Source organism: Gavia stellata, chromosome 18 (genome assembly GCF_030936135.1).
Source record: "Gavia stellata isolate bGavSte3 chromosome 18, bGavSte3.hap2, whole genome shotgun sequence".
NCBI lineage: Eukaryota > Metazoa > Chordata > Aves > Gaviiformes > Gaviidae > Gavia > Gavia stellata.
Window position 1 is genome coordinate 9,350,009 of NC_082611.1, and position 143,207 is coordinate 9,493,215.

The 143,207-nt window shown below is 41.0% G+C and overlaps 8 protein-coding genes across 9 annotated transcripts; 3 read left to right on the forward strand and 5 right to left on the reverse strand.

Annotated features, from left to right (window-relative positions):
- Positions 1-406: 406 nt before the first annotated feature.
- Positions 407-16,602, reverse strand: REXO5 (RNA exonuclease 5). Of its 2 annotated transcripts, XM_059826275.1 has the most exons (19): positions 16,483-16,602; positions 14,736-14,857; positions 13,719-13,845; positions 12,760-12,844; positions 11,262-11,411; positions 11,029-11,117; positions 10,075-10,190; positions 9,112-9,250; positions 8,442-8,536; positions 7,507-7,609; positions 6,773-6,909; positions 6,336-6,444; positions 5,880-5,990; positions 5,615-5,752; positions 5,009-5,101; positions 4,268-4,487; positions 3,536-3,729; positions 2,802-2,911; positions 407-626 (listed from the first exon to the last, which is right to left on the reverse strand). In XM_059826275.1, the coding sequence occupies exons 1-19, from the start codon at positions 16,600-16,602 to the stop codon at positions 557-559; spliced, it is 2,328 nt and encodes a 775-aa protein (XP_059682258.1). In that variant the 3' UTR covers positions 407-556. The 2 variants fall into 2 exon arrangements, with proteins under 2 accessions (XP_059682258.1, XP_059682259.1); XM_059826276.1 differs by lacking the exons at positions 14,736-14,857; positions 16,483-16,602 and having other exon boundaries at positions 3,536-3,630; positions 13,719-13,814.
- On the forward strand, positions 10,696-22,604 carry ERI2 (ERI1 exoribonuclease family member 2). The gene is made up of 9 exons (XM_059826277.1): positions 10,696-10,719; positions 17,065-17,087; positions 17,328-17,467; positions 17,784-17,911; positions 18,052-18,208; positions 18,768-18,868; positions 20,020-20,101; positions 20,769-20,857; positions 21,068-22,604. Exons 2-9 carry the CDS (start codon positions 17,065-17,067, stop codon positions 22,409-22,411), a joined length of 2,064 nt encoding a protein of 687 aa, XP_059682260.1. The 5' UTR covers positions 10,696-10,719; the 3' UTR covers positions 22,412-22,604.
- Positions 22,605-23,192: 588 nt separating this feature from the next.
- Positions 23,193-32,500, reverse strand: LOC104250991 (acyl-coenzyme A synthetase ACSM3, mitochondrial). Its single transcript, XM_009815084.2, has 13 exons — positions 32,331-32,500; positions 30,688-30,898; positions 29,751-29,958; positions 29,369-29,512; positions 28,355-28,511; positions 27,344-27,423; positions 26,859-26,982; positions 26,247-26,327; positions 25,475-25,576; positions 24,238-24,365; positions 24,020-24,119; positions 23,441-23,560; positions 23,193-23,282 (listed from the first exon to the last, which is right to left on the reverse strand). The coding sequence occupies exons 1-13, from the start codon at positions 32,496-32,498 to the stop codon at positions 23,196-23,198; spliced, it is 1,710 nt and encodes a 569-aa protein (XP_009813386.2). The 5' UTR covers positions 32,499-32,500; the 3' UTR covers positions 23,193-23,195.
- Positions 32,501-36,496: 3,996 nt separating this feature from the next.
- THUMPD1 (THUMP domain containing 1) lies at positions 36,497-40,213 on the forward strand. The gene is made up of 4 exons (XM_059826417.1): positions 36,497-36,712; positions 37,110-37,290; positions 37,658-37,906; positions 38,505-40,213. The coding sequence occupies exons 1-4, from the start codon at positions 36,497-36,499 to the stop codon at positions 38,828-38,830; spliced, it is 972 nt and encodes a 323-aa protein (XP_059682400.1). The 3' UTR covers positions 38,831-40,213.
- Positions 40,214-41,183: 970 nt separating this feature from the next.
- Positions 41,184-50,253, reverse strand: LOC104258581 (acyl-coenzyme A synthetase ACSM4, mitochondrial-like). The gene is given in 15 exon segments (XM_009813722.2): positions 41,184-41,270; positions 41,601-41,655; positions 41,657-41,715; positions 42,320-42,419; positions 42,511-42,547; positions 42,550-42,631; positions 42,991-43,092; positions 43,302-43,382; positions 43,758-43,881; positions 44,391-44,470; positions 46,025-46,181; positions 46,605-46,748; positions 48,645-48,852; positions 49,382-49,592; positions 50,053-50,253. Coding segments are annotated over 15 exon segments (1,728 nt in total).
- A 15,385-nt stretch (positions 50,254-65,638) lies between these two features.
- Positions 65,639-74,399, reverse strand: LOC104258580 (acyl-coenzyme A synthetase ACSM4, mitochondrial). Its single transcript, XM_009813721.1, has 13 exons — positions 74,199-74,399; positions 73,120-73,327; positions 72,494-72,701; positions 71,994-72,137; positions 71,118-71,274; positions 70,434-70,513; positions 69,513-69,636; positions 68,897-68,977; positions 68,684-68,785; positions 68,179-68,306; positions 67,407-67,506; positions 66,558-66,677; positions 65,639-65,725 (listed from the first exon to the last, which is right to left on the reverse strand). Exons 1-13 carry the CDS (start codon positions 74,397-74,399, stop codon positions 65,639-65,641), a joined length of 1,740 nt encoding a protein of 579 aa, XP_009812023.1.
- A 3,096-nt stretch (positions 74,400-77,495) lies between these two features.
- Positions 77,496-88,191, reverse strand: LOC104258582 (acyl-coenzyme A synthetase ACSM3, mitochondrial-like). Its single transcript, XM_009813723.2, is given in 13 exon segments — positions 77,496-77,582; positions 78,221-78,340; positions 78,985-79,084; positions 79,193-79,317; positions 80,805-80,906; positions 81,056-81,136; positions 81,879-82,002; positions 82,951-83,030; positions 83,921-84,077; positions 84,954-85,097; positions 85,962-86,169; positions 87,503-87,713; positions 87,991-88,191. Coding segments are annotated over 13 exon segments (1,740 nt in total).
- A 12,655-nt stretch (positions 88,192-100,846) lies between these two features.
- Positions 100,847-118,944, forward strand: PDILT (protein disulfide isomerase like, testis expressed). Its single transcript, XM_059826597.1, has 11 exons — positions 100,847-100,859; positions 101,896-102,102; positions 105,002-105,135; positions 107,407-107,544; positions 108,297-108,407; positions 109,368-109,526; positions 110,494-110,691; positions 112,005-112,125; positions 113,063-113,244; positions 117,019-117,105; positions 118,873-118,944. Exons 1-11 carry the CDS (start codon positions 100,847-100,849, stop codon positions 118,942-118,944), a joined length of 1,422 nt encoding a protein of 473 aa, XP_059682580.1.
- Positions 118,945-143,207: the final 24,263 nt, after the last annotated feature.

The following is a 143,207-nucleotide window of genomic DNA, read 5'->3' on the forward strand; positions in this document are numbered from 1 at the left end:
ACACTGTAACTTCACTTTTTTCTGCTTTTTTGTGTGTGAGGGGGGTGAGGGGTGGTCAGGGAGGGAGGAGAAAGTGGAGATTGTCCAAGAAGTATGAATCACCAATTCCTTTCCATGGACTAAGTACAGTACTTTCCCGGAAAGGAGGCAGCAACTCTGCTTCAGGAGCTGGCACAGCACATTTCCAGAAATCCACACAATGCCTGAGAATAGCTGTTAACCGCTGAGCAGCTGCTGCAGGTACTACATGAACTGGTTTCCATCTTACAGGCCAGTAATGTTCAGCTTTTATGCAACACTCCCCCTGGTTTGCCCCGAGCTCTTCCTAAGCACTTGCCTAGCTCACCCACTGCCAAGGAAAATGGCCACAGCAAGAAGAGTTAATGGAAAAGGTTTTGTGCTTTAAGATGTTTTGAATAGCTTTTATTTTTAGACTTTGTAAAAGATACAGAGTGAAAGCCTATTGTTCTTATGGTAAGAGATCTTTACAAAGACATCAATATTTAAAGTAATTAAAAATATCTTAACAAAAGACTTTGCTTAAAAACTTGGCAGTTTAACAAGCACTCCTCCCTCTGTCATCTTTTATTCCCATCAGACCAAGGCCAGATTGTGATCCACGCATGCTGCAACATAAACAAGAGGTGTGTTATTTCTGCTCAGGGTAGCCTTGATGCATGTAAGCTTGCTGGTCTAGTAGGGAGAAGCCTGCAACCCTCAGGCTCAGCAGATTGAAAAAAACTAATTATTTTTTCCACCCAACAATTACTGGGCATTCTTTTTAGTCAAGAAGCCTCCTCTGGACTGTCAGTCCTCTGGGGAACAGTAATACAGGAACCTCACTGGGCAAGAAACCTCTTCCAACCCTGGGATGGAGCTCCCTTCCAACCCACTCAGCAGCCTGACTGAGATGTGAGCCCAGGCTCTGTGGGTTTCTCTAGGCTCCGTGGGTTTCTATAGGCTCCTTGTGGATGCAAACGCCTGATTCCACCTGTTCTGTTAGTGGGATTCACACCCCTTGGTGATGCGAGACAACAGGCAAGGTTGTGCTAAGCCAGGCTAGTTTGAGCTGGCCCTTGAAAAGTAAATTTGGACCTGCTGAGACCAGTGAATCTGCTGCAAAAGACACACGGTGTGGACTCTAACTCCACAGCCATCCTCTCCTCAGACCTTTCTAGTGGGGCTGATAGTTTAGTATGCAAAGTAACTGAGGTGACACAGTGGTGTAGAGGAGGCAAATGGTTGCTCAGAAATGTAAAAACTGACTCAGTTATAGCCCAGAAGAAGGCAGCAGATGATCAAAGGACTACATGCACTACTGAACTGCCTGCAGAGGTTAGCCCTCAGTTCAGGCCTCCCCCAAGGCCGATTTAAACTGAAGCAGTATTTGATACCGAGCTTATGCAAGAAACCATTTACACATGGTTACATGCAATCAGCACTTCTCTAATAAGGTAGGATTTGCTGCTGTCTCATTTTGTATGCTATTACCTTTTGATGTATGTGGGGAAACAGCTTAATAATCTTTATTTAAGAAGACAAAAAAAACCCCAAACCTAAAAAATTATTCTTTAAAAAAAAAAAAAATTTAGAAACTGAAAAATTAGAGCAAATCACGCCAAGAGCAGGCCTTGGCATGCAACCTTGCTGAAACAGTTTGTCACTGGCATTAAGCCTAAATATACTCTTGGCTTGGAATGCATCTCCCTTCTAGGGACACTGTTTGGTGCAGAGGATAATACAGCATCACGACTCTTCTCAGGAAGCTTTACAAGTAAGAGAGGGGAACCTGGCCTGGCTGCCTAGCCAGGCTGAAGAGATGCTGCTGAGCAGCTCTGTCTCCCTGCTTCTATTTCAGGGCATGTCTTCTGTCTCCACAAGGAACGGTACCCCTTCTGTTGAAGGGAACCTGAAGAAAAGCAAGGGTAGATGTGACCTTCATTTGATTGTCTGAACAGAGACACAGTGAAAGAACAGAAAGACGACTGCTGAAATAAGTATGTACTCAGTAACTAGAGCCTTGCCTGGGAAAGATTTAACCTTTCTGGTTAATAATTAAGCAGTGAATGACTGTGACAGTTCAGGCCCCAGGGTCTGAAATGCAGGAAGCCCACCCCAACTGGAAGCATCCCTGCTATTAGCACTGAAGCCCAACTCAACTCTATAACTTGCCCCTTCCTATGAAAGCTGAAGAACTCAGTGAAAGTGTTCTTTTTTCCCCAGTTGTATCCCTCATGTGAGAATGAGGGCATGAACCACCTCCTTGATTAACTATGGCTGAAGCATGTACATCAGGGTACCAGGAGACAGCAACTGGTAGATGGCACCTTGGCTGCAGCAGTTAGGTGGTTTTAAAAGAAAGAAACAAACAAAACCCCACTGAAACCACCCAAAAAACCCCCGGCTGCTGTGGAAACTCTGCTTGATCCTCTCATAGGCACATAAAACTTACCTCGTTGTCAGTAGGGATGAAATGTCCAACAGGGGAAGGTAGGTGAACTGAGAAGACCTGTATAATCAATCAACACTGTGTACTTCAGCCTTGCTAATCTGGACCATCAGCTACATACGTGGTTTCAGCACTTGTGCTTGCTCTGGATCAGGCATGGCTATGGGCAGAACTTACTGTTCAGGTTTTAGTGGCCTAACATGAAAGTCAGACTAAATAAGTACACCAGCTTCTTCAGGCCTTCCCTCAGACTTTTACTTCCTTGTGCAGGGCTTTAATTTTTAATGGATTAAGATAAAAATATTTGGCTATGTATTTTCCTTGGCTCTTTGCAAAATAGGTGGCAAGTTACCTGTTCACTCCAGGAAAAAGAACAACGCAAAGGGTGTTACTCTGCAGACTTCTATAAAGCTTTTTGATATGGTGGTCTAACTTCTTCACCTTTTTCCTTAGATCCTGCTCCTGCATAACAGAATATAAGCATTAAAACCACCAATTCATCTGCAGATCTGTAGCAATCACACTTAAAAGTGCATGTGGCAAGACTGACCCTCCGGTAGTGTCGGGGATCGAACAGGTGAGGATAGCAGTGATTCTGTTACTGGCTGGCATTTGGCAGTGCAGGGGCTCAGCTGCAGGGCGAACTGCATGCCCTACTCAAATGGCACTGCAGCTTCCTCCAGTAAAAATAAGAGCTGCAACTAGAGCTGGTCTTTCCTGTATGGCTATACAACTAGTCACCTCTCTCTCTCTGACTCCTATAACATTTGCTACACCTGTGCATTGCTCTGTCTGCGCTCAAGGGGCAGGCTTCTGTTCCTTTGTAGCATCACTCATGGCCCTGAGCCGCTATGCTGGTTTTAAGGTCATACAGTACCCTGCAAAAATCACCTTATCTCATGTGATATTACCTCTCCAACCTGCCTTGTGGGGACTGATCCTCAGCAGCCTCTCTGTTCCAGCACAAGGAGACCCTTCTGTTACAAGCAGCGCTGCACCTAAGTCTGCTCAAAGTTATCACTCCCGGTTCCCAGGGCAGTACCTCTTCACTAACTGCAACAAGTATCAACATAGCCTTAAACTCACAGAGTCAGACAGTTGCTCCATTTTCTCATGTAAGATGTTTCCTTCTTGCTTCCCACTGCTGTGATTCATTTGCCAAATCCATTGCCAGAGGTGACCTGCAGCAAGAGCGTTCCTACTTCTTAGTTTGCTACCCTTCACTGTCCATCCATTTATAACTTGAAGGGCATCCACAGCACTCTCTGATTTCTGAAATTCTGAAATGCAAAGAGAAGGGGAACATGCTTTGGCAGTGATGTTGCTGCCCTGTTCCTTGGCACCTGTAGGGCAGGGCTAACGGTGTGGAGGAGGAGGGAGATGAGAAACTGCAATCACTGCAGCAGATCCTCATTTTGCTACAGGTAAACATCAGACTATAGAAATGCCAGTTAACTGCAACAGCACTCGTCCAGTTGTTCGCCTCACCTTTCTAGAGGTGATTACTTGCCCGTGTGAAGCTGCACAGTAGCCAGCCCTCATGCTGAAGTACTGGAGCCAATGAACTATCCTGGAACTTTTCTAAGTAAAGATTATTTTTTTTTAAGCAGGGTTTTGGTGGTTTTTTTTCCCCCTTTTAAATATTTAGCTGTAAACAGCTCCTCCAAACAATACACGCTTTCACCAGAGTATTTTAAATACCATCACTTTGAGCATACCTGAGTTTCAGCAGCTTTTGCTGTGTCTGTGCAAAGTCCCAAGGGCTGCTGAATGAGCTTATTTGAAGGAAATATGCAGGCTGTATGTGACGCTACTTACTGAGGAAACAGCAGTTCCTGTGCTTTCCACTCCGGAGATCCTTTGGCAGGAACAGTGTTTCCAGGTCTTTCAACTGGCTGAATTCTTCCTGCAAGTCCGTCTCTGTTAGTGACTTCTTTAGACCCGCCACATAAATCACACCTTCGTTTTCTACATCCAGTTCTAGTTCCTTTATCAAAACATCACAGTCCAGCATTGCTGCAGTGACAGGTCTCTGGACCTGGGGTGGAGTCAGGAGAAACAAACACACATATCAGCCCAAGCAGCTCTGTGTTCTGAGCTTCTATTTTAAATTATTTTCTCCCATAACCACAAGCTGACAAGCTCTATTTTTCCCTCCCTTGAAAAAAATATGACTAATGAAGGCTAACTTAATTAGTCATGAAAAAGGAAGAGAGATCATGCTTGTAACGCAGAAACGCTACAAAATGAAGAACCCCCATACTTTGTATATGGCATTTAACACCCTGTTACTTGGCTCTTCCTTTTAAAGCCGCAGTTAGAGGTCTGAACGCTTTCTAACCCCCTTCTGCTGACAGGCAGAAAGGAAGAAAGAGGGCGATAACCATTTCCTTTCTGCCAGTGGCCCTAAATTGCCCAGGGACAGGGAGATGGTAACAGCACAACTAGCCAGCATTTGCCCAGATGCTATGCTGTGAGTAGATGTTAAAAAGAGACATACTGGGTGCTGGTCCTGTGCTCAACATCATACCTTAGGCTTCTGCTATTTGTGTGGTTTACCTTAATGCAGGATCCTGCTACCTCAGCTCCATTTAGGCTTTCCACAGCAATCTGGGCAGCTTCCAGCACTTCGTATTGGATACAGACATAGGGCTTGAAACAGAATGATAAGATACTTCAGGCTTATCAATAAGACCCATTAGCCCTCCCTTTTTAAAAGTCGGGTCTCGATAAAGTTGTGTTTTCTTTTAAAAATAGAAGATAAAAAAAGGTTTGGGGAGTAATATATGTAACACTCCATCTACCGTAGCTGTTAAAACCAACCTTCAATTAGCTCGTCAATTAATAACAACCTGTTCCCCCCCCGCCATTAAAGGTCTTAGCATATCAGTTCTCTCAAGAGGGACAAAAATCATCTCTGCTTCTTCAATGCTCAACGTCCTCTAGCTTGAACAGCACAGTTAAGTCACATGAGCTGTGTTTATTCTTGTCATTGTGTGGAGCAAATTTAGATACCCTCAATTGTTGTAGCTGATGACTAAACCACCAGAAAAAAAACCCAAAAAGAGTAACTGGTATTTCAGTGGTTCTAATTCATCTCTTTCCAAGAGATTACTTGGGCCTTCCATGCCTGTCAGCAAGCTTAATGCTTTTAGTACTCCTCACCTGGCATGTTTCAGTTACCACTGTAAGAGATTGTATTGGTCCACACCTCCCAAATTCTTTTTTCACAGACTTCAAGCAAAAGCTTTCTTCAAAAGGACCTGCGTAAATTGTCAGCATGTCAGTCAGCTTGCTTCTCACCTGTAGGAACACAGATTAGAGAAGGAACTTTACAAAGCAAAGGGACGAACTACTTGGTGCCTCCAAACAAATAACGTCTCTTTCCAAGCTCAGCAATGAAGACTATTCTCAAAAAAAAAATTAGTACCTTTTCACACAGTCCAGCAAGAAGGTGAGATGCAATGTACTCTGGACCCAAACTGAACTGAATGATACTGAATGTGGACAGGGGGACATCTTCTAAGGCTCTCTGAAGAATCTGGAGGGAAAAGAGTGTACAAGGCTCAAAGAGGTACAAGGCAATTGTACTGCAAAGGATCAGAAACAAAGCTATTGAACTTAATTCCCAACTTTAATTTTCATTGTTGTCCAAGGAAGCCCTCAGGCAGAAATTCTTCTTTAGTGAGTCATGAGAGGATGTAGAGGATCAAAGCTTATTTTTCAATATGTTAAAATGGATTTAGCTAACCTGGTATTAACACTATTGCTAACAGTACTGTCAGTCAGCTTTTTAAAATAGGACTCATCTACCCACCCCCAGAACAAGAACAACTTTGAACTACTTTGATGCTTGCTTAGACCAACCCACTCTAAGTCCATTCACCTGTTTGTTTGAAGTGCTCAGGTTACTCTGACACAGGCCAGAAGAGTTTAGTTCCTGTCTGCCCAAAAGGAGGGGTTTTTGGCCGGTCACCTGCAAGCAGTCTAAAAAACTAGCAGAGAGAAGAAAGCTGTGGATTACAGTACTTATCATTATGGTGAATTAAAAGCTTTCAAGAAGTGCTTGTCAGAGAAAAATGATACAGTTCATTAAAGAAATTTGAAAGAATGTTCTTGTCCTCAACATCAAAAGAAGCCTAGAAAATGCTTTGTGAAATTTATGATGCAACTTCTGAAAGTTTTTCAGTGCTATGCTACAATTATTTGTGTCTCTCTCTGAAGATCGTGATAGCTTTTGAAAAACATCATAATGCACTTCTTTTTGATACTACTGAGGAGTCAAGTGAAGGAAAAAAAAAGCATATTTGAGAATCTTATTACCATGGTTTGGATAAATGTGGTGGCTCATTCAACTGTTTCTGGACTCCACATCCTTGTGGCTGTAACGCAGCTTTGTTCTTTGAGACCTCAGCCAGTTTTTCAGTTGTCAGAAGCATCTCCAAGTTTAGTTCTGCTACCTTGGGGAAGGAAGATTAGTAGTTGGCTTTCATCTCAGCTAATTGTAGCTAACCAAAAAGCATGTGCTTTCTCTATGAGTCACCTAGGCACGCTCCACAGTAGTGAAGAAACACAGGCATTAATTTCTTGCCTTATTATTTTCTGTTGTCATTTTCAAGCATGCAGCACTCACAGCATCAACCAGCAATCATCTCCAAAAAAGTTCTCTCAGAAATCAACAACATAAGCAAGAGACTCCTAAAACCAGCTGAATCACTGCCACAACATACAAGGTCTCTCACTTCTTTCATCTGGAAAAATGACAGGCATTCCTGTACGCTTGCGTGTCTCAATCCTTCTTTACCTAATGCCCCTCTTCAAGATCAGCAGCAATGCTGATTCACGTCAGTGTTTGAGCACTGGTAATGCTCCAGGTTGTTAAGATACCTGGATATATACTGAAAGTAGCAAGCTGTCGAAATTGAGGCCTCTATCACAGCTCTGTTTTCTCTTTTAAATCAACAAGAGGATGTGCAAGAATGTTGGTTTTATTCCTTCACAAGCACAACTTGTACATTCTGTGATTAAGGACAGAAATCTTAATTAGATATAGCTACCTTTGCTGGTCCTTGCTCAATAAAGAATTGAGCCAATTCCAGTGCAGCTCTAGCATCTTCTGCAGGATCATGCCCAAGCTTCTGTTCACACTGAATTTCCTTCCTAAGACATCAAAATTAGGTGTACAGGCAGGTTATCTGTTTTTCCACACTGACCAACATCGTGTCTTTTCTAAACTTGGTCCTTTTCGGGCAAAATAGCTTTCCCCTCTCCAAAAAGGATTTCAGTTCTGTGCAGCAGCATTCTTGTGAAATATTCCCAAAAGTTACTGCAAGAAATGTTTTTGCAATGTTGAGCAAAACATTGTTTACCAGGTTTGACAGAAGCAGTGCTAATACTTGGTACTCTGATGCATGACTATTTTTAATTTTAATTCTTCCTTGACCAATGACCCAACTCACAATTTGCACGCAGACAGGTAGGCAACCTCCAACTCAGTGAAGCTGGGCACTGCAGAATATAAATATTCACTATGTGAATGGTGAGAACTGTATCACTATGACATACTTGGTGGTAGCTAGTACACTGAGGAATATGATTTAAGTCAGTAAATCTTACTTTCATAGATTAGCCTTTCTTTCTTGCTAACTGCAACAGATCTCATTTGTGTGAGCCAGAGTGCCTTTGTTGCTCTACAATTCAATACACTGGTACTGCTACAGACCTGCAGAAAAGCTAGTTTTGCGAGGACTCAGATCTGGTTGGGTCACAGCGTCCCTGCTTGCTCAGAGACAAGCCAATTTATTACGCTGCCCGATGTTTCAAGCAGCCAGTAAATTCTTCTTTACCATGTCTATTTGCACAGCCTGCTCCTTTCTTTTGAATTTTAGTGAAAAAAAAAAAAATAGTGATGCTGCTAGTGGGAGAGCAAGACCCTATGACCTCCCCAGGGCAGTTTCTAGTATTTCCCATGACAATACAGTAATAATCTTACCCTAAAACAGCTTTGGCTAGAAATTTTAGCTTAAATCTTTGACCTTCGTTTCTGGCAAAAAGCAATGAAGTATCAATAACACTGGGATGGATCATCTGGAGGAGAGAAAACACCACCAGTTTAATTTAAGAACAGCAGTCATATAGAATTGGGCAGTAACTCCATTCTTATCTGTGCCTCTGCCTTTTCATTTCAGTTGCCAGTTTCTCACTGGTAGATAACTGGTCCACAACAAGAGAGCAGATGGGAATAATGAAACAAGCCCAATTCTCCTTTCTAACACTCCATTGGGAAGATATAGGTTGGGTTAGAAAGCTTAATTATGATTCAAGCATTTTAGGTTGGTTAAATTAACTATAGGAAGGACTTCAGTTCTTCCCATGACAGAGCTATCAAAAGCACCTGGCTGAAGCAGAGAGGTAAAGCTTCTGTTGGAACCGTACATATGTCCGGACAGATGCCTGCCTTCTTTTTGGGTTCTGAACAGCCCCTTGCAAGTTTTACAGATGTAAGGAGAGTCTTTTTCTTTTAAATCCTTACAGACATAAGGCTATTCATAATAAAAAGCAATTAACAAGTGTTCACTAATAAAAAGAGGAATTGTTTAGAGTTTTCAGACCTGAAATGAGTATCACAGGGTTGAGAAAAATGCTCTTAAAGGCATACTCACTTCCAAAGCCTGAAGATCGGCATTTAGCGAATGACCCACCAATACTGCATCATGGGGAAGCATTTTTTTTAGTCTGGTTTGGATGTCTGCCAGTCTTGTTTTCACTGGAAGAAGCATTTTCTTTGTGACTCCTGAGAATCTTCAAAACAAAAGTTGGATGAGGTAAAAGCAACACATTAGCAACAGCGCCTACTGGAGAATATTAGAAGCAGGGCGTGTAAAATATGAACTCAGTGTAACTAATGACAGAATGCTATTTACTGCTTTCATTCCAAAATAAGAGGATATACTGCAGGTATTATTAAACTGCTATGAGTGCTACCACATCTGTTTCAAAAATTTATCTCAAGTATAACTTATTCTTAAGTGATGCAGTTCTTAGCATCAGATAACAAAGGTAAGGACATACTGCAAGACTGATAGTAGAAGGAGATGCTTCCAAGTAACCTGAGGGGAATGGCATGCCACCTCCTGGATAAAGCCGGGCAAAGTTTTGGAGGAGACAAGGATTGAGTTATGCCTGCTTTTGTTATAATCCTGAGCCCAGCCCCAGAGGTGTGTGGAAGTTGATAAGCTGCTCTATTCATCTTTTACAGATGAATAAACTTAGCTATGGAACACAGAGATGCAGACTGCAATCCTATACTCTTACCCTGTAACCTATTTTATAGCCAGCAGTAAAGAGTAACTTGTACTGTGTATCATTAATCTGTAACAAACTTTTCCCAGAACACTGCAGAATGATAATGCTTCTGGCTAGCCACATGGGCATTATGTAGCAGACAGTGTATATATAATGTTGGTGATTCTAACCACATAGCAAGAACTGTATTCTTAACACAGAGTAAAATGCAGTAGACATCTGTGCAAACCAAAGCCTTCTGAAAGGTCCTGTGTAACAAGTTTAATTTGAAAGGGTTGCAGCTCTTAAAGACAAAGAGATAAGAAACATGTGCAAGTCACCTGGTGCGGTAGTTCACTATTGTGCTTTCAGGTTTGACTAGTTCATTCAAGAGGCATTGACCCTGTGCATCCACCAAAGAGACACGAGTGACTTCGTTCCCTTTTGCAGTCAGGCACTGTCAGGAAGAAGCAGAGGCAGTTGTTGAATCAGCATGATGCTGCCACTCAAAAACCTTAGCTAACATCTGCTTTGGCTCCAGCCAGCACCACTACTAAGGAGTTATTCAACTTGGAGATCTACCACTCATAGCTAGTTGTTTTATATTGTAGTATGCTTCATTTTAATTGTTAAATGCCCACTATAAGCACAGCAAACACAGAGGCAAGGACAACACAAAGAAAACCATTATAAAGAAGTGCTGATTTCACAGAATCAGTCTGTGCTCTGCACTGCAGAGCTGTCACTGAGGGCATCTTCACCAGAGAAGATGTACAGTTTAAAAGCAGAGCCCAGGTTGTATCATTAGTTACTCAATGCTGATGCCAAATAGGCATCTCTGCAAGGTCAAAACTGCACTAAAGGAGGAATCTTCACCCCAGCATGCTGCCAGAAGAACTGTGATGGCTCAACAAAAGATGTGTAATAGGGAAGTATCTTTCCTCTCCCAAACCTCAGGGAGGGCTGTGAGGAGGAATTCCACAGCAGTCGCAGGGGTTACTGCAGCATTGCTGATGGGCCTGGCAGATCCAGCCGCTGCTCTAACAGCCAACACAGGGCCGAGCTCTCTGCTGCACTGCTCAAGATAAGATTTCCGTCTTGTCGCCACAACCACTTCCTGAGTCCTTCCCATGGCTGTATTAGCACTGGTACCATCAATGAAGGGCCTGGCAGCAGATCTTACTGTATAAGAAGTGGTTCAGCAAAAACACAGGGTGCTTGGCTCACTTTGGAATAGCTGGTAGGAGTTTGGTTGCTTGACTATATTTTGTAAGGCCACACACATTTATTTTTACCATTTCACAATCCAGACCAAAGAGGGGGCTGCTGTCTGTCCTCTGCTGATCACACTCTGTATATATATAGCCGTTACATCCAGGGGACCCTAGAATGAAAAAATACCCATGACTAAGAAGCAGACCTCTCTCTTTTAAAACTCATCACATATCTTTTATGACCAAACATATCACTAACTGCCAAAATTTAAAAAAGCAACAAAACAACCAAACAAAAGCCCTCAAAAACTGACCTTTTATGGGATAGTCATTTTTTTTCTGCTCTTCTAAAGTTAGAGTATAGCTAGTAAGGCCTTGTTTTTTTTCTCCGTATTTCCGAATGATGGGATCACATTGCAAGTCTGAGCTTCTACGAATACATTCACCACTAGTGGAAGTCAAACCTGTAAAATACAGGAGCATCTGTCAAGCTCAGGTAGCACTCCCTACTTGCAGTTAGTTTTCTGCATTAGTATATATACTAAGAGGCTACACCATTTCAAAGGAAAACACTACCTAGAACAATAAACTGGAGATATAGATAGATAGATAGATAGATAGATAGAGAGTTATAGAGTTATCTAGTTATCTATCTATCTATCTATCTATCTCAAGTTTATTTTTATATTTCTCTCTTGTTTGTATCTCATTTACTGTGTGTGTATACACACACACACAATATACATTATATATATATGTAATTATATATACGAAATACCATATATATTGTATCTATAAATATATATACACAAAAATAATATACTTGATATTCAGGATACTTAAATCTTACTCCCAGTTCAGCTACTGACACTGCTGGCTGATTCAGAAGCAAGTCACATCACAAGTCTCTGTCTCACATGCCTTTCAGAAATAGAGAGAACAGATTTGCCTCATAAGCATGACAACATAATCATCTGTTACTTCATGTAAGCTGTAAAAGAAGTTCTTTTTTTTTTTACCTTCTCTGTGAAATTCTTTCCTGTAAGTTATTATCAGGAGAAAATGTGCTCTAAGTGTGGCTCACAAAGAAGCAAGCACTGAACTGATACCAGAATCCACAGCTGTATAAAGTTAAATTATCCTGTAGGTGATTCTCTGCAGATTGCACTTAAAAGAAAAATATACCTGACATCTCAGATCTGTGACTGTGCAGTAGGTTTACAGTCAGGATGCTAGAGGACTTTGTCAATACATTGAAAGAAACAGCTGTTCATCCTCCCATTTAGGACTTGAATTCAAGATTCTTTGTTACACTTTAACAATTTCAGTGAAGTTCGCATTGTTGTCTCTTGCAGGTTTTGTACAAGCCTGCTGGATTACAGTCACCTCCATAAAGAGTGTAAAAATAGGAAATCAGTTGTCAGCACACCCGTTCTTTACCTTGATTTGCTGCTCAGTACAACAAAGAAAACTAAGAAGAAATAACAACTTAGCATGAATCTAATTTATATCTCTGTATCTTTTATTAGCTGAATCTTAGAACAAAATAATCACAAAATGGGTAACGAAGCATCAGAATTTTGGATTAAACATGTTAAAAACTTTCTCTCTGCTTTTTGCATTTACTTGTGGCAGTAAGCCCAACAAAGAGTTACGGAACTAGTTAGGGTAACTAGACTCATGGTTTAAGCCACTGTATGTTTTCCTTTGTAAACAAGTTAACCATAGCAGCACGCTGTGATTGCACAGGATGCAAAGTCATAAATTACTGTTGAAAGTGAACCACTGTGATTGCAAAACGAAGCAAGATACCTTGTGCAGTGTTTTGAGGTTTCAGGTTCGCTCCTTCTCCATACAGGCTGGCTAGGAAGTTGGCGGAAGGTGTTAATGTGAATCTCTGAAAAAAGAGATGTGTTAGAGACTTTGAACCAGAAGCAGAAATATCAAGCAAATGAGATGTTTCTTTATCCCCAAACCAGCCAAATTTAGAGGAGGATGGATAAAGAAGTAGTGGAAATATGTTTGGTGTTTTCTTGAGAAATTAAAAAAAACCAACACAAACCAAACCTGTTTTAATGAGAGACAATACAGGATTCTTTGTACTAAGGAACAGATTTGCCTTGCCTGATATGATCAAGAAAGCAAATCTCAAGACTTTCTTTGATAGAAACTACAGCAAGTTCCAGACCTTCCCGTTAAGTTGTGATGTGCATTTGCTGCAGTTCAGGGAGAATTCTCTGCAAGTCTGAATCAAAGTGCTTCTTTCTTTCTTCCTTCAAAAAATGTTGCTTGTAACTCAGAAAATTAAAATAATTCTTTTAATAATCTTTGTGGGAAATGGGAGAAACTTGACATAAAGTGTAAATACCAAAAGTGAGATTTTTCAATCAGTGGGAATAGCATAACTATTAAGAGTGTCCTCACTCAATCAGAGTAAATTCCAAATTAACCGAGATATTTTTAATCTCACTGGCATCCTGAAGATGCAGGAAGCCTAATAGTCAGAGGACTGAAACATCAATACACGTTTCACCTGGTAAGGCTTCAAAGACGTAAAGCTTGAAAAGCTTGAAAACCTGTTTCTAATATCAAAGCCTTGGCCTTTGTTCTGAGCTGACAAAGGCTACAAATAGATCCTCTCATTAGCTTGCTTTGAAAGTCAAAGATGGCCACTTCCTATTGGAAAAGGCAATTAATTTCACTGCAGTGATTAACCGTTGGGACATGGTTTCAGGACTGGAAGAAGTTTAGAATACAGTTTGGGGACTTACATGCCGGAACACTTTTCTGAGGTGTCTGAACTGCAAATAGAATTTGTAGAAATGGAGTTGGCTCATTTCATGTAGAACAATAACCACAACCCCAGCCAGGCGGCTTTGGTGATAAATACGGCACCAGCTGCAGTTAACAAAAAAAAAACAAAAAAAACAACAAAAAAAAAAAATCAAAGCAAAACAATTATCAAGCACTCTTAAAAATAAATTTGGAACCATCCCAGCTTTTAAGCCAGTGAATGGCAAAGTGCCAAATTACTTCAATGAGAAGAGGCTTTATAGCTTATCTCAAACAGCCACGTATTCCTGGAAGCAACATAATATGGGAGATAGAGGAAGAATGGGTTATAGCAAAATTCTGCTGCAGTACCATTTCAAGACATTTATACCTCATTTACATGCATCAGAATGTGAATACACGAGTAACTTCAGCTGTAGTGATGCAGTCTAGTGAATTAATGCATCAAAAAAGTTTCACAAAATCATTTTCTATTCACTACTGAAAAATCTAAAGTGGGATCATTTTTGCCTTGAGTTTAATGTCAAGATTCATTACATTTCACCATATTTTTGCCATCTGAGGTTATATACCCTCCTTAGCCTTTCCCTTCCGTTGCTGAGAAGTTGCCCTGAAAAAGAGCAAAGTGATTAACATGTGTTTCCCAAAACACTCTACAACACTGTTTCAATTATATCTGACACGAAATGTGTTAATATTTTTTGAGTTGTGTTAATATTTTTAACATGCTATTTAGTTTCTCAGTGTGTGAAGCTTCTTCTGTTCCACAAAATTGTTTAGTTTTTGATAACTGCGTGAAACAAAATTATGAAATAGTAGAATTTTTTGTTCTGGTCTCTGGCCAAGTCAACTGTATCTACATAATACAGGCTGTCATTATGGTAACTGTGCTGCAAGGATTCCAAAACCAGCACGGCCAATATGCCTTTAGGCAGGTTTTCACAACACGCGTGGACACAAGACAGGGTTGATTCCCAAATATGAATGTGCTATACCTGGGTTGTGTTGCATTGTGGCATTTTCCCAAAGCTGCATACTTTAACAACTCATACAGCTGATCATGGCTGATTTCGCAGTCCTCACCAAATAAAGCTGCTGTCAAGCGAGATGACTTTTCCTGGAAAAAGGGAACCATCAGTAAAGAAAGGTTTTATGTAATCACACAAGTTCATGAAAAATTAAGTGAATTATATGGTAAAAGGAAACTATTTACTATCTGGTTACAATCAACTATATTTAAAATAACTCTTCCACTCATTATGGGCAAAATTTTCCTTTCAGATCACACCTTAATATTAAATTTACTATCAATATTTCAGTAACCCAAATACTCTATTTAGTAAAGACTAATGTAAGTAGATGTATGTAGTAAGGAGACTTAAAGTTATTTGATTTGCAAACATGATATTCTGCTCTCTCAACCCATTCACCCACGTGCTGCTGTAGAGCTTTGGGGATTTGTAAAAGTGTTCTATCTAGCCGCTTCATGTAAGGTTTTGCTGAAACTCATTTACTTCATTTATAGTATGTGATCTGTTTTGGCGTTGAGTTTGCTGACCCCTGCAGGAAAAAAAATGTTTCAGTAAAATCCAAGGAAACTGCAGGAAGAAAGCATTGAGTAGATGAGATGGAGTGGAGAGTGTACCACACAGTCCAGCACAACAGGTCTTTAAGCCTAAATGCACACATTCTTCTAAAAGCTAATCAGCAAGTAAATGCATGATTTTGGAGACCTCCACTGACCATATGGCCTGTTCCAATGGAGCTTCTTTGAGCTGTAAAAATTGTAAAGATATTCTTTTTTTATGTGATGAAAAGACATCACGGCATACAGGGAGAAAGAAAAAAGACCACGGAACACTACAGAATATCAAATCCCACAAGATAAACAAGTACCAGAAGTTGTGTTTTCCCCACCACGCTAACGAGCCTTGTGCTCATTAATTTTGACAGAGCCTGCCCATGTGGGATTGAGCTGATGCACTTTTAAATTAAGCCATTTGTCATCGGGTAAGAAAGCTAAACAGACGTGACAACCTTTGAGGTTCAAGTGGTTAAGAATCATCTGGTAATAATAATACAGGGTGGTGTAATTGCTAGTCCCTCATCTCTCATGCTAAGTTAGACAAATAAGTAATGACACCGTTGTTTTCAATACAGCGTAATAAGAGCTTTACAAAGAAACCCCAACCAAACAGCAGAGTTTCGTTTCACCAAGCAAAGACTACCTGCCAGCCACAGGAGTTTCAGCCTCTCAGCAGGTACAAATAAGACTGACCTCACAGGTCAGACACGCTTACTCTTGTCCCATGCTGGGCACCAGGTGGTAACCTGGGTGAGTAAGGTGTTACCACCAGGTTGAAACTTTGGGTTGATTTGCAGCCTTCAGGTGCGAACGCACTGAGCAGACACGATGCTCCTTTCAAGATCTACTCTGTTCAGGAAAAAATTACATTGGAGAGGGTATTTATTTTTTAACAAAATTCCTTACATGTAAATGCGTAACACTGAAAATGAGTTCATTTCCACATTCCTTGGCGCAGAAACTCACCGTTATCTGTAGGTGTTATCTTTAGCCAACCCTCTGCCTAGACTGCCAGTAAAACACGTTTTTGCTGACTTTCCAGCATCCCAACGCGTGATGCAACAGAACTACCCGAAAGGGGCTGTCCGAGAGAAGTACCCGCAGCCACAGGCCTGCGGCGCTCCCCTCGCCACACCCGGGCGCGCTCTGCCGCTCACCTCGGGGCCCCGGCCGCCGCCTCCCGCCTTCCTCCTCTTCCGAGCCGCCTGCCGTCCCCCCGCCTCCTCACCGGCTCCGGCGGGCCTTTTGTGCCCGTTTACGCAGACAGCCTTTGCCATGGCCTAGACGAAAGCGCCGCGGGGTCAGGGCGGCGCGGGGCCAGGCCGCCACGGCCCCTCACAGCGGGGTGACAGCCCGGGCCGTCAGTCAGCCCCGGCCCCTCCGGGACAGGCCCCGGCGCCTGCCCACCGCCGGGGCTCCCCAGGCAGCATCGGGAGGGAGGGTCGCCCGCAGCCCTGACGCCGATCCCCGGCCGCCCCCTCCTCCCCCGGTCCCCCAGGGAGGGACCTCGGCCGCAGACCCCACCTCGGCCACGCCGGGCTCCCCGGCCACCGGGGAGCACGCCGCCTCGGCACGCGGCTACCTGCGCCTGCCTGCGGGCAAGGCCAGAGCAGCCGATCCGCCGACAGCGCGGATGGGGGCGGTGCCGCTGCCGCCGGCGGGAGGTTTGAAATGGCCGCCGCGGCACCGAGGCCGCTCTGGGGCGGTCGCTGCCCGCCCGCCCGGGGCTGAGGGCGGAGATGGCCACCAAGCGCCTGGCCAGGTGCGGGCCGCGGGGCCAGGCACTGGGGGGCGGGGGACCCCTCCCACTGAGGGCCCTGAAGGGACCGGGGGGGGCGTGCGGGCGGGCTCCCGGGGCGGGGCTGAGGGGGGCCGGGGCGCTGACCGGGCGGCCGGCAGCGGGGCGGGGGCGTCCGCCCGCCCCAGGCGCGGAGGGGCAGGGGGAGGGCGGGCCCCCTCAGCACGGGGGATGCTGAGGCGGTGCCGCCGCTGCGGTCCGCAGGCAGCTGGGGCTGGCGCGCAGCAGCGCGCGGGCGCGGAGCAGCGCGCAGGCGGCGGCGGCGCAGCGCTTCGGCTACCTGATCGTCCTCGACTTCGAGGCCACGTGCTGGCGGGGCGCGGAGCGGCGCAGCCCCGAGATCAGTGAGTGCGGCGGGACGGGGCTCCGCGGGCGCGGAGACGCGAGGGAGCGGCGGGTGGGGGGGCGCGGCCCCGCCCCCGGTGGTGCAGGAGGGCGCCCGGGGGCCGGACCCCGACCAGCAGCAGCCCGGGGAGGAGGGGGGCGGCCGCGGTCTGGCGTTTCTGGACGTTGTGTCTTCGTTACACCACGGGCCTTCCAATTCCTGACACTTCAACCCCAGCTTAAAGCAAATGAAATCATTACCTGTGAACGGCTTTAACCGTTCTGGCTTTGTGTTTTGGGGTTTTGTTTGTTTTTCTCGTTCTGTTTTTGTCACAGTTGAATTTCCAGCAGTCCTGTTGAACACTTCAACAGGAGAGATTGAATCTGAATTCCACACGTATGTCCAGCCCCAGGAGCATCCTATTCTCTCTGAATTTTGTACAGAACTAACTGGCATAACACAGGTAGAGTTGCTATTTAGTCTTATTTTACACCATTATAATCGCTATTTACTTTTTTTTTTTTTAAAGTGCCTTTAAAGAGAAACATCTCATATGAGTTTCAGTGCATACTAACACATACATACTTCTTCTGTTTCATGAAGAATCAAGTTGATGAAGGGGTCCCTCTAAACATTTGTTTATCACAGTTTTTAAAATGGATTCAAAAGATACAAAAGGAGAAGAAAATTATATTCAGTTCAGCTATTCCAAGTCAGTCTACTTCAGAGGCAAAACCATGTACCTTTGTTACTTGGACAGGTAAATAAAATTTTCATTTGCTTTTTCTGCAGAATACTACACATAAAAAATGAACATTTGGTGGTGCTAGTGAGATTGTGTTTTCACTTCTAGGGAGCCAAAATCCTGTTATTAGGCATTAAAGATGTGCAATATTGGGCTAAGACTGAAAATATGAAATCCATTGAATCCTGATGTGTTTCCTACATATTTGTCTCCAAGGCCTGACATAATTACATTTTGCTGCTTTACATATAGTGAACTGTGTCACCATTCGTAATGTGTCTAAATTATTTAGTGAGGTCTTTGAGATCTTTGCCCATCATGAAGTCATTCTTTAATAACAACAGGCATTCACTTACTCTGATGTCCCACTGCAGCCACCCTAGTGCTTTTCATGCACAAAGACTTCCTTAGCCTGTGCTAACTAAGCCTGCTATCCCGTGCTTCCCGTCCAGCAGTACAGGACGCTACCCGTATGTTGATAGTATGTCCCTTTGTGTAAATTTTAAGCCATGTTTATGTAGATTTTTAGGCCAGTTCTTTAGTGATGAATCATTTGTGGGTTTTTTCTGTGCAGACTGGGACCTGGGTGTGTGTTTGCAGTATGAGTGTAAAAGGAAGCAGCTGCGAAAACCTGACATTTTAAATTCCTGGATTGATCTCAAAGCAACGTACAAGGTGAGAAGATCGATAGACTGTGAAACATTTATACCCATATTATCATCTCAAAGGCTAACTGTATCTGAGGTTACAAGCCAATAGTGTATGTTCCAGTGACCAGAGTAACCCATTTGTTTTCTTTCCACGTTGTTATCGCTCAATAACAAATTGCATGCCCTAGAACTGTGTGAATTTTGATAGAAATCTTAATGCTAGGAAAACAACCTGGTGTTATTGTTGATAAATGAATGATAATCCTAGGAGAATTTTTCAAGCTGCCTTTCCTTTTCTGACATCTTTTTCTCTGCTTGCTTCCTAACTTGCCTGGTTTTATGTGCTTTTATTGCTGCCTTACATTGTTGCGTAGAAAATAGTCATCACCACCTCTTTAGGGGTACTTAAAAGGTCTAGCACATGAACTGTACTTGGACCAGAAGGTATATTCTGAACAGCATGAATAATACTGAAAAAATGAATGTATATTTTATTACACAGTCTACACTGCAATAGATTTCTAACTTGGGGGCTAACAGCACCTAAGTGTACCTTCCCCTGTGTAGTCAAGAAAACTTGGGTGGAAAACTTGGTGGGGAAAATCAAGGGTGATCCAGGAATCTACCTTTCCTGACACTTGGAGTTTAGGTTCCTAACCTAGGTAGCAGAATTAGGTCTCCAAAGATAAAACGGCATGAATATTCCCCCTTTCTTGTGATCAAATGAGATACTGGGAGTGAGTAGCAATACTCACTTTTTCTCATTTCAAAAGAATTTATACCTATGCCAAATATATTCATGCCCCTGCCTTTGCAATATGCAACAGTTTAAACATCTCAAGATATTTTTTGTAGTTGTAGTCTTCAATGCTGCTGTTAAGGCCTTCATCAGTGTAAGCCATAAAGTGCAAACGACTGACTCCAGAGCTAAGACAGAATTGATTAGTTTAAGACTGAGAGAAGGGATTAATGGTTCTTTCCCTTCCAATTTGTAACAGGGTAAGTCACTTACTGTTTTACGTTTATTTATCCCAACTGTGAAATGGAGATACCTGACTTGCACAATTGTCTTCTGAGATTTATTATTCATAAGGTGATATTTTTGAAATGGTTCTCACCTCACTGTGAAGAGGTTTTGAAATGCTTTATGTTAAGTATCTGCATTTTTTACCTCAGGCCTTCTATAATAGGAAGCCTAAAGGGCTAAATGGTGCTCTGCAGGATTTGGGGATAGCTTTTGCAGGACGGGAACACTCTGGTAAGCATGATACGATGATCCCCATGTTAATATATATATATTTTATAAAGCTAAATATTTCTAAATATCTACTGTTTCGCTTAGGTGGCTAAACTAAAGCAGCTATTAACAGCTAGTCATTACTCTAAATAGTAACTATTATTTCCAGGTTATGCAATGTTCCGTCCTACAAAAATACCAAAACAAGAAAGGCTAGATGCTTCAGAGATCAAAGTTTGTCATTTCTAACCTCATGCTTTATTTCTGAAATCTCTCCTAGCGCTATTGAGTGCATGTTCAACAAGCTCAATGTATGAATTGCTAGGGCACGTAAGAAAAGAGGCAGAGAAAGGATAAGGAAAATTTATTTTACCTGATAGCTCTGGACAGCATATTAGTGTAAGAGAATACCAGCACAATATGATTTTTTTAACATGATTAATAGAGCAAGGATTTAAAAAAATGGTGGATATATATTTAGGTCTATGGATTGCTCCTTCAGATGTTTCAGCATATGGAATTTTTTTACTTCTGCTTCCCTTTTTTGAACTAGATAACTATGTGTCAGAGTTCTGTGAATTGCTATCATTTATGTAAGGCTTACCTAGATGACATTTTTCCTCCCATAAGAACTATCCCCAGTAGCAGACAGTAGAAAGAAGACATTAATATAACCATACTTTTGAAGGGCTGGATGATTCTCGGAATACTGCCCGTCTTGCTTGGAGGCTGATTTGTGATGGATGTGTGCTGAAGGTTACTAAATCTTTGGATAAGGTTAGTAACCACTTCATATCTTCCCTTCTACTTGCTTTGTAGCCTGGAATACAGACAAAAAGTGAGCTATTCAAATAATAAACCCAGCATACTCACTATGAATTGAACAGAACATCCCTAGGCTGATACACTTATGAATTTTGTGCATTGATTCCTAAAACTTCTGGGTATTCACTTTCCAAAATCTCCTTTTATTTACGGATTCCCTAGGCACATCTGAAGAATAATTTAATTTCCAGAACACTGCCTATAAACTTCACTCACAAGACTCCACTGGGAAGTAACAGCAGACCTGAAATATCTAGAGATAGAACTCGTGAAACAAACTCTCTGGCTGAGAAAAACCACAACAGTATTGCTGGAATTAAGATAAATTCAAATGTACAAACTGAAGAACAACAGACCACTTGCGTTGATTCCTCTGCAGATGTCCACGCTGTACCTAGCAGCAGCTCAAGGACTGAGTTACATGCTCAAGCCCAAAGCTATCCAGCAATATCCACTGACCAATTTCTTGTTCCTTTTGAGCAGGCACAGCAATCTCGCAGTACTGTGTCAACAGGCATTAGGCAAGGATTGAGCAATCGGCAACCTCTGAGTACAGCCAGATACAGCCCTCCAGTACACAGATCAGGACTAGTGCTTGTCTCCACTACCATCTCCTCAGTTAATATCTCCAATGAGGATATCAGTACTAGTTCTGATTGCTTATCTCTGCTGACTGACTGGGAAGATGCTGCTTTAATACCAGAATCTCAAGATGAGCAGAATTCAGACTGTGATCAATTCAAAGATGACTCAAGTACAGGTATTTTAACAGTGTTTGAAGAGAAAACAATTTCGAAACAATTGGCTGTGATGAGTTCAGATAATCAAAGTTTGGAGAAAACCATAGTACCTGTGGAACCTCTGAAACCTATCATTTACAGAAGTCCTGGTACTACTGTCTATAATGTAGGAACAGTACAAAGGCAGACTTCACGTTTCTCAGCTTTTAAGTTACCGTCTGCAAAGGTAAATGCTGTTTCAGCAGAATCAGCATTAATTGGAAATTATTCTACTCCTTCAGGGGTTCCTAAAAGAAAGCCAAGTAGTCCAAAAATGTTCCCACCAGCAAAAAAACAGTCTTTTGCTATATATCAAGAGAAAACCGCGTCTTTTGATCATTCCTTACCTTTAAGAAGTTCAAATTTGCCCAAAGTGTCTCCTGCCATTCTGAACTCCACAATCAATTTGAATCAGTCCATAAGAGGTGCGAAAAATGGAAAACCAACTCCCCCTCTGTGTAACTGCGGTCGAAGAGCTAAAAAACTGTATGTCTCAAATGCTGGTCCAAATCATGGCAAAGCATTTTTCTGTTGTCCTGTTGGCAAGCATGAAGGTAATAAGAAAGGCTGTGGATACTTCAAGTGGGAATATGCACTTCTAAAAGAGAAATCTAATGGTCTCACCCTGAATGCAGATGCTTTGACCTCTTGTGGAACTTACACCACTAATTTAGGAAATTCTTCCATCAAAAAAACCTTGTGTCTCAGACCATCTATGAGAACTTGAAAACTGGTAATTTTTTTGTCTGAATCTTAAACTTGTTAAGTTGATCACGCTTAATGTAATCAGGACAGTCAAATGATGTCAGATATGTGTGTTCTGAGAATGGGACAAAAATGACACTGCTTGGTTAACATAGATAGAAATGGAAATTGCTCAAGCATACGAAAGTATCAATATATCATGAAGTATCTCATTAATGAAGTGTGAGAGAACAGATAAAACTATTAAGTGCTAAAATTAAAGTATGAACAGCTGTTGCTACAAATATTAAATTTCTGCTTTATCATATATTTTAAATTCTTTAGTAGTCCAGTCCTTAAAGGACATTTTAATGATACAGATTTTATTTACACTTTTTTCTAAATATACTTGTAATGATTAAATACATTTTTAAAAGTTTGTTGTAGAAGTTGTTGCGCTTCTCAAAAGTGATTCTTGAAGCAAGTGTTCTCTTAAAGTCTTACTGATTTTTTTTTTTTAAATCCTTTAAATTAAATAACAATAAAGACAAAATGCTGGTGACACTTCATTAAATACTTTATTTAACACACATCACTTACTGTGCTCTTGACTACATGAGTTTCCCATTTCATTTGTATCCGTCTGCCTGCTTTTGTACTATTAACTATTAGTGTGGCACCTGGGACAGCCAAATGCTGGGAGTTAGGTAAGAATTTATTCAAACCTAAACTAAGAAGGCTATACTATAATGTCCTCTACTCTACATTACTGTGTAAATCTGCAATATCTTATTTTATAAAATCCTATAAAAAAGCAACAAGTACTTCTAATGTTTTCTCCACTCCTTTTGGCGCAGTTCATTTCTTCTGATCTTCCCACTAATAGTTTTTGGCAACTGTTGAACAAACTCCATCTATTGGGAAAGGGAGGAAATTGCAATACAAAGTAAGATACAGTTTGCCTAAATTTTTACTTTTTCTTAACCTCAGTGGCATAGGCTTGTAAGCCACATAACAGTTAATACCCCTTGTCTTACGGCAGCGAGAATTATTTGGGTATTTGAGCACTCACCTTCCTAGGATACTTGTATGGAGCAGTAACTTTCTTAACATGGTCTTGTAGCTCTTTCATCATTTTTTCTGGGTCATGTGAAGCATAGTCAGATGTTAAAACAACAAAGGCTTTCACTACCTAAAGAAGTTATGGCAGCAATGGTTTAAATGCCAATGAAACAGTATTACACAACAGTAAGATTTGAAACTTTAACCAAACATTTGCTGACAAACTGCAGAGTAATGTATAGGGCAGGTACAGAAAGCTTTGCCAAAGTCTGTGGGTGCTCACTATTGGCCTGGACTGTGCAGGCAGTTAGTTTATATACATTTAATAAAGACAAAAAACTGTTAAGTATTTGAATGAAAGAGAAAAGCTTCACATGGTGCTTTTGTTATTTGGGGCAATTGCCTTGGTCAGTTTTTTCCTGTGTGGATTCTCCAGTGTCTGAGTACAAATGCCAACTTGAATTTATTCAGTTTTAATTTAAAAAAGAAAAAAACACCCCTGGACAGAGAAAGCCCTTGGAAGCTGGGCTTTATTAGCTCTAGTATGCACAAAGCTGTTTAAATATATAAGCTTGTTTAACTTGTTTACCTCTCCTCTGATGGGGTCTGGACTGCTGACAACTGCTGATTCCACCACTGCAGGATGCTCTACTAGGGCACTTTCTACTTCAAATGGTCCAATACGGTATCTTTAAAACAGAAAAAAGGGGTTTTAATTATATTTGATAACACAGAAACATAACTTTACATCTGAGTCATCTGTGTTATTCAAGTTTAATGATTTATTGTTAATCAGTCTTAAATTACCCAGCAGAATTAATGATATCATCAGCTCTTCCAACAAACCAGAAGTATCCATCCTCATCCATAATCCCCCTGTCTCCAGTGACATAAAAATCCCCACGTATTGTTGCCTCTGTTTTCTCTGGATCATCCTAGGAAAGATTAAGTTGCATTTTACATGAAAACTACCTGAAAAATACATGAAATTGCATTCTAACATTTAGCATGTAAGTTATGGTATGGTCAAATATTCAAAAATTTCAGCTTTTCAGACTGGTCCATACTGTGGTCATGTGCATCAGATGCAAGTGGGACATTAGTAAGAGAGAATTATTAATTCACATTACTAAACCACAAAACTAGATATAAAATTCATAAACTGCAATAAATGAATGAAATTTCACTACTTGAGACTGACTTAAAGTTTTAATCATAACATGTTATGCCCCATGGCTTTAGGAACCACTGACGGTTGCAAAAATATGTAGGCTTATGGAACTAAGAATTTGCTTTTAGGTGATTACCCTTTAATGATTTTTTTTTTTTTTCCTTTGTATTTCTAGCATCTCCTATCCTGAGATTTTTTTTTTCACCCCTCTGTCCCCTCCTCAAAAAGTTTTGGCTCAGTACAGTGCAATTAATAAGCACTCTTCTTACAGCAAATGCAACTGACTTACGCAATAATTTTTCTAGGCAGTATGCATGGTGTTCTTTTCCCACATGCTCAGTACTGCTCAGAAGACCTGATTATAGGCTGATACTAGGCATAAAATTTAGTAAGGTTTCCTTATGTCAGAACTGAAAGCACTATGCATTTGTTCTACTGGTTGTTGGACTGAAAATTCTAACCAACATGGAAAAAAAACCCCTGAAAAATGTTGCCATGTGTGAAACACTCCATGAAGCTCAAATCTGGAAGGACGGGATTTGAACAGTGTCCTACTTCTCAGATGGAGGCTCTAGCCCTTAGGCCAAAGAGTATTTTGGGATTAGGTGGTCCATCAAACATTTCCCTTTTTATTAAGGAAATAACAATCAAAAGAAAGTGGATTTTAATTTGCTAGGCAGGACAATCTCATTGAACATGTAATTGTTTGTATAAGTAGACCAAGCATCTGCAGGAAAAAAAAAGGAAATCCCTCTTTCCTTCCCCCAGGTTTTCAGACTGGTAAGCAGAGTATATGCAAATGAAATGGGGCATCAGATTCCTCGTGACAGAGATTTAACAGCATATCTACTTTAACTGTAGAAATATTCTTACAGCATAGCAAGTAAAAAGAAAAAGTGATCTCGTAGGTTTCACTCTGATGGCAATATCTCCTTCTCTTCCAGGAGGCAGGATATTACTGTTTTCATCTATAATCTAAAAATAAACACAGTTTTATTATCTTGCAGCCAAATTAAAAAGCATTATGTTAAGAAAGATTATAGAATCTAGGTGCGCATCTAAAATACATAATCAAAGGTTTTTTTTAATTGGGAAATTATTTGGAGCAGTAGGGGGTCTTATTCTGACAACTGAAGTGTAAGATTATTACTAATCCACTGTCTTTTATCTGAGGAATGCCAAGGACTATGCAAACATGTAATGAAGTTACTAAGACCCCAGGGAGGATCATAAGTAACAGGCTGTGAAATCTTAAGAACTGAAAGAAAGATACTAAAAATCTTAACCCATATTGCAAATTGATCTGGTGCTAGAATCTGCTTCAGCAGATTTGTTATCACCAGGAAACAACATTCACTCCCATTCTTCCTTAACTCAGCAATTCAGTTTCTATCATTGCCTTAACGTTTGGCATCTAACTGTCAGTTAGGAGTGAGTTGTCATTTACGTTGGTGAGGATGGTGGAACAGGGAAGTCCAATTGCTTATTTTGCATACTCAGTTTAGGGCAGTAACATGCGTGTCTTCACTCTTTCATTCACTGCTGAATGATGGTACATGGTACAACTCACATTAGAGCTTTCAACCCTCTTTAATGGAAAGTGATTATGCAAGAGAGAGAGATTGAGTCATCAGAGGTACGATACCTGGACATCATACCCTGGAGACGGCTTTCCCATAGAGCCAGGTTTGATTTTCATTCCCTTAAAATTTCCACAGATCAGCACCTGTAACAAGTGTTGTTGGTTTTGTTGTTTTGTTTTTTTTTTTTTAATTAAACTGTGGCTTGCATGTTCAATCTTTAGCTTAAGTTTAAAATACTCAGCTAACATTGTATTTCTGTAAGAAATAGTAATTGTCTTCATTACAATCATATATCCAATGATTAAACTTCTAGAAATAAACTATGCCCTCAGAATCATTCCCACAGCTCCAAATAATGTGAGTGAGTGCTCTAAAGATAGATTCTAAAGCAGAATTTGGAATGCAGTAATGAGGAATATATCCCGTTTCTGATAGTTCCCAATCCAAAGCCCACAGGAATGAAAAACAGTCCTTAGATTTTGGATTAAGCTGTTATGATTGTTCTATGACTTAAAAAAACTACATTTTTCCAGTGTTGCTTATTGCACTTGACTTTTTCCCTAAAATTCATAACTGCGTACAATAATTTTAATCACTTTTTCTTGGCAACCTGAATAGAATTTATTGCTGTATCTGTAAAGCATACATTTTTACATTTGTAAAACAGAACATACTGTTTCTGTCTGTCCATAGCCCTCATGAATATCCAGTCCAGTCTGCGCTTTCCATTCTTCCATCACATCAGGGTTGATTGGCTCCCCAGCACTCACACAGTGCCGCAGGCTTTTGAATGTATAGCTTAGTGGGAAAGAGAAAACAAATAATTGGCAGTCATCTATCTGCTATGCCCCATTCACTACTGTATTCCTGTATTGTGGGGTTCTTTCTACATAAGAACAAGATTTTTACTGGGTCCTATTCACTCCATTTGAACTGTATAGTGTTAAACAAAAACAAATCTGAAAAAAAAAAGGTTAAACTACTCCTAAATCTTTATTCTGACTTTGCTCCTAATAATTAAGATTCAAAATGTTGAGAAATACAGGATCTGAGTTACTGTTATACCATTGTAAATTTGGAATAAAATCAAGGTGAGATGAATGTTTGGTCTACTGTTTTTTTTCAAATACACCAACACGGATACTTTGCTTTTGCTTACCTGGACAGTTTATGTTGCACAAACATTCGATAGGCAGTTGGAGGAGAACAGAAGACGGTTATGGGAAATCTTGACAGACTCTAGAGAATTTAGAATAAAAAAAGTAAATTTTGCCAATATACTGCAACCTGTGAGGTCCCATGTTCATTGTAAGAGATAATGTAATGATCTCTGCATGCAGCTTATGAAACACACGAACAACACGTTAATTGTCCTAAAAGCAATTAGCTCTGTGCTTGCCAACACCAACACACAGCAGTTACATTTCATCAGTTTATTCTTCAAAATAGAATCTACATAATTTTACAATTAATTCAACACACCAAAGTTTTTTGCTCTTGAAAGCTTTAGTTTCTCTTGCAGAATTTCTTAATAATTGCAGTTTAAGTAGAAAACAAGTGAAACCATAAGGCTGCTTTTTTAGATGTTCTGTAGGTGTACAACTGACACGTGTTCTTCAACATATCCTAACATTAACTAGCAACTTCCAGCCATCTAATTAATATGGATATGATGATAAAGTCATTCCACGTAAAATGAATCATGGTAGTCTTCTTCAAATGACAAAGATTTGTGTGTGGACGATGGAAGAGAATATAATGTTGGTGCCTTTTGTTAAGGAAATTCAACCTTGCTGCCTCTTCACTCCTTAACTTTGAATTACATAGTGCAGGCAACTGAAATTCTCATTCATCTGTTATTGTCACTTATTTTAAAAACAACACCAAAGTGCTCCACAAATCCCAGAACAATTTCTTGTGTACTTCACTTTTAGGCCTAATAATGGATGTTTGCAGGTTTGTGCAGTCAAATCCAGAGCAGAGTATATGATGAAACTCTTGTTTTGTGGTACATATTTGCAGCACTCACTACTTAACTAATCAGTTGGTTACCAGCTGGTGAAAGTTATAACTGTGCTGCATGCTGCCCCTGTGCAGTGCCAGGGGAAATGAAAACCCCGCCAAGACCAGCCAGAGAATAGTGCTGTTTGTTGCTGGGCTCTCAACTTACTTCAAAGACAATGCTTGGGTCAAAGTGTGGCATCTTATGTACGAACACACATGCCCCTTGAATCCATGATGAAAAAATGCTGCTCCAAGCCGACTTTGCCCAGCCCGTGTCTGATGTATTCCAAAATATATCTGAGGAAGTCAAGTCCAGCCAGTACCTGGTAACACAAGGAAACAGTCCACAGTCTCTGTTTGGCAGGAATAAGGCAAATATTAAAATATCAACAATATATGTGCCAGTGAAGCAAATCCATCACTGGTTGTCTTAGGTAAATAGCAATTAGAAAAAGCTGAATTTCTGGGCAGGAGTAAGACACAGCATAGTGAGGACATCATCAGGATAGACTGATGTTGCATTTTTGTAAGGGAAAAATTATACTGATGGACAAACTAACATCACCTCAGAACACGGTGTTGTATGAATATGTATGAGATTGCTGGGGTTTTGTTGAATTAATTTTTAGGGATGAGGATTGTTTTTTGTTTACTTACTTCTACTTTGGTATTTTCTGATTTGTTATTCTTTGCCTGTTAGAGTGAAGTGCACTGCCATATCAATTTTATAAACAACATTGCTTTATAAATTTAAAGATTCTGAACTATCAGCATTTTTATACTGCAGGAGCTGTGTCTAATCCAGACACACATGAATTCACAAGCCGAACAGACCCACGTTTTTTCCCTTTTGTGGTACAGATTTCATAACCTTGTGCTGATGTTCAGTTCATGGGCAATCTATTAACTATACACAATGAAGAATTTACCAAAGGTTAAAGAAAATATTAACAAGAAGTTAGTGACTGTATGACTGCTACATTCTCTTCTCTATACACTAAGGCAGCTGGACTCAAACTGCCTTGTTTTACGGGAAAAAAGCCCCACTTTTTGGCATGTAAAACAACTACTGTTGTTTAAACTATTGACACAAAAGCTTCCTGTAAAAAGATTGTGTTTCTCTTCCTTCTGCTATGTGACCAGCTACAGAAATATGTTTGATTTGAAGTGATATCTGTACCTTCCACTTACTGTGAGGCCAATACCATAGCTGCTGTGGGAATGTTCAGCCATTTTTGGAGATCCTGTAGTTCCACTGGTAAAATAGATGGCCATTGGATCTTGACACTTTGTGGTCACACAGTGGTGATCAGAAGGAGCATTTCTTAAAATAAGCAGAATGATGAATAAAGTGATTTGAAAGTGTGACTTACACATTTTTGAAAATATTTAACCAAAATAACTGTAGCAATCAAAAGTGTCACAAACTGATATTTTTCCACTGGGCAGTCTGAAAAGGGTGAAAATATATTGGAGTCTGCCAACATTCCCTATTCTAAACAAACCACTGTGCTTTTGTTTCGTTATTGCTCTGGTGCTCTTTCACAGCAGTATTTACTCACTTCAGGAGATCTTTAAAGTTCAGCCATCCTTCTCTGTGGCCCTCTGACACAAGCAACTTGAATTTCAGAGACTGGCATTCAGCCCCAACTGAGTCTACAGCTGGTGCCACAGAATTATCAGTGATGATACACTTTGCCTTGGATTTCTGCAGTCGATGAAGAATGTCCTTTGCTGTCAATTGCTGTGTGCCAGGAATCAGGACAGTTCCTAAAGGGCAGGAAAGGACAGAAAAACAGTCTCAACATTTAAGAAGAATACTTGTACCTACAAGCAGAATTCAGCTTAGTTTGATCTTTTGGTGGAACAGGGCTGTACTAAAAGCAGGACTTGGCCCTACATTTGTAAATATGCTGATTTCTTTGATGGATTAAATGCTATGTAAGGATTAGCACAAGTTAGCAAATACTATATTGATCATGGGACAGTAAAAGAAATCAACAGAATAACTTTTCTTGTTCTGAAAACACTGCCCCTGGAACATGCCATCTCTCTGGATTTGAATTCTTTACTGGCAAACATAGCCATTGCCTCACAGGGTATACTGCTAGTGTTTGTGAGGCACCAAGACATTCTGGGTTGTAAATACTGGGAAGCTGAGTATTTAACAGATCCCACAGGGGAATGTGTGAAACACTTCATCAAGTGTGGGCTTATTTCACCACAAGCTAGCAAGAGGATGCATTTGTAATGTGTCACAAGTGCTGGAAAGAGAATGACAGAGGCACATGTACTCACAGGGTTTCCTTAACAGCCACAGCATGCACAGAAGTCCTAAAAGCACCACAAAGACAAAACTTGGCACAAAGAGTGTTTTTGACCAGCATGACACTAGCTTATCCTCATTAGCATGTTGGTAGTTCTGAGTGCATTAAAGAGCAAGGATTGGTTTAAGTCACAATTTCTGTACCTATATACCACTTCTATGCTTTTACTAACCTGTTCTCATGCAAGCCACATTCACCAGCCACCACTCCGGGATCCGGGGCAAAATCAGAATAACTCTGTCTCCCTGTTGCAGACCGCAGGCATCAGAGAGTACATTTGCCACTTTCCGGGATAGCACTCCCAGCTCCTCAAAGCTCCACCTCACCTCTTCTCCGGCACCATCTACCCACCATAATGCGGGGTTTTTAGACTTTTTTCCCTCCTATAGAACAACAGGGTACAGAACAAATGCTTCATTTTAGAAACACACTGTCTTTACCTTAAGTCTGAGGAAGAAAGGCATTCATCACTTATTCTGTGCTGGAGAAACTTGGGGACACAACAAAAACTTGCCACCGATTCCAAATGCGGCAGAGAACTCTCCCTTAGAAAGAACAGCCTATAAACGTAATTTAGGAAATAAAATTTGTATTCCTTTCCCAAGTTCTTCATCTTACACTCTGAAGAGGTTGTACAGTAATCAGCACAGAGAATCTTTTTGGTTCAGGTCAAACCAACAAAGCAGCTGATGGATGTGGGTACCTCTGGGTTGTGCCCCAGAGTCTCCTGAGCCATCAGAGCTAATTCTCAACTTAATCTGGAATTGGGCCTGACTGGTACTTCTGAAAATTAAATCAAAGTTTCAAAAGCATAGGCCCACACAATGTGACCTTTAATCAATGTCTCACCTAACTGATGTGTGAAGTGATTTGAAATGTATGTATACAATGTCCTTTAAAGGGGGCCAATGCATTTAGCAGTAGCAGTGTAGTAAGTCACGTCCCAAGCAAAAAATTCAATGGAGCAGCAAGAATATGACACCTTATTATCTATTTGAAGGTACAGTAACAATAAGGTTCATTTTCAGGGGAGCAGATTTTATCTGTGGACTTCAGAGGGCAAAACCTCTTCTCCAGAGGCTGTTCCTTGCTCCATTTACAGCCTGCCAAAACCTGTTTTTCCTGCAGAAGGAACAATTGTGTCAGACAGGTGATACCTCTGCTCTGTTCTTGCTGCCAGGCAGGACATAACTGCGTTTAGCCCCTCATCATGAACAGCCCAATCCTGCAAAACCAGTCCTACATCCATAGAGACCAGACCTATGTAGTAAGAAAGGTGATAGACCTATACTCCACGGTTTCTTTCTATATTCCCTTTCCTTGCATAGACCTCATGTCTTGTTTGGGTTTCAAAGTTGTTCAGTTTCGTAGATTCCAAGTCCCTCAATGCAAAAGATTTCACATTTGAGATAGGTGGGTGAGGTTTGACATTACACGGTATTTATTATTCATTTTACAGGCAGGCAATGAAACACAGAGGTCAAGTGATTTCCCCGGTACATCCAAGTAGGGTGCATGTCACGGCTGATGGGGGAACTGATGCAAGGTTTAGAGCGGTTCAGTTCACACTCTCATTTATGAGGCACCTATTTACTCTCGCTTAATCTCACTGGAGTTACTGATTAAAGGAAAGAACTATTTGGACTCGGGGACAGGACAGCATGTGGCTTAAGGGATCTAACAGGTTCAAACTGCATGAGATAACCACCAGATTATAATCAGAACATAACCCCAGTGTCAGTGGATTTGTCAGATACTCAGCATTAATGACCAGCATTAAATACTTCAGCATCAGAGAAGCCAAGTAACTGTTACCTTTTCCACTTCAGTCCATCTGTCTAGCACATCTCTTGCAAAGTTGAAGTACTCTGGCACCTCTGGTCTATACTGCTGTTTTATGGCTTCATAACTCAAAGAGGTGTGAACTGGGTAGCACCAGCTGCAAAGTTGGAGAGAACTTCTCAGGGGAGCCCGTGGCGACATAGCACTTGGGATCTTCAGTAAAAAATGCAAAGCAGCAAGAGCCATAATAGTCTCTTCAAGGTTATTCCTTACTGATTATCTCTCCAAGAAATGCTACAGTGATACAGATACAAACCTGGTATTAGCCATGCTGTTTCAGAACAGCTTTTACTACTACACAGTGGAATACACTGGAACAACAATCCCAGCTGTTAATTGGAGTAACTGCTGAGGACCGTTCCAGTTCAGCCATTGTCTGGCCCATGCTCTCCAGTGACCATCATGCAGCTGAGATCCTGACCCTGCATTCAACCAGCAGCACTCAGCCCTGTCACTGTGGCAGCTTTCCTGTAACGCACATTCCTTCCCTCCCCACAAGCCCCGCTAATCTTGTAGATCACATTTCAGTCGCGGTATACAGCAGAGAGGCACTGAATGCTACGCAAGCACTTCAACCCTGGCTACTGACTGACTATACAGAAGTAACAGTGTGGACCAAGATATTGCACAGATAATCCAGCAATCGTGCATTAATTACTGGCTGGCCACAGTGTCACTTGGTACAAAGATATTCACAGGTTTTCTAGTTTATCAGCACTGGGAACATACTGGTTGCCAAGAGCGAAATGAATGTAGCAAACTCCTGAAAAGATTCTAAGTATTGATGTTTTAAGCATTATTTTGATGTGCGGTCAGCAAAAAGTGACACTTTATGAGACAGAGAAACTTTAAAAGACTCCCTGAAAAAGGATCCAAAATGCGAAGCCTTACTTCTCAAAAACAGTCAATTTAGCAGGAGGTCTGAAAACTCTGTAGTCATTATTTTCATGCCTTGTCAACTGCCTTTTATTTACAAAATAATATAAACACTGCTAGTTCCTTATGGAATTAATAGCTATCCAGCTGTAAAACCATGTGATTTTACTGATTCAGTGAAGCAAAGGGACATTTTTTGGCTCTGTAACATTCAGTATGCATATGACAAACAGGAGAGAAACCCAGCCAAATGAAAGACAGAGAGGGACAAGAAGAGGGAATGTAGACAGAAAAGAGGCAAATCAGTACGGCTCCAGTGCTAGAAAATGTCCTTCCCAGCAGCCTGCAAGGGTGGGTGGAGGGTCAGTTACCTTGTCAAAATGCTGTCAGTCCCAATTTGCTGCCTCTCTGTGTCACAGCTTTGACTCCTCACACAGCTCTCAGACTCCTGGCCGCGTGCCCGCTCTTGCCCCGTCACTGTGTCCAGTGACCGACTCCTGGGTTCCTTACATGTACTTTGGACTCACACAAGGGGCAAACAAGTCCGGCACACCAAGAAGAGCTGATAGATTTCTGCAGAACCCAGAGTGGAGGTAGAAAATGTGAGTCCCAAATCTCTCCCATTTCCTTTTTCTCCCCTCTTCTCACCCACCAGCCCATGGAGGAACACAGTCATAAGACCTTGCTACAGCCAAATCACATTGTTATGCCATGGCTGGGGCAACACAGGAGCAACAGCCCTGCAATTGGCTTTGTGACTACACTGCTCAGCGGGTAGCTTGGGGCTCCTCGGGTAACCACAGAAGTTCAGCCGTGACAACAGTGAGCATCGATTCCTGGGACGCTGCAGCTGGTGCCCGGACCAGCTTTGTTAATACCTAGTGAGTGACTTCTGAGTTTTTATAAGGGTTCTGCCTCATGTTCAGAGAGCACACAGTTATGTGGTGCTCCAGCATTGCTGCCTTCTCTGCTCTGCTCCCATGGGAGAGGCAGGAGGGAACGTGTGCCATCCCCTCTGCCATCAAGGCCACAGCCCAGCATCGCTGTGGGCACGGCTGTGGCATTGGTGCGTGCCTCTACCTTCAGCCTCTCCTGCGAGGATGTCACTCACTAAGCTGTAGCTTAAATTGGGGCGTCAAGATTCCTAAGAGTTTGGCTGCCAGAGCCCTAAATCGCTCCTGCTGTACCTCTATCCTCAAATCGTGGCTCTAAGGTCAGCAGGGAGATTGCTAACACCCATCTATGTCTTTGGAGCAGAACAGTCCTCTGGGTGCTGATCAGCGAGGGTGACGCTGTGGTCTTTCTTGGCACATAGGTCCTGTTCTTTTGCCAAAACTCCCTCCTGGGGTTCTGCCCATGTCTGTTTGTAAACAGCACACTCAAAGGAGATGTTAAACAGCTCCCTGAAATGTTCACTGCAGCATAAAGAAACTGATTCAAAACAGATTCCCCCAAACAACAAAGCTGCTCTCTGTCTAGCAGCAAAGGGAGACCTACAGTCAGTCTGCAGTAGTGACATTTTAAACAGCTCTTTGAAATGCATGTGATGAAATCCTCCCAGAGGAAAGAAAGTCAGAGGAACAGCCTTAAAGGGATTCCCTACCCAGAAGATCACATCACCCCAGAGGAGGCACAAATGTTAAGAGAAAATGACAGGAACGGCTTGTGGCAGGAGTCAGTGAATGTGCCAGGAATACATAGACAAGAAGGTTTCCAGTCTAGGGAGAAAACCATAACTTCCACAGTGACCTAACCTGTAACCTATTCTTTTGGTACGGCACATAACTAATTTCCAGAGCATGGATGGGTATTTACAAGCCCCCAACGCTTTTAACCACAGAATTATCCTAGTTATGTTCTGAGTGGTTAATTGCATTTCCTCTGCACCACTCACAGCTGCCTGTAAAAATTCTTCCTTGTGTTTCAAACATGTCCTGACATGCCCACCTCCAGAGACTACCACCGTAATTCACCAGAACTTTGAGTCTTTCACACAAGCCCAGCACTGCAAAGATATAGTGAGTTTTAATTTATGTGTGGTCAATAATCCCACCAATGTCTAACAATTGCTGTAGAACTCTATGAGCCTCAAATGCTTTGCAGTAATAGAGCTTCAGATAAGATGTAAACACCACCTCCTGTTGCAGTTGTAACTGATAAATACTTCCATCAATTCATGAAGTTTCCTTTTTCCTACTTTAGTCCAACCGGGTTCTCTGGATGCAAATAATACGATAGTCCTGCCCCTAGTGAGGCCTCCTTAGCTGTCTCCTCTGCTGGTTTTCACAAAATGTCAAGGAACTTAGTTTTCGCCCCCTTAATTGACCAAGAAGCGCAAGAGTTGCTGCAGGGAGAGGAGGCTTTTATGGACAGTGATGTAGGGAGACACCTTCCTTTATAAACTACACTACGGGCCACGTTTCTTCTGTCAACACACGTTCTCTAGTATCTCAGGCCTGAAATTTACCTGTATAAAGAGTTTCTGTTTCAGCTGGTCCCTCTACACCACGACACCGTCAGGAGTCAGCCAGGAAGCTGGGGAAGCGGCCGAAGGCCGGCTCTCCCTCCGCAGGGGTGCACCGGCTGCTGTTCGACGCGCCAGCGCAGAGCAGGACCGAAGCGTGCTTGCTCCCCCGCACTTCAGCGAGCGTCCGTCCTCTCCTCTCCTCTCCCCGGCCCACCGTTCCTCTCAATTCTGGAATCATTAACACAACCCCAGACTTTAATCCTGGAACTGAAGTTTGGAGGAAGAGAAAGCGCCAAGGGCTACGAGTGACTGAGTTTGGCCACAGCCAAGCGCGCCGAGCCCAGAGTACTGTGCCTGGGGACATGCTCAACCTTCCCCCTGGCACATGTAAAGCCTGAGGTGAACTGTAATTTTCAAGGGTGGGTTTTTGGGTTTTTTTTACCTCCAAGGGCACTGCACCACCCACAGCAACCCCAGCCATGAGAGGAGCCTGGAAGCCGGCTGAGGCCCTCACGGGGGACCCCACCTGCTGCCGGGGCTCGGCTTCCGCGGAGCAGCACAACAACGCACGGGCCTCCGCCCCGCCACCCCGGGCCCGGCGGGAGCCGCCAGTGCCCCGGGCCCGCTGCCTCCCTCAGCGCTCCCCGGCAGAGCTGCGACGGGGCGGCCGCCGCCCGACGCCAGGCCGCGGGGCGGTGCTGTCCCCCGCTGGGCGGGCGCTAGGGCCGGGCGCGGCGGGCGGCGCGGCGCTGACGCCATCGCGGCGCGCGGCGGCAGCAGCAGCAGGTGGCGGTCGATGGCCGCGGCGGAGCCGGCGGCGCGGAAGCGGCGGCCCAAGGGGCACTTCGCGGCGGCGGCGGGGCGGGCCAAGCGGCCCCGCGGCGGCGGGCGGCAGCTGGAGGCCGGCATGCGCGGCATCCTCATCACCTGCAACATGAACGAGCGCAAGTGCGTGGGGGAGGCCTACAGCCTCCTCGGCGAGTACGGCGACCTGCTCTACGGGCCCGAGCAGGTGCGTGCGGTCGGGCCCGGCCGGTCGCTCGGTGCTGGGCGGGAGGCGGCCCTGAGGCCGGGGAGCGCGGCCTTGCGCGGTGTCGGCCGCTCCCCTCAGCTGCTGCCTCCCGCTCCCCGCAGCCTGCCAGCGCTAACGCTGGTGGGGCGGCGAGAGCAGCGCCGTGAGGCCTCTTCTCCCTTTCTGTATGTAAAAAAAACCTGTTTGTGTTCACCACACAAACGAAAACGCCGGTTTCTGTAAGCAAACGCCAGCGCAGCCCCACGGGTTGGCTGGAGAGAAGGCCCTTGCCCGTTACTTCCAGGCTCCTGGGCGCGGTGGTGCCTTGCTGGTTTTTTTTAGGCTGTGGGCGCTGTTGCTCGGTATTCACCAAACAAGAGACGTGCCTTGTGTGAAGTTTTCAGATCACGAGGAGCGGCTGTCTGGAAGCGAGAAGGAGGAGGATGAGGACGACGTTGAGGTTGCCGTGAAGAAGGAGGTTGGCCAGATCCGCGCCTCAATGGAGCAGAAGCTGCGGCGGTTCCAGTCAGTGGAGAGTGGTGCCAACAACGTGGTCTTCATCAGAACGCAGGGCATAGGTGGGACGTCAGCTGATGCTGTGTAATGCTGTGGGCATAAACTGCTCTGAACAGCGTTAGTAACAGGCCACAGAGTGTGACTTTCAAGATACTCGTGTATACCAAAAAAGTACAGGGTTTCCCTTCCCTTTGGCATTGCTACTGAATTTTGTCATTTGCAGAGTTGCTAAAGGTAGAGGGATCTGCTTTGACAAAATAATCTTTGATTATCCAGTTTTGTTATAGTAAAACAACTCCTTACAGAAAAGGATTTGAGGCTGACAGCAGTGCAGCCAAGCGTGCATTTCCCCAGCTTGTTATTTAGAGGGGGGAAGAAGGGAGAAAATGCCTTCAATTTGCTTCTCATACCTAGCTGTTTTTCTTGTAGAACCTGAGAACCTGGTGCACCATATATTAAAGGATATGCATGCCACTAAAAAGAAGAAAACAAGAGTCATTCTGCGCATGCTACCCATTTCTGGAACTTGCAAGGCTTTTATGGAGGATATGAAAAAATACACGGAAACGTTTTTTGAGCCTTGGTTTAAAGCCCCTAATAAGGGTTCTTTTCAGATTGTTTACAAAGCTCGTAATAACAGTCATATGAGTAGGGAAGAAGTAATTAAGGAATTGGCAGGTATGTATGAATTTCACACAAAACTAAGAACAAGTATATAAGCAGCCCACAACTGCATGCATAACATAGGTCAGATTATTAAAAGTGGTCTTAATGGGCATACATATTTGTTGCTTAAAATCTGTATGCTGAATTACAAAAGCCTCTCTAAAACTTAAAAAAGCTTGACAACAATATTCCTTGTTGGTGTTGAAGTTTTAAGAGACAACAAGCAAAAGAGAGTACGGCATTGAATATAATTTGGAGTGTGAGTTATATGTGCTTTGAAATGAGTGCTATCAGGCTTTCTTTCTGGATGCTGTATTGAAATAATGTGTTACTATTTCCATTGAATATATGACTCATAAAATAGCTCCACCTTACTCAAGTATTATGTTTCTTGGTAATTGCAGTGGGATAGTTTTTCAGTTACTTCAGTCCTACTGGTGGTATATTCTGAAAGTCCTCCTCTGTTCTGCTATTTTAAAGTAATTACAAAAACCAGTAATTGCTTACAACTAAGGGGGATGCTGCCTTCTCTCTTAACTTCTATCCTTTCAGTAGGGCATGCTTACACTCGGTTTTTCCAGCATCTTTTAAACTACATCTTGTTTTACAGGAATTGTGGGCAGCCTCAATCCAGAAAACAAAGTCGATCTTAATAACCCCCAATATACAGTTGTGGTGGAAATAATAAAAAACGTCTGTTGCTTGAGTGTGGTTAGAGACTATGTTCTGTTCAGAAAATACAATCTACAGGAGGTGGTGAAGAGCAACAAAGATGACACACAACAAAAACCATCAAGTCTGACAGAAGAACAGAACTTGAAGGTAGTAAAACCAGAAACCGAGGCGGAGAAGAGCTCAAAAGAAGTAAAACAAGAGAACAAGAATCAAAGTGAAATAGAAGCTGAGCCCAAGGGGAATGACGCACTGACAGTGTAGAAAATGTGGTAGAAGGGAAAGATCAACACAATCGAAACCTAGTTGCCCTAGAATCAAAAAAAGTTGCCCTACAGTTCTGAAAGGGTTTTTTAAAGAGGAGAGTGGGTTTTGTTTTGAAATCTTGTTTTTAAAATCCACATGTGTAAGAATTTTAATGCTTGTTGCAGGTGGAACCGACATTACAGCAGATGTAAGAGTGCTCAAGAGTGCCTCACCTTTCTGGTGAAGCTTGCTGTCATTCTTCTAAGGCTTTGTTCTGCATTGCCTTCGCCTAGCACAAAAAGCACAGAGTATGTGCATGCGTATGTAAATGTGGCCATCCTGACATACATTGACTCTCCTTTGTTATATCTGATGGTTACAGAAACCAAAAGGCAGTGCAGAATCAGCTCTATCAGGAAGTATTAGCAGACGTGAGAGATCTGAAAAAGACAGTGGCTTGCAGAGGGTTTTTAAGGAAGTGATCTGACAACTTGTGTGACTGCGGAACTCGGATACAACATTTTTCTGATTGAACAACAGAATGAGCTAAAACTGATAACTTCCTGTATGATGGAGAGTTTTTTATATATATATATATACACACACACACATCACTCTCTATATATATATACACACATATCACTCTACAAGGATATGCTAAGTCTTGAAAGTGAATGGGAAGAACTGCTATGATCAAAATACTTGAATACTACGAGACAATTTAGAGTAATAAGATTTGACTGTTCCAGAGCAGTAGAAGTACAGTGCAGGCGTTGCAGATGGTTTTAGTGAAAACTACATGTCTGTTTACATTAGCTGTGTATACAGCAGTTGTTGGTTTATAGGAAATGCTGTAGTCACTGAACAGAATCCTTTTGAGAAATTTCTTGCAAATAGCCTTTTGCTGCTCTTTCCAAAGACTTAATCCTTGGGGGGTTTTATAAAGTCTTCTTTGTTTTTATTTTTTTCTTAGGTCTCAAAATTCGAATTTACATACTGCATGGAAACTTCTTACGAAAAAAGCTCTCCATTATACCGTACTGGATAAGGGGAATTAAGTTTAATTTTTGGTAGTTTTAGCTTTACGGTATTAATTTTGTTTCAGATTGAAAGTAATGTTAGTGAATCTTTCTGTTGTCCATTTGTTACAGCAACTCTTCCGATATCCCAGTGACTTTTAAAAAAAACAGCCAAAACCAGTGCAGCTATAACCTGCTTTCCAGCAGGGTTTTGAGTATGCTTCCTATACAACTGTCTAGCTTTAGAATTTCATTTCTAGCTTTAGTATTTCATTTCTAGCATAAAAGCCTGTGGGTTGCTAGTGGAAGAAGGCTCATCTTGAAGAACACCACTGTTACTTGTCTTGGTTTAGTGAAAAGGATGTGTTCAAGTCTCTCAACAGTGTTTAATTTATATTTTCCTCTTCTCTCAAAATTGTTTTAGGAGTTGGAAAATTAAGATGACTTTTTTTCCCTAGTCCTGTCTCCCTTACCACTCATTTATTAAAACTGCTTTCTTACCTCCATCGGTGTTTTCTTTAAATTTTAAAGCTTTTTGTGTGTGGATTAAAACCAGCCATGTCTAGGTCACACATAGGAAGGAACCATTTGAGACCAGACACAAAGGCCAACAGTGAATGTTTATTGGTGGCTGATGTCGGTGATCATGGTTCAAGACAGCCTACTTACATTACTAAGGACAAAGATAGACTCATGGACAGTTTGTGGGGGGTTTTTTTTTTTTTTTTCCCCTTCTATCTCTCACTCGTCTGTGTGTCTACAGGACCTACCCTCAAAAGAAATTGCTAAATAGCTACCATTCATTTGTCAAGCCTGTGTCTGACATTTAGATGCTGTCTATGCTGCAGTCTTAAAGATGTCTGCATTCTTTAACTTCTGATTTTTCATAATTTGCACTTCTGAACATTCATTGTTAACACACTAATTCCTAAATCTTGAGGCCCTCAAGATTCATACAAGCAGGGTGCTTAATTTGGATGCATGCAAGATCTATGGCCATTTCTGGGAACTTCACTGCATACTATCATGATTTCCTCATTAATAAGCCTCTTGTGAGTTAAAATACGTGGTTCTCAAAGAATGAAGACACCGCTCCTTCACCTGGTAATCACTTAATTCTACTTGTAATTCTGAAAAGCGTTAGGTGGCTGGAACATGTGTTTGCATATGCCTTGCTAAGTAGGCTTGATTTTTGTTAAGAAGACAAACATTAAAAAATGTACATTCGGAGTTTTTAAACCTTGTGCTATCAGGTGAAATACAATCCTATGTTGGTGCTTACAGTTGTAATAGAAAAGCTCCATTATGGATGAAATTGATAGGGATAGGCTTTTTTAGATTGCTTATCAAAACTAAATCTGTCCCTGCTCCTTGTTCCTCAGTTCATTCCGTCTGATTTTCCCAGCGATTGTCTTTGGCAGCTGCTGGACAAATTCAATCTGATTCAAAAGAGGAAAAAAGCAAAATGAGCAGATTGCATTTACAAATTTTTTTTCTGATCAGCATAGGTCTCTGTCCTACTTAATTTAAATAAGAATTAGGTGACTGGGGAAATAACTCCAATTTGGTTTTAGATTGTGTTGTATCTATTATTTTCCAAAATCTTCTTTAAAATAATACTTGTATTTTTTCTTGCACAGCACATATTTGGGCTTTTTCTGTTTGTTACTGAGTTTTAACTGAGTCTAATCTTTCTGTTTCTAGCCTCTCAATGGTTAAAATAGGTGTTTGAGATTTTTTTGTTTTTTAATACACTCATGTTAACTTGCTTTTCTGGGGTACTTGTATGGAGCAGTGACTTTCTTGACATGATCTTGCAATTCACAGTTTCTTTGGATCTTGAGACTTAAAGGAAGGAGATAAGACCACAAAAGCTTTTACCACCTACAAAGGGAAAATAAATTAAAAAATACAGCATTAATTAAACTAGAGCAACCTAACAAATAAGGCAATTCATTGAGAAAAAGTGAGTATTGCCTACAGTACAGGCTTGCTGTATCACACCTCTGCGGTACAGCAAAATTCACCTTTGTGTAAGCAAATTTAAAATTCGGACGAAAGACTGTTTCTACCTTACATTAGTAAAGGTCCTAAGCAATTAATGATAAAAGTTTCAAACTCTGCTTCCAAATTTGTAAAAGTTCTGTAAAGGACTGTTCTAAAGTTCTTAGATGCTAGGGCCTTTTCTGTAAAAACATGTTGTTAAAGTAAAGAATATAATTCTCCAGGCAGTGGGTCAAAGCGTACAGCAGTTCTTACCAGAGTCACCTTTATACTTAACGTCATGTTCTTTAGGAAACTAAGGATTGTATTTTCATTACAAAAAAGAAAGGAATATGGGATACACAAACTACTGTTTCCCTCACTTTGGGTAAATTGGTGAAAAAGTTGGTATAGCTAAATTAAGAGTCTTATGAATTCAGTGGCAGTTGAGTGTAAGCTCTGTCACACAAGGCACTTTATGAATAGGAGAGTGACCACTAATTACCTCTCCTCTGATGGGATCTGGGCTGCTGACAACAGCTGACTCAACGACAGCTGGGTGCTGTATCAGGGCACTCTCTATTTCAAATGGTCCGATACGATACCTAGGAGAGAGACAAATTATATGCTTAGTAGGTGAAAGGTATATGGTTATTTTTTAGACATTTCTTGGCATTTTAACTGAAATCTACAAACCTGGAGGAGATGATGACATCATCAGATCTCCCCATATGTATCCATCCTCATCCATGCTCCCTCTGTCTCCAGTGAAATAGAAGTTCCCACGGATTGTGGAAGCAGTTTTCACTGGATCATCCTGTTGAACAAGCAACAATTAAATATGCTAACCATTGAGAAGCCTTAAGCTAAGAGATGAGTTTTGCCTCCTTGGACGCTACCCCTAGTATCTTTCACAGCTTGTTTTCTGTTTCAAGAATGTAAGAGCTTGTGCTTGCTTTTCCCAGAGGGAAAAACTTCCCCCAAGGGCAGATACAGAACTGAAGATCACACAGTAGGTCTGCAGAAGAATGGGGGAGAGAATGGAAGTTTCATAAGTCAGAACACAGTCAAGTCATGAAGAGCCACACCTCTTTGGTGTTGCACTTGCTCCTGTTGGTATAAATACGTACCATGCTGAGGGCCTGAACTGTCTCTCTGGAAATTCATTTGGCTTACCAGGTATCGAGTGAAAAAAGTAAACGGCCGCTTGGCATCCATTTTGATAGCAATGTCTCCTTCTCTCCCAGGAGGCAGAACACTGCCATTTTCATCTATAATCTGCAATAGGAAAGGCAAATGGGTGATTATAACTTCCCATTTTAAGAGACCCATGATCTAAAACTAACCAGCAGCCAACAGCTCAACCAAAAAATTAAGCTTGCCCTAAATACTGCTGTATGGTACTGAAACTTGTACAGTTATGTTGTACTCTCTTGTGTTTTACTTCCTATGAAATCAACAGCAAACAGAAAAGGGGACCACCATACCTGAACATCGTAGGGGGGAGCTGCCTTTCCCAAGGAACCTGGCTTAATTTTCATTCCTTTCGTATTTGCACATATCATTCCCTGTTGGAAAAGACAACCAACCAGCCCAGGTATTTTTCACTGTCATTCCTGAGGCTATTCCTGTTCTTGTACTATGCCCACTGTTGAGCTAGCATAAGATGTAAATCTTCCATCTGTGCGAGCCAAAACATTTGTGAACTTCACTGAGAGTCTTGGACAAAAAGTTCAAGATATTTCACAGCTTAAGTAGTCTTAGAAGCAGTATCATAACCAAGCCATAATTCTAAGCAAAACAATAAACTTTGTAAGGCCATTACCACGTATTCTAATGCCATCTTTCTTTTTAGTCAAATATGTATGGCCAAGTTCCATATTTACCAAGAGGAATGAGGTGACAGCTGAGTTGTAACCCTTTACAAAAACATCTGAACGTACAATTTCAGTTTGGCCGTAGCCTTCACAGATTGTCAGTCCTGTTTGGCTTTTCCACTTTGCCATCACTTCTGGGTTGAGTGGTTCCCCTCCAGTCAAACAGTGCTTCAGTGTCTTGAATGCATACCTTCATAAACAGAGGACATATTGCTGAGTATCAGAGGACAGAAAGGGACAAATTCTGCTCTCCCTGACATCCGTACGTCCAACCTCCTGACTTCAGGACACACCGGGCTCCCTCATTAGGGTTAGGGTTGAGAGAAAGCCTAGAGGTCCAGTTGGAGTGGGGCTGGAAAGGGGCTGCCAAAGTGGTGAGCTGCAAAGATGCACAGGACTGATGGCAGTACAGCCACATGTGTGCCTTCAAGGGCTGAGTACCAGCCTCTGTATTTACTGTCTGTAACGCCTGAAGGCAAAATGTGCTCTGGGTTGGAGGTGCCTGAGGGGTGTATTTCATCACCTCTCTGCAGTACTAAGGAGAAGGCTCTGCCTCCTCACAGCCCCTGCCTCCAACACAGAACTTCCACCAGTCTGAGAGTTTAAGTGGCTATGAGGGCTCATAGAAATCATTGTTAAAGAGCCAGGCAATAGCTTGAACAGATACAGCATGGTCACTTGTGAACAGACACGTGGTACCTGGTGAGGTCATGCTGTACCAGCATGCGGTAGGCAGTTGGGGCGCCGCACAGAGTGGTCACTGGATATCTGCACAAGGTCTGACAAATTAAAAAAAAAAAAGAAAAGAGGGTTAAACAATACTGTTTTGGGAAAAAACTTACCGCTAACTATTCCTTTCTATTCCATACTAGGGCACAAATTAAAAGACCTGATTGTAACCTCACTTACATGGAAAGCAAAGTAATTGCCGTCACTGTCAGTGTTCAGGAAAGATGTTACAGTGCCCTGAACATCAGCTGAAGAGGCGATATACATGGACTGTGGTAAATCACTGGCGTACCTAATTTGTCCCGATGCTCACTTGAAGCACAAGGACCATCCCTTGGTATGAAACCCTGGCTCTGGAGGTGCAACATAAGTTTTGCCAAGGACTTGAGTAAAGCCTACATCTCACTCTAGGAGAAAATCAGGCACCTCAAAATGGAGGCACCTAAAATTATAGGTTTCTTTTGAACATTTTGTCTGCGTCAGTCTTTTACCCAGCCCCACACTTTCTGAAATGGACTGTTGTAAATCTTTAGTCATACTGCAATTCCCTCAGCTGTCCTGACAAAGGGCCTGACACACAGAGCCAAGTCTCCATGAGACCTGGCTGAGTTGTGAGTAATGCTGTATTAAAAGGTTGCTTTGGACTAGCAAATTTATATATCCTCCTTTACCTGGGACAGAACACAGGACATGAGTGCCTTGCTAGAAAACTAAAGAACTCAGCTGAGCCTCTGTTTTCTGATACATCTTTATTTCTCACCCGTAACACCAGCAGATGATTCACAGTCACTAAGGCAGAGCTAAGCCTTACTTTTTTTTTTTTTTTAACCTCACTTCTGCCTGCAATGAAAATTTGCTCAGAGAGGGGGACAGGTAGCGATAAATAAAAGAAAGGGGAAGACCTCTCATTCACCAGCCTTCACTCCAGCCACACCATGGGTAAAGCAGCCTCTACTATCAAACTTCATTTTGTGCAAAGATGTGAAACCCCACGCACATTGCAAGTGGATGTTTGCAAGGCCAAGAAATTTATACAAAAAAGAATACAAAACTGGCAACTACCATTTTAGAAAGGAAATGAAAATGGGATTAAAATCCCCAAAAAACCCCCACATGTTAGGAACGTACACTTTTCCACGCAGGTGCTTTGAGCCATTTCGGAACAGCACTCTTCCCTTTGTGTTAGATTAAAACTCAGATTGGATTGAGAAGCTTGAAAACAATTTCTTTTAAGAACAAGTCAATCTCACAGCTTCAGTGTTTTCCAGTACTGACTTGCCTTTCTTAAGGGTCACAGCAGCGTAATTAAAATATTAATTTACATGTAATTCAGCTCATTTATCATTTCAATAGTGAAATACAGTAGGGGAGAGGTTTAAGTAACACCAGTAACTCCTACTGATCAGAAGCAGCTGGTAATATCCTGTGCCCAAAAGAGTCATTCTGCAAAATCCTTCCTGTATTATATTCCTATTCAAAAAACAGTCACCTTGTGGTTAATGCCATCTTAAAACAGCTAATCCCATAAACCTAAGAGGCTCAGTTTTGTGGCCTGCCTGGAAAATAACATGAAATATGAGTAACTGTGAGCATGGTGTTCTTACATTTAAGATTGCTCTTGGATCAAACTGTGGCATGGCATGTACAAAAACACACGTGCCCTGGAACCACGGACCAAAAACGCTCCCAATAGCTGCCTTTACCCAAGCAGTGTCTGACATGTTCCACATGATGTCTGAGGGAGTCAAATTCATCCAGTATCTGTTGAAGACAAAGGTGGCCAATATAAGGGAGTCTGCAAGTGGAAATTAAGAATGTGACTTTTTTGGGGTGGTGGTTTTTTTTTGCTTAGAAAGGCATTGTAAATTTGATCTGAAACTCAAGAGGTGAAATAAATGCCCTTTGCCTTTATACTGATGGCAAAGATAAAGAAAATCAAATGGTATCCTAACTCATTATTTAGCCTGGATTAACAGGCAAGTAGTTTCTAAAATGGAGCCATATACCATATTGAACAAGATCCTTGCTTCCTAGATACAATTCAGCTGATGAGACCAAAAGAAATGACATGCACAACAGTATCGAGGGAGCCTCATCATCCATCATAATTTTATCACATACAAAAACTGTTCTGTTTGCTTCACATTTCAGAGCTGTAAAGGCATAATTAGCCGAATACTTTACCTTCCACAGAGAAAAAAACCCAGACCAAAGCTTCCATAGGAATGTTCAACCATTTTGGGAGAGCCTGTGGCACCACTGGTAAAATAGATTGCCATTGGGTCCTGGCTTTTTGTCTTCACACAGTTATGGACAGCAGGGGCAGCCCTTAAAAAAAATGAAAGGTTATATGAAACAGTGGCTGGCATTATTCAGCATACTTAGCTTGGATCCTTTGTGCCCAGTATATGCAGGACTGGTTGTATAGTGAGATGTGAGGGATAAGAAACTACTGAGATCCCCTCACCCTTGCACTGCTAGTTCTGTATTCAAGTGTTGTTGATCTTGCTCTTTAACTATTCTCCATGTCCACCTTCTCCAGAGTAAAAACGCCAACTGGCTGTCTTTTATTTGCCTCCCCTACCAACCACCAAAAGGCCCAGCATCCTGTGTTTGACCCAAGTGCCCTCCAGAAAGTGTACCTTCCAGCCTTAGCATGATTAGCTGAGGGAGGACCCACCATTTCTTTTGGTCAGTGGTCCCACTGGTTGATTATCCTTGCCATGTTTGGGAATTATAGGGAGGCTCAAACTTTTGGTCATCTGGCACACGGGAGGAAAACGTTTCTCATCTCATACTAGGATGAGAAAGCAAAACAGTTTCTGTTTCTCTGGCAGGACTGATGTTCAAAAGGGTTTTTGCTTGGCATGCAAACATTGCCCATGCCTGCAAAGCTGGGCATGGGAAGTCTGTCTCCCCGGGCCAGCCGTCTCCCTGTGCTGGCTGGCAGGCAGACAGGCTGCCTGGAAGCCCTCGCTCTGGAGCCTTGCAACCTCCTTAGCAGTCAGCTAAGGCAGCCAAGGACATAGGGAGGTGGGAAGTCTGGGCAATTAGCCAGTGGCAGGCTGCCAGTGGTCTGGTGAGCCAGCAAGCCAGCAGCCCAGCACTCTGGGAAGACTGGGAGCCTGACAGCTGAGCCACCCTGGAGCCTGACAGCCAGCACTTTGCAAGGCAGCCGTCCGGGGAAACCAGACAGCCTACCTGCCTGACCGCGAGTGACAGCCTCTGCAGGACTGATGCAGTTCCAGACAATATTTAGGTTCTATCAAATCAATTTTACCCTCTGCCATAGAACTGAGCCGTGGAATATTAGCCCAGCATGAAAGAGGATTCATCAAATTGACTTGACAATGTTTTAGTAGCTCTAGGATGTTTGAGAATGCAGTGTTACTGCTTCCTCCGTCTTCCAGTTTAGTGACACTGAAGTGGGCAATTGTTGAAAGGAGCAGATGAAAATACAGTGAGACTGTACAGCGAGCTGCACAGGTACTGCTAGTTCAGACACCTGTGGCTGTGAGAACACATGATACATCTTACAAAGCTCTTAAAGTGACTGAAGAGCTTGGATCCCACCTTGAAAGAATGGTTTTAGCTACATAGATGCTTTTAACAAAATACCAGCTGCTAAAATCACACCTAAGGCCTTGAGCAGGTTGCAGCAGGGTATTTGCTTCTGTTCCCCACTCTGCTTCTCCACCCCTTCTACAGTGCCATGCACTGCAGTGAAGAGCTGTCTGTTGGGTGCCATTTAGTAGCTGCTTTTCAGTAGTGAGGCAGGTGGATTCCTAAACATATTAGGTTCATTTTGCAGTGTGCTTTTTTAGCCTTTTATAGTGAAAAGCTATTCACATTAGCCTTATTATCATCAAGTTTTAGGAATATGGATTGGAATAATTGGTATAGAATATTTTTCTTTGAGCTTTAAAGGGTAAATAGGGCACAGGTGTCAATAAAAGAGGCTTTCCTATCCATTTTTCCATATTATTTCATAGTCATATGTAACAAACCTAGACATCATAAGACTGTACTTATTTTTTAATTAACAATTTGGCTATTCCCAAATATTCCCTTTCTTCATAGAAAAGAGACTAAATTGCCTTCTCTCCCACCCCCTCAAAGGTACCTAGTTCATGAACGAGACACAAGTGCACAAGTGTGTTTAAACAACATGAGAAATTTTCCACTAGAGATAACTATGATGGAGCTAAGGAAGAAGGCACTTACTTGAGCAAATCACTGAAGTTCAGCCACTCGGCCCTGCTGCTTTCAGATACAATTAGCTTCGTTTTCAGAAATTCGCACTTGGATGCAACTGAGTCCACCACAGGAGCAAGCTCATCAGTTGTAATAATGCACTTAGCCTTGGAAACCAGCAATCTATAGCAAATGTCCTGTGCTGTCAGTTGTGTTGTCCCTGGGATGATGATAACACCTGAAAGTGCAATAAAATGGGGAATTTATTAGGTATTTCTCATTTTCAGGCCTGATCACTTCATAGCTTCTCCTGATTTGTTGAATACCAGCACCATTCAATCCAGAAATGAGGAGAAGGTAAAACAAGTCCCAGACCCCTGAACTTGAATACAGATGTGCAGATCTGAAGTACAAAATAACTTCTATTTCTATGAGATCCTTTGCTCCAGGCACAATGTAAGTAGAAAGTATAACTCTGGGGCAGTAAAAGCTAGCAGCTTTAACTTAAGTCTGTTGAAGGTAAATCAAATTGATTTAACACAACCACATTGATTTAACACAATCAGCACAAGCCACAGAAAGTGAAAGAAAAATTATGAAGGTAATTCCATCAGTCATAAAAGACTAGCCCTGTCAGCACCTTTGATTGTCAAATGTTGAAGCTACAAAGTCAAATAAGAAATTTAAATGTTAAATGAATTGTTAACCAGCTTTTGGCATAGAAAGTAACAAACAGTCAACAGACCATTAGGAATGATAGAATTCACCTGTTCGCATACAAGCCACGTTCAGCAGCCACCACTCTGGGATTCGGGGTAGAATCACTAAAACTCCGTCTCCTCTTTGCAGACCACATGGGCCAGTGAGCATGTTGGCCACTTTTTGCGACAGGAAGCTCAGCTTTTCAAAGCTCCATTTCATTTCATCTCCTTTCCCATTTATCCACCAAAGAGCTGGGTTTGATGGTCCCTTTTGTTCCTATACACAACGCAAGGGTAAATATCATGCTGGTTACTTCTGAGACTCCTGTAGTTCCTTGTAGAGTGTTTGGGATGCTCCAGGCAGTGGAATCTGATGGTGTTGCTTATTCTAGGGCAGGGATATTAAGCATGTTTTGTTTAAAAGAGCTCTTTTCCAAGGCACGTATAAGTTGGTGTGTATATCTACCTGACTTGCAATGCTCCTAAATTACTTAGAGGCTTTTATGAACCCAACACTGCCCACACTGTTGAATCAGACTCACAGAGACAAAGCACCATGTCCCTCTGTTGCTAAAGCAAATTGCCTCTCCTTTCTCTGCAATGTAAGATTACATTAAAACAGAAATAGGGGAGAAAATTCCAGTCCCACTGAAGCCAGCGATGGTTTTAGACTTGACTTTGGGGATAGGGGCACGGTTTCACTAAAAATACTGAATCTACAGAGTCAAAAATGCTACCTTTTCTATTTGAGACCACTTGTCCAGCACATCACTTGCAAAATTAAAGTACTCAGGTACTTCCTGTTCACAGCGACTGATAGCTTCATAGTCTGAGAAATTCAAAGATGCAAAAGTCTTGTGATACTGATGGAATAATCTGCGCAGAGTCTGGATGCTCCATGGGGACCGCAACACTTGAAATTCAAGTAAAATCTTCATGGCACAAAAGCAGATATATGGGGGCTTTTGGAGATGATAACCATCAGAACTATTTTTTAATGATTATTTCCCTCCTACAAGAGACAGAAAAATCAATAATAGTATTATGATGTGCACGTTCCCAGATGAGTTGTTGGCTCCAAATGGAACAGATGAATACAGAGCAGCAAATCCACCTCTTTATGACATTTTATCCCACCTCTCCTTATGGGTAACCTAGAGCTCTGGCAACCCTTTTAAGTCTCCTGCTTTTTTATCTGTCCACAGGTTTCTCAGAGAATTCCCCTTGGAGCTGACAGTTCCTATTCTGCCCAACCAAAGCAGGGGCTTGAAACTGTGAACAGCTGGGTGTTTCAAAAAAACCCAACCCCCACCCCCCCAAAAACCCCCAAGAACTTGTCAGGACTTGTACCCACTATTCCCATGTTTTAAGCACCACAGCAGTCTCACCCAGCCCTACAGCTACTAATGGCAAACACAGATTTGGTTGCAGGACGGATGCCATCTTCTGTTCCTAGTTTTTGCCTCAGAATCCAGGATATAACCATCACACACCACTACTCAAAGACCAGGGTAATCGCTAGCAAGTAGGGATGAGGGGTCTGTGCATTTAGCCAATATGGAAGAGATGTGATAAACATCCTTACTGTTGCTTTTGATGCTAAAGCAATAAACGCTAACCAGAAGTATGTTCCACATTGCTCCATTTGCTCTGCCTTCCCTTTGTCCAAAGAAAAGATTGTGCCCCCTCTTCTCCCTGGCATTTGCCTGGTATTGGTTGGATAGCAAAGTATCATGAATAACTCAGAGGTGGTTTTCCACATTCTATTATTGATTTGTTTACTGGACTGCTTTTGCCACATCTGCATTTGTCCTTAAATACACAGAGTTGCATTTGGTTTCACAGAATACCATTTGTAGTTGTGTATTACCCTGAAAACACTTTGCAAATGAATTAGAGCTGTATGTATAGGAACATGGTGCTCAGGATACATTCAGCTTCAGAAACTAAAAGATACAGATGAAGGGTTTTTCGTTTTTCATGTAGTCTGCTTATAACATATTGCTTGTTATCTCTATCCTTAACAGGTCATTAAAAAGCCCGATTCCAGAACTCATGGTTAATCAGTGAAATCTTTGTAGAATTGGCTGCTGTTTTATTTTTCCCTTAGATCTGAGCTAGCGATTGCAGACTCAGACCTAGAAGATGTCCTTGCAGAAAGAAGCTACTTCTTCAGTCTGCTTGATACAAAACAGAAAAGTATAACTGCTCTCTGGTAGTCCACCCTCCTTCATAAAAGTGAGAATCATGTGAAGAAAGAGGAATAGAACATGGCATTATAGATTTATTTTTTTTACATTAGCAGATGGCATCTTTCATTTTTGAGAAGACTAAGTATTTGAACAACTACTAAATAAAACCTAATTTCTCAGGGTGTTTAAATAGGTTGTGCTTACCTGGAGATGTTATTCGTGATCAGGTGAGACTTCTTTCAACTCTTCCTCATGTATCTTGCCTAGTACTTATTGGTGAGTATTGCCTCCTCCTGGGTCACTCTAGTTCTCTGAGCAGTTGTAGCCCTTCTTTAGTATCACACACCATGTTCCGGGGTGGGGATTATTTCCTCCTGAGAGCGCAGATTTCGTTTCTCCAATTACATTCTGAAGAAAGGCACAATCACTGAAAAAGTTGAGAGAAGATGGAAAGAGCACTGAATATGAATGACTGCATTTCTGGTTCTCTGCCTTTGGAGAATGGATAATCTACTGTACGTTAATATATAACTCTATTCTATAGCACCAATGACTTTGGAAACAGTAATGGTGGGGCTTTCTTTTCAGATCCTGGAGTTAAATGTAGTGTGAGAATTGGTATGACAATAATATGGATTTTCATAAGCCTGGTGCCAACAAATATCACCTGTAATATCTGATGGACGCTTCCATGGAGAAAATACATACAGTTCAGACATGGGCCATCAGCCCTGAGGAGGACAATGAAAACTCAAACTACAGTCATTGCTGTGAAACAGGGCGACAAAGGGATGAGACACAAAATCCATGCTCTGGAAGGCAGCAACATGATGCAGGAACTCCAGCTATTCAATTATGAGACACTTGGTTTAGGTGAATCTACTACAGTCACGGTACAGTCTGCTAGTATGCTACCGCAGGCAATAAGCCCTGCAAGGGAAAAATATTTTTAAACTGAGACCTAGATAAATAAAGGCTACACATAATCGTACACATAGATTATATAATATATCTAGACTGTATATAAATATAGGTATTTAAAAGACATGTAGATGTGGCACTTAGGGACATGGTTTAGCGGTGGACTTGGCACTGTTAGGCTTATGGTTGGACTCAATGATCTTAAAGGTCTTTTCCAACCTAAATGATTCTATGATTCTATATAGAGCCAATAAAGGGTATAATTAAGGCTCAGAGTCAGGAAACAGTCAGAGATGCTGCTAGAAACAACAAGCAGAGATAGCAGCCATGGAAGTAACAGACTATGGACAGGCAGAACCAGACTGCTAGATCCCACGTGTGGAATCTCTGCAGGCATCAATGCATGGCCAATCTTCCAGAAAGAACACTGAATTGCTATGTGTTAAGGGTATCTGAAAGCTTTCAAGTCACTTTTGGAAACTGAATGTAAGCTCTGAAATTACTCAGAAGTAAACTATCCAATCTGGCATCAGTGTCTTTGCACAAGTCATGTAGAACATCTTTCCCTGTCTTCTGTGTCTCGTTGTGGACTCGGAGCTAGCTCCCCCAACTTACTGCTGTAGAGTTCATTGTTAGGAGATGACCCTCCCCAGCTTGGCAAATCACATATGATATTCTGAAAAAGCAGATACTCAAAGCTAAAGTAATTATAGGCTACCTGTCTCTCATTTTAACACTTTTTAAAAAGGGCATACAGCAGACTGCCTGAAGTCACACTGTTTACTGATGTTAAGGTGTTCTGAAAAGAGAACTACCCCATTTTTCTGATCTGACTGCTATTTAACTGGTTCTGCTTCTCCTCTTACTATTTTTCAATCAAGATTGGGAGCAAGGATAACTATGTCTTAAGGTGCCTGGAAGCCCATGTACTCAGTCAGAGAAATTAAAACGGACAGGGCAATGACAACCACATGAAATTCGCAGTGAAACCTGGAGAAAAACACAGTGCAGTGCTCAGTTCTTTGAATTTACACTTCAGGAGCACACACAGTGAGATTCAGAGAAAGAACATTTGGGTTGGGGTTTGAGGAAATTCATGCCTCTGTAACAGGGCACAGTATCTTCCATCTGATCTCCCCATGTTGCAGATGATTTCTCCCATTCCTCACTTTACTGTGGCTGTTGAGTGGCTTTCAAGCTATGCAACACACACACGCACAAAGAGCCATTCTGAATACATGGTGTTTCTAGTGTATGTACATGCGAGAGCATTAAGCATGTCTTCAACCCAACATGGAGAGACTGAAATCAATGAGTGAGTTTGCTCACAAGTTTGCAAGGCAGCCAGATTTGGCCCTTTCCCCAGGGTAAAACAGGGTAAATTCCTAAGAGCACTCAGGGGTTTACAGCAACAATGCTAGTGACATCCCCCTGGCTGTCTGCGACATGTAAATACATTTATAGCTGCTACTGTTTGGAAATGCCATTAACCATTATTCAGTGCAATAATGATGGGCGATACACACACAGATGGGTCAGCCTAATGTGTCCTCAATGTACTAGAACAAACAAATAAGAAGCATAACCCGTAAACAGTGAGCGTACTATAGCAGCCTTCTATCAGCACACATGGAAAAAAACCAGTTGACCGGTGATTTTCATGGTAGTAGCAATGAAATTCAGAGAAGTTTCTCATTTGCTCACCAAAATGTAACTACCTGCTCCCAGAAAGCAGAATTCAGAGCAGCTGGTGATGCCAACGTAGTAGAGAACCATCCAAGGCAGATGATGCAGTTCCTCTCTGGCACATATGTTGCTTACTTCAAGTAGAACACTTTGGACAGGAGGCAGCCTGAAGACTTTCTCTGTGGAATGAATCTCAAAAGGACTGATTAATAAAAATTCAAACCCACCTCCTTTCAGTCACTTTTGTAATTTCCTTAAAAAATGTAACCTCTCAGCATGCAAATACTCCAGAGAGTGGGGTTTATTTTTCATTTGAGGTCTAATTCTGCTCCTAAAGAAATAAATTTTCAACTATCCCCTGGTTTCAGTAATGCAAGCTCAGGTCCATTTAGATTGATGTAATCTACATGGATGCAGCATTTTGGGCATTTCTTTTCTCTTTGTTTTTGACCTCAGGCAATTACGTGCTTTGTAGCTGGAAAGCAAAGCAATATCCGTTTCAGAGCTTAAGGGTATGAAAGAGGCAAGATCCACCTGCAGAACCCTCCTGGCACAGCCTCTCCTGCGACTTGTGTTTGTTTGCCAGTTAATAACTCAATTAGATGTCCTGAAAGGTCATCAACAGCTTTACTACACAGCATGTTTGCTATTTTCCCAGGGTCTTGGTACAACAGCAGATGTGCTTATGGGTACTGCATAGTGGGTTTACCGCAGAACCAGGAAATTTTGAGATAAATAACCCTGGGGTTTTTTTTGTTCACTGATGTTTTTGTGCTCCCAGTAAATACAGCCTTGGTCATAGAGTTCAATTACTACTTATATATTCTGAAGCAAGAATAAAGAGTACACAGGCTGTGCTGTAGCAGCACTGTGTGAGGTGGAAGTGGTACAGAGGAGTAACAAGAAATGTGAGATGTGACCTAACAGGGATGATCTAAACCTCTGCTGCACCCATACCAACGTAACTGTGCTTGACTGTTATGGAAATATCTCACAGTCTGAACTGATGACTCAGTCCAGGAAATCCGTGATTATATTTAATCCTGAAACTATATGTGACCCAACACTGGCTAAAGCTGGAAGTCTGATCATCAACAATTATAAAAAAACATTCTCACAAAATAAAATTTGACACATAGTCGCATACTTTGTGGCTTTCAGTGGTAACAATGCACATACAAAAATAAAGGCAAAAACTAAAGGCAAGTCTGATTTCCCTTCTTTTACCATTATTTTCAAAACAGTTTCTCCCACATACATTTAAAATTATAGAGAATATATTGCTTTAGAAACACCCCAAAGCACCACAACAAAAATCAGTATCTTCTACTCCTACTCAGAAGGTTGTCCAGCACCTCTTAGGACTGATAGGGAACAGGATGCCAGAAGGCAGCAAAGCAGTTCAGGATGAGCATGTTCTGGTCAGGAGCTCAGCAGCAAAGCTAAGCTCTTCCCCACTCTTTGTTCTTTAGTTTCTTCCTTTGGATTTTCCCAGATATCATCTTTGGTAGTTGTTGAACAAACTCCAACTCTTCTGTAAAGAGAAATAACAACAACACTTAACAGTTTGACACAGCTTCATTCCAAGCTGTGTTCCTTTTCTGTGGCAAGCCTGCGATTTTAAAAGCTACGGGCTCTTTTGAGGACGAAGCAGGCAGGCAGCACATGAGTCCCAGTGCCCATCAAAAAGAACGAGTTACGTTTTAGTGAAACACAGCTCATCAGTTGGGTGACTCAGTAATTCCTCAAATCAGCAGTGGGGGACAATCACATGCCACTGAATTTGAGCACAACTTGGACTTCAAAGGGAGCAACTAAGTGGCTTTATTTGGTCGCGTGAAACCCTGGCTAGTGAGGCAGAGCTAGGACTCCTGCCCACATACCGAGCAGAAATGTTTTGATTCATCTATTTGTTTCTTCATTTTTTTCCTGGTCAGGTTCAGGTTCTGTATCATTACAAAACTGCACTAACATGTTGGTGAGTTTGACTGACTCAATGTATAAATTGAGAAGTCTGTGACGGCAGCAGAGAGGTAACCTCCTGAGCAAGACCTTCCCTGCTGTAATGAGCAATTTGCACCACTAGAACAGGGCTCAGGGGAAAATCTAGCCACATCTGTTTAAAGCCCAACATAGGCCAGTACCAAAACTCAAGAATCTGTTCCGGGATTGTATTTTTAAGATTGCTTTAAAAACAATTACCTCCCAAGGTCATAATTATGTTAAAAAACTTACTACGTACATAGAATAAACGGATTACATGAACAAACTGATTACTTTCCTTCAGACAAAGTGGATTACTTTACCAAAAGTACTTACTCACATTTGAAATCCGAATGTGCTTAAAAAGAAACAGATTCTGAAATAGTGACCAGATTACATTTTTCAATATGTTTTTATGATTGCCCTTAAAAATCTAACGCTATTTATAGTTATTCCACTCCAAAAATGGGATTGCGTTTAAAATATCCAACATGTTTTCACTCTGTTCTGATTGAACCAAGGAGAGAAAAATTAATCTCCCAGAACAAAGCTTGTTACTCAGGAAAAGGGAAGGGAAATTTAAAACCCTGCATCACGGTTGTTGGAATGCTATGCAGAAACTGAGGGAAGCCAAAGACAGACAGTGAAGTCTTTTCTGAAGACTTTTGGTGGGAGCTGGTGCATCATTGCTTAGCCAGGTGGGGCTTATCCTGCTGCTCCTGATGAACTATTCATGTTTAACTCTGAATGTGGATGCCCTGGGGTTCTTTTCAACCGTTCTAGATACTCTGCTAGTGGAGTTTGATTCCTGCCTCACCTGGAAAGGCTGTAGTACTGTAGTACTGTTTACCTCTGCACAGCCCACTGATACCAGTAATGAGATGTGAAAATCATGCGGAGATTCTCCTAAACCTGCAGTACCCTTTGAGTCTGATAATCTGCGACCAGTGCAAACTGTAATAACTCTGCTGAGGAACTTGACAGGCTATTGAGTATTGCCAGCTAAGGCTTTCACCCACGCTATAGTATTCAGACCCCCTGTAATTGTAACATCCAAGCATTATCTTTCTCTGTTCAGTTAGTCATTCAAAATGTCTAGAAATACACTTAATATTTTATAACTGTATTTAATTTGTAAATCTGATTCTTTTGTTTAAAATAATTAGGATAAATTTATGCACATAGACACAATTTGATTAGGTGAAGGAACATTTCATTTTCCTGTACATAAGCCCAATGAAATCTAATATAGGTTCATCTGTAGTTTCAATGTAAGAAGACACGATCAGATCCTATCAGGATAGGCCTATGATGTTCAGCTAAGCAGTATTTACTTATGTAGTTAGGATGGGGTCAGATTCAAAATGTTACATTTCAAAACTTGATTAAAAGAGGTTCCAGGAGAAAAAAAGCAAAATTCTACTATTTCAAAATATAACCTGATTGTATTTCTAATCTCATTATTAGGTTTGATTAGAGGAGTTTTAATTTTAGGGTGCATTGCCAGGAACTACTTGTATATTCAGAACTCAGTGATACTTGCCTTTCTCAGGTATTTGTAAGGTGCAGTAACTTTTTTTCACATGCTGAAAAATTAATTTTTCAGGATCATGAGATGTAAATTCAGGAGACAGAACAATAAAAGCTTTTACCACCTAAAGGAGAGAGCTACAGTAAGGCAACACTCAGCAATCACTAACTTGATGAATAATGTTCAATAGAAAGACTAAGATGAATAACGCAATTTTCTACAATCAAATTTCTTTCAAGCTAGTGGAAATAAAAGTTTCCGAGCCAGATGCTGGACAACTTTCTGTTTTTTATCACTTATTGAGCTCCACAAACGGGCCTTAAAACTACTCATCGCGAACATAGCGGTATTCCCAGCAGACAGGAATTCTTCACTGGTGTCTGGGCAGCCACGTCACATCCTCACAGTACTCAAGAAGAGAGGAGACTTAGGTAGGCCACATTTGCTTAATGGTCTTCCTAAGAATAGCTAGGGGACGTTACTTGAAAGTATAGGATCTCGTTGGGATTCAGAGAAGCAATTGCCAGAGTTTCAAATTGGCCTAGGTGCCCCTAATTTTTCGGAAATCAAAAGGAAGTTAGATGCCTCTGTCTCCTCAAATGTATTTGAAAATGCCAGTTTACATCTTTACAATGTTAATACAAGCCAAGATTTCCCTCACAGACATAGCTATTTCTCAATATGCATATACATTAGATGTTTTAGGTAGCTCCTAATATCAATGTCCTTACCTCTCCTCTAATGAGGTCTGGGCTGCTGACAGCAGCTGTTTCAGCTCCTGCTGAATGCTCTATCAGGGCACTCCCTCTCTACTTCAAGCAGCCCAATGCGATACCTAGAGAGGAAGTAAGAATTTGGTGTTAAGAAGCAGAGCTGGGCAAATAATTCTGAAATCTTTGGTTAAGTGGTGAATCAAACCCAGTGCTTCTGCGATCAGTTATGATGCCTTCAGAGCAGTGTAAAAAACCCAGGTTTTCGTAAACTAAGTATATGTGTTTGGAGGGAGGCACTTCAGAAGTCACCAGTGAACTGAAAATACTCCCCAAAATGTGTTTGATTCCTTACCACATATCTAGCATAAAGACAGAAAGGCCTTGCTGGTTTGATCTGGAAGGCAAGGTTGCTGCCTTCTCTTGGAGGCAGAATGTTACCATTTTCATCTACTACCTAAAATGAAAGAAAGCTCACTCATGAGTTAGGTGATATGCTGCTAAACAGAGACCAGTCCTGCCATGACCTTATCTTATTTCAGACTGAAATAACCAGAACGCTTTACATTCATCAAAGTACCTGAATATTGTAAGGTGGAACTGCTGTTCCTAATGCACCAGGCTTAGCTTGCATCCCCTCATGAGTTGCACATACAATACCCTGTAAAAGAAAATTGAGTTTATGTGGTTTGTTATTCTATACAAATGGATAATTTTGCAGCTAACTAAATGATCTACAAGTCTAGAAGAAATAATAGACGTTTGTTTAAAAACATTTTTTCCCGCTGTGATTTTAAAGTCCACTACTCGTTCATCTAATGGTGTAAATCAGCACAGCTGAGAGAAATCCATACAACAGCACTGATCTAAGTCAGTGAAAGATTCTACTCAGTGGGAAAAATCCTGTTTTCCTTCAAAGTGGTGCTGCAGATTAAATCAACTGGGCTTGAAATGCTTCTGATTTAGATTTGCTTTACAGTAATTTGGCCCCATTTGCTTTTCAGAAATGTCCTCTGATTTATATTGGTGTGAGCGAAGCAGCAGTGTTCTTGGCTACACTGTCATTAGTGTCAGCACTCTACTGATACTTCTTGTAGGGGGACAAGCAAGTCCACAAACTTGGATTTATGGGACTTGGAGTTTTTCCTCATCTGAACCACTGAAGTGGCACCATGGAACAGTCTGGTCTGAGTTAAAAATTTTCTCCAGGGAACTTCTATCCTAGACATGGGTAATGATATTTCCACATGATATACACTGTATGCGAGTGACTGCAAACATACTGATTCGGTCTGGCCATAACATTCATAGATATCTAACCCCGTCTTATTTTCCTACTCTGCCACCATGGCAGGGTGGTTTGACTCCCCTCCACTCATGCACTATTGCAGGCTCTTGAATTTGTAACTTCATACGTGTTGGGAAAAAACCCCAAGAAATAAATGCATTAAAATCACTGAAGGAAAGAATATGGTTTGAATCTAGGGTCGAGCTGCATACAAGCAGAAATGGCAATTTTGCAGGTCTCTATGAGGATCCCAGCTTCTGAAATTATTACACTCTGACAGTGCATGACACAACCTGTGTGGGATGGGACTAGGGGGAAAAGCTCCAGCCTACAACGTGGCTCTGGTGGAATGGATACCTGGTAAGATCGTGCTGCAACACCATGTGATAAGTAGTGGGTGATAGGAAACGCAGACAGACTCTGGGCATTAAAACAAAAGAGTTCTATTTGCTGCGAACTTGCTGAAATGTCTCGTCGTGGGCACTCCAACAAGCAAACACCAAGCAAAAATCAAAGAGACAGTGACACCATTATTTGGTGGGAACAGAGCATGCCTCAGGACGGTTTACAGTGGAGAGGGAGATTTCATTACTCATCTTTACTAAGAAAGAATCTGTGCTATTACAAAGAGATGTGACTTGCCCTAGATCAATCCCTATGTCTGTGCGTGGTACAAAAATTTAATCTATGTTTTTGAATTTTCACTCTACTGAGAGCACTGTCTCCCCTCACGCCTTGCGTTAACAAGGCACTAATGGAACAGCTTTTGCTTTCAATGACACACAGTTTTTATTCTTACATTTAAAATAGTTGCTGCACCGTACTGTAGCTTGCCATATGAAAAGATGCATGATCCCCGAATCCATGGAGAAAATGAGGTGGAAGAGTCAAATTTTATCCAACATGTATCAGACAGACCCCATAGGGCATCAGAGGAATTCAAATTCTTCCAAAACTTGGTAATGACGAGAAAAAAATTATAAAGGAATCATTTAATAGGACAAAAGAATTTACAAATGGGGTTAAGTGGATATAGACATTGTGAATTTACATAATCCTCTTTCCATTCATTAACAGGCCTGATTCCTTCAGGAATTTCTCAGGAGTGTAGCTTCATGTCACCTAGTAGAAGGGGTTTTCCTTTAGTGTAGTTTTGCTGCAGATCATAAGCATGGTAAGGGAAAAAAGACTGTGGAAGTATTTAATCGGAAGCGCACAAAGTCCTCTCTGCTTCCTTCAAATTTCTGTTACTTCATTTACTAAGAAAAGAATGCTTTCTATCCAGAACTAGTCAGTCTGACCATAATAATAATAATAGACATTGAGGTTTAAAGAATCTAGCTGTGAATGCCTGGCCCCTCATCCAGCAAATAACCTACCTCTGCACCTGACTGCCTAGGTACCACAGGAAAACAAATACGGATCTTTTATGAAAGCATCATAAAAGGCTGAGATAAACAAAAAATGTATCCATATGCTGTATTACCCACTGGAAGTAAGTGTAAATACCCGAATTAAAGAGGCGAAGTGTGTTACCTTCTCCAGTTGAGCCCATTTATGCAAAATGTGTGACACTCACGGAAGCCTTAAAAAGCAGAGGACCGTCGTGCCCACAGCCTCCCTCTCTCAAGGGGAATCTGCCTGGAGAGCAGGGAGCCATGCGGAGCATGGGCACCTTGCCAGAGAGACCCTGCTGCAGCCGGATTTGACCACAACAGAATTTTGTTCACTTTTCTTCTGGTAGAATCACATTAAGCAAACTTCTTGCTCTCATGGGGGATTTCATTTTCTACACTCACTAGAAGCCTGTGAGATTGTGCTTGAAGATAACTTTATTTTGGATTTTAGGACTTTAAAGGAATCCATTAGGAAATAAGCAGCCACTGGACTCTGTTGGTCTGCCACAGCTGATAGAAGCTCAAACGCTGATGGTGAGTACTGGTCTGCATCTTAAATCTAATACTTGAATGTGATGGCCAAACTTGGCACATTATCCCTTGTCTAATTGATCTTTTCAATAATGAATCCTTCCCACACAGATATGCTTACATCCATTTAATTTATAAATTGTGTTCTTTTTTTTCTTACAGGGGGACTATTAAGGCTTAGATCAAGTATTAGCATAATAATGGTTTTATATCAACAATCTGAAAAGCCTTATGAATAACTAAAACCAAACTCACCTAATGGCTGCTCTGTTTTTCATTAAAGCTTTATTCCAACTTTTTGTATTGTGGGAAAGGAGATGAAGTTGTAGATCAGTTATAAAATGCTCCTGCTCAATAGACTGGCTAAAATAACAGACACAAAGTCACAAATCTCACCATCCAGCAAATCTGCAAGACTAAGTTCCAAACATATTCTGGAAATGTATTAAGGATTTCTAGACATAAAACTAAGTATTAACTTTCTTACTAATGCAAGCAGAGCAATTTTATGTGCCAAAACACATACACACAATATATATACACACAGAGTATATATGTATACATGCAACATTAGAGCATGTACTATGAAGTTCTACAACTTACTAGTTTCTCATAATGTATGATAGCATCATATATGAAAGGATTATTTCTTACATACTGAATATAATCTCAATTCTCGTTTCATTTACCTCAGAGGGGTTGTTAAAGCAAAAGACAGGGTCTTGTGTTCATACCTATTTCAACATAGTCTTTACTATTTCAAAAGAGTCTTCAGTATAAATACATGATGGTTGTGCAATTTAGTAGTCGTATACTATGTATAATAACAAGTCTTACAGTTTAAAAACACGCCAAATACTCCCAACCTTGCACTGAGAATTCCACTCCTGGGTAGTGGTTGGAAGACAAGAGATACGCCATCAAAAGAAGGGGACACCTACACATGGTTCTCACGCTACCACCAAAAATGTGGATTTTGAATCTTGCTGCAATAAAACTGCTAGTGCCCCATCTGTAGCAATGCATTTTCAGGACTTGCACTGCCACCATCTCAAACCAGAAAAAAATTGTATGACCACTAACGGGAAAACATTGAAGAGGAAATATGTTCCCTGTCCCCAGCTGAAACCAAAGATTTCTCTCTACTTTATAAAACTTCAAAAGTCAGAAACAAGTTCTCTAAAAGAACTATAATTAGTTATTTTACTTGTTTGCTGTCCTTAGAACAGCTGTGTTGCCCATTCTAAACACACATAAAACGCCAAAAGAAAGGGCTAATTATCTTCTGAAGCATGAGGCTGAAGACCAGAGAGTCTCAAGAACACAACAGTTTCCTCCTTATGATCCATTTCTGTTTCCTTGTCATCCCGGAACAAGGGAGAACAGCACTATCTTTGCAGACATTAGGCAAAGCGTGCAGAGGCAGTGGCAGCATTAACACCTGGGTGAGGTTGCTTTGCAACCTCATCATAATGTTGCACTTCTGTAATCCCTATAGAGACCATACATACCGAAGTCACCATGTCCCTTCCATAGGCTTTGGATGAGAGGCTAAACTCTCAGGAAATAATGCATCAAAATATATTTGATACAGAATACCTTTTCTGATGCAGGTATTACCTTTTCTATTGTCTCTGAGAATAACATCAAATTGAACCTGGGCTGTAAGATGGATGGAGAGGAGATCCTAAAGGGAAAGGCTAGTCTATTAAAAATTGTATTTTTCAGCCAGAATGATACAATCCAGCCAAGTTTCAAACTTTGTGGCTCCAAAAGAAAGGCATGTGCTAGAGAGATATATATTGCTTTCAACTGCTTGTAGCTGCAAGCCTGTGTCTCTGAAATCATTCTGCATGGATCAGAGGAGATGTATTGGTGATTCTCTGATCCTGGGCAGAGGAGAAGAATTAAACAAACCATCTACCTTGAACATGAGACAGAAAAGTGTACTGAATATCAATGATAAGAGGTTGCTGCAGCATGGAGCAGAGCACCTCAGAGACTACAGCCACAGCACGTGGCGTGAATAACCCATCAGTCTGCCTGACTTTAATCTCATTCCATTCATGGAAAAAAACCTGCGTACTAGAGCACAACAGAAACCCAGTTTCTAAGGTCAGCTAAGCAAGGGATCACTGTAGGTGACAGTTCTAGTGTTGAAGCCTGGAGAAAATTATTCTAATGAGCCACACTAGAATTTAGAGTCAAAAGTCATGACCCCACTGAAATCAGTGGTAAAACTCTTGTCTTCAGTGTGGTAGTTTCACTCAGACCTTTTTTTTAAGGCTTTGAACTTTCCCAACTCTGAATTTAGTTCCTTTATTTTAAGTCCTTAAATGTGTAAGGGGGGAAATCAACCTCCCAATCCTCAGACATTACTGGAGTTCAACTGCCGAAACAGCTAACTGCAGAGACAAGGACAGTTTCCAGGGGCTTTGAATTCTAGTTTGTACACTTGTTTATCATTCCACTTTTTGCAGACTTCTTGTCGTTTTGTCCACTTTTTGTTGTTTTTAAACACTTGTTTGTTTGAAACCAAGCAGAAAGATCTAGAAGATGTAGAGTCCCTGGAAGGCCCAGGAGTACGTGGCTTTTAAAGGAAACTGAACTGGGTACAGAAAAAAGCTTGAGGCAGCCATGAGTGACATGCCCAAACAAGTGCATTCAGGAAACTAATGATTAGTTTTATTACCATGTAATCTAATGCTCCTAGAAACCTTAGGAGTGAAATAGAGAAAAGTGTTCTGAAATGTCTGTGAAATACTAAGGACCATTACAAAACATGAAGCTACTGTGAAAAAAGAATGAAGTAAACATTGAATTTATTGACAATTGCTTTCATTTCAGCAGTTGCTAGTACAGAAATTAAACATAAGCAAAGTGTTTACTCTCAAGAAATAAAATATTTTACTTTCTCAAAATTAGAATTCTCCAAATCTCACTTTACAGCTGCAGTAGACATAGAACTCCAGGCAGTGAGACACAGCTGTAAAAGACCTTCTTTCCTGCCTAAAGATGCTATTGTTCTCCAGCAATTTCTTCTTATTTAATAAACAGGACTCCAATGCTGGAGATGTTGTTGTCAAATGATGAAAATTCATGCCAGAAAATGAAATAATCTTTGAGTATACAAAATTAAAAAAAACCTGAGGATGAACAGCTAAGAACTGATATAGCCTTACAGTTTGGCCCACTATTGCATGTGCAACTATAAGAAATAAGGGTGTGTACACTACAGTACATGTTTCTTCATAAAGCTAAGAGCTAAATGTTAAACAGGGATGTGATCATCCAAACCAGATCAAGGGAGTTTTTTCACTGGTTTCACCTCTAAGTGGCTGCAGAAATAGACTGGTCCTGTAGCAAGTGTCTACTATGGCAAAGGACCGTGATCTGTTTTACAAATTGGGTCACCTGCCCAACAGCAAACCTCATTTTAAATACCACCAGAAGTGGTACAGGAGTTTTGTCTATTGTGCGTGAAGATCAGAACAGAGGGTGAGCACCGAAGCTACTTCTGTATGACAGAGTATTTGTGGATAAAGCATGGGAGAAGCTGGCACTGCTTGTCATCAACACATGTATTAAAACAAGAAAGGTTTATGAAGGTCATACAGTGGTATCAATAACGAGGAGTCTTTCTACCTTCAGTAAATGATAGGAGAGCCGCACTCAGTTTAAACATGCTGCATTTAAGGACAGAGCATTTGAACCACTCAAATCCATGCCTGCCTTTTCTGCAGCTTGGAGCTAGACAATTGATATCAGCAATATCTCTTCACTGATCTTGGATGCTATCTAACAGAGATGGGTCACCAGCCAAATTCTGGTGAACCTGTGGACATTCAGGACTAGAATGGAGTTTTATGGTTTGTTCCCTTTCCCAGCAGTGCTTCAGGAACTGAAACCACAGTACTGACATTAGAAGCTTTGCAAGCAGGTGCAAACATCACATCTTGGTGTTATCTATAGTTTTTGATGCCCAGCCATTTAACAAAAATAGATCAGAAGAAGGACAGTTATATCACAGAAATTTATATAGTGTTAATGGAATGAAAGAAGTTCTGTTAAATTCCAAACAATGCTACATCCGTCCCCACTCTTTGTTTCTTAATTCATTCCTCTTGATCTTCCCAGTGACTGTCTTTGGCAGCTCTTGGACAAATTCCACCTAAATAAAAAAAGACAGAAAACAATGTAGCATGTTCTACAGACTTGCTTTTCCAAGACTGGCTCTCAGCATACGTGCAAAACTAAGAGGACCCCTATCAGTAAGAACTGCTTGCCTAAAGGATCAAGTCCAAACCAAATCAAGGCAGCACACTGTGCCACTTGTGAAACAATTCCTTTGGCTGCCTACACAGCCAAACATCTGTGTAGCTTCCTCCCAGCTAACCAAACTGAGGACTGTAACATGAGTACTGTAACAGAAGGATGAGTACCTAAATGGTATCAGAGGTCTGAGATGAATGACAAAAATGATCTGAGATGAATAACAAAAAGAAATAAAAAGCGATGTTATTGGCACAAAGTCTTTAACGGTCCTTAGTTCCTGTGAGCTCTGCACGAGTGAACTAAGGCAGCGCTAGTAGCTCTTTTCCTGTAGTGCTGGGATTACTCAGAAACACCAAGTGTATCCTTCTGGGCTTTCCTCTTATTTATTAACTGCGAGGACCAGTAGATTAAAAACTTACTCAGATTCGGTCAGGTACTACCCTAAAGTCACCAGAGAGTGCCTGCTTGAAGATTAAATACAAAATGGAGAATTATGATTGTGAGCCTGACTTAGAACATGCAGCTCTAACTAGGATATCATATGAAGCCTAGAAATTTTTGAGACGTTTAAACAAAAATATTATTTAGGAAAGATTTTCTGGAGCCAGTGCTCTAGCTGAATCTTTACCATTGTCTCTTTCAGGTGAATCGTGAAAATCCAAATAGTAATTCTCCTGAGATTTATGGAAGGGTGCCCTGGTTTCAAGTTTCTCCTCAGAAGCATTTACCTTTCTAGGGTATTTATATGGAGCAGTAGTTTTCTTGACATGCTCCTGCAAGTCACAGGTTAAGCTCTCCAGGTCACTGGATGAAAAGGTCGAGGACAGGACCACAAATGCTTTCACAACCTATTAAGGTAAGGTCAACAAAAGTGATCTGACACCATCCATTTTTAAGAGCTGATACACAGGTTACCAGTGAGCAGTACTGCTCAGAGTCATGACATGCAAAAGAGAAGAACAGAGAAATCAGCACAATATAAGAAATGGTTGTGCCCAGCTTCTGTACATGTATGTGCAGAAGAGAAAGTTGCAAGCACGGTTTTCCTGCCCTCATTACAAAGCAAGAGCATTTGCTCTATCCTTTCAGCGGGGGTCAAGAAGGAGTAATAAGAGGTGTCTCTGCAGAGCTCTCCCTGAAGCTGAGGGACATTTTGTTTCTCTCTGAAGTTCACACTGAGGACAGTAGGCCCATATCATCCCAGCAGAGGACTGTGCTTTCTCTATATGCGTAGCCCAAGTCTAATGCTAGGGCAGTTATACTATACTATAACTTTGGCTACATCAAGACAGCCAGAAAAGACAATTTCAGTGTATAGACAAGTGCTTAATAACAAGGGAAAAGTAAACATCACTGTAATGTTCTCCACAAAGAAGACCTTCTTGGGATGAAAAGAAACTAAGAAGAGCAAAGGCATGTAAATGGGAAGGTATTTTGCCTGTCACCCCAAGTAGGATTATCCACGATGACATAATGGCCTTAGAGCTGTCCATTATTCAGTAAAGTAGGAAATGCTTTATATAGTTATAGATTTAAACAAATATATTGCTTCCCCCACCACTGTTCAGCATCATTACCTCTCCTCTAAGGGGATCTGGGCTGCTGACAACAGCTGTTTCTGCTACTGCTGGGTGCTCTATCAGGGCACTCTCTACTTCAAATGGCCCAATGCGATATCTAGGTAAGGAAAGAACAATGTAGGATTTGGTTTAATAATCTGGAAAACCAGTACCAAATGTTTTTTTAATTGTCATACTGAAGAAAAAAAAAAAACAAACCAAATCAACAAACAACTATAGAAACTTCAGGCAGAATGGGAAAGCTGGCTGTGTTAGAAGGTAGGAGCATTTCCTGGTGGTCATGTGGTAGAGGACTGCTGGGCTGTGGATACATCTCCATCTCTCCCCTTTCCTTCTGGCTCCTAAGCTGGAGCTCCATTCCACCCTGCAGTACCAGCTTGATGCCATGTTATGGAACCACATCATACAATATCAAATAGTTTCATTTCAACATGTTAAAAAGAAAATGTTTCAATGCTCTTTGAGTCCGACAGAGACATCCTTCAATTTTAGTCAAAAAACAAACTAGATTAAAATCCCTCCTCTGCCAATGGAAGTCTTCACTCTTTGTTGAAACAGATGAGATGTTGCAGGGGAAACAGATACAGAGATGCCACTGACATCACCAAGATGATACTGCAGGTCTATGAAAAGCTAATAATAAAAGCAAGTATTCCTAAATCAAGAGGTCAATACATTCATCACAGGACTATCATGTCAGAAGCTCACCAGGAACACAACATGTAAGATTATACCATGGCAGATTTAGAAAGGAAGCATGCAAACTGACCCTGAAGAAATGATGATGTCATCGTCTCTGCCAATAAACTGAAAATATCCATCTTCATCCATAGTTCCTCTGTCTCCAGTGACATAAAAATCCCCACGTTCACTTTCTGCAGTTTTCGTAGGGTTATCCTCAAAGTGGTTTACAAACAGTAGTTTAGATTTTGAGCATACATTAGCTATACATTATGCTATAACACACATAATGTTAAATACACTGGAACTTAATTTTTCAGTCAAGGATGTTCAAGAATTGTACTGACAATTGCCATAAAATACAATAAAATAGGTTTAAAAACCAAAAACATCTTGATTCTTTAAAAAAAAGATTAACTCAATCTTGAGCAAATTCTTCTTTTCCGTTTTCTAACATCCACCAATCCAAACAAACAAATTATTCTGGTAATAAATAATAAACTGGTGAAAAATATTCAGCCTTTTGAACCACTATGCAATTGGAGAGATTTTGGGGAGACTGGCGATGGTGAGGAATAAAATAAAGTCCTTACTACATATTCAGAGAATAAACCAAGTGGTCTTATAGGTTTGCATCTGACAGCAATTTCCCCCTGTTGTCCTGGAGGCAGAATATTAGCATTTTTGTCTATGATCTAGAATGAAAAATAACACGTATTTTAGTCCAATGGGAAAAAAAAACCAAACCCAAAACCAACCAACCAAAAAAAAACCCTATAAAAGAATCTAAAGAGCAGCCAACAAACCTGAACATCATAAAGGGGAGCTGCCTTCCCCATTGATCCAGGTTTAATCTTCATTCCTTTAAAAACAGAGCAGATTATTCCCTGTAAAAATCAAAATCAAACCAAAGTTTTGCAATAGAAAACTGCTACATTCACATTCAATGTATTAAACGTTAATTAAATGTATTTTCTAGAATAATTCCAATGTAAGGAATTAAGATTCATAGGATCTTATATATGTCAGTGCTGTATGGTACAGATAAGCAAAATCAAGAAACTCCCTGAAAGAATCCCTTTCCATTATCTGTGAAGAATTCATGCCCTTTGCTAACCAGTCTTCTTCCTTAGATTCAAACTCTGCCCTCTTGTCTGTCACTGTCACTTGAAATTTGCCTAAGGACATTTATGGAAATATTAAGAGTACATCTCCTCCCAACAATCCATGTTTCTGGCAGGTTCTGTGAGGAGAGCCATGAAAGGCTGTTCTTTCAGAGGTTATTAGGGGAGGAGATTACTGCAACATTCACAGAAGCATGAAGGAAGAAACAAGCTGTGTTCTTTGAAAACAAACATTAAAACATCGTAAAGCAAAATGGGATTACAAAGATTTAATAGAATATTAACCCTACAGATGTACCGTTTCAGTCTGGCCATATAGTTCATGGATGTCCAGCCCAGTCTTGCTTTTCCACTGCTCCATGACTTCTGGGTTGAGTGGCTCTCCTCCACTCATGCAGTGCTTCAGGTTCATGAATTTGTAGCTTTACAGGGAGTTAAAAAATGAGAGAAGCAGTACTTAAATCTATTGGGCAAGACAAGGAGCACGCAGCTATAGACAAATAATACTGGAGAGCTCTTTACTGGGAGAATTAGTCCCATGAAGTGGGGAAGTCAGAGGATTCCTGATGCTTTAGCTCCTGACACAGCAAGGGTATCAGTCTGTGCTCAACACTATATATATGTGCAGTAGTAGTCAGAGTTAAACACACATGAAAAATAAAGTAAAATTTTTGCTGAAGTCAGCAGGGATTTAAGGACATGCCTATAACTAACCACAAAGTGATTTGCTGAGCCAGGGCCCTGATTGCTGACCCTCTGCAACAGCCCAAGTGAGAAAGTGCAAGGGGAGGAAGGAATGGTGGCAGGCAGTGAGAACTGGAGCAGGGAATGATGTACAACTGCCACAACAAGTCACTCCCTCACAGTTACATTGACACCTGACACCGACTTTCTAGGATGACAGTCCTTCCCAAAGCATGGACAACTAATCTGGTAATTGAAAATTATTATAAAGAATTTAACAGGCACTCAGTTTCGTACTCTCAGGGATTTGCTCACAAGTTCAGTAGTGAAAGTGTCAACTTTCTGAGGGAAAACATCAAGTTTCCCTGTTTGATCACAAAACTCAGCAAAACTCACAAATTTTGTATGACAGTCTTTTCATGAAGGATATTTTAAACTAAATTACTACCCTATTTGGGTCAAGCAGCTAGATCTGGGAGATCACTAATGTTTAGCCAGGGTAAATTAAACATTAGTAAATAATTTCTTGACGTACTTGGAGAGATCATTTTGCACCAGCATGCGGAACAATGTTGGAGCACCAACCAGCGTGTCAATGGGGAATCTGCAGAGAGTCTAGTGAGTTAAACAAGATGGACATATCAAGCTCAGACAAAAAACTGCCTTATGGATGTACAGTTAACAGGTGATATAGGGGGCAAATGTAGCTCTCCTTTCTATGTAAAAGCACCATACGCGCTCTCTGCTGGGTAAGAAACCCTCCTACAGTTAGTGTAATATGCAGAGATTCACAGTATATTTGATCAGACAAAATCCCATGCAAACGTGTCTACATGACACCCAGACCGCACAGCCTGGAGCATGGGCAGGATAAGCCTGTCTCTGTCCACATTATACGGAGGTTTTCACTTTCATCTTGGCCAGTGTGGGCAGAGAAATGCTTCAGTTTCAGACCACATTAATACCAGCTGATATTACTTTCACAGTCACTAGAATGAAAGGCAAGCAATTAGTGCTATGAGCAAAATGTATGAATGAACCACAGGTTTGGCCCCTTCTGTGTACATTAAAAGTGCAAATAGGGGCTTTACACAATGGATACAGCATCTCAAACACAACTATGGACACAACCCTCATGAAATCCACAGATGCTGTTAAGAATTTTTTTTTTTGCACCCTTTCTGCAGATTAACACATCTCCATGAGTTTTCCCCCTTACATTTAGGATGGCTGCTGATTCAATCTGTGGTAGCTGATGTATAAAGATGCATGATCCAAAAACCCAGGGATCAAAAACAGATGCCAGTGAAGCTACTATCCATCCTGTGTCTGCTGTGCTCCATATTATATCTGAGGGAGTCAAATCCAACCAGTACCTGATAGAGCAGAAAAAAATGAATGAAAAGATAATGAAAAATTTTTACTTAAAAAAATCACCCCAAACCACAAACAAAGAAAACAAAAAACCCAACAAGCCCAAGATTTCTGATAAGATACATGGGCAATGGGCACTCTAAATAAGTTTATTTTATGAGCTAGCTCAAGGATAAAAGGGCACCTAACTACATGTTTGCATAAATACACACATGTAGATCATACCTATATGATGTCAGTCATAACATAGGATAGAGTAAGGGAAAGAGGAGTCTGAATTTCAACAAAGTGACTTTCCACTAGGTAGAAAGATAGGGCTGAAGCAGCAGTATTCATGGATGCTGTGTTGGACACCAGGTATTTCAGTTCTAAGGCTGCTGAGGGACCATGGTGATCTGTGCAACCAACATAAACTCTGCCTCTGTTCATCTACACATCACAAAGCTTTTTGCAGCCCAAACAGCATGGTGTCTCTTGGTTCTTTGCACAGCTGATGGCTGTCCTTTGAACCACTCTAAAGAAAGGGCAAGAGATATTCATTGAAAAACGGAAACACTGGGGGTGATCCTACTCCTCTAGAAAACTGCTGGAGTTTCTAGTCTGATTTCAGAGGGAGAAGGACTGGGGCTGTACATTGGTATTTCTTATTCAGTAATTTTTCATCAGTTCTATTATACACCTTCAATTATCCCATGTTCAACCAGGCTCAAACCTTTCATACCTTTCACTTAAAAGGGGTCTGAAACCAAGACTACCCTGGGAATGTTCAGTCATCTTTGGAGAACCTGTGGTTCCACTGGTAAAGAAGATAATCATTGAGTCTTGAATCCTTGTTTTGACGCAGGAATGGTAGGCAGATTGGTTTCTTTAAAACAGAGAATGCAGTTGTGACTTCAATGGTTACTTTACACAGGCTTCAGAATGTAATGAAATGTCACATATTGCTGAACTCCTACCCCAAATAAGCTTCACAGAAGCTTTTCACCAAATTAGACTAAAATAACGTGGAGTTACACTTCCTCAAAGACAGACTTCCCCTTAAGAAGAACAGGATAGAAACTTCCCAGAACAAACCACTGTTAGTAAACAACTCTGATGTTTACAACCTTAATCTTGGCATTTGATGAGTATTTGCAGTTGATGAATACTTGTAAATGAGAACTTGTGGAGAACAGGTCTGCTTTCTGCATCATGACTGCAGTGTCACTAACTTATACTCACTTGTACAGGTCAGTGAAGTTCAGCCATCCCTCCCTACTGCCTTTGGACACGATTAGCTTGGTTTTCAGAAACTGACACTCGGATGCCACTGAGTCCACAGCAGGAGCCAGTGTGTCATCGGTAATGATGCACGTGGCCTTTGATGCCTGGAGTCGATATAATATGTCTTTGGCTGATAATTGGGATATTCCTGGAATTAAGACAATTCCTGAAAAAGCAATAAAGTTAGTTTGGGACGCCATTTTTTACATCTGATTCTTTTCTAAGAACCTCAACTATTAACTATTCCCAAACTGACCTCTCAGATGAATTTGCCCTGGCATTCCCCAGCCCAACAGTTATAGTGGAATAATGCAGCTGCTCGTGCTCTCCTGCAAGGAATGAAGCGTGGACCTGTCAGATGACTTCCATGGCTCTTCCCTGCCTTCTGTCATCTCCGTGCCTGCTGCACAGGCCACCTGTCCTACAGCACCTAGTGCAAATACTTCAGGACTGCCTGTGTAATTGGTAGCTAGGCCACTCACTAGCTTATTACATTACTTCTCCTTTATAAACCATATAAATTCTTGATCCTCTCAACCAATTTGCATTAACCAATTTTACCAGTCTCAGATATGCTCACTGACCTGCTCGCATGCAAGCCACATTCACCAGCCACCATTCTGGGATTCGTGGCAGGATCACAACAATTCTGTCCCCCTTCTGCAGTCCACATACTTTAGTCAGCACATTGGCCACTTTCCGAGACAGGAACCCCAGCTCCTCAAAGCTCCACTTCACTTCTCCTTTTCCATTTGTCCACCAAAAGGCAGGGTTCGATGGTCTCTTTCCAGCCTACAAAACATAGGGATTCAAAACCAAAACATTTTCTTCTGAAAGACCATGAAATTATAATGCACAAATATCTGCAAATTATGCAAGATCTGAGTATTTCACAACTGGCATATAAGCTATTATTTTTCCTTTGTCCTTAATGGATCAAGATTTGCTATGGATCAAGCTCAGATATTCCCAATAAATTCTCTTCTTCTGAACCTGAAACGTTTACCAGCCCAATTGTCTCCAGACATAAGTCCTAATCTGGATCCTATTTCAGTTTAAGCCTTATGCTGAGCATTAACGCTCCTACAAAATAACAGATGAAGTAAAGTACTTCACATAATACTCCTGACATTCTGGATGGAGTTGTGGAATACTATTAAACAGAAGCAGCACAGGCAGAAGACAATATAAAACAAGAGGACCACACAGTATCCCAGGACTTTTTCTAGTCTGATTGCTTAGGCAGAGTGGAGTTACGTGGTCTCTAACTACAGGGCATCTGGACAAATGCAGAATCCACTTTGGAACAAGGCAATTAAACATTTGTGGGAGAATTTTCCCTAGCATACTATGTTACTGTTACGTTTCCTGTATTTTTATGATGTAAGTATCTAATATTATAGTATGCAGAAGGAATAAGCACAGCCATTCCAAAATTAAATCGAAGTCAAAAGGGACTTAACATTGCTTTTTCTACCTACATAGGGAGCACCAAGAATCAGAGACACTTTTAAAATAAAGCAAGGAAGAAAGAGATTTTGTATAATTTCCTAATGCAAATTGGTTTTGGCAACTGATTTTTTTGATAAAGAAAAACCCCCAACTTATTTCAAATGAAATTTCAAGTTAAAGTATCTCATCTGCACAACAAAAGATCATCTACCTTTTCAATCTCAGACCATTTGTCCAGTACATCACTTGCAAAGTTAAAGTACTTTGGTATTTCCTGTTCACCCCGCCTGACAGACTCATACTGTGAATACACATCAGAAGCAAGCAGCCTGGGGTGTCCATGGAAAGTCCTATTAGGAGGCTTCAGAGTCCACAAGGATTTTGGAGTCTGTAATTTAAACAACAACTTCATGGCAGAAGATGATGTACATAGATGCTGTAGATTATATAAGAAAATTGGCAGAATAGTTCCTATGAATCCTGCAACAACAACAACAACAAAAAAAGGAAAAAATCTTGAGATTATCCAAAGACAATTCAGTTATGAATTGATGAGTTATTAATTGAAGTCACTTAGGCTACTCATAGACAAACTGATGTTTTTAACAGTTCAATTAAATATGAAGTTCCCCATCCTGCTTTCTTCTATTTTTTACCACCACCTTTTTAAGGACTTAATGTACTGTACTGATCTGGCATCTTGTCTGTGGCTCAGCTGATCCTTACAGCTTCTTGATGTGTTCTTTGGGGGTGCTAATTGCCCACAACTCTCCTTAGTCTAACACAACATCAGATGTTATTGTTTGCATTTATGAGAAGGTTACTGGTTCTTACACCAAAACATTCAGTAGCTGATTCTCTATTCCTTTTCCTTCACATGGAGCTGAAGGATGTTTCCAGACTACTTGCATCGAGATTTTCACTGCTTTAGCTTGAATAGTTGCTGACTGATACATCTATCCATTCACCACACATACCTCAAGAATCTTCACTTCAGTAATCCCTTACGTAGGTCCCCAGATTTGACTTAAACACTTCTACATTTGCTCACTGTAAATGCCCTTTTCCATCTGTACTCACCATAATGATCCTAAAAGCTCTCAAACCCAATTACTTTCTTCCTTTCCATTGCTACTCTTCTCTTCTTCTTTCTCTCTTTTTATCTTATTATTATTATTTTCAGCAATCTATGAGATTGCCTCAGAACTGTGCTCAACTCTAAATATTTTAATGATATTTGGAGGCTTCTTGTAAGTGCACATGAAGATTATCAAACATGGGAAAAAAAGCCTGGCTCAGGTCTGGAAGAGTCCACAGCAAGAGCAGGAGCCAGTGGAGTCCTGAAGGCCTATGATGATTCTAAACCTGGGTCCATCTATTGATTTTCCTTTTTCAACCACTAAACACAAGTTACTAAACTCAATAAAAGGTTAGGTGAGTGACTGTTGAAATACAGGTTAATTTTCTTTCCTGTTCTTACAAAGAGCTATCCACAAACTAGGAACAAAATTATCGGTAAACTCTTAATTAAATTCTTTTCCATGTGGAATTTCTGTGGCCTGACCAAAGCTGCAAAGTTTTGCCCTTTGTCCCAGGTTTTTAAGTTCGTTTTGTGTTCATTTACCTCTTGTCCCATGTCTTCAACTGTAACCACTTATCCTTACATCTCTGATGCATGGATCTCAGTTTTGGTCAAATTTTATTCCCCAAGAAAAAGTAACTTGTTTCCTTATTCCTTAGCAGGAGCTTTTACAGTAATACTTAATCTGCCTATCAGGCAAATGAACTCAAACACCTAGAACTTGCACAACTTAATCTTTTCAGTGATACCTGACAGCATAAAAAATCTGGATGCAGACTTTCCCTCCAAAACAGATACTTCGTCAAAACCAACAGTAATTCACAGTGTTCTCCATGCTACATGGAGTCTGCGGTAGAGAAATACTGACCAGCTGATAATCCTATAGGATATTATTTGCTCCTGAGAAAGAATCATAGGACATGGATGTAAAATTAAGTGTTATTATGTCCCTAAGTGCCACCCACTTCAGAATCAGCATTATAGAGCAAAAACTTATTTAGATGGTACTTACATTTTAAATCAAAACTCTATTAACAGGACCTGGTGGAAAAAAAATCAATCTAAAAAGGTTTTACTGGTGAAAAATGGTCTTTTAAGTATTCCCTAAATATGTCCTCTTTAAGGTTTTGACTTCCACTGTTAATGTTAACAACCAATAGATCCACTTTCATTCCTTTAACAGAAAAGCATACACAATAGACTGGAAAGGAAAGAGGAGAGAAAGAACATTCAGGAACAGTATTCAAGATTGGAAATGGTATTCAAGACTGGCAAGATGAAAAACATTTTAAATCCAGGATTCCCTAGTGGTCTACAAAAATGCCTGCAAAGTTTTGCTGCGAGAGCCTTCGACAGTTTTTAGCACTTCTTCACCTGCAAACTTAGAGGTGAAAACGAAATAAGAAAATTGAGCAGACCCAGTAACGGCAAAGTCCTCTGAACTGCTGCGTGAATCAGAAATTATTTTTCCTTATTTAGTGCCATCTGCTTCTTCTCAATGATCAGCGACACTAGGAATTCAGACAAACATTTTCCTGACCTGTTTGCTGTAGATAGTACAGATTGAGAGCTGGCTGGTGTAGATCCTCTTCATTCGCTTCATTTGGCTTTCAGGACATGTGTTTCCCAAACAAGGCACTGTAAAGATCAGCCTTTATCTGGAGACGTGAAACTTGGACGCTCTGTCAAAAAGGATTTGGAGTGAAACCCTCTCTACTTTATCATTTGCTTCTTCTGAAGTAATGAGAACAGAACGTAGCACAAAACAGACCAGGCAGCACAATTTTTTCTGTGGAGTAACCTTTTTCTTGTAATCATTTACACCGTTGTTAATTGTACACAATTTGCACCTTAACCTAAAGCACTTTGTATCTTCTGTTTTCTCTCACTTTAACCATTTAAGTAGATCACAAATTCATCAAGATGAAGAGAAGTAGTTAAAGAGTATGTCCTTCTCCTTCCACTCAGAAAGAATTCAGGAATGTTACGGTGATAGTTTTTGATGAGAGAGTATCACTTCACTGCTGATACCCACTACAGGACAAAGATTTTTTTTTTATTAATTTCTCGTTTATTTGTAATTACAAAAATGCTGTAGTTACAGGTTTTTTTCTTTAAAGGAAGCTGTTATACTAATTCCAGTAAAAAAATTAAACCTTTGTAAGCTCCCGGATCTGTCCCTTCTCTCTCCCATTCGTCATTCTTAATTACTTGCACCTTCTCTGTTCTGAAAATTTGTAGGTTGATGGCAAAAGTGGTTCTAATACCACATATCCTCAAGCCATATGAGTGTTATCTCCTTTTCTATCTGTAGCTTGTTTTTCCATATGTTCTCCGAGTGGTCTGGGTCATGACCACATGCCAAGTGTGATGTGCTGTGGCTGGTACGGATGATGGAAATTTTCTCTCCTCAGTTTCCAGATCATGTTATACTCTTCCCCACTCTTTGTTCCTTAGAACCTTTCTCTGGATTTTCCCAGTAGTCATCTTTGGTAGATCCTGGACGAACTCCACCTGAAAGGCAAAAATGCTCACTTTTAGCCAAATACATTCTGATTAATCTCCCAGGTGCAAGGAAAGACACACTTCCATTATGGCTGGGGTAAAAAAATGGGAAGCTGCACAGCTTGGGGCTGGGACGGTGAAATTCCTTATTACACACCTTTGCTGACTGCACTGGCAGTACTTGCAGGGACAAGTACCACAATCCTGAAGAGATGAGTGCTTCAGCTGTCAGGACAGGGAGTTACAGGTGTCTTTCCTGGTTGTAAGGGATGGATTCCAGCCCCTCTGATGCCAGCAGGAATTTCCCCTTTGCTTTGGCTGAGACTCTGAACAGAACTCAAGGGAGGAATTGGTAAGAGCTGAATGCCTTGCCCATTTGAGTCGCTGTGAAAACCCTAGTATTCCATGAAAGGAAGACTGGACCCTGATAAAGATAAGTTACATAACCATTTCCTCCCTTTGGGTCCTTTCTAGCACATACAGTGAACCCAAGCCTACAGCTGCAACAGACCCTGTAATTTACTTTTATTTTATTTAACTATGGTTGGAGTATTTGTCAGAATGCAGTTCAAAAGAAGCTGGGGCAGGACAAAAACTGTTCCATTTTTGATACAATTAGAAGTCCTGTCTTTTTGTGGTGTACTTACTTTCCTCGGATACTTGTAAGGTGCAGTCACCTTCTTGACATGTTGCTGAAGCTCATGAGTTAATTCTTCTGGATCATGTGATACAAAAGCAGGAGCTAAAACAATGAAGGCTTTGACTACCTGTGTCGCAGAAGTTAAGGGACTCCATTAACTTCCAGACGTGGGAATGAAGGGATATATTTGTTGCCAAAACTGAGTATCAAAATTCAGAAATAAAAAAATTTGATTTTTTTCTTTAATTTCCCTTTTCATTGGCTGTTTATTACAGAATGCAATGTTATGAAGGGCATATTCTGCAGCATAGGATTTTTTGCCATTTTTCCAATTTTTTTTTCTTAACTTTATACACTACTAAAATATCAAAAAGTTGTAAAACAGAAAAAAAGACAGCTGAAAAACTCACCCTGGGGCTCAAAGAAAGGTTGCAAAGTTGAAAAATATCAAAAGAAAAATTAAACACTCTGGATATCATTGCCACCATGTGCTTAGTGACAAAAAGAAAAATAATCCAAATTCTGTTTCTTAGACAAAAAGATGCCACAGCAAGTGTGAAGAGCCAAACTTTTTTTCCACCTCAAACCCCGCAAATAGGGAAATAATTCTGAAATTCTAAGATCTGTCAAGATATGGCTCTAAAATTTTTTAAACCCATTTTAATTTCAAAAATCAGCAACATTTAATTCGAAGGAAGCCTAGTACATATAGGGAACTTGATGCTTAGAATAAAGTGCATTTCTTTCTATATCTTTGTTTTTTCTTTTTACCTCCCCTCGAATTGGATCAGGACTGCTGACAACAGCTGACTCTGAGACTGCAGGGTGTTGTATTAATGCACTTTCGACTTCAAATGGGCCAATACGATACCTAGGAGAAAATGCGTATACGACAGCCATAGCAAGCTAGCCATTCAATTGGTGTTTCCAGATTGAATTTTAACAGGCAAATGAGCAAATCTAAAAGCAACTGACTTACCCAGAATTAATTATATCATCAACTCTTCCAACAAACCAGACATATCCTTCTTCATCCATAATCCCTCTGTCCCCAGTGACATAAAAATTTCCACACACAGAGGCAGCAGTTTTCTCTGCATTATCCTGACAACAATCGAACATTTAAAACAATGTATCTCATTGTTAGTGAAATGTAATGGATTTACTTTGCAGTGGTGCTAAAAATGATCAAGACAGTTTTTCAAGTTGTTCTAAAAATAAGTACGTTCAATACTATTTTATGTTTTCAATTTAAAAAAAACAGAGCCACATTAATTAGCAGGTTTGTGGTGGAAATATGTGAGAGGTGGAAAAGAGCATTTGTGTATATATGGACTCATGTTCTAGGGAAAAAAGGCTATGCTCTATCAAAATGCCCATCCATCAGAGCAAATTACTAAAATGTATAACCCACTCTCTTCAGAGACATCACTTATCATTGCAGGGGGTTGCCACAATAACCTCCTGTCAATGGAAACTTTTTACCCCTAACCTTCAAGACCAAAACACAAGTGAGGTGACCTACAGGGAAAACTTCATTATCTGCATTGATCTAGTGGGTCTAGATTATACAGGAAAAACACACTGACAACAGAAGACATAATGAAAAATTGAAGTAATAGTACTGAACCAAAAGTAGTTTTTTATCACATAATGAGCAATCGCTTTGTGCAAGTTGTTGTTTGAGGATACTACAAATATCCAAATATTATGGGGGTTCAGAAGAGGATTAAACACATAGATAGGTTCCCCAAAGCTTATTCAACATCATAGTTCAAATGCAGTGGAGAATATCTTTGTATTTGCCTGATTCTAGTGTTTTCTTAAGTATGTACTACAACTCAGCACCACCACAGATGGAATACTAGCTTAGATGGACCTTTGACCCGAACCAAGATGGCCATTCTTCTGACACGTTTTTTAAGCCTGTTCTGCCTTCAGTGGGTAGAGCATTCCCATTCGACTAGTAATGTTAGATTACGTATGCCATTTGCACAAGCCATATGATCATCTACACTTGAGGGTTTTGTGCTGGAGCTCGCCTTTGTGCTGTTGATCTTCTGCACACTGTCTGTGTGACAGGCAACTGTACAAAGACTTTCTCTGACACCAGAGATACATGCATGCTGGAATGTGTAACTTTTAAAGATTTAAAAGATCAATCTGTGGGTACCTCTGACAGCGGTATAAGGGAATGAGATACCTGTGCTCTTCGGAAAGCCTCCCTGAGCTTCCGACGTATTAGAGTAGCCTTTACGGGCTTCCTTCATGAATCCCTAACCAAAGATAGGAGTGGAATGGAAGGGAAAGGAGTGATGCACTGAACGTGAAGCCCATGCCAACTGCCAGGTACAGGTCTGGAATGAGGTACCCACTGGTTCATGTTGCATCTTGAAGTTATACTCTGCCAGTCAGTCTGTTCCAGGAGTAGCAGAACAATATACTGATCAGGCTTAAAGCCCTCAAGCAACCTAGTGAGACCTAGTGAAGATCCTGGCTGAAATGCTGCTCCTTGGATAAGTCAACAGAACTTTGCCCTGGGTCTCTCTTGAGCTTCCTAGCAGGCAACAGCCAGACCAACTCAGACTTACCAAGTACTCAGAGAACAGACAGAATGGTCGCTTCGGTTGAACTCGGACAGCAATGTTGCCGCCTTCTCCTGCAGGCAGAACAGCCCCATGATCATCTATGATCTGCAGAAAGGACATATCATTATTGCTTGGATTAGCTCAGTGAAATATCTGTTATAGCACAGCGCAGGACAGAGAAGGGACACAGACAGCATTCCCTTACTCTTTTACCCACAACTGCAGCTGAGCTCAGATGTGACATATCAACATACCTGCACATCATAAGGGGGAACAGCTTTTCCCAAAGAGCCAGGTTTAATTCCCATTCCTTTCATATTGGCACATATTGTCACCTGCATAACAGATTTTTTTTTTTTAAATTTGTGCAACGTCTTGTAGACTTTATTATTGTTTGCATTAGGCATGACACCTCTTCATGACTTGTGACAAGAGCTGAATCAGGACTAAAGCACTGTGGTTCTCCAGCACATCAGAGTGGCATTTCAGGTCAGCCCTGTGGAATGAGGCTGCTTGTGCTCAGTCTTGAGCCAGTGACTTCTTCTGCAAACACTTGAATTTGCAAGACAGCAGATGTGAAATTATTACAGATCTTATTTCAATAATGGGACAATTAATTTGGGACCGTATCAAGGGGAAGAGGAGAGAATGCCTGAAATCTGACTCTTAATAACTTCGTTAACGTTCACTTACAGAGAAGTCTGGGATGTGAACTGATTTAATATTTTTCATTAAAACGTCGGACAGGCCAAATTGATACCCAGAGCAAATTATTTTTTCTTAGTTTTACCTTTTAAGTAAAGATGATGAAGGGTTCTACTAAAAGTTATTTGATCTGAGGTAATCTTTGGCATGGTTTTTGTGGGGGGCTGAACTCTGTAGTCATAGTATTTCCTATAAACATTAAAATATGCAGCTAGTTGATTTTGGAACTATATAATCACAATTAGATACAGCCTCTTTTCAAAAAAGTTCATTTAAATGATCCTTACTTTTTCCATTGATTTATCAAGCACATTGTGACTCTGGTATTGTTACCTTTGAAAGGGCATACTGCAAGAATTAATGCAAATGTACTGTTTCAGTCTGGCCATAACCCTCATAGATATCCAGCCCTGTCTGGATTTTCCACTTTGCCATCACTTCAGGATTGAGCGGTTCCCCTCCAGATAGACAGTGTTTCAGAGTCATGAACTTGTAACTTGGGAGGAATAGGAAATGAAATAATTTTCTTAACTTCTGAAAAGAGCGGTGAATGGTCTTAACTGAGCAGCCTCCCTCAACTTTCAAAGTAAGTACACATAAAACTTCACAAGTTACTTGGGAAATTACAATAATAATCCTGCTACAGTCCTGGATTGGACTCTTAGATTGCTCGTGTTACCACTGAGGATAATGTGGTTTACCTCTGTGTCACTGGAAGCAGGGGTTTTTTTCTGGAAAAAGAGTGAGCAAAGGTGTTTTCTTGGAAGAGCTGACAAGAAAGGAGAAATCTGAACAAGCACATCAGATATTCCTGGAAAGCTGAGTTATGTGCCCACATTCAAGATCAAATAAGACATTGAGAATTTTCTAGAGCAAAAGGAAGGCTGAATAGGAGGCTGAGGTCTCTGCTAAATCAGGGATGGCTTTTGTCAGGATGAAAGACCTGTGTGAGAAGAATAAGTACCTTACTGAAGGTGTGAAAACTCCTTACAAATCACACTAACTACTTCTCATAAGCTGATTATTTCACAGTGTAACAAACTGGTGGGAACAGCTGACAAATAACTCTTAGCATGTGAAAGTCCTCTAACTGTTCACTTCATTCTCAAGTATATAGGAACAACTCCACTGTAGTCCAGTAATTCCCTGATCCAGTGCTGCATGAAACCTTGACTTAAATTTAAGTCTGAACCGTAAGTTCAGATGAAGTGACAACTCAAAAAAATCTCACTTGTTTCCTCTGTGCTGCCGGAATGGCCTAAGGTGTGACTAGTTATTGTCATATTTCAGAACATAGCTTTCTCTTCTGAGAGCAAATTTTGCTAATTAGATTTCCTTTAATTGAAAAAAATTGAGCAACATAAGGAACTAAACAGCCAGAGCTGTCACAACATTACATCCCAGACTCTCTCTGCTAACCCTGCAACAGACAGATGTGCAGTACCTGCTCAAATCATGTTGGACCAGCATGCAGTAGGCAGTGGGAGCAGTGCAAAAGGCAGTGATGGGGTATCTTGAGAGAGTCTAGAAAAACAGAAAGTTATTTTGTTGAGAAGAAAACGTAATGGTGGGTCTGAACTTGTAAATGTGCAGGTGATTAACAAAACTTACGTGCTCAAATGTCTGCAAAATGAAAACCATAGAAATGCAACATACATTTAACACAGAGAATGACTATGGCTTAGAGACTATGAATCCTGACTGCGGAGTGGCTGTACCAGTCAGTCCCACTGCTGTAGAAAATATAGCACTTTCTGTCCAACAAAAATCATTTATGTAAATAAACAATCACCGAGAGTAGTAGTTCCAGTTAAGATTGTTTTCTGCTTCCCAAGGCGACCGTGTCCCAGGCTCGAGACTAAGTGACAACAGTGAACTAGACCAAAACTTTTCCAATTTTATTCTTGGGAAAGTCTGGGTCTCCTCTCCACACAAGAGGTCAATGTTGAGAAGAACAGGCCAGCTGCCTGGTTTTGCAAAATGGCAGAGAGGAGGAATAGTCATTCTGGCAACTCATTGAAAATTCAGGATAGCAGGGCCCTGATTCAGGTCTACGGCATACTCTGATTACTGGCCCATGCTCACCCTGAGCCCAAAGCAGCTGGAAGACCATACCTAAAGTGAGCTTTAGGCTAAGCATTGGACAAGACAGCAGCGATCCTAAGTTATTTTTATCCTGCATCTTTCACCACATCTCCTCTACACTGTAGCCATGTCACATGGCCTACCCAGGAGGGAAAACACTTGCTCCTCTAGCTTACTAGGCACCAATGGGAGCGATGATTGCTTGGGATGTGGGAAGTACTATGCCTGCTGCTACAGAGCAGTGGGTACCCTGGCACTGGAGCCCAGCTTGTATGCTTCATTTATGCAAAATGAAAATAAAACTCACAGTATAAAATGTTAACGCTTACCTCTGCAATAACTGCTGGTTTAAATTTTGGCATATTGTGTACAAAGACGCATGATCCACAGATCCATGGTCCAAAGACACTGCTCCAAGCTGATTTTACCCAGCCAGTATCAGAGGTATTCCACATTATATCTGAAGGAGTCAAGTTCATCCAGTACCTGATGATAAAGCAGAGACAAAAAAAATGCTTCATAGAGTGAGAGAGACGCAGGCATAGGTCACAGCATAATTAAAGGAAAGGGCAGGAGGCATCCATTAGAACATGTCGTATCAGCAAGTGGGGCTCTTTGGAAAGTCTGTAAGAGTTGAAGAGAATCTTAAACATTCTCTTATTTCCCTTCATTCCCTCCTGTTTAACATTTCCAGCATTTGCTTTTCTCCTGAACAGTGCAAAACATCCTTGGCTTGAGTTGCAGAATCTGGATCTAAATCAAAAACCAAACAGATTGTTTGGAGCAGGCTTTCCCCACCTTGCGGATTAGAGACATCAACTAAATCACATCTTATTTCCCTAGGAAACTAATCAAATTACTTCTACGGACTCTATACCACCAACTTCCAATTCAGAATGCCTTGGGAAATGTATTCTTTGATTTTCATTAAATTTCTCACTCCTGGGGAAACATAAATAAAAGATGTTCAATGAAAGCAAATCAGACCAAGCCCCAGATTCAAACTGAACTGTAACTTCCAAGGTATAATGCTATGGTCCAAGGTTGCTTTGGTTCTCAAGGAAGGTTTACATAATACTAAAGCACTAAACTTTATCTGGTTTTGCTATAAGGAGGCTATCCTTACTGCCACTCCATAGTCAGCCCTCTGAGCGACAGAACACTGTGTTTGATGATCTCAACTGAGTCTTCAAGAAGCTTTTAATAATGAGGGTTTCACCGTGAGAGGGGAAAGGTGAGGAAGAAGCAAGATCCTACAACTCATGAAATGCATACATTTACTGGAGTTTTTATGGTCACTTTTTCAATTTAATTGTGATCATGTCACTTAATCAGGACACTGGGAGCAACTGTGAGGTATACCTGCCACTGGTTGCAAATCCGATGCCATAACTGCTGTGGGACTGCACCACCATTTTTGGAGAGCCTGTACTTCCACTACTAAAATAGATCAGCATTGGGTCTTGACTCCTTGTCTTGACACATTTATGGTCAGCAGATGTCACCCTTCAGAAGAAACAGTGTATGACGGTTACCACACGTAGTTCTTCATGAAAGAAGCAGTATTTTTTAATGTTTAGGCGATAAACAGGAAAAAGGCTCAAAGCTATACGATCTCACTAAATAAATAGTTGCATCAGATACCACAGGTAAGAGATAGAGATCACATTTTGCTAGTCACAAGTGTGCTCTGTATGCCATAACTTTCAAGATGTGAGCACCTACAGCATATTCCAGTGACTTTGTCTACCACTACTTGACAAGGGCACTCAAGGTGCTTGTTACGGAACGGCAGGTAGATACAAAACCAACTTCTGCCTCAACACATACCATCTCCCAGCCTGAAGTCAATGGGTGCCATATTCAGGCCATAACGCCAAGTAAGGTGGTCTTAGACATGTATTGTGCCATTTATGTCAAGAGACTGATGAATAATTCAGAATGTCTGGGCTAACAAGATAGTCAAGGGAAGAAATAACTGATGCCATGTTAGCTGAGCACCGAGAACTGGCAATGGGTATCTTCTTATTGAATTCCAAGAGGTGTTAAGCTGGGCTCTAGAAGACAAGCACAAAACAACTGCAAAATTAGTACTCTGTGTGCTTGTCTTGTGATGACAGTAGAAGTAGAGAGCTTTTAAAAGCTGGGAGGCTGCTGAGTAAGGAGAAGCTGAAATACCTGAATACAGCTCCCAAAAAATGTGTTGGAGGGATTTGTACTTAATGCAGTGATTACAGCGAGTTGGCAGAGGGATGCAAAAATGTAACTCATTTGTATTTTGGAAATTAGTACGAAAATTCAGCAATGTCACCTGACTGATACAGCTTCCTTCACCTCACAGGGATGATGGTAAAACATCTGGATACTCACACAAAGAGTTCTTTGAGGTTCAGCCACCCATCTCTGCTCCCTTTGGCTACAATAAGTTTGCTTTTCAGAAACTGGCAGTCAGGCATGACAGATTCCACTGCAGGTGCCAGTGTATCATCGGTAATGATGCACTTGGCCTTCGAAGCCTGGAGTCGGTATAAAATGTCTTTGGCTGTTAATTGGGATGTTCCTGGAATAAAGACAATTCCTGGAAAAAAGCAACAAGCAATTTAGAAAATTGACCATTTTTCTTTATTATGTTCACAGCACATGACCCCGGCCATAGAAAAGCTGAGCTACTTGCCAAAAACTTATTCTTTGAGAAACAAGAGTCAAGTACAACTCATGTTTGAAGGCACAGCTTGGGTGAATTTGTGGCCTAGGAATGACCTGGGATCATCTGGCTCTGAAAGACCTCCAAACCCTGCAACACTGATGTTGAGTTTTGTGTCACCCATATTAAAGGTACCTTGATCATGAATAAGATCTAGATTTCGAGTGTTTTTTGAGCACTTCCTTCACAATTCGTAACTCAGGAAGGAAGTAGTGAGATTATCATCCCCTTAATTTGGATCCCCAAATATAATTTGGATTATATTTACATCTGGAATAAAGCCATTATTCATTTCAATAAGGAATTAATACCTCTGATATCAGATAAATAGATTGAGGTCAGGTAGCTCACATACATTGCTCAGTCAACATATCCCTCAAGCTTGGATTCATTTTGTAATGTGAACAAACGTAAGTTTGGATACTGAGTACAATGTGACTGAAATCACATTTTTTTTGGGGGGTGGAGGGATGAGGGGGTTGTGGGAATCAATTTAGTGCATTTCTATACCTCTTTTTCCCCGAGGATTTCAATAGACTTGACCTACAGATTGATTTCAGTCTTCTTGCACCTTCAGAGGTGTCTACCGAGTTTTACAATTGGGAAACTGAGGCATTGAGATACTGAATGATATTCTCACATCATAGTCCAGAAAATCTTGGGTACGTTAGAATTGGATTCCCTGAGTCTTAGCCCCATTTACAACATGCAAGAATCACAGAGCTTAAAAGTGGGACAAAAATACTTGATCACATCCCTCTTGATGCTGAATTGTTCCATCATGGATGTTTAGCAGTCTAAAAATGCAATCAGTCAAATTCTTCCTAAGAATTTGCAAAACTGTTAACAGCAGAGCAAAAAAATATTGTATTGAATTATTAACCAGTGTCGTCATATAACTTACTGCGCTAAACCTGTCCACACTGATAATGTATCTGGTCAAATCTGGCCTTAGATTGTAACCATTCAACCTTCACTGGCTTCAACTGACGATGCTGTTTAACTGGACCATATCTGTTCAGCACCTAGTACAATGTTGCTTTGGTTCCTCTGTGGATGCTGCCAATTCTCCTTCTGTGCAAAAGCTGAATTGTACAAGGCACAGCAGCATATTCCTGTTTACATTTTTTTCAAATTAATTTAGAGTATTTTTCGTACCTTCTATTTATTCTCTTTCTGCATCCAAGAGATCAGTAAGGTTACTCACCTGTTCACATACAGGCTACATTCAGTAGCCACCATTCTGGAACACGAGGCAGAACTGCCATAACCCTGTCTCCTCTCTGCAAACCACATGCCTCAGAAAGTATATTAGCTGCTTTCCTAGACAGAAATCCCAACTCTTCAAAGCTCCACTTCACCTCCTCTCCCTCATCATTAACCCACCAAAAAGCTGGATTTGCTGGTTGTCTTCCATCCTACAATGCAACAGAAGATAGTAAAATAAGATGACAATCCTTAAAAGGTTTAATTTCAATCTAAACTCCACACTAAGAAAATCATCCCCGGCAACTAGTCTCTTAAAGTGACACCTATATTTTTGACAAAGAAAATAAAATAGTGCATTCTACTCCGCAGCTAATATTATTCAGTATTCATCAGGAAAACTGATTTCTATCATCTGAATTTCTATCATCTGAATTTCTATCATCTGAGATTTGTTCCAATGCCTATGAAATAAAAGGAAAATACTACCTTTTCCAGTTGCGACCACTCATCTAAGACATCACTTGCAAAGTTGAAATATTCTGGCAGTTCCTTTTTACACTGGTTTATAGAGTCATAATACGAAATAATCTGAGATGTAAGAAGCCTTTTGCATCCATGGAATAATCTGCAAGGCGACCTGAGAATCCGCAAACACTGAGGAATCCATGACTTAATAAATGTTCTCATGATAAATGATGTTTTATCAGACAGTGGGGAAAAAATCAGATGCACACCTACTGGAATCAGTCATCTGAAATGAAAGAAAATACATTTAAAACCAGCCAGGTATTGGATGCTGTCTAGTTTGTGATGTTGGATAAATTAATGCAAACCAGCTTGAATAAATAGGTTGTTTGTGTGCCTCCCCATTTTTCCCATTATTTTATGTGATTGTTAAAGTAAGTGTTCCTCCTTTTCTGGCAAAGAGATTGTGCACTGTTTTTTCGTTATAATCTTTGACTTCTACTTTGTCAGCTGACAAATGAATCTCATACCTCCTCTCTAAACTTTCACTTGCCAGTCCTCTTCTAAATATCTATCCCTTGATTCCTGTAAATTTTATATTTTACTTTGCCTGCTTACAGAAATAAATTGCCACTAGTTAGAAAGTGGTTTTGAGGACACTTTGCTTATCCCCTTGATTTAAAACAGTCTCTGTAATTATGCTATGTCTTAAATATACACTAGATGGCGATTCACACTGAACTTACGCACCAATAAAAATTATGAACCTCTGATTAATTTCCTTGTGAGTTCTATTTTCACTGGGGGCATGGAATAAACACAAAATAAACACTAGGCAAACGAAGGTGAAATGCCAAAGATTTCCATTTGCTTTGCACTTCAGCTGAAGCATGTAACTTTGAAAAACATACATGTTGTAAAACAAACTTGCAAAGAAAACTCCAGCACTTCCAGTTTCTCCTAGTCTTTCCAACACAACATACAGGTAGATGTGGAAGAGACAGAATGGATGATACTGCAGTTATTTAAAGCCCAGCCCTAGAAGTCAAGAAAACTGGATCTTTACTCATAGATGCAGAATCGTCTGATAAACTTGTTTTGAGTGTAATCAAGGTCTTAAGAATCTACCCACCACATTAAATCTAAGGGAATTTTTCCTTCAATTCAATGAAGCCATCTTTGCTTTTAAATCTTTCTGTGCCACGACCTTCTCCTTGTTTAATAGCCAACAGTACGTACCTATCTCACAGGGATACTATGCAGTTACTTTCACCTTTGCATTACGTACTGCAACTGTAGATGTAGCAACAGCTTAAAGTGATCAATGCCAATAAATAACAGTAACTGACATCACTCTAAAATCACTGTATTTGTGAGGCAAAAGAGAGAAGTGCAAACAGAAGGCGCTCACGTGTGAGGCACGTGTCAATAGCTCTCAACCACAAAACGATTTCCAGGGTGTGAGTGGTAACAGAGCAGAAGGCCCAAGAATTGTATTTATCCTGCATCCAACATTTCCTGCTGACTGGCCTGTGACTTCTGCAGAAGGCAGATTTTCCATAGATCTCAAACTGTAAAGCACAAAATGAAAGAGCCAGAACTAGTTAGCACTGACGAAAAAACGCGCAGAAACGTGACCTAATTGGCTGTATGCCTAAGAGAAAACACTGTACTGGCATCAGTTTCACTTTTCTGTTCAGTTCTGCTAAATCCCACTTCATTCCTCATTGCAAATCTGTCCTGGCAGGACTGACTGCTGTATGATCCTCCTCTTACTCCAGTTTTCTTCCAGGACATAGAGGTTAGAAACCCTTTCCAAAATGGTGCCTATTCCCTGGTAGGAGGTTTCCAGGAGGCATCTGAGTTGACTGCTATTTGTTTCAGTGGCAGACAGGGGAAAACCAGCTCTCTAAGCAAATGGTTTGTCATCCTGCCTGTGCTCTGGGAGCCTTAGGCTGTGTTCTGAGCTTACAACACGGCCTGTGCCGATCAAACAGGCCTTGTTAGTTTTTCCCTGTTCTTCTGAAAGATGCTTTTTAAGTTTCCTAGGATGTTACTTGAAAGACATCTTTGGAAAAGAGCCTGTTATGAAGGGAAAAAGACCACAAAGTCAAACAGGAGACTCTTATCTTTCTGCCTTTTTTTTTCCTCAGTACCTGATTGCTGCATCTGTCTTTACGTGTGATCTTATCTTGCAAGCAGCCTGAACACACAGCTCCCTCTGATTTCATTAGGCACCCTGTACAAGTGCTAACAGAACATATCTCAAGGTGCATTACAACCCAAAGCCTTTGAGATTGATAGGAAAGAGTTCACTTGAAACCCAGCCCCACTCACACCAGGCATGAAAACAACCTAAATTGAAGCCATGTGCCACCCAAGATCCTTCACCCCCAAGAAAATGGAGGCTACCACATCAACCACCATTATGAACACTCCTTCCTTTTAGCAGTACCCTCCTGATACCAGATTTTTCATGCTTTAGTCTAAGGGCGTGAAAGAATGAAGCAGCACTTAGCGCTCCTCAAGAGGAAGAATCATTATTGGAGGCAATTTCTTTAACTATCAGTTTGGTTCTACTAATATGGACCCATCTGTCCTCAAGTCAGCTCTGTCCTTGCCTGTGCCAACGAAACAACCACCAGAACACCCAGTCCCCCCTAGAGAAGCCAAAGGTTTGGATGTACAGTTCACAAATTTCAGCACAGTTTATGGGTCAAAGATGTTTCTGCTACAATTACGGACTGGCAGATATTTACAGAAATAAACATTCCTTAGTAAATAACACCACCTTAATTTTTTTGTAAGGTATTTCTCAACATGTTCTGAAAAGACTAGCTAGGGAAGCCTCATAGTTCACAGACACACAGTTGATAGCTATCCTAAGGATGAAATAGTACATTTGGTACCTTCAGTTTACTGTACAGCTATTAGCTGCACAAAATTGTGCCACCACTGAAAATCAATGGCAAAATCTTCTGATTTAACCCACAAAGCAGTATCTTACTTGAGCTACAACTTGGCATTTAAGCAGAGATGGGAACCTCACAGACAAGGCACTGAAGAAATACAGATGTTAAAATTACATATGCAAAGCAACAAGAATTCTTCCCTGACTTCACCATGCTCTGAATCAAATCCATAGTAAGTAGCTCTGTAAGTGCAACAGACAACCAAATATTAAGCAGAGCAGCAGCCCTCAAATACTTTCCCAGGTACCTCACTTACTGTTTTGTCTGCAGCTCTGTGCTGGGTAATGGTGACAAGAGCAGGCTGTCTAATTAGAGAAGTGCACTATGAATCCACTGGTGCTTCTGTGGGCAAGTGTTTCCTCCCGTGCTCTCTGACCCACTCCCCAGGGTTCTGATTATTTACAGAAACACTAAACTCACCTTCCCCACAGATACTTTTTTCCTAAACACTGCTAAAGATGAGGAAGTAATTAACTACATTAATCTTCCTGTGGAAAGATGCAGTTGGCTCCATTGGTGGTAGATTCTGTTATCAACCTTATCAGCCTCTAAGTTTGGCTGATACAACAGCAGCCATTTAAGCAGCAAACCCTGCTGCTTAGTGCTCCTTTGCTTCTTTCTTTCTCAGTAACTGGATAAAGGCAGGGCAAGATGAAGACATATCAGTTTTTCTTTCTGACATTGTTTCTCACAGGCTTCCCAGCAGCAGACAGCATAAGCCCAAATGAAACAAAGAAAGCCAAACTCCCCAAAATAAAAAAGGAGAACAACGTACTCTTGCTGAAAAAGAGCAACTTTGACAGAGCATTGAAGGAAACTAAGTACCTACTGGTGGAGTTCTGTGAGTATCATTTTCCGCTGTCTCTTTCCCTGATGGCTCTGCAGAGCATGACTGATGCTGGGGCACTCAGGTATGCCTGTTTTATTGTTCCTTTGTCCTCCAGTCGTCCTTGTTTGTTTTGTTTTTCTCCATGTATCTATTTCTGATCACCACTACTGTAATTTATTCCTTTTTGGTGTGGTTAAATACCAGTCTGCTATGTAAGACGGATACTGATAGTAAGATGGGTCCTCACACACACAGTGCTGAGTTGGCATTCTCTGCTTCCACTGCCTAATTTTGCAAATATGTGCTTCACAGCAGTGATGGGTGAAACTCTAGGTATTAAAAAAAAGAATCAGAGAGGGCTTTTCTCCCTCTCACATTTTCATCAACGCTTTGTATGAAGTTTTTGCCAGATGGCATCTCTCCTCTGTGAGCATTTGGGCTTTAGGGAATGGCTTTTTACAACATTTTGGTGTCTGTAGTTGCATTATATAGGACTGCAAGACTCTTTCCCTGAAATCAACACTTGGGTAGGTGGAGGCTGTTTTGTGGTTTTTCTATTAGGTTGATGTTCATTCCTCATGGGGAGGAAACTAGTAGGACCTTTTCAGTAGTTAACTTTGTTAGGTCTGGCCACCTGAGCCTTACAGAAAGTAAATCACAAAAGCAAAAGCCCAATGGTATATTCTCGTGATGTTACCCATCTAAAAGTTCAGACGCCGTATAATTTCCCACTCCATAAACATGGAGCTGTATTTCCTAGCAGCTTGCTGGTAGCAGAAACTCTTCAATCTGCACAAAACAGCAAAAGCTTTGTCTCTGTTGCTTGGACTTGACCTTGCTTCACTGTGCTCAGTGGACACATCCACTTTGCCTTAAATTGCACAAACACCTTGCAAACTAGCCTTTCTTTGGAGGCAGGTATTAGAGACAGGCACAAACTGAAAATCCCAATCTATTCCATATTTGGAAGGGATATTTGAAATTAAGGCAATATCCTAAGTTTGCAGAAGTGCATGTAATTTGTTCTTTTGCCTCACTACCAAACCTGGATGATGATGATGATAATAAGTAGTAGTAGTAGTAGTGTAGATCAATCTGAAATGAAAACATTTGTATTTTTCCAACAACAAAAACTAAAATACACCAACAGATTAATGAAACTAAAAATATGTTTGGATCATACCAAACATATCATTAATTGTGAAACAATGTTATGAAACTTTAAATATTTTTAAAACTTTCAGAACAATCACATTAGAAATTTCTTTAAAACTTAATATTTAAGACTTGCAAACACTTTTGAAAGTGTTGAAATTTAGCAAGTTTTTATTTTTTAATTCTAGAGGGTCTAAAGCTATTTGCCAAATTCAGTCTATGGTTGTGAACTGTTTTGATCTCTCTGAAGATGCATTATTTTGGTGAAAAAATAATTTATCAGAAAAACTTTAGTGAAGCTCTAGTCTCAGCTTTGTAAGAGCCGATTCAAAGCACAGAACCTAAATGTCCAGGTCAGAGAAGAGTTTGCAGCTAAACCTCCTTAGTACTGGCAGAGCTGATCAACAATGAGATATTGCAATACACTTCAGGATTTTAACCTAATACCGAATGGAAAGAAGACATGAAAAGTTTCATAAAGAAATGAGAGATGAAGAAAGAAATGTGCAGAATGCTGTAGCCCAGGGACTTGGGCACTCAAAGGATGTGGGAGATCTAAATCAGGATTTGTTACCTCTACTTCAGAGCAGTCTTGGACCTCTCTCTCTGACACCCCACCACCCTCCCAACTGGCGTTCTTCAGAAGGGAAGGACAAACACACTCTTCCATTCCATCCCACATCTTCCAAGAAAGTCAGAGATGAAACACTGCTCCCCAACCACACCTTGCTCCAGTGATCCTCACTGCCTTCAAGGTCCCTGTGTCTACCTGAAGGGCTTACTGAAAACTCATGGATTGCCTTTCCCCCCACAAACCATAAAGGCATCTACAGTCCCTGCAGAGAACTATGAAATAGCTCACGAAAGTGATGAGCTCCACAGCCCAGATGCATTGTCTGGAAATCACTGGCCTCAATCTCAATAGCTCCCTTTGGATACATGCCACTAAACAGTCTCGGGGGCAGTGAAAAACTATCCTGCAGCAAGGCACTGTCCTGGGATGTAGGAAACCTGAGTCCACAATGCTGAACCAGCTGGTTCATTTGCCATCATCATTTGCATTGCCACAGCACAAAGAGGCTAAAGGTGAGACATGCGCCTGCACAGAGAGGCCATAAAGCCCTAATATTTTATGTCCTACTCCTTATAACAGGCTATCTAAATAAACAATCTATGTCAACATGAAACTATTAAGGGAACTTAGATAATGACAGACAAAGCAATATTCCCCAGATCACACAGGAAATCCGTGGGGCTGCCAGGAATTAGCTTCAGAAATCCAAAATGAATTCAAGACCTGAGACCTTTCTCCTATTGACCCATTCTCAACCACGGAGACGCAATCAGAGAACTGGGAGGAATCCCATGCTTCCCAGAAAGTGGGATTAGTTCTGTTGCTGTACCAACTTGGGGAAAAGTTTGAGCTCCAAACTTTGATTCAGTGCTCTGGGATCTGCCTTAGGCCTATCTATTATGAGAAAACCCCAATGCTTTCCCTGTTGCATACCATTATCTACTTACCAGTCCTACAGTCTTTATCAGGAGAGGCCTGCTTTGATGTCTTCTACCCAGCAACTCCTAATGCCCTTCAGTTCCACCCTCACTGTGTCCCAGGTCTGCCTTCTTTCAGGCAAGGTTTAATATAAAAACATATGTTGACTTTCTGCCAAGCAGTATTCAGTCTACCCTTGTGAGTTGAGCAAAGTACACAGGGCAAGTACCCAGCATGGAAACAAAGTAATGACCCAGAAATCCGGCACTCTTCTGCCCTCATTCCAACCCCCTTGTGCAACAAGAAAGTAACTGAAGAGGCAGCATAATGAGGGTGAGGAAAGACACAGGAACAGAGGTTCCAGCTTCTCTTTGGGTTTTGGGAAAGGCACTGAGAACAATGTCTGAAAACATTGTTGAGCAGCCCACTGCAATGTGCCTACTCTCCGGTGGACGCAAGCCCTACTGCCTGCCCATCTGAATTACATGCTCTGTATGTACTAGGAGCACCTGATTTCAAAGCTCACGTGAAAGGGCTCTTCTACTGCAGTTTGAGGCATTTCCCCACCCATGTTAAACTGATCTAAATATCACTCAAATGCCCATGAGCACAGGGTATACAGAGCACTTGCCACCAGCAGAAGGTAGATCTTACAAGTGTTGCCTACATGGAAGAGTTTTACTGTTTACACAATACGTTAACTGAATATAAGTCCCTGTGTTGACTTTCATTGCAGAATATTGTTGCTTTGAAAAAAAAAACCAAACCAAAAAATCCCAAGCACTCTGACAAAAATCCTCACCACAGGGAGAATATACACTTATAAACACAAACACTACAAGGACTGCTGCATGCCACCGCAAACTGTAACCAGCTGAAGTCATGTATTAGCTCTACTCTAGTTTTCCCAAGCACAGCAACTGTCTCAACACAGTAAACCACCTGAACACAGTAAAATGCATCACCTATTTAATTGCTCTTCAAAAGCCTTTCATAAACCTTTCCAACTTTCTGTTGTCAGAATGCTTTTCACAGGACTTTGCAACTGTCCCATATTTCTCCGTGCAAGAATAGTCTTCAGATCCCCCAAACAGTACGGTGAAGACCATTCATGTTTAAGGCTTTCCCAGGCCAGAGAGGCAGAAATAGCCCACAACATGCTCCAGCCCAGGATTAAAACACAGTGTATCAGCTCACATCAGCAACTGACCATCTTGCAACTGAGACATGTTAAATGTACCCAGGTACACTTTCTGCAAAGAAGCCAGTATTAAACTGTTCTTTATTTTCACTGGCAATATAATGGGTTTAAACACAGCACATTACGGTCAGGGATAAAGACCACCATTTCGCTGGAAGGCTAATGATGCACTGGAGGAACGTGCCTAGGGTAGCTCTGGTATCTCCATTCATGATAATATTTAAAGCCAGATTAGTCAAATAGCTGTCAAGATTGGTTCAGACATGGTTTAGCTTGCCCTAGGCCAGACAAATGACCTCTCCAATTCCCTTACAGCTCTAGTTCTGCAATCCTTTAACTTGGCTAGTGGCATATTTTAGGAAACACAAAATGGGTGCAGAGCACATACTAACACCACTTTCTCCTACCTATGAGAAGAATCCAGGAAAAGGCCCAGACCCCAGTGAATGTTTGACTCCCCAGATCTCTGAGAATGCCTGCTCCTGTCCTTTCCAGTGAAAAGTTTTCAGCTCCTAGGTAAACACGGGGATAACCTAAGGACAAGCACGTAAGTGGTACAGACCTTGTGCTGCTGCTTTGTGTACCAAGTGCACTCTCATTTATCAAAAAGTGATGTTTACCTTTTCTAGCAGAACATTTGTATATCCCGTGAGGCACCACGTCAGCTGTAGGATTCCTGCAGCCTGTGACTGACAATCTATGCTGAGATAATGCCATTTAATAGGCAAGATGGAGGTTACTCTTAAAGACAAACATCTTTTCAAGACACAGAAGGTGAAGGTGATGTTATTGAAAAAAACAAGAAATTGCTGCCTATGTATACATATAGTTCATAAAAAGGGGGATTTCTAGGAAGCAGGGGAGGCATGACTGATTTTAAATCAATTATATATATCAGATGGTCAGCTCACTCAAAAAGCCAACATCCAAAGCATACTCACTCTTGTGCTAAGAACTGATTTCAGCATACAGCAGTCTTCTCACCATAGGAGGTGAATGCAAACAGTTCAAAACCACCCAGAACAGGTATTTCTTACAACTAAGCTTCCTACAGGAACCTAGTGCAGTGTGAAAGATAGGGGAACGTGGGAGCCTCATTCCTGTGGGCTTCAACAGAAATCTGTGTCAGTCTTTTAGGAGTAAATCTTCTGAAAAGAGTCACTTAAATTGTTTGCAAAATATGCGTACAAAAATGAGCAGGACAGTGGAAACACATGGCCAGACAGGTACAAGAGTCACTAGATGGTGTTCTAGTTGCCTGCTGCAGAGACTTACTGATTAGCACAGGTCCCTTATGTAGGTGTCTCTTACACATGCTTATTTTATTGAATGCTTTGAATAAGGATCCAAACTGTAGAATAATCCTTAGTGTTTGCATAGCAGAAGATCTCAAGTGAACTGCAAACATTAGATTAGCTCAGTTTAAAAGTACAGAGGTCAGCACAGGAGATTACGGACTGTATCTCACTGTTGAAGAGAATGGGAGAATTCAAGGTTACACAAGAAAGTTTGCAACTGCAGCAAAATTAACATCCTTCCACTCTGATATGTTAAACACGAATCCATCCTTCATCTCAAGCGTCTTCTACAGAGAAAATTATGTAACCACAGTGAAACTGTAAAAGCAGCCTATGCAGAAGATGAAAAGTGGGACTGCTAAAATTACTTTCTGACCATGCCAGAAACTAACAGCAAGGACATCAGTATTTAGCATGACAACAGGCTTATTCACAATGACTGCAGCAATCACTAGACCATCAATACAGACTGCAGAATGAAACTGGAGGCCAATAGCAATTAGCTAAAGGAGGAGGAAGTCATCATGGCTTCATGTATACTCACTTCAAGAATGCTTTAGGGTGATTAAACACATTTATGTATCAGCAAAAAATTTCTCTGTCCACATTTCAATATATTTTAGTTCAGTAAGCTGCACTATGAAAAAAAAGTAGCGGCTTACTCAGGTTATTGATGTGCTCAAGAGAAAGAGTCTCTCAAAGTACGAGATTCCTGGTTCTCTTCCCACTCTTGCTATATCCATTTGGTGTGGCTTTGGGCAAAATATACTCTGACTCTCTAAGACAGAGATGATGACATGCGATGACACCCACCTTGTTCTTGATCCTTACGCAGCCATGCTGTAAGTTCTTCAAGACAGGCAGGACTGGTTTCTCACAAAATGTTTTACGTTGCCTAGAACAAGACTGCTAGCGGTTTGAGTTGTAAAGATTAGTATTTTTGATGGTCTGATTAAAAATCGCTATTCCCTTTCAGTTTGTCAGGTTTTGCTTTCAATATACATATGATTTCACATTAACCTAGTTTGCTGGTTGTCCATGGAAAACAAAACCAGCAAAATTTGAGCTGCTGACGTATGAGACAGATAAAATACAAAAATGCATTTAAATCCTTAAATATGTAGACTTTATTATAGCTCATGAAATGGAAAATGTGGCAATCCTTCCACACCCAACACCCTTCCTTTGTGGAATGAGGGTGTGCATGAGATTTGCTCTACGTGACCTTTTGAGGGAGGCATTCTTACAGCAGTTCCTAAAATAAGGGAAACTTTAGTTGTCAGGGAAGGTGCTGAAAAATGCGATGATGTTCTTCAGTGTGGGGCCTTCTCCTCACAAAGACAACGTGCCAATACTGTCTGAGCAAAGTGGCTGCAGAAATGGTGCTACAGTCTGCCCCCTGCAAGTGATTTAAAAAGGTGACAAGTTGCAGCTCAATTGTTATCGAAAAGAAAAGAGTAGAAATTCAAGAGGACACCACACAGGTGCTTTTAACTTTCATAGTTCTGTAGCCCTTTTTAATTCTTCCCATATCTGAGCCAAAGAGCTTGAGTTGTTCTCAGATGCTGGATAACTTATTTTGAGGATCTTCTGTACCCATGATCAAATGGTGGCAACCTGTTGAGATGCTCTTTCGGAGGTTCACATCTGTTTTGAAAAGGACACTTCACAAAACAGCAATGACACAAGGTGGGAGGGAATTCAGTGATACTTCCAAAAGACAGGTCAAAAACACTATCTAGGAAAAAAAATTCAAAATCTCAACAAACCCTTAAATTATCCTTCTTTTTATTTACAAGACAACTAAAACTACCAATAAAGAAGACATTCTCCCATTGTTAATACAATGCTGTTCCTGAGCTGACAGCCTTTGAAGGGCTTCTCGCTTCTGGCAGCTGTGGCACAGCACAGTGGTTTACACGGGCGTCCCATCACCCATGCATGTCTTCCCTGGTGACCTTGCCACCAACTCTGTTACCTCTCACCTGTGTCTGCCCTCGTACTCTGCTGGCGCTCAGCTCTCCTTGAGCTTGGAGCCTGTGATGCTGTGTTGGCCTCAGCAGCTGCTTCCTCACCCCAATGCCTGAAGCGATCGGTGTCAATAAAAATCTAAAACAGAGGAAGCGAAACAAAACTCAAGAAAAGGCTCCAAATAAAAGGAGTGATGATTTCCTGCAACACTCAAGTGACTTGAAAAATAAAGCACCTGGGAGGCAAACAGAGAATGAGTGGAATGAAAAGGAATTGATGGAAAGCTGAAGAGGCGCCTAATCACTCAGGAAAGCAGGGGAAAGGTACGTGATGGATGTTTCCACACGCCTTCTGGGTAGTCAAGGAAACAGTTTTTATCTGGCTGATGAAGAAGGCTGCTCACTCACTGAACTTCTGTCTCGCAGTTATCAGGTTAATGGTACTCTGATTTCTCCTGGTCTCTGAGTGCAGTGATTACTTTTTATTATATGGAGTCATGCACTTTTCCCAGCTCCAGCCAGGAGCTAACAACTCTACCAACTCTCATTATCTAAGCATGCTAGTTACATTACTAGTTACCTGCAACTCTTTCAGGTCATTCAGTGATAAGAGATCATTCTTAAAATATCTGTTTGGAATTGAAATATTACAGAGAAAAATGGATCCTAAAACCCCCCAGACAATCTACATACACGTCTAATGCCCATAAAGCTTATTATTCCCTGTATATTTGGGAAGCCTCTAAATGGCTTCAGCTTCTGTGTCTGGACTTCACCAACAATTTCTTCTGCCCCTTCCCAAGAGAGTCCCGTTTCACTGTGCAATAAGCATTTGATCTTCCAAATTCCCAGTTGTGGTAAAACAGCTGTGCAATCTTAGCTTATTAGGAAAAAGTCATTATATTGACATTGCCTCTGGTGTAAAACATTGCCTTGGAATTAGCTGGAAGGTGCTGGACCCCTAATTTCTATGTGGCTTCCTGCTCCTTATTCCAACAGCACTCTGTCCAGAGCAATATGCTCTTCCTCTTGGAAAGCCCATTAACTCGGTCTAACTGTTCTGGGCTAACCCTGCCACGTGCAGACATTGTGTATCAACACTCTTAAATTGCATAGGAGGCACCCTGTGTTTTATTTAAAAGTCCACATATCTTTGCAATAATTTTAAGCAAAGTTATCTCACAAAGGCTCAACACACACTGTCCCTAGAAGCAGCAGTATTTTTATAGGGTAGACTTGCTTTTTCTTATGTTGACAGGTCAGAACTTCTAATAGATACCACCGTTTTCTGCAGTTATGTCTAGAGCATATCAAAATACAATTGGACATATGACTCCAATTATTTTGGTGCTGGGAGATAACACATTACAAACTTGTTGGGGATAAGGTTCGTAAGATCATTTTTATAATTAGGAAAATGGAAATTGAAGTTAGGATCAAATCTTTCTGTAAAAATCAAAATAAGTTGATTTGATGAACAGTAATTTTGCAGGCAATTAGAACACAATTTGCTTTGGACTGATGCCTTAAGGCTCATTTACTTTATTTAGAGAAGTACTTTCTATTCACCACCATGGTATCTGAGTGCCCTTTGAATAGACACTAAGTTTTGTTCTACTAACAAGAACCCCCTTTGGCATGTTAGCAGCTGGAACAGCTGTTCCAGTGCTGGGCTTTCTCTGAGCCTAAGGCAAGATGGGGTTTTACGTGGAAGAATTCGGAAGGACCTATCAGGTTAATATTTTGAGAAAATAACATTATTTAATGCTACCCTTCACACTCCTCACTATAGCAGTTAGGTGGAAGAAAATGATTGATGGCTGGGATTCAGACCAAGGATAATGATGAATAATGCAAGAAATGTAACTCAGCACTGACTTAGATTAGTGGTTTTATCTTTCATTTGTTAGAACTCATACAGAAATGTTAATTCACTTTTTGGTTATAATTATGTTGGGCAATGTCTTCACCAGGTAGGCTGTAGAGAAGTGCATTTGTAATTTTGTGAAAGAACAAAAGACGGTTACTTTGTTAGATTTATGCTTTGGTGCATATGTGTGTGTGCTTGTGTAAGTATAGATCTCAATGTGTGTATATACACAGACACAGATATACACACACAAGAACACACATGAATGTATGAAACCAAGATTAACTGGACGTTTTTCACCTACTCCTATTTGAAAGGTATACTGATGAAACTAATTTTCTATGCAGAATCTAAAGAAAAAGGTTTTGTTCTTTCTAATAAAACAAATATAACAAGATAGGGTATCTCAATTTTATCAAAAGAAAGTAAAATTAATTTTCTTTTCAACCCAAGTTGCAAAACTTGTAAAGCTCCAGGCCTTTACCTCTTATTTGACTTTGAATACAGAGCAGCGATGTGTGACTAGTTTCTTTCTCTTGTCCTTTTTTCATGTAACTATAAGTTATAACTACGGGGCCCAGATTAGGATGGCCCTTCTCCTTCCTCCAAACACACAACTGCCATTTGAGCTAGAGAAGGGCTACCACACAGCATGGCATGCAGAAATACGTCTCCAGTCTCTAAAAGACCATACTCTGTTGCTCTCCTTCCCTCCTCCGTATCTTATCTGGAAAAGTAGTTTCTGCATTAGAAAGGTTTGCCTCAGTGAAGTGCTTACAAAAATCTTATCAGAGAGTCCTAATGTGAGTAATATCTAACTCTACCCTTGACCTCCCTTTAACTCATACCCAGCATAATCAGTCAGTCAAACTACTTTTTAATTCCACGTAATTTCTTCCCAACATAAGACTATTGCAATCCTACTAGTTTTTCACTGTGACTGGTCCAAGGACATGTGGAGTGGTGAACAATCAGCATCAACACAAAGAAGCAAAAAGTAAAGGTAATTTCTCATATATTTCTGAGTCATAAAAGCCCTTATTCAACCCTTCCAGCTACTAGTTGACACAACCACCTCCACTAGAAAGCTTCACACTGGGGCCTATGTAACCCCTTCTCTTCTGGTTGACCCTTTCCAGATGTTTCTTTATCTCGGGCATCTCAGAATTTGTCTGAAGAATTTGCTGAGGCTGCACGACAGGTTAAAAAAGAAGCTCCAAGAATCCAGTTTGGCAAAATTGATGTCACACACCAACATGATTTGAGAAAAGAATTTAATATTCAAGAGTTTCCTACTGTGAAATTTTTTGTGGATGGCAGCAGGGAAGAACCCATAGACTGCAAAGGTAAACTGTCTTATACACTGATATGATAATGATATGTAATGAAAGGATGTACCAATCTATTATGCTGCTGGGAAGAAAAATATAGATGCTCAGATAAAGAATATGCAAGGTAGCAAAATGGTTTTGCCCACGGCTTTAAACATACAATTACCCCTGTACCAATACAAGAAGTTGGATTTGAATTCATCTTCCAAGTGTATAACTGAACTGTATGTTTAGTTCCCACAGCCAAATTCATTGCTGGCATAATTCCACCGAGTACAGAGAATCACCCACTTACTACAATAAACATAAATAAATGAGTTACCCTAAACAAGAATTTGGTCCCAAACCTGCTCTGTTTGCACTACTTCTAGTTCACTGCAATTCCTATGGGTAGCACGCCTACAGAAGTAGGCTGGAACAATACTCTGTGCATCTAACAATGAATTGTGAATTCACTAAGTTCACACTAAGTATACAGGTATACTTCCTAAACCAAGGAAAAGAATTTTGCAATTTAGCCATCAGAGGGAGCTCATATGTGGCTCAGAAAAAACATGGAATAATTTGAAATCTTTGATGGGAAGTTATTAAGCAAAGACAACAATATTGGAATAGGACTGACTTGAGCAATCCTGGGAAATCCAGGCCTTATTAGAGTTTTTCTTTCACTGAACGTGGCCTAAAATGATGAACTTTTACAGAATTGACAAAAATTGCATGACTTGGCCAAGTGTCTGTTAGTGTACTCTAACCAGATCCGGTTGAGTCACAAGTTTAATACAACCAACAAAAAAAGGAACCTGAAGTTTGCCTCCTGAGCCTGTGCACAACCACTCTGACTTCTTTAACTGCTGAGTCCCCTGTGGCTGCTGCTGCTGCGAGCTGATCTTCAGTATTTTTAGTAACTTGCTCTTCCTTGCTCTTGAATTTCTTACCAAGTTCCCATCACCTAGACTTGTGCAAACAGCAGCTTCTGCACAAATGCCACTGAAAGCATGATTTGCCATACTGAACTTTTATTAGAGGTGCTGATACATGAGAGCAAAAGCACCTATCTTCAGTCTCTGATTAAATCTACAGCATTGACAAGAAAACCTCTTTTAAACTGGTAAACCTATTTGACAGGTATGCTTGGGACAACCAGTGAATACAGAGTATCATAACACAACACGCACATAGTCACCCTTCAGCAGAGAGCTGCTATTTAAGACACACTTACTAGCAAGACGCAAGAAGTTAGGATACTGGCTTCTGCTCTGTGATTTGTACAAGATAGCATCAACTTTTCAGAGCACACGTAACACCAATAATGACTTAAATTACATTTTGTTGACTGGTAAATGCTTATGTACAACAACTAGTAAAATCTCACCGATTGCATATGACTTTTAAACCATTGAGATTGGCAACTGAAAATGCACAGTGACCACCCAATGACTTCTCATACTGAACTTGGCATGCTTCATACCTCAAAAGAAATTGCAGACCTCGTTTAAATAAAGAAATTAACTCAAATATTTTATGGAAGAGGGAACTTTTGAATGGTTGTCTTGGCAATGGACATAGCATGAAAGCCAAATCCTAGGCTTTGTAAAATCATCATTTACAACTCCAAGGCCAGAATTTGGCCAGTAGAAACAAGGTACACAGACCGTTTAAAGCAACCCAATAGAAAGATTAACCCCATGAAAAATATGCCGAGGGGTTATATCACTGACATAAGCTGCAAGAGCTCAATTCTGCATTTAGACAGCAGAAGTCAAGCACTATGTGGCCACTAGATACTGCTCTGTACTTTGCTCTGCAGCCTACACACTCCAGAGCAGATGCCTGCCTGCTTCACCTTAAAAAAATAGTATTTTAAACTAGTTGCAGTGCAGCCTGCTGCAAAATGACTTGATGGCAGTAAAATGGTCTGACTCAATTCTGATCTTCTCATATTGCTAAAATGCACAGTACCAGGACTTGCATCTTTGATAATCCACTTGTACTGTACATCTTGACTCCAGCACTTCACAGCATACAGACTTTTTCATATATAATTTTCATTAACCCTTTGCTGGACTCTTGCTCTGGTCCAACAAGGATGTCATATTCACAGAGATGAAAGGGCTACTTTACAGCTGAGATTTTCATCTCTTAAGCCTCAATTTGTGGCTCCAATTCCTCTGAAAATGTGATAGCTAGAAAATGTATTTTTAAAAGCGATTCCTAAAACTCCTGAAAGCTTGAAGAGAATTCACCAAATAAACAGACTGACTGTAATCTCAGTAAAACTGGTAGCAGTAATTTGGAACCAAAAGATGGAACAATCCAGAATTAAAGGACAACTTAGACAATTCAGCTTTGGTTCTTATGTCTAAACTGAAAAGTGAAGCTGCAGCACCACAGAGGAATTTTAACATGTCTCTGTGCCTATCAGATCCCTTCTGCTGCACCAAAGGAACAATTTTGACACCTAATTTAATTGAACAGACAGTTCAATAAAATCTGCAATTGGTTTGAAGTCATTTTGGATTAAGCCTCAGGTCGATAGCTCTTTATAGCTTACTGTGATTTTGGGACACATGAAATCTTGCAGAACAGGTTTTCTACTTGTCTGAATTTCCTCATCTCTATTTTGCATCTGTGATTAAGTAGTTAATTGGATATACAGCCATGTGCAGAGGTCCCAGAAAACACAGTACTGATCCACTGCTGACCTTCTAGAGTCAGCAAGAGTTTAAAAGGTGACTAGAACCTGAGGTTGAATTTGGATGCCCCAAGCCCACTTTGAATCAGCTTTGGCCTCAGTCCTACGGAGTCCATGTCCATATTCAGCATCCTTCTGCACCTCCACCACCTCTATCTTGATGGCATAGAAACTTCTGTCATTCATTTTGATGGCCATTTTAACTCTCTCTTCCTTCCACAGGAGTCAGACAGGCTTCAGCCTTTATTACATGGGTGAAAAGAAGAACAGGACCTTGCACTGTTTTAATCAACTCTACTGATCAGGCTGAAGCCATCATACATGCTGATGATTTGGCAGTAATTGGCTTTTTTAAGGTAATTCACTGGAAAACTCAAAAGGCTGGTTTCTGTTCCAACTTTGGCATATACTGCTTGCCATCACCACCAAATCCCACGCAACCAAAAGACCAAGAACTCACCTGAAAAACCCAGGCCCTCAGTTTTCTCTGCATTATTTTTTGTTTAATTGTTTCTGTCTACATTTTCACACTTCTAGATAAGCAGCCCAGGCAGAGATAAGAACATCTCACATCACAGCACTTTTCCTGAATAGGTACCCAGACACAGAAACCTACCACTCTGAGAGCAGCTTCTGAGAGCATGATGCTATAGCAGTGTTTGCACAGACATGGTCACAGCAGACTTTCCTGCATCCTCAGAGAAAGGGTTTCTGCCAAACAATCCCAAATTTGGTGGGAAGAGGGCAGAACTATTGACCTACCTGTCCTTACTTAACTTCACCCCTTTTCTTTGGAGAGACTTAACGCATTGCTGATGTCGGTTATACTGCTACCGGAGTCTCCAAACACAAAAAGTTGTAATCCCTGCCCAGAGTTGTAACTGATCTAAAAATCTAGGGTTACCTGATCACTGCATTTCTATTCAAACATGGTGTAAAATCATAGACATGAATAGCTGCAGGATGTTCTGGTGAAGGAATGTTCCCTTCCTGCTTAAGTCCATAAAAAAGCAATAAATACTGTCTAATATACTGGAGTACCTATTCTTCATCTTTCCATTTGATGATTTAAACAACTTCAGTGAAACTCAGGGGAGCAGAGCACAGCTCCATGAATATCATGCTAACTGTAGTTTTTAACTCCTGTCAGCTAAGAAATCTGCATTGATAGAAAGTCATAGAATATTACACTGTATATGATCCAACTCATGTAGTCCTTTCTCAAGCAAATTCCTACTAGTTTCCAGAGCTGAATAAGGTTCTTCAGATTTGGGGCTGAATGGTACAGAGCAATAGTCAAATAGTGCAAAATAAATTTCAGCTGTCAAGGCATGCAGTCAGAAGTCAGTAAAATACGAATAGTTTTTTCCTGCTTTTTCAATGTGTCCTTGAAATCTTTCATATCTGAAACATTCAATCACAGATTTTCTCTAACTAAAGAGACTTTTATTCTGGTATCTCTTTGCCTAGTTAAAAGCACAGTGTTTGGACTCATACCTGAACTGATAAGGTCCCAAATGTGCTGGCTACAGTGGATAGTCCAAGTTTTATGGATGTGGAAAACAGGATTCATTACCAAAATGCCCCATAGTAACAGAGCTAGTGAACACATACAGCATAATATGACAAACTGTGAAAATGCTCAGAGTGCCCAGAATTTTGCTTTGCAGCGATCTGCTTGCAGCGTTTATGAAGGAAGGCAGTTTTCCAGTGCTGGGCCAGACTGAGAAGCCCTTGCTATACAGTGATGCTGGAGAGTTCGCTGAACCACACTGATAGCAGATACTGCCTGCAGATGTGTTTGACTGGACTCTCTGATTTCAGTCGGGGCCTGAAACGACAATAGATGAGCATGAGCTAGGGCATGTCAGAAATTCAATGAATGGAAGCCAACAAAATAGTGTCCAAGTAAATAAAGAGCTGTATTTGGCCTTCTATTAGTCACAGATTGTTCATAAATGTGAGTGCCAGGATGTGTTGGAAGGTGTCAGCATATAAATTACTATTCATCTAGCATGAAATAATTGGCTGATTAAATCAAATCCGGAAGTGCTGTTGCCTTTCATCATGCTTATTTACTGTTTGTTTGAGGGTGGACAGCACAGTGACTATTTGACAGATGTAGGAGTCAAGGTCCCTGCCTTGAAGAGCACTCAGTGAAAGCACCAAACACATCAGTCAGGTCCTCTTGCAAGCAGAAAGTCCTCCTCTCTAATCCATCACATCCTGCTGGCTGTGCAGACGAGCTGTGGCAGAGGAGCAGCTGTTGGCATGATCCTTCCCCATCTGCAGAAGTCTTTGCAGAGTGTGGAAATGCCAGGGGAGTGGAGGGCAGATGAGATTCGTGCAGGAAGGATGTAGGGGACCATACACCATCCATATTGACCCAGCTCAGCCAACACTAGCTGGAAAGGTGAATGCACTGGTGGCATCACAGCACTCCTAGCATCTCCCCTATTGTGAAGATCTCCCCTTGTAGGTAATCATGGCGAGCTATACACACTTTACGATTACACTCTTCTCTACCTCACAAGCCTTTAGGGGCCTGCCTCACCTGTAGCTCTCACTCCTACACATCCTAGCAGGATGCAGGACACAATCTTAATAAATACTCTTTCTGGGACTAGGAACTTCACAATGACAGTGTGGAAGTTTTCTGTGAGACAGCAAGAGATGTGCCAGAGATGCCTTTTGGGATGACAGCCAGTGAGGACGTCTGTGCTAACTACGGCATCCAAAAGAATGCCCTTGTTGTGTTTAAAAAGGTAGGAATGCAAGCCTAGCAGGCAAGGTGCAGTGAGCTGCTGTGGCAGCTTTGGGCTGTGGAAAGGCAGTTTGGGAATTTTTCAGGTTAAATAATTTCCTAGTTGAAATTCAAACAGCTTAACACAAAAAATATTGCATTTACAGACAAGAGAGACAAAGCAGGAGGCAAACAGCAACCTTTGGACAACTGGTATTTTCAATACGGCTGTCTACATTCAGGCTCCTAATTTTTAGTGAAGGATCTAGACAAAATGGCTTTATTTTCCAACCCATGTTCTAATCAACATGTGCTGCCAGGTTCAGTGAGTTTCACAGACATTCACTTTTTTTCCTTTGTGTTGCTTTTGGCCAGGAATCTTCTTTTCTTCCAGTCCACAACAGAAGAAGTGGCCAACAACAAGAACAAAACTACACAGAAGTAGCACCAACACTTAGGCAATGAAGCAGACAGACCAAGGACGTCCTGAGTGAGCATATGTCACAGACAGTGTGTATAGATACAGAAAAGATCTTTCAGTATGTTAAGATTACTGAGCAAATTAAAACTCAAAACTGTCAGCTGCACCTTGAATTTTAGCTATAATCTTGTTCTGTAATCTAGCTGTGACATTTATTTCACAAGTTATGGAATTTCAGTTACTGAGGATCATAAAATAGCAAAGCTGAGAACAACATTTTAAACTAAAGACAGTCTCTTTGCTCCTATAGCTGATAAGACTGACAACCTCACAAACTTCACTATTTGTCCAAGGGAAAACCTGTGCATAATGAAGTGCTTGAAGATGGCAGACAGAACAAACTGGATCTAACGAGGCTAATCAAAACCTTTACCTTGGATTTGGTCACTGAATATAATTTTGAGGTATGTGCATTTCACCGTATTAACAAAAGCCACAGGAAAAAGACAGGAAAGACAGGAATACATGCAGAAAGAGACATAAGGAGCTACTCTGCTCCTTAGTGTTTGAGAATTTTGCTTGCTTGTTTGACTAGGCCAGCCCTAAACACATCCAAAAACACCAGCAGAACCCAACAGGCAGCTCTTGCTCTAATCCAGGCCAAAGGATGCTTCCCTCTGGCAAGCTGTTGTTTCTTGGAGGAGATGGGGAACGGCTGGTCAAACAGTGAACTTGCCTGGACATGCAAACACCTCCCTCCTGTGGAAGCCTGGGCTGCTTCTGCAGCAAACTAGGTGGGGTGGGAGGCTGGAAGGTCAGTCCCTATCCTAGCTCCAACCCTTCCACTCCCCATGCAGCAACTGGGTCCTCTGGGCCAAGACAAGGAAGAAAGAAACCAGCAGTAACTGTTGGTAGTGCAGGTAGGAGGGGAAAGACATGGAAATACCTGCTTGCCTGGGGGACACCCCCATTGCCTCTAATCATAGGGTGGCATGAGAAAAAGGGCTGCTCTGTGCAGGGAAGGAGACATAAGCTGCTGATGCCACCCAGAAGTGAAGGAAGTACCCCAACCAGGTCTACTGCCTGCAGCTGCTGCAGTTGGGCCTCCTTGGGTAATGCTGCCTTTTACTTTCAGCACATCTTTAGCATTAATTCTTCAGTGTGCGTTATACAGGAGGTCAGACTAGAAAATCATAACAGTACCTTCTGACTGTAAAAATCTATGAAGAACGATGAGGTTTTTCGTGGAACAGAGAAAACACTCAGCAGCTGCTGATTCTTCTCACTATCTTCTTTAAAACAATGAAAAAAATTCAACGGTTATGGAAATGATTGGGAACCGAGTCTTAAAAGTAAAATTTGCAATAGCAGAACTGAATGATACTGATACTCTGAGCCTCTGATTCACTGTTCCGCTTACAAAGAGTGGCACAGATGTTGAATCTTTTGCTTCCCAGACATCTGTGAAGATTTTTGATGTCCCTGTTGAAAATCACATCCTGCTGTTCACCCCAACGAACTCGGAGACATTCAATGTGATTTATGAAAACTACAAGTCTGCTGCTGCGGAATTTAGAGGAAAGGTTTGTAATGCTGAATCCTGCTTTGTAAATATGAATGCCAAAAGATCAATGGAAAAAACACTCACCAATGTTACTGGTAAAAGTACACTACTGTCAGTCCATCTTCTAAATCTACCAAACCATTTAAAAACCACTTTCAGTAACTGTTCTTCAAATTTGTTAAGGACACAAGCTGAAAAATAAACTTCACTTGAAAATGATTCTTTAAAACACAAAGATCACACAAACCAACACTAATTCCACCTGCTCCAAATAAACCTGTTTCTGATTTTACAAATATGACTTTCTAGGAACTTCCAGCCAAAGACAGTTTTAGCAAGGTTCTGGCAATTTCTGCCACCACCAGGAAATGCCATGAGGATCTCAGGGTATTGCCTGAACCACGAGCTGGAACCAGCTACAAAACCTGAGAAATATCACAAGGCATCTGCATAGCTTTGCTCGCAGCACACGTGTTTGTTTGTATATGAACAGGTATAGGCAGTCATACACAAAAGTATTTCAGTTTTCCATTGTCAATCACTGTGGTGCTACTCCTGCTCTAAGTACATGAGACACTCAAGAATGGTAAGTCACCTTGTGATAAAATATCACACATTAGTATTGGTAAAGACATATGGATTAAAGGTGTTTCAGCTCTTTCGTCCTGTTAAGATTTATTAGGAAGAGCAATAAGAGCTTTGAGGGGTAATTTAGAAGTGTTACTAAAACAGGTGATAGCAAACCACTGTGAAAGGACAGAGGGAAAAGCTCCATTCCTTTTGGCTGCTTTAGCATTTGCTATTAACTAGGATCAAGGTATGATACAGTCCACAGAGCTGCTGGTTGTTGGACTGAGACCAAAAAATGGTCTTGCATTTAAGGTTAGATCGTAACCCACTGCCAAGCTCCATGGTCCATTTCTCTAAAATGGCTAAAACAAAGCTACAAGACTCAACCAGATGCATGACTCTCTCTTTATTATCAGATAATGTTTGTCTTGGTGGATACTAATGAAACAAGGAATGGACGAGTTTTTGAGTATTTTCGCATCAGGGAAGTTGACGTTCCTGCTGTGAGAATCCTAAATCTAACAAGTGATGCAAAGTACAAAATGCCTGCAGATGAGGTGACTGTGGAGAACCTGAAAGAATTTTGCCAAAGCTACCTAAATGGAAAAGCAAAGGTATGTCCATTACTAATGAGACACCCCTCTACTACACCAGCTAAAACACTAACAAATTTGCAAAACATCCCTTTTTTAATTACAATAGTGTGCTGTTCCGATCGTCGGTTTATTAATTTACTCTCGCTCTGATGCATTCATCTACAGTTGTTGACAGAGCATTCCTGTATTTAACAACTGAGGTGAACTACAAAGTTCTCCAGTCCTCCTATGTAAAAACTGGATAAGTAATTTATGGCCCAATATTTTAGTTGATTTCAGCTGATGTATTTTAGTAGTTTAAAAACTCCCTAGGTCTTAATCTTTCCAATACTATAATGGAGATATTTCACTCCCTTAGTTGGGAGAGATGCAAATAATGATTCCAATGGATTTTGAGGTTACAGAGAAGTCCAGCAAATAGAAAATTGACTGTTTCAGAGTGGAGTAAGACTTGGTATTTCTTGTAAGCAAGTTTAGCAGAGTGAATTTTCACAGTGGGGATCATTCCCAATGGTAAATACAGGATTTGTTGTCATAATGAGGCATCATCCGCCACACTCACTTGAAAAAATACATTAAGATGTTTTGCTTATTCAGTGCTCTTCAGAGTGATTTACTTTTGTTTCCATCACAAGGAGAAAAGATGAAGTAGTCAGTCTGACAACAGGCAGAATTTAAAAGATTGAGTAGTAGATCCTGATTTCAATGTTGGAGGGAGGCAGAAGGACAGAAAAGGTGGGAGTGTCTCCTCTTCACCACCACGATCTGCTGGAGTGGCACACTCCCACCAGGGAACAGCTTCCATGTGGAATGTGTGCCTTTCTGCTACAACGCTGTGGTGTAAAAGAAAAGAAATTGCCAGCTAATATACTGTAAATTGTAGGAGTCATGTGGGGACTGTAACTGGTTGTGAAGGCAGAGATTTAAGCAGCAATACACACTTTCTTGTGTGTTTTACATCACTTTTGAGAGACCACATTAGGTAAGCTTTTCAGTAGTCTAGCTTCTGAACCCTGGGCAATAAGAATTCAAGACAACGAATGCAAACGTGTTCCAAAGGGTCATTTTCAGACAATCTACTGTGGAGTCTGTTTTGAAGAGAGGGAAAAATAATTCTGACCACCAGTTATGCAGAGGTGTGAGACTCCAGCTCCCCGCTGAAGGGAAAGAAGGTGGTAGCACATGAAGCCTGGCTAGGACGTAGAGATATAAATAATATACAGTAATAGTGCACATTAGCTATAGAAACGTCCCATCGGTCTCACATTAACTTGAGCTGGAGTACAATTTCTCAATGCTCCCTGCGCTTTCAGAGCAGTGTTTCTGTTTAGGTACATCTCTCTAGTGAAGAAATTCCAGACGACTGGGACAAGATGCCTGTCAAAGCGCTTGTTGGGAAGAATTTTGACAGGATTGTCTTCAACAAGACCATGACTGTGTTTGTTATGTTTTGTAAGTGTTATTGCTGTACTCAGATTTTAAGTTGCTTTAACATGACCAATTGGAAGTGAAAAACGAAAGCTCATGCTTACATACCAAGCTAATCTTTGCACTTTACAGAAGCCAAGCTTAATGATTTTTTGTTGCCTGATGAAAGCATTGAAGAAAAATTTGTGTCATATCTATGGAAACACTGTAATACCTTTGCTGACTTAGGGTCGCACTGAATAACACTGGATCCCTTAAGTAAATATTTGTCAAGGCCATATCAGATCTCAGTGTTGAAAGACAAAATAACAGTAGAACATGATCTTGTACAATGGTACATTACAGCGGGCTGTACAGTGTGAGTCAGGCTGTCTTCCAAGGACAGAGGGAGAGTTAAGTGAGGTTGTCTGGTCACAATGCTCTAGGATTAAATCCCAGAGAGGAGTTGAGTTTAGCAAATCTTAACTCCTTTTTTCCTCCTCTGTCTGCAAGGGAAGTGGCTTTCCTGCTTGACTCTTCGCAGCAAGAAACCACTGCCCTATCCCTGTACCAGCCCGCAGGAATTAGTTTGTGCCTTAGTTACTTCAGTAGAGCAAACATGTGGCATTAACATGAATATAGACAACTAGCTGTACTGCCCTGAGTTCCAGAAACTCTTAAAGGTAGTAGGTTCCTGCAATCCTCCTTCTTGGCTGCAGCCATTTCATTCACGCTAGTCATTTTTACATTTCAGTATCATGAACAAACTCATGTAAGCAGGAATTGAACCAAGTCCTCTGGAAATGAAAGGCTGGTAAATGGGATGTAGTGTATTCAGGAAAGTGCCCCAGAAATTTTAACTCCATCTAAACTGAAATCCAAAACCCTGTTAACTTTAAGGGCTAAATGGGTCCCAGTGATTGCACCAGCACATGCTTTTCTGCCAGACTGTATCCTTCTACTTTTATTTTCAAATTTGCAGATGCCTCTTGGTCCTATGACTGCAGAAAACTCCTGCCAATCTGGGATAAGCTAGGAGAGCAATATGAAAGTCACAAAGACATTATCATTGCAAAGATAGATGTCACAGCAAATGACATCCTGTCTGTTGGATTAGATCGCTATCCGTTCTTCAGACTCTTTCCTGCTGGACCAGATTATCAGGTGAGAAGCTGTTGGGCAAGAATATGGAGTCACAGCTGCACACCAAGGGGGGGGTGTGTCTGTGTGTGTGTGTTTGTGTGTGTTTGCACGGGCGTGTCACAGTGAGAAAGGAGTCCTTTAAGCAAGAAAGTTTTGGTCCTTATCTACTCAGCATTGGATTCATTGCTGTCAAGAACCTGAATTAGAGGAGAAACCCTTCTATCGTCTTCTCTTATGTGTGAGGCTGTGGCAAGAGCCCATGTATCCTTTACCGACTTGGACCTACAAGTCATTACAGCCTTACATTCCGCTGTTTAACAACCTCCAATCTCCTTGTTGGGTTCTAGCAACAGTCTTAATGCAGAGTGAACTTACAGATGCCTCCTAATCATTGCAGTGCCTTTTTACTTCAAACCATGTCAAGAGATGTACTGTCACAGAACTACCCTGTGCCAGTTGTTTCTGGAGCAGGTATGACTATAGCCTCTAAAATGCTTGTACTACTCTTATTATATCCTCTACATTTTCACAAAACCCAAATCCCAAAACTTTCTTCCATACAGTTATACCTGTAATTTTACTTCATTCCAGTATCACAGCCTCAATTGGGAATATTTGTTGTCAAGACCAATGATCTTTACAATATGCTACCTAGTGCATCAGCTATGTTACACAATAATCAGAAAATGTTGTTGAAAGAGGAGGCGAAGAAAAATATTAGTTATATTTCTCCATCTACGTAGATAATCTAATTAAAAAGAAAGTATCTCTGAAGCAAAAAAAATTAAATTCTAAGATACTGTTATAATTAAGACATTACTAAGCTTTTCATTTTTCTTCTTAGTCCTAAACTTAAATTAAATTCTAAGACATTTGCCCATGTCCTCATTTAATCTTTGAGGGACAGATTTTCTTCTTGGATGTGTATGCACAGCTTCTAATGAATTTAACTGCAGTCCTGCACACTCGCACCGTGTTTAGTCTTTATGCAGAAAAGCAGAAACCCATTAAATGTTCATAATAAATGTCAGTTTGTAAAAAAATATCAGTAACAAGTTTCATTAACCATTAAGGGATTGTTTCATACTTACAAATACCCTGAAATTAAAGAGTATTTGAAATCTCAAGGTCTTCCTTGTGCACCCTGTTTTTAGACTAGTTCCCTCAACTTCAGAGATTTTTAACTTGTACTTGACTACCACTGCAGGTGTCCTGTAGATGTCTGCAGTCTTGCAGACCCAAGTGTTCTGGCTTGCTTTCTTTCTTATAGCACTATATGAACAGCTGGCTACAGACATCTTTACTCACTACAGACAATCATAAATGACCCAAGACACACTCAAGCTGTTAATACACAGTCACTGCAACAGCTCTCAGTCATTTCCTACCCAACCAGCAGTTATACCGGGAATTCCCCCATGTATACTTGTCCTTTTCTAGAAGTTAACCAAAGTCAGAGCACAGGATACAAATGCAGTATCACAACATGCCAAGGCTCAGAGTATCTACTGTGTTTTTCACTGTATAGGCACTGCCCCAAAATTACAATCCCTACTCTCTTATTCTGACCTTGAAAAGAGCGATAGAAGGGGCTTGGAGCTGAAGAGAAACTGGTATGTTCAGGATGAAGAACAGGAAATATATACAGTCCAACACCACCACCTGACACAACCTTGACTTCACACAGACATTGTTTGTAGCCTTCAGTGTTTTGCTAGTGTTAGAAACACAAACACATGAGCTTTCCAATTACCTCTACCGATCCTTTGCATTGTTTAAGGACTAAGGATGGATTGAACACTAGCGCAGAAGCAGTAGGAACTCTAAGTAACTATCAGTAGACTCTAGAAAGCATATCAAAATGCATGTACAGGAGTCTGAACCTACCCCTGATAAACCAAGGGAAATGTGACTAACACAAGATGACCCAAAGCTGTTTTGTAGAACTGGGTTATGTTTTCTGTCCACCACAGACACCCTTACACCTCCTTAAAGGCAAAGCCATGGGCAGAACACGTTACTATGCAGTCCCTTCTAAGCGCTCTCACCTGATGAGATCATATTAGATACTACCCTCCTCTGAACAGAAGTATCTTCTAGGTCTCCAGGCTATGAACTGCCTTCTGTCCAGTGGACTGTCACTCTTTAGTCTGTTTAAGAACAGGTTCAGCTTTTCGTGAAGTTAATGACAAGTCACCCTCTTACTTTCAGTGGATGCAAAACTAGATGCATGACAACATCTTTGAATCAGGAGCCACTTCAGGTTAACTGAAGTTAAGTGGAGTTGGATGAGCTAAGAGACCTACATCTACAGCTGGGTGTTTAAGCATGTACTCAGTTTTCCAAAGCACCAACTGTGTATTTCTGTGCTGGGGAACAGTTACAGCCAGAGCTGAAGGAACAAGAGAGTGAACCTGATGAATTACACAGCGGAGGGAGTGACCAGGCATCATCTAAGCTCCATCTGTGAAGCTGATGAACAACTTATCCACTGCGTCATCCACTCCAAATTTAAGAGCAAAATACAGAGTCTTTCAGACGGATTTAAGATGATTCTATTTGTTTCTATGGATCAAGTGAGAAAAATAACCTTTACATACTCTTATGCACTGATTACTCTAATGAGAAGTGTTGACACATATCCTCAGTAACCAGTGCAGGGATCAGCTGCTTCTCTGGCTTTACAGGTCTTTGGGCTCTGAGAAATTGCTGTTCCAGCCATGATGAGAGTCAATAAAAATCACGACTCATCTGAGAATATTAATCGCCTCTGGAGGAATCAATCTTTCTCAAGAAACTTAAGATTGCAAACATAAAAAAATAACTTCAAGGCTGCCACACTTTTTATTACAAGAGAATACCTTACTGAACAGAAATATCAAACCTGTGTATATTTTTATTGAATTCAGAGAAGGAGGTGTTTTGTTTACAGTCCTTTTAACTCAAATCAGGCATAAGAGCAACTAGTGTAAAGTAACACAGAATTATTGGTCCCAATGGGAGTAAGTGAGCTTAACCCAAGTGAGAATAGGTATCTGCCTATTTCTAAATACACTCAGATAACAGCAGACAATTCCCAATGCCATGCACACGAGCTTCTAAAACTTTTTGTTACAAGACTTGTGCAAGATCCTTTTATACTTCCAGAGAGTAAAGGTATTGTGGGGGGAGGGGGAATCTTTAAAATACAGTATGATGCCTAGACCTACTCAGAGAATTTTAAAGCTCCAAACTGAAAGTGCTTCTTCCATTAAACTTCCTCAGAAGAAAATCCTCAGTAAACCCCCAACTTAAGGTGAGGTATAAGAAAATTAATGTCACTGCTTATCTTCCCTCCTGTTCTTTCAAGCTGTGCAACAGCTGGTACTTCTGGATTGTGTATGTCAAAACTTTTTCAGAATTTGAATTTCCATCAAAATCTTTAGACAGCTTTGAATATCATGGCTGGACACTTAAAAGACTCTACTCTTCAAAATATCTTGCAAATGTTTATTGCTAAAACACAGAAAAGACACTGATGTCAGTAGTTGGCAGGATCCCAGACTGGTATTATACAATAATGGTTATGTTTTTTATACAAATCCTTTTCTTCTTAGGGATATATGTCTATTTCTTTACACTTGAGTTTCAGATGATGTAGGAACCTGCTGTGTCTCTGTCTTCACTTTCTAAACTGAGCACAGAAGAAGAGTTTGGTCAGTCTAAAGAACTGTAATCCTCCAGCAGATTATGCTGTTATTTCCAGCATTTTGTGTACAGAGTTAAATACTTAACCTTAAAACTCTTTTTCAGGAGGTGGCCTATACTGGGGAGCATACCTTGGAGGCATTTTCTGAATTTTTAGAAGAACAAAGCAAGACAAAAGCAGAACCAGGAGCGAAGGTAGGCATTTGATACAGATACTGACTCATCTGCTGTGTAATCCAAGGCATATTCACACCTTGTATAGGCATACCTGAACTGGCTATAGCATAGCCACACATAAGGGCTTCAGCCACCGCTCATGTCAATGCTTAGGCAGTTCTTACCAGCTCTTAACTGGTTTCAAGCTGACTAGCTTGGCATGACCATGCTAGCTAGTCATATACCACTGCATGGCATGCATACACCCTCTCACATCCTTGTTTTCATCACACAAAAACCCCACTGCTCATGTTACCACTGAGCCACTACCAGAGCGTTAACGTAGTAAGTACTGCATGGCAGAAAGGAACCTGAACCTTGACAGGTGTAAACAAAACTTTTGCAGGATTTTAGCTGGAAAAAAGAAGCCCCAGCTAAGTTAGTTTCAGCTATAGCTGGAGTGGTTCAAATATCCATTGCCCACCTCATCCTGCTACATTCAGTGCGGCTTCTCTTCTTCATAAAGCAAGGGCACAACTGAGAGCAGAAGTTGTCCCCTCTCTTGGCAATCTGGTTATGATTATTGTCTGATTCCTCAACCATTTCTCCTCCGCTGTAAATCAGACCAGATAAGCATCAGCTGTCCCAGATCAGCCTGTTATTTAATCCCAGACACTTCACTGCAAAAAGACATACTGTAAGTGAACATGATGATCAAGCTCCATGCAGACAGCTCCAAGCAACAGAAAAAAAACCTGACAGCAATGGAGACACTGTCCACACAGTATAAGAATCATGGGCCCATTCTGCTTGGAAGTGAAGTAGATCCACAGGGTAGCAATAGTTGTCATTAACACTCTTTTCAACTAGCAGGGAAACTGTCTGTGGGTGGAGAAACTGTTTTTAGTTTTTGGACTTATTTCCACCAGAGGCTTTGACTTGCTCCTGAATTCACTGCTCAAATAAGGTGGTTACAGAGGGAGAGAAACTAATATTGGGACACAGAAGTCTGCAATGAAGGATCAGATACCCAGCTCTGCCCAGCCATTGCACAATTCTGTTTTCCCATACCCAAAGCCTGTGTTTGGTGTCTGCCTCTGTTGCATGTTCTTTAGTGATGTGTTTGAAGCCGATCTGTTGAGTCCTACACACAGTCTTTTACATACAATGTTAGAGCCATGTATATTCTGTCATCTCTTCTTCATGCTTTATTTCACATTAAACAGTAAGTAAAAAAGCCAGTTTAGGAAACACCATTCAAAAACATGCTCTGTGTAGCAAAAGGGGTAAGTAATTGGCATTTGGTCATCTGTTCACATTCTCTGCCCTTACCTGACACCCACCAAATTTTCCCAGAAGACTGCAGTATTTGTCCATTTGCCATACAGTGCTTGATGTGAAGTCCCCTGTTAGAGTAACTCTTCATCTTCACCTCAGGGCATTCACAAACACACAAACAAAATAAATAAGAGGCTAGTTTCTTTTGAGATTGCCGAGAAGAGACTGTCTTATACCTGCCAGCTTACCAAACACATTTTTCCAAGTTCTTATTAAACTTTCACACAAAGCCTCATCTAAGCTTTGCCATAAACCAGTGTAAAGGTTTGAAAACAAAACACATTTTAGCAGCAGCTGCACTACTTCTGACCTCATTTTAAAAGCCCTCAAGTTCCTTGGTTGAAAAGATGAAAGTCTGCATTTCATGTAATTTTAAGGTTTTTTGGAAGAAAAGAATTACTAGAGCGATTCTCTTTGTGAACATTAGTAATAAGCAGCTTTGCTCTTGCATTTCCTTTTTTTTTAAAGGATCCTTCAGAAGGAATCAAAGAGGATCTCAGCCAAAAAGAGACTGTAGTAACAGCGAAAGAAGAACTTTAATAGTACAGAGAAAGAGCAAAATTCTGAGGATTGTGGGGAATCCTTCCTGGAAGGAACTCACTGGAAGAATGAATCATCTCAAGTGAACACAGAGCTGGATTAAAAAATTAAAGGAATTCAGATCAATGGCTCATTATGTGTGACACCTCTTCTGAATCCAACTTAACTCCTAGTTTTACTGGGATCAGCTGTCACGGGTTCTTAAAATATTGTCAATTTTGCTTAAATAATGCCTTTATTATCTATAAAACTGCTCTCATTTAGAAAGGTATATGTGCCATGGCAAACAGATTAAGACAGAACTATACTTTCTGAACAAAATTTGCAACAGGTTTGCAACCAGTTGCTCTCCAATTTACCCTATACAGCCCTATTGTTTTCAAAGGAGATGAACTGCTCCCAGAAGGATGGGACTAACATTGCAAAGAGCATTCCTACAGTGATCTTCAAAAGTAGTAATTGAAGCTAGGGGCTATGCCCAAAGGAGCACCAAGGGGCAGTTCATGATTTTTTTGTTATCAAGCAGTAGAAAATGCAGAAATCAAGATATAATTTAATTCCAGTAAGAAAAATATCATACCTAATACACGAAGTCACAGGTATGATCACATTTTAGTTACGTTAGGTCCCCTAACCACACCACACATGTTATAAAAGTACAGCTGGTGAAACTGATGTACAACAGTAATTTCTTCCTACAAGGGCCAGGTAAAGCAGAAATAATGCTGAAAATTTGAAACCTTTTCTTACAGAATTAGAGAAGGAAGATCATTTATTAACATTTCATTTCAAAAGCCGATTTCCAAAGCCTTTGTTCCCAACTTATTAGCATTAATAAGTTACTTTCCTACGTAAACAGAGGAAAGAATGCGACAACTTACAAAATGAAGGAACACCCATTTGAATGGAAGGAGGATTAATAACTGCAGTGAAGAATACAGCACTGAAAGAACAGTGGAGATATCCTAACTCTCACATGTCATGCAAGTCAACAAGAGATGGACAATTTTAAAGTATTGGACCTCTTACATTTTACAATTATTTGCTAAAAAGTGCAGTTCATGACAGATGGCTTGTTTGCTATCCAGGCTGCAAGGTGTAATTAAATACCCGCACTTAGAGATTTAAGATGAAATATTAACTTCTCTACTTCACAGTTCTTGCAATAAATAGCACTTGACGTGCAACATATTCACCTCATGAGGCTGTCAGTTGGCCTTCACTGATGAGGAGTTAACAAGAAGACACAGAAAATAAAACCGTTTATGTTGATACTTCATGGGCACAGTTTAATCTCTCCCAGGGCTAAGGTTCCTTGGGACTGCAATTAAATCCTCTTAACGGAAGAGGATTCTTGTGGAAGCGTGTTCAGTGCTAGATCACCATTCCTAATACAGTCCACCTGGGTTTTGTAGGTCTTGGACCTAGTTTCTTGAGCAGTTTACTTAGACTATCTGAAATTGGTGAAGACCACTGATCAGATGGGCTCCACACAATCAGGTTTCTGCCAGCTGCAGCTCCCTCCTCTGTCCCAGCAACATCACCTACAAGGGGAAAAGAGCTTAAAGCTATATACAGGAACTGTAGCTTAAAAGTCAGGACAGTAGATCTGAGAGATGCAGCAAACCACAGCTGAGCTATTATTATTTAAAGCACAATTCTTCTTTGAAGATGCCAAGTAAAGTTTAATTCTCATGTTTTTAGAACAGAGCAAATTTTTGATAGAAGTGCAATACAGTGCAAATCAAATCAGTCTCACTTAGAAGCAGGAGGAAAACATGGGATCCCAGATTCCAGGGTGCTGGTTGTAAAGATATCAACCAAAGCTTGCTGTGGGTGGAAACTCCCACTCCAGCTGGACAGTATGGGATGCAGTTAACAGTAAGTGTTTCTCAGCACCCTTGTTAAGAGGACCTTATTTACAAATGTCACACAGAAACAATGACTTGTCAATTCAGCCACTGAAGTATGCCAAAACTGTTTCTCTTACACACAACTGAAGAAGCCAGTTCTCCTTTGGACATCAAACACGAGTTCTCTGGGACACTGCCAGAAGGGCCTTGCACAAAGTAAACCTGATCACTGCAGGGTACTGGGTTTCATTTAACACTGGGCATTCATTAACAAATAGAAGGCCTTATTCGATACCCTGGGAGATCAGAATAGAAAGCGAATGAGATTAACTGAATCCCAAAGAGAGGGAAGCGTCAGCATGCTTTCCTTTTGCTGCTTGCAACATGATGAAATTTGAATGACAAGCAGTGCCACCAATGTATTTTGAACAACTATTAAACACAGAAGCTATAATCTTTTAGTTAGTTTCCTCACAGAAAAATGGAGCAAGCAATGTTCAGCACCACTCTGTATCTGGCAGATGGTTTACCATTCAAGATAATGAAAAAAATTAATTTTCACTGCGCCTACCCACTGTATACCAGGCTCAGTCCTGAAACTGCTATCTATCCTATTATAAAGTGCAAGATTACATATTAATGAAAACATGTGCCATCTTGGCAAATGATGTTCTCATTTCTATTCCAACCACTCTCAGATGTTGTGTCAAGACAAGGGGCCAAGTGCAGACTCACATGCCATGCTCTGACACATGACAAGAGTTGTAAATCTACTTTATAAAGCATCTGGTAAAAAGCCTGCCTGAAAAGCAAGACTTCCCGTGGTGGAAAGTCTGCCTTGTTACTGGCTGGGTTGGGTTTCTCCAACCCTCGATCACAGCAGGATGTGCCGGCCATGCCGGGCAAGTGGCTTTGCACATTGTCTCATTTTCCCTCTGACCCAAGTCAGTTCCAGAATATTTTCCTGGAACAAAAATTTAAAAGTGTTTTAACCAGATTCAGATAACCCACCACCAACTCACTTCCCCTATCATGCCAACTTCTGTCAGTTTAATGAACAAAACTCATAACACTCTCTGTAGTGGCTCCTCAACCCTCACAAGCAGAATTGTCTGAAACAGCAAACCTTGAGGAAGTGATTCTAAGTCAAACACTACTCCTTTTGTTTTAGTCTAAATATGAAGTGAATGTGTTTAATTTTAAAGAGTATATCATAACTGTGCTCAGACATTCTAAAAATTATTTAAAACCATGCAACTTTTTTAAAAAAAATAAAAATCAATGTTTATTAGCCAAATTTTTTCCTGTAAATGAATACCAATATTTTTTTAATGCACAAATATGACTTGGTTTTAATCATAGGAAAAACCTCCCTATGCACATAAATAAGACCCATCAATTAAGACCAACAGGACTATGTAAAGAGATATCAATGTGCACCAACTGTGGAGCTGGTTTAATCTGCAGTGTCAAGATGGTTTGGTTATCAATATGGAGCAGTGGAAGCAACACTCCCAGCTAGGAATCTTATTTATGAAAGAACTCACAAACAAAACGTGAAGCATAGCAAAGTTCAATACAAAAAAAGGGGTAAACCTGAACCATCCCCAAGAAATGCTGACTTGTTTTTACTAAATGGCAGCCTATTCTGCCTTAAAATACAAGCTTTGACCACCTTGCAGACATCAATTCTCTTATTAAGTTATTTTCTTAAATCCTGGGGAAGAAAAACGTCGTTCAGAATTGACATTCATAAACACTCAGATGCACAGGAAAAATAATCAATCCTAAAGAGAAATGCAATAATTCTTTTCGTCTTTACAACAGCTTCACCCTAGCTTAACTCCCCTGGAATTACTCTCAGCTGGCATCAGCATAGTAACAGAAACAGAACCACAGTACATTAAAAGATACTAATACAAATGCACAACAAATGCATTGACTGTTCAAAAACCCCTGATGTGCAGAAGTGGCATAACTGGTATAAACCAAAAGGTCTGGCTTGCAGGTCAGAAGTTTGGTTTCGGGAGAGGGAGATATGCTATATGCTTGAAGACAGATGGGGTGGCCGGAGGAAGGTGTCTAAATGTCTAAATCCAGCATTTCAGGCATTTAATTAATTCAAAGACTTGGACTGTCAAACTTCACATGTTAGGAAGGCCTTTAACTCTGTCTTGCCTTTCTCTCACGCTCACTCCTGATAGCTAAGAGAGGGGAGTTTGCTCCAAGGCCACAATGATTTTATACAGAAATATTAATCAAAAGGAACAATTCACACTTTAATAAAAACATACTATTGTGTTAACTCAAGTGGAATTTGGCTGATGGAAATTACTTAGCTCAGATGTTTAAAAACCATACTTGGTATAATCAACTGTGACAGGGGGAAGGAGGTTGTGTTAATTTAAAACTTTGATTTGGGAAATGCTTTAAACCCATCTGTCCCCTGGTCTTGTGGCCACGATATTGCATCTGTGCATCAGGAGTCCCAAAGAAGCTGACAGTCATTCACTCAAGTTCACATCCAATTCAGAGGGCTTCCAGGTGGATTTCACTGCTCGCATTTCATACTCGATTCACTACATTTGGAAACTACCATGACTGAAAGGCCAAGCCAAATTCAGTTTTTTCATTAGTCGCAGAGGAGGCCAGTGTTTCTCATGGTGCAGTACCGGACCAAGAGGAACACGCATTGCCCAACGTGCCCTCAGTTTCCAGTTTCTGAGAATCACCTTTGGAAATATTTGCTTTATGTAAAACACTGACAGAACTAGAGCCATGCCAGCCCTGCTGCCTGCCCCTCCTCTTGCTGCTGAACAAATATGCAGTGGCTACCTTTTCACCAGAACCTGCCAGCCACGCTACAACGGATCCTGGGTGGGGAATTTATTGAACGGAGACCCTTGCTGTTCATACACTGGATCTGTATCAGCACTTACACACCATGCAGTGAACACAACAATCGTTTTCTCCCCCTCCCCAGCAAGTAATACCTTGCTGCATTTCATTCGAGCTCTCCTGGGCAAATGCATGCTACCAACAACTGCAACCAGTGAATAATAAATATTAATAAAGCATTTAATTGGAATCTTAATGAAAAGCACTTTCACCAGCACAGCTGGCAAGAGCCCCCTTGAAAAAATGCTGTCTGCTTGCCACGTACAACATAGGTAGAATCATAATTAGTCAGCAGAGGCTAAGGACCATACATGTGTAAACATCACTGCTGAAGCCTGAGCTTTTCAAAGCATATATTTAATAGACTGAAATAATTTGGGAATTCTGGCTGAATTTCCCTTCTCTGGCCTTGCCATTTTTGAGCAGGTGCTGGTTATTTCTCAGCATGCACACTACATGCTAACAGACTCAGACACTGTTCCTGAGCTAAACCAGCACCCTGGGAAAGCATTGTCTCCAGTCTCTACATCCCAGCTCACATCACCTATGGTTGTCAGAAAAATAGTTCTTTAAGACCAGTAATGGATGAAGGGTTCGTAAATGTTGGTTAACTATCATTTCCCTTTACTTAGTTTGACACTGATAGATCTCTGCCTGCTTCACTCTCTTTTCCTCCAAAGCATTGCTATTTGCTGAGTCAGGAAAAAATCCACCCTCTTCCATCATGCCGTGATCCTTTTCTTAAACAGCAATTTGCCAAAGTCTGATAACTTCAATGGACCAAGGCATTTGCCTAGAAATCACATTTGCTTGGAAGACGCCTAGCACATTGCAAAAATCTGTATCACTGTTTTGCGCGGGCTGCACAGCATCAGGTGCGTCTACGAATACTTGGTTTATGGGTGGCAATTAGAGCCTGTATAAGAACTAAGCACGGGATTTAAGAACCTTCCCACTGGGGTTAAATACATGCCTCTAGTCTAAACTATTTTTGATCTAATCCTTAATAATTTCCCATGTAATCCTTTATTAAGACTCACTGAAAGAAGAGACTGGACACTTCTTAGTGTGCACTTACTCAATGATCTTTGCCCTAAATTCACCTGTGTATTTTCCCCACTTGAAACCCGTGCACTAAGATGCTGGCTGGCTTAAGAATTCTTTGGACAATTTCCTCAGAGACCACATTGATGTGGAAATGTGAAGGATGTGGTCCCTCAGCAACCAGAGGACTTCACACAGGACGAGGAAGATGGCCTTCTATTGAACAGTCATTGGTGAAAGTGAACCATAATTCACGATACATTAAAAGAATATCCATTTGGATAAATTAATGCCTTCATTTTGAAATTAATATCATTTTGCAACCTGAAATCTTCTCTTCCAACTGACAGCCACTGCAGTTTTGAAGTGAACAAATTCTCACTTACAGTGGGAGCACGGAAAACACTTTTCCAAATATGTTCATTCTTCTACAACCTTGTTCCTAGTAATTTATCCAAGCCTAGTACAACAACATATTTCAATCATGCGGTCAGAGATGAGAAATAAGGCCATATGACTTAGGAAAATCACACTGAGTGGTAAACACCAGAAACTTAAGGCAATCATTCTGCACAAGATTTGAAAGTGTCAGAAAAGCTGCCCAGGCACAGTCTAAGGGGAGGAGCTGGCAAGTAAAAAGGTAACAAGAATAAGTCAAGCTTCCCAGGAAGCCAGTACCGCTAATTTGTTCATTAGCAATGCCCACTGCACATCTCTGTCTGCTCCATTAATGCCACCTGCTGGTAAATCAAAAGATCTTATTCTCTATTGGCTCCTTAGGGGACTTACCGACCTCGGGGACAGAACACAGAGCACCAACAGGGCCAAAGAACATCATATTTGGAAGACAAAGGACCCCATTGCAATGCCTATGGGGGCCCTGAGGATCACAGACCCATCCACGTATCCTCATGAAAGAGAATGGTTGAATGAAGATCTACTAGATCCTTCATACCTGTATGTAACGCACTCACCAAGCTCTAGGGCTGCTAGAAAGATCAGCTAAGTGCCAGTGCATTTTTGAATAAATGCAATTAACCAGGGACTTCCAGTTAATGAACGCTGACATCAAGCTATTCAGAACAGGAATAACTTTGGCCTGTTGGAATTGGCCTGACAGATCAGACATTTTTTTTCAAAACAAAACATCAAGGAAAACAAAAGTACAAAATTTCTGAAACCAAGAAAAACGCTCAAGCTAGAAAGTTAAAATGAAAATATCTCAACCTCCATCCAAAGCCTTACTATGCCAAAGTTATCACTGTATGTCAATGCATAAAATCACAGCAATGTCTTTTTCAAGAGTATCAAAATATTTTGCCCAATTGTACAAATTTGAAACAACTGACTAAAAACGAACACATCAAAATATGTTATATGGGACATGCCAAGTGATTCTAACATTGGTTGAATTGAAGTCCTCATGTGAAAAAACATCACTACAACAGAGCTACCACGTTAATATGCATTGAGAAGCTGCAAACACAGCATTGCTGCATCTATCATGAGACCAGACTGCAATTTAAAGAATATCTCCCTGGAAATACAATGAAGTGGGTTAGTGATGTTTACAGAAAAGACAGTGTTCAGCCATCTCTACTGAACCACGGTCCCGACAAAACAAATTCACAGCAAGGGTAATAACCCAAAATAAGCTTTCTGATCCTACTAAATCAACCATTATGCACAGTCTTGATTTTCACTCTTTTTAATATCCCACTGGCTTACTCCTCCAAGATGTTCCTATTTCGGATGACTTCCAAGATCTGCCCAGTTCTTCTTTACCATATCTTCATTATTTCCTCTAATACTTCTTTAGCATCCTGGCTCTAGTTTCTTCAACTGCCTCCATACGGATCACTCAACACTTTATCATCTCCTTTCTTTCTGGGGCTAAAACTGTTGTCTCTGAAGGACTATGCACTAGTGCTCACAGAAAGGTGATCTTCAGAGGCAGTGATGTACTGACGCAAGCGTAAAGTATGTTATGGGTGACCAAAGGTCGCTGCTGTACAAAATGAACCCTTTGTAGGTGGAAAAAAATCAAGTCCAGGCAGGAAAGTAATAGTTGATTTTGATCTCTCTGCATTTTTCAAAGCTAGGTCAAAAATGTAGGAATTCGTTCCGAATCGATTAACTGATTGACTGACAGTGTTGAAACACCATCTGCATTCAAAATCAGGTTGGGGACCTCCCATCACCACCACTGTCATTTTAACGTCACACTCAAATGCGTTTACACATTTGTCAAGAAGGCTGACACACAGCGATTCTACCATCAGCATAACTCAACAACTATTTGAATTAACACTCGCTTGAACTGATTAAAAATAAAACCTTTACAAGTTTATGTAAACACTATTAAGCCTACTATACAGTCACTGTTTGTATTTTCCTTAGCTTGCACTATGACAGTTTCTCATGCACTTCACTTTCTGCCCACCACAGCTGCTGCACCACAGCTGTAGAATTGCAGGGAATTCCCCTCCTAAACCAATTCCAAGAAAATTTTAAAGCATGGAAAAGTGCCTTCAGTCTTGTATTCTGTGAGATCTGCATTTCGTAACTGAAAGGAATGGAGACAGTTTTTTAAGCAGTAGTTTCAAAATCCCCTAAAAATACAGTCAAATGAAAAGTGGCATGACACAGTAAAATATGAACTATGATGAGTAATGACTGGAAGTATAAGTGAAATACCATGCATTCAAAATGCTATCAATTCCTTCTAATGTCTGTACGTACAATGAAATACCATTTCAGTGACCTTCTGAGCAGAGGCAGTACCCTTATACCAAGCTCAAACGAGTAACACGTCTTACTTGGAGGGTATGCATCAGCACTCTGCAGGCTAGCAATATTAGCTTTGTTATTTATTAGCAACTTTTTGCATGTAGCTAACACTGCTGGGGAAACTCCAGGTATTAAAGAGAGTTTCTTTAAAAGACAGATGTTTTCCCAGTGGACCTCAACCCACCTTTTGTGAAGAAGAATTCCTCCATAGCTCCTCACTGCCTCAGGAAGTCAGAAGTGAAAACCGAGGCTGGTGGAGAGTGAAGCGTGGCATAGCCCACAACATGGTAATCACTTTGAAATACCTGGCCTTCCATGGCTGCATTTACATTTCTGCCCCCGACCACAACACCAGTCCTCAGCACATACCTGCAAATGCCTACACCTGATGAAAGTCAACAGAGGGCTATTTCCCATCACAAGTCAATAGACCTGACATGGATTCCCCTCACACTGAAAGACATTTTTATATGTACATTGGTAGCTTTATGTACCTTCATCCACTGACTTGTGAGCTGTCTATACATTACTGGATCATTCGTTTACTCATTTCAGAGCTACCTCTGTTATACAAATATGGATGTGCTACTGCATAAGAATCTCAAACTCCTGCTTACTGGGAAAATACTACACATATTACAGAAGAGCAGGATACTTATGGTCCCAGACCAGTGTATATACTCCATGCCAACCTCTCCTTGCTTTAATAGAGTCAGAATACCCATCTAGCACCACTGAGCATCAGGAGGTACTGGGGCAGTGTTAGCTTACCAAGAAATATAGGCAGATGCAAAAAGTTGAGGTTCAGTTTGTGCGAGAGCTGCAGTTTTCTCTGTGTATGGGAAACTTCTCCGGACTTTCTGGAGCTTTCACAAGCAGCAGGGGTTCCTGCTGCCAGTTCTTTTCCATCTTATTGATTTGTTGATTTTAATGTTCCTGTTGTAGAAGAGCTTTGATGACAACAGCAACAGGGTCAGACACATGTGCTTCAACTAATGGATTTAAGCAGCTGATACACGTTGAGGATCAAATCATTATTTAACATTAATTTGACTGATACTGTCCTAATTCTAATTTTCATTTGCTCATGAACATGACCAGCTACTAAACATGCTCAATTAAAAGTTGCTCAAGTTGCTGTGTTTGATCAACTCTTCCAATTTCTCTGAGTATATTTTTGACTAAAGAAGCCAGTTTTCTTCTTTCCCCTCTCTCTGAGGAGGCAAGAGGAAAAAAGGTATGTTACAGTTTTACACTCGCTCTCTGTCATGGAAATGAGGGAGGCAAAGTTTTTGTTTCCCCTGCACAAATCAGCCTTTTCTGTACACAAACACCACTAATTACCTTCTCTTCGTGTGTGAATATCAGAAAAATTATCTATATTTAGCAGACTCAATATAACATTAGGAGTAGGATAAGGGTTTGGAGCAAGACACAATGAACATCTTGTTCAAGAGAATCTGGCGTTTCTCAAAGCTTAATACTATCAATCCATTTGCTTATAGAGAGAAGAGAATGAATGTGATTAAAATTTCTGCCATCTTTTCAATCTTATGGGTTCTCAGCAGGAATCTTTTAGAGGACAACAGACCTGTGTTCTGTGTATGTTATTCCTTCTGTGGATACTACTTTTCTACATGTACACTACACCATTCCCAAACAGATAACAAATGACACAATCTCTTATCTTCATCATGTTGTATCCTTCCTTCCCTCCTCTGTTCTTCTAGTGCCACAAAAAAAGTACAGAGAGAAGGACAGAGTGCAAGAAAGGCAAGGGAGATTTGTGAAATGAAGAGATACCATGGGACTGGTGGGAGAGCAAGCCACAGACTAAATATTAGACTCCAAAAGGAAGAAAACCTAAAAATGTAAGTAGGACAGGCCAAGAAAAGATCATGAGAGGAAATACATATAAGCATGAAGAACTGAAGAAGAAAACAAAGAATAGTTTTATAAGAGGGGATAAGGTCTGCTGCTGACTATTCCTGCAACAAGTCCTAAAAACACAGCCATATCGTACCTAAGACCTCACACACAGCAGGGCAAGTCTCCCTGTCCCATTTCTGAGAAGAGCCTTTGGATTCCACAATGGAATTATCTGGGTTTGATTTACAAAGCCTCTGCTTTGGGGTAACAGTTTTAGTGCAGTTTGTTTTGAACCCCAGAAGAGTGCCAGACAGTGAAGAACATTCCAGCTAGACCTAAAGTGAAAACCATCAATATGATATAAAACCAATTCCCTGAAATTTTTCTGATCATAAGATTTCTACTAAAATTGTGCAGTATGCAGTGTGGATATGTTACACCAGACTGTGCTGCGTTATTTTTCCAAGTACATCAGCTACCGTGTTGTCAGGAAAAAGACCAAGTACAGCTGAGAGATTAGGACATCCCATGATGGCACTCGCCTCGTCTCAAGCCATAACAGGTAAAATGCACATTTCAGGGGTGAGAAAACAGTCCTCATTCACATTCTAGAAGACATCAATGAGTAAGTTTTAGTTAGAAGTACTGTAATTATCCACTTTGCAGTAGATAATTATCAGTGTTTCTAATTAAAGATAGGTAACCATACAGGACTTTGTAATTACGTGAGATAACCTTTGCATCAAAATAAGACATGGCCCACACTTCCTCATTTGTGTTGCATAGCCATGGAGGTTCAGAGCATACCAAAAACATTTAATCTCTAGCCAGCTATACCAAAAATGGAGGTACAGACCTATATGAAGAGGATCATACCCCTTGTTAAACTTACTTCACTCAGGGAACTGGCACACATATATTAATTTGGGTGACATAAGTAGTATCTACAAGGAGAGTTTGCCAGGCTGGTTGCCATCAAGCATTTTCTAGTAGAAAGATCTAGAGACTTTACAGAGATCACCAGCTACATAACTGAAGCTTCAACCACATGGGTGAAGCCTATTTCAACAAATTTACTGGGCATCACTTTGAGGAATAGAGCCTCTGGGAACTGGCAGTGCAGGCATTTCATCTTAAGCCCCTTCACAATCCTTCCTACGGTCTTAAGCCAGCCCGCTTTCTGTGACAAACCCTTCACCAAATGATCTTTAGCTTGGCCAGGTGGCCAACCGTAACCCAGGCAGAGAAATGCCAGGCAATCACTTTCCTAAACAATCACAAATTTCAGGGCATGAGTGAAAGCAGCTATACCAGGGAACGATCTGTGTGACCATCAACATAAAAGTTATGCAGTGAATTACTTGATGAGAACCAGAGCTGCACTTTCCAATCAACAATTTGTTCTTCACTCTCTGACCAGCCTGTCCTCGGGGCTAATCACTTTGGTGGTTTTATACCCAGAATGAACCTGCCCTTGTGCACTTACGGCCGTTCCTCCAGTTTGTACATAATTTCTCTCCTTGCTTCAGCACAGTGATAGGAAAAGACAATGATTGCTTCAAGACAGCGGTAGAGCAAGGTAATAGTGAGCAGTGATGAAGGAACATGGATGGGAGCTGTTACCATGGCAACAGGGGGACAGAGAGCTTTCCAGGTTTGGGAAAGCAAGCGAATTTTTCATCACACTCAAAATGCCCAGCTTCAGTTCTATCCCGAGCTCTGAGCAGCCCTTGTGACTTTGGGGTGGGGGGCAAGAGTTAGAACAGCATTTGGTCCCAGGAAGCTGTTACATTATGGCAATGGGTAAAAGATAAAGAGCAGCTGAGCAAATAACGAAGAAATTCAAACTGGTGTTCAGGTCCATGTCTTCAGCATAAATTCATGCTACTGTATTTTGCAGTGGATCTGTAAACCCATTATGTTTCAGAAGAACTTACAAAAATCTCATTCCTGTTCTTTTCTGAAACAAATTTTTTAATACCACATTCCCAAGCACTGGTTCCATTTGCCATATATGTGTCATGTAGACATTGTACGGTAAGAATTTCCTTGCCAAAACTGACTCCAAGAAGCAAGAGCAATACACGACTGTAGCCATGGAAGAATCGCATTAAAAGCAAGGAATGCAACAGGTCTGTGACTAATTAAGAACATCTATCAATGGTAGCAGTAATAGCTTTGCTCCTTTTGGTTGGTATAGGTTTTTCAGAAGAACAGTATGGGGTGTGGCATGCACAGATAAGCTACACACACATGATTATGGCACAGTATAGTTTGAGTACAACGTATTCTCTAACAGACATAACAATGATTATATACATTACTCACACCAGCTATCATTTACATTAATTGTTGTTCCTAAAGACCCCAGCATAAGCACAGAGAACGCCAAAATTAGAACCCCATTTTCCCGACTAAAGTTACCAAAAGATCAAACATAGTGGCTGACCAGATAGTGTGGCTATACTATAAAAGGGAGCACCAATTTTCATTTAAATATATAATGAAATATCAGGAAGGCTGCAATGCTTTTCTGAGTTAAGATGAAAAACTCACTGTGAGGGTGAGTGTATGTGTGCGCTTAAATATAAAGAAGCTGTTAGCCTAAAGGATGAACCACATGAACTCTGCAAGTTGGCAGAAGATTTAGAGAGGCAAAGCTGCCAATTTACAGAGATCACCTCCTGGGGCATGCAGTCTACAGCAGTTATAATTTCTGAAAGAGACTGTGGGAGTGCTATTAGAGGGAAGTGTCATTTGGAGTAAAAGAACAAAATGCAAGAAATTGTATTTGAATATGTAGGTCTGCTGATGGTAGATGTCTCTGCTGGTCAATACAAATATATTTTGGAGGAAATAATGGTAGTTCTAATGTCAAAGTAAAGGCTGATAATAACAGCAAGAAGATGCAAATCTTTCACCTTCTGAGGGGCGTGATACAGCTGACAGTGATATATGATATAATCCCTCCCCTGCTTCTTAGGGAAGCTGAGCATGACAGATAATCTTGCACTGTTTTTTGGAGAAGCAGATAAATTCACCTGGTGAGCCATGAAGACCCTTGTTGAGGTCACAGCGGTTTTTGCAGAACATCACATCACAGATGCAGTCATTTGCACTTTGCAATTTGTTTCTCACTCCCTCCGCAAGCAGACCTCAGCAGCACACAGAATACAGTCCAGATCAGTTTTAAAACATAAAACAACAGCCTAGGAGCAGGAGGCTCATGGTATTAACCCACCATCAGTAGTGCCCAGTGAGGCATGCAGGCTGCTGGTCGCATCAAGCAGAAGCCTACAGATACAGCGATGCTATTCCAATCCAAACATGGCCTGCCTCTGACCCACAACTCACCTAGGAAAACACAAATCCGTCCAAACCTGTAGCCATATAGTACTTTGCACTTGTGGGATGGGGAGCATTAAAGGACTGAATTGATCCCTTCACCCACTGACACTGAACACAGCTGTGATCTCCAGGTTTTCTAGGAGCAAATGATGCTCCCTCCAAGCCATCCCTTAAACAACTACAGCAAATGACCCCACCCCCCCACCTGTTTTTTTGTCCCCTCAGCTGCTCTCAACTGTGCAAAGCTTGTGATGGAGTCTCTGCAGGTCTTTGAAGCAAATTCTGTAGATGCAAGTGCCCTATTAACATCATGTACTCAGAAAAGCTCTGTTATCAGAGGCACACCGTACCTTCCCAGGCACCTTATACATCAGACTGTAGGCTGTGGGAGAAGAGATTTATGTTTAACCTCTTATTTCCCATATCTGGCCTTTGATATATTCCACCTGCTGGTAAATGTGTAATACAGCTAGGGGAACAGCCACTGTCAGCTTCAGTCAAATATGCAGGCAAGAGAGTCTGATGTTTCCTGAAAGGACACATCATCCACTGATTTAAGGTGGGGGAAAATCTGGAATGACAGATTTGTCTCAGTCAGATGATATGGAGACACTTCTTCTATGTGAGCCTAGATGTGCCTCTGGGAAAATGAGAGGGCACAAGAGCAACAGCTGTAGGCAAACGGATATGATCACTAGCTTTATATCTCCCACTTAAACCCCAGAGAGCTGTTTTCTGGCTCTGTATTAACTCCCAGGAAGACTGAAATTACGTGGATTGAACTGTTACAAGCAACTTTATCAGAAATAACTCCCATTATACCTGAAATGATGACTTTCTTAGACAAGCAGAGGACTCCTCTCCCTTTCCTGTATCACCTCAAATAGTAATCCTACAATTTAACAGATGATAGCACTTGCAGAAGCAGCTGTTTTCACTTGTAAAATGGTCCCTGACAGTTCTTGCACTCTCATTAAGAGCATGTTTATATTCACAGTGGGGTGGGTACCTCCTAAAGTGGTAGGTTAATACACTGTCAGACCTTTATAAATCAAGATTTCACTTTTCCTTATTCAAATCTCAGTCCCAAAGGGGATTTTCTGTTACCACCCTGTTAACAGTGGTCTGGATCAAAATAATGTGGTGACTGCAGCCAGATGGTCTGGCAGGAAGATTTCAATCAGCATAGCCAGCAGTTTCTGCAGAGCGAGGATTTCACTTACACATTGCAATCACAGGAGGAAATGCTACTGTGCTGTCTAAATGTATGCATTTTGGGTAGGATGCGCTGGCTGAGTTCAAGAACAAACCAAAACAAAGCACTATAGATTAGTGTTGGCCAGCAGCAGTATTAACATAGTTTTATCGCCAGCTGTATTACACTTAGGGCACATCTACACCCCAAATCAAGTACACTGCGGTAATGTCTGAACGAGTAGCCACCACCCAAGGGCCAAAACCAGAAGCGAAATACCAGCATTAGCATGGTGCTGGGCCTGAAATCATTAAGCCCTGCTGATTGCAGCTGATTTTAACCAAACAGTGCAAGGGGCCGTGGCACCACAATCCACCCTGACTCTCCCACATGTCAAGCCACTGTGGGTTAGTCTAGTTTGCAAGGTGGGGGCACTGATGGATCAGTTCCTCACTTCTCCAAGCTAGACTGCTTGGCAGCACTGCGGTGGTCACCAGGCTTCCCAAGATGTGAGAACTGTTCCTGCCAAAGGCTTCCCTGCAGCAAGACCATGCTGAGGATTAATGCTTGCTAGATTTCATCCCTATAGCTTAGAGTTGATGTCTCCAGGACACAGCACTGGGTATTACTGCTGGTATGGCTTTCCTCCCATTTAGGATCATTGGACCAAAGATGCCCTTTAACGTCTATGCTACAGAAGAAGCCCTACAACAACTGTCCTCAGAACAGCAAGATGGGGAAGTAGTCACTTTACAGTTTGGAAAATGTCCAAGAAGCAAACTCCTAGGGAGCCCTTGGGGACTACAAGGTGTTACAGGGGCAAAATGCAAGCAGAATGCAGTTTTAGATGGGGGATTCTGGTAAGGGCAGGGGAGCAGCAAAGTGGTCCAGAAAGCACTTTCTGGAGACTAGTTTGCAGGACAAAGGGGATGGACAGATGGATGGAAATGGGGAAGAGTTCATCAGCTCTAGTTTTAAACCTGAACTCCATCCTAACTTCTATCCATGTGGCAATTATCAACATAGACCACAGGGCACCAGGAAACTCTGTCCTCCAGGCAGCAACCTGATCAAGCCATTGCCTAAGGTGAGTCAGAGAGCTGAATACCTTGGACCTGAACAAACAGATAGTTCCCAGGTGCTTCAATACCTCTTCAGCTGGGATGAAAAAGAAAGGAGAACTGTTTCTCACTTATCCAGGCCACCACTGAGTCATATTTTCAGGGAAAACTAGTGATCTTGAATACATTTCTTAAATGCCTCACTAGCTGTTCCAAATGATACCATGACAGCAAATCAAAGTAAAATATAAACTACGGTTGCTGAGCTTTTTCATGCAACTATCACCCTCTGTCTTGCTACAGAAAAAGAAACAAACACCGGCATTTCTGTTTGGGGGAAAAATACAAAGTGAAAGGAACCAAATGGAACAGATAAAGGCAAACTGTGCCATACACTCTTCAAGACTTTTGGGGATTAAACTGGAACAAATACCTTACTGAAAGCAGAACCACAAATTGTGAATTTCTGCATTTTCTTTCAATTTGTTTTAAAATACTATCAATCACACCTCAGCAGACAAACATACTGCTAGCAACTTCACCTTACCATAGGGATCATCTCTGTCTTGAGCCAACAGAGATGAGCAAATGTTTTGCTTTTGCATTGCTTTGGAAAATCCTGTAGATCCTGTAGGAGAGGAAAATTCCCAGCTCAGAGGTCCCACAAGCCATCAGCAAGCAGAAAAGCCTCAGCAAAAGGGGCTCACTCTGAGCTGTTCGCACCAAGTGCTGCAGCAACACTTTCAGGGCTGCAGAACAGTAGTTTGTGGTGAGCGACTGAAATGCCCCATGGTCCAGCTTCCAGCTCGTTCAGTTAACACAAAGGTCAGGCCAGCGGAGAGATGTGCTTTCTGTCTCATGGCCTTAACCCACTCTAATATTCTGGGAACTCTAGGCCTCAGGAAAAAAGCAGAAGTTATTCAATTTAAGAGTGTGATGTCCAATCTTTGCTGCCCCACAGGCAGTAATACTGAACTGTTGCTGCCCATGACATGCTTTCTCTCCCTTTTAACCTAGGCAGTGGCATCAGCAGCAGCTTCCTGTGGCCACAGGCAGCGGCTGACAACAGGAGACTGGGAAAACACTCGGGTGGGAGCTGAAAGGAAGACTGGGGCTATGTTTGGTGCAAGCCTATTGACATGTCTCCTCCTCCTGGGCTGATCCAACAACAAAAACACACAGGTAAGTTGTTTTGGTTCATATCTGGGAATCAAGGGCAGGAAGGTTAAAGTTAGTATTTGCTCTGGACCACAGCTGCACCCTACTACTGATGCAGAATACATTTACAGGGTAATCTTGAGGAGGCTGCAAGTAGGTCTTTTTTACACCACTAAGTTAAGGAGGAGGATAATCTGTAAAGGAGTCAGCCAGGGACAGAGTATTTTTCATGAAGCAGTTATGAAAAATGCACCACAGCTTGGGAGGAAAAAAAAAAAACCCTCCAGAAGCATGAAACTATATTCCGGTTCCTGCTGCCTTTCCTGTTCATTCCCAAGGCACACACCAGCCAGGCTGGCAGTCCTTCCCCCTTCCACCATTAAATAAGCCTCCAGGTAAGGAGACACAACAGTGCAACAGAGGAGCACACTTCCAGAATTGATTTCTCCCAGACTTCAAGCTGACTTCTTGACTTTGCTTTATTCAGTTAGTGCCTATGACTATCACAGCACAGTTACTATGTGTACTCTCTTTTGATCTAAACTTCTCTACATAGTGGTGAATTTAGGCTACTTGATGGGGGAAGAAAAAAGAACAACAGTAACTAATTTTATTCTTACAGAAGACTATCTACAGGAGAAAAGAGTTGGTAAATTGCTGCCATTTTACTGTTTTGTTTGAATAATTTTCTGTAGGAGAATTTTAAATGCCTTGTGTATCAGAAGGGGCAGCTGCTCCTTTTTCCAGATGGGTATTATGGTACAAGGCACTGATACAATTTGGAAGATGGACTATTGACTGTTGTGAAATGATGCTGAAAATGATGCAATCAATTTAATTCTCTAATGGCCTAAGGAAAGGAGGGGAAACTTTCTGGGCATTGTTTGACCTGCCTTATGAGAGGCTGAAAATCCTGTTCTGAGTAATCAGAAGATGGATCTCATTTTATACAACTTTTTTTTGATTCAGTAGCTGAAGGACAAAGAACTGAATCTCAATTTATAATTCCAGTTCCTTCCACCATTACTCAAAATGAATGAAGACAACAGCTTTCATTCCAAAACTTGAAGTGCTTCAAGCCTTTAGATGACCTTCAAGAGAACTGCAAGATAGTCTGACTATAGTCATCAAAACTTTTCTGGTTCAATTGGATCCTGTAGAAGTGTGCTATTTTATCAAATATTTTGTGTCGATGAATCAGTTTGAACTTTTCTTTTTAAAAAAATAAATAGAGTGAGATATCTGTATCACAGGATGAAGGGAGACATCAGTTCAATTCCCTGTTCTGACCTAGTCAGGGATACCTGGGATGAAAAATGATCTAAGCATATGAACATCTGTGTGCGAGTTAGAGGGCGAGTGAGAGAGCACATGCATCTTGGTGTCCCCCACAAAACCGAACTTTCATCCTGAAAATATAAGTTATGGCAATTCCACATTCACATAATAAAAGGCTTTGTATTGCTCCACAGCAGAATTAACATGTGTTTCAAAACCTGAAAAGCTGCTGAAATTGGAATTGCTGCCCTTTCATCAATAAAATACTGACATCAAAAAATAGGGAAATTGTTACATCCTCCTGATCAATACAGGTTGCTTCAGAGAGTGCGTGTACTACAGAAACAATAATTTGTTGCATCATTCTGTACAACAGAAGCCAAAGATCATGTTCCTCTTTTTTTTAAAGAAGTAAAAGAATTTAAACGAACAGGAAAGCTACAAAAGATAGTTTTACCTCGCATCTGGTGAACTGACTTTCCATAGCCTCAAACTAGGTATCATTTAAACAAACCAGCCCTAAGTTCAGAGCATTGTCTGATGCTCTACATCTGAAGAGCTCCTGTGCAACTGCAAGGTCTCTCCTGAACCATACCCTGGGCAACACTATAGGGATGGCCATGGTATTTCTCTCCATGAATTATCACTTTGTTACAGTCTTCTGACCCCAGACACATTAACCTGAGCTGCTCTCAATCACAGCAAGGTTCAGGGAGCAATTCTAATCCAAAGTTTGTTTGCCTGCATTAGCTTGGTGCTGTCTATAAAGGACACCTTGGCTATAAAGGTAAGGGACTAGGATTCATGAGATCTGTTTTCAACTCTCAGTTCCACTACAAGTTTCCTGAGCAGGTCATTTAATTTCTTCAGAGCTTTCACCTACTCTAAGCATATGCTAACTGCTGAAACTGTAAATTACCCAAAAGCAGGACCACCTAACACTGTGTACCTGTAATAGCTGGCAGAGAGTGGGGAATGAGTGGCAGCTGGAGTCCAGTGCAATACTGCATTACAAACATTAAGATACCAAGCAAACTCCTCCCAGCCAGTCCACCCCGATTGGGCATTTCTCCCACTGTTTCACTGGCAGTCACAGGCTGAACATGCAGTGAGATGCTCTGAACAAAAAGTCAGGCTCGCAGCTTTTTGCAAGAGGACGTGCAAGGAAAGCATCCAGGACCTGATGCAACCTTGCTGGTTCAGTATGCCTCCCCTTTATCCACCACATACTTTATAACAAGCCTTCAGGATAAACAATGCCTCAACATTTTTGATTAAATGCTTTTCAAGCTCTTAAAAGTCCCTAGCAAGCGAGTTAGTTTGGTCTGTGGTACTGTATTATACAACAAGAATGATTGATTGAAACAAACCTTTTCCCCTCTCACTCCAGAGCTATTTCCACAAGTATTTTGATTCTGGCAAGAAGTATGACATTATTGATTTGCTCTGCACTGCTTGGTCTGGAGCCTCATCTGCAAAAGCATTACTCTTTATTGCTTCAATAATTTCACTGACTACAGAGAACTCCATTGTATTTTTTTTACTTAGCGTTTAGTGATTCTTTAAATTTTTTATGTGCTCTGAAGCTGAATATCAGCCATTTGCAGAAAGGCACTGGAAGGTAACCAGAAATTCAGATGTCTCCATAGACATGGGACTACTACTCTTGCTGATCCAAAGCTCCCCACAGAGGTTTTGCTTGGTCTGGGACACTGATAGCACACTGAATTTTTGCAAGATTTAAAGTGATAAGGAGGGCTGGGCACAGAAGGGAAACTGATTGTGAACTCAGGACAGCACCAATTTCTGTGCTCAGATGGCTCCTGGTCCGTAAAAGTAAAAGTAGTGTTTGATGCCTGAGCCAGACCCACAGCAGATCCTAGCAATGGGTCTCCAAAAGCACCTTCATTTTACCCCTTTTCCTTCCAAAGCCCTCTGTTTATTGTGCTGGATGCACAGCAAATTCCAGACCACTAAAAGATCCAAGGGCACCCTGAGTGTACATTTTTGGCAGATTTCCAACTGTGGATCTGCCCATATAGCCTATGACCGTGTGGGGCCTCTCTGAATACAGAATTTGCATTTTGACACAACACGGAGTTTGGTTGTCTGCTGTCCCCTTTGGTCTCCACATTGAGATAAAAGTCTCATGAGAAGACAAGACTGCAGCTGATGCACTGATAGCAAAGGGTGACAAAAGGGTGCCACTTGTTTGCTCAGATAGAGGCGTTTGAATAACGCCTTAAAAACCCTGCATGATTTGAGCACCTTCTGCTCTTTGAAAGGTGAACCATAAACCCAATGGGATTGGAAAATGGGTGCTGGGAGAAGGAGCATCTACAAAGTCAAGCATTCATCCCAGGAGCCACTTCCACATGGAAGAGGTAACAGACTGACATTCAGCTCAGAAACATGCTAGAGGCTCCAAGGAAAGGCAGTGCCGTAGCCCACTCAAACTAAGGGAAGCCCAAGAAAACACAAACACAGCATGGCATGACTTGAAAGAGGTTTGGTCCAGTGGTTTCATAATGGGCCAAGATCTACGAGGAGAACCACTGATCACTGCTTATTTTCACAGGCTGTTTCCTTGTGTTTCAGCTACATGCTGTAACTCAGCTTGCAGGCTGAGGACCAAACCAATTACAATAAGACAGAAAACCTCCCACTCTCATTAGAGATGTGAATGAGCTGTGATCTTCACATTAAGTAGGATTTTAAAGTTTCCAGGACACTGCAACATACAGAGTTATTTAGCAGCCTGAAAAGGTCACATCTACTCTGCCTCCCACCACAGAGCACAATAGGCATCAAACACAATAGGTCATGTATTTTCATGCTATAGATTTTGGGGGAACAGGAATTAGAAAAAAGAACGTGTTTGCAAAATAACAAAACTATGAATGGGGTAAGCAGATGGCCAACACATCCTCTGTCATGTGAAAGTTCCCTTTCACTAGTCTTAAGAGAAACACTGAACAGCTTCCATATCTGAAGAAATCAGACTCAAGCCTTTAATACTGAACCGAGAATGAATCCCTAAACTAAGATTTCATTATACACGACATCTGCCCAGAAGCCGTTTTGCACCTCAGTCTTTGCTTTATGACCAAAGAAATTAACAGCTTCATGTGAGGTGTCAGGCAGCGAGTTCGTAAAACCGAAACCCCAAAGCTTCTCTTTGTCAAGCTGCTAACTTCTCTATTTTGGATAGCAAAGGGTGTTCCAAAGAAAAAGATGGTATTACACCCCAAGATATTGCACTATGACACTTTAAAGATGTATAGTCTTAGATTGTGTGGTAATTTTCCCATGTAGAAGATAAATATCTTTAGAGGGTATGTTTAGAGGAAGGAAAATACAATAAAATGTGCAATGCTGCAAGCATATACTGAAACTCTGTATAAAACCTTTTCACGTGTTTTCTCTCTCTCCAAGCAGCTGGATGATCTGATGAAACACAGCTGACTCATTCCCATCGCCACTACCCTGGACTGTATTTTCACACAGGGTGGAGGCAGAACCTTACTCACTTCTAGAACTGCTCCACTAACCACCTCCTTCCCTACCTACTTCAAAAGCAAGAGATCTCTTTTCAGAGCAATGGAAATTCCACCCCAAATCCTCAAATAAGAAACTCTCCCATGAAGGCACACTGACCTTATCCTGCTTAAGGCACAGAGCCTGGACTGCTAGTGTAACTGGCAGCATGGCTTCATTGCATCACTTGCTGCAAATGCACACACAGATGTGCTGCTGAAAGGTTCAGAGTAAAGCTACATTAAAATGCTAAGTTCTGCTTTTGTGTAAGTGAAAACTGGGTCAGCTTATTGAAATCACTAGAACGCTGCCTCTCTACACCACTGAAGAATTAGGCTCAAAACTAATTTTGTCATGTTTTTAAAGACTGTCCCAGTGGTTTTAAACCTATTTCTTTGGTTGTACATTTATTGACCTTATTTAAGAGACTTTTCAGTAGTTCTAATCTGCACATCTGTTCAATGCAACAACAGGGCAATTACAAAAGCAATTTCAAAAGATACTTCTAGTATTTAGGGCTGACAGATTCTTGCAGGTGACAGCTGTTTTGCCACACTGCCAAGTCCACAGCAAGCTTTGTATCACACCCAGAAAGGTTCCAGGAAAACAATACATGAGCCACAAGTCACTGTAGCAGAGACTTTATCAATGGATAAAACATCACACGGTCCTGCCAGGGCACAGGGAAGGCTCACCTCATCTCACCTCCAGCACTGCAAGCTCTGTGGCACCATCTTCCTCACGTGCCAGCACCTCCATGCTTTCTGGAAGATGAAAGCATGCCTGTTCTCCCAGGCACGTTTGCCACATAAAGCATCCTTCCAGACACCATTTGGAGAAATTGAAAGGGTGGGGGGCAAGGGCATTATTTTTGTCTTGTTTGTACCTTTATGGATTTAGCCTAAGCCTTTAGTTTAAGGGGTAGACTTCTAATGATTTCAGGGAAATCAGGCCCAGTTTGAATACTGGGTTGTTTTGGGGTTTTTGTTTGTTTGGTTTTTTTAAATTATCACCTACATTTCTTTTTCAATGTTTAATGCAAACCTTGCTCTTAACAGCTGGATACTACTAACTGCGATCCTGCAGGTCATCAGCCAACATTGAACTAAGTGGGAGAGGAAGACATTGCCTGCACTACTGCAGTATCTGGTACTGATCAGACCACACCAACAAATTGGTATGTGCTCTGGATCACAGCTGCTCTTCAGTGGTCCATTAATGTCTGCACTGTTTTAAACCCTCTCTTCAGCTTTCAGTCCTTAGGGCAGTCAATGTCATTACGGTAAGTGGCTTCCCTGTCCCCCACCCTGCTTATACTGTATTGAATTATGAACTTTATATTTCCAACTGACTGATCAAACCTTTCTTTGCTGGGTGAGCTCAGGCTTTTAATTTTGTATCAGAAACAGGTTAAGTCCTTAGCCTGTTGTGACTAAACTAAGTTTACTGAAATACTGTAAGAGGCTCTTCTCTAAGAAGTCATTAGAGCAAATCACTTTCTCTGTAAGTAAACAGGTAGACTTCCTGTGAAATACTAAACATTTCCTGCTTTCATTATTTCAGTACAAGAAGTGTGATGTAAGTAAGCCTTCTAAGCTAACAGGTCAGTTTGAAGATCTACATGAAGCTCAGATGTTGTAATGCTCCCATATCTAACTTGATATTTACTATTACTGCAAATGTTCACAGGTAATTTTGACTTTGGATTTGTGAGTCAAAGGAACTTATCTGCTCATTGTTTGCAAAGTCTAACCTCTCCACAAGTACAGGACTGGTACCTAATATATTTAGCAAAGATTGGAATACCCAGAGTGAAGTTAGGTGGGAATTTTGCTCACTCTTTATTGCCATTTTCCTAATGGCATTTTTCCCCCCCATCCTAAACAGTACCAGCTGTAGGTAGCCACGTATCAGACTCATTTCTAGAGGTGTCACTACTGCCAGTCACAGAAAGCTGGCTTCATTTGTTGACTGCCAAATCCTGTAAAAAAGAACAGCTCCACAGGTAACAGTAGCATCTCTTCAAAATATGATGGCCAATACAGTGGCTTTAAAAGCTCTTGCCTGACTTATTTTATATGGTCCAGAATACACACTTTCCTTGCTTTTTCAATCTGCTTTTAAAATGAAGAAAGAAGATAATTACTAGTGGGGGATTATATAGGGGACCTGTTTTACAGCAACACAGAAAATCACTGCGCAGCACTGGAGAATAATACAGCCACTCTCCTC

Bases quoted from the DNA above. Each gene is read 5' to 3' on its own strand.
- REXO5 (XM_059826275.1), bottom strand. From the start codon at position 16,602: ATGGCAAAGGCTGTCTGCGTAAACGGGCACAAAAGGCCCGCCGGAGCC. The intron at 10,191-11,028 runs GTAAAAATAAAT...TCTTCCTGACAG, and splicing joins TTGGTCTGGATTGTGAAATG to TGCCTGACTGCAAAAGGGAA. The intron at 8,537-9,111 runs GTGAGTATGCCT...TCTCTCCTCCAG, and splicing joins CCGATCTTCAGGCTTTGGAA to ATGATCCATCCCAGTGTTAT.
- ERI2 (XM_059826277.1), top strand. From the start codon at position 17,065: ATGGCCACCAAGCGCCTGGCCAG. The intron at 18,209-18,767 runs GTAAATAAAATT...TTTTCTGTGCAG, and splicing joins TACCTTTGTTACTTGGACAG to ACTGGGACCTGGGTGTGTGT. The intron at 20,858-21,067 runs GTTAGTAACCAC...CGGATTCCCTAG, and splicing joins TTACTAAATCTTTGGATAAG to GCACATCTGAAGAATAATTT.
- LOC104250991 (XM_009815084.2), bottom strand. From the start codon at position 32,498: ATGTCGCCACGGGCTCCCCTGAGAAGTTCTCTCCAACTTTGCAGCTGG. The intron at 26,328-26,858 runs GTATGTTCTGTT...CACTTGTTACAG, and splicing joins GCTATGGACAGACAGAAACA to GTGCTGATCTGTGGAAATTT. The intron at 23,561-24,019 runs GTAAACAAGTTA...TAACTTCTTTAG, and splicing joins CAGACCCCATCAGAGGAGAG to GTAGTGAAAGCCTTTGTTGT.
- THUMPD1 (XM_059826417.1), top strand. From the start codon at position 36,497: ATGGCCGCGGCGGAGCCGGCGGCGCGGAAGCGGCGGCCCAAGGGGCAC. The intron at 36,713-37,109 runs GTGCGTGCGGTC...CCTTGTGTGAAG, and splicing joins TGCTCTACGGGCCCGAGCAG to TTTTCAGATCACGAGGAGCG. The intron at 37,907-38,504 runs GTATGTATGAAT...CTTGTTTTACAG, and splicing joins AGTAATTAAGGAATTGGCAG to GAATTGTGGGCAGCCTCAAT.
- LOC104258580 (XM_009813721.1), bottom strand. From the start codon at position 74,399: ATGAAGTTGTTGTTTAAATTACAGACTCCAAAATCCTTGTGGACTCTG. The intron at 72,702-73,119 runs GTCAGTGAGCAT...TTGCTTTTTCAG, and splicing joins TGTGGCTTGCATGCGAGCAG to GAATTGTCTTAATTCCAGGA. The intron at 68,786-68,896 runs GTTTGTTGGCTG...TTTTCATTCTAG, and splicing joins CTCCCCTTTATGATGTTCAG to ATCATAGACAAAAATGCTAA.
- PDILT (XM_059826597.1), top strand. The intron at 108,408-109,367 runs GTATGTGCATTT...CCGCTTACAAAG, and splicing joins TCACTGAATATAATTTTGAG to AGTGGCACAGATGTTGAATC. The intron at 113,245-117,018 runs GTGAGAAGCTGT...CTTTTTCAGGAG, and splicing joins CTGCTGGACCAGATTATCAG to GTGGCCTATACTGGGGAGCA.